The sequence below is a fragment of the Clytia hemisphaerica genome, unplaced genomic scaffold, assembly GCF_902728285.1.
Source record: "Clytia hemisphaerica strain Z4C2 unplaced genomic scaffold, Clytia hemisphaerica genome assembly, whole genome shotgun sequence".
Lineage (NCBI taxonomy): Eukaryota > Metazoa > Cnidaria > Hydrozoa > Leptothecata > Clytiidae > Clytia > Clytia hemisphaerica.
Genome location: NW_027103834.1, coordinates 923,943 through 1,046,512, shown reverse-complemented (window position 1 = coordinate 1,046,512; position 122,570 = coordinate 923,943). Strand labels below are relative to the sequence as shown.

General features: G+C 35.5%; 10 protein-coding genes and 1 long non-coding RNA gene across 13 annotated transcripts; 5 read left to right on the top strand and 6 right to left on the bottom strand.

Annotated features, from left to right (window-relative positions):
• Positions 1 to 3,291: 3,291 nt before the first annotated feature.
• Positions 3,292 to 26,431, bottom strand: LOC136806970 (centrosomal protein of 135 kDa-like). 2 transcript variants are annotated; one of them, XR_010846624.1, is made up of 24 exons: positions 26,260 to 26,427; positions 25,345 to 26,049; positions 24,793 to 24,921; positions 24,220 to 24,501; positions 23,809 to 23,959; positions 23,604 to 23,665; positions 23,322 to 23,456; positions 21,906 to 22,040; positions 21,498 to 21,581; positions 21,237 to 21,299; positions 20,795 to 20,959; positions 20,480 to 20,557; positions 19,681 to 20,159; positions 19,254 to 19,422; positions 13,349 to 13,459; positions 12,756 to 12,887; positions 10,764 to 10,916; positions 9,966 to 10,076; positions 9,829 to 9,905; positions 9,588 to 9,736; positions 4,457 to 4,561; positions 4,190 to 4,245; positions 3,782 to 3,897; positions 3,292 to 3,450 (listed from the first exon to the last, which is right to left on the bottom strand). XR_010846624.1 is itself a non-coding variant. In XM_067063548.1 (24 exons), exons 2-24 carry the CDS (start codon positions 26,035 to 26,037, stop codon positions 3,415 to 3,417), a joined length of 3,648 nt encoding a protein of 1,215 aa, XP_066919649.1. In that variant the 5' UTR covers positions 26,038 to 26,049; positions 26,260 to 26,431; the 3' UTR covers positions 3,292 to 3,414. The 2 variants fall into 2 exon arrangements, 1 of the variants encoding a protein (XP_066919649.1); XM_067063548.1 differs by having other exon boundaries at positions 9,829 to 9,882; positions 26,260 to 26,431.
• A 6,611-nt stretch (positions 26,432 to 33,042) lies between these two features.
• Positions 33,043 to 34,042, top strand: LOC136806968 (mRNA turnover protein 4 homolog). Its single transcript, XM_067063547.1, has one exon. It carries the CDS (start codon positions 33,121 to 33,123, stop codon positions 33,802 to 33,804), a length of 684 nt encoding a protein of 227 aa, XP_066919648.1. The 5' UTR covers positions 33,043 to 33,120; the 3' UTR covers positions 33,805 to 34,042.
• A 1,540-nt stretch (positions 34,043 to 35,582) lies between these two features.
• Positions 35,583 to 37,088, top strand: LOC136806967 (2-(3-amino-3-carboxypropyl)histidine synthase subunit 2-like). Its single transcript, XM_067063546.1, has one exon. The coding sequence runs from the start codon at positions 35,616 to 35,618 to the stop codon at positions 37,017 to 37,019; it is 1,404 nt and encodes a 467-aa protein (XP_066919647.1). The 5' UTR covers positions 35,583 to 35,615; the 3' UTR covers positions 37,020 to 37,088.
• A 201-nt stretch (positions 37,089 to 37,289) lies between these two features.
• On the top strand, positions 37,290 to 38,416 carry LOC136806966 (CBY1-interacting BAR domain-containing protein 1-like). The gene has a single exon (XM_067063545.1). It carries the CDS (start codon positions 37,307 to 37,309, stop codon positions 38,048 to 38,050), a length of 744 nt encoding a protein of 247 aa, XP_066919646.1. The 5' UTR covers positions 37,290 to 37,306; the 3' UTR covers positions 38,051 to 38,416.
• A 4,678-nt stretch (positions 38,417 to 43,094) lies between these two features.
• On the bottom strand, positions 43,095 to 44,621 carry LOC136806965 (uncharacterized). Its single transcript, XM_067063544.1, has 2 exons — positions 44,070 to 44,621; positions 43,095 to 43,968 (listed from the first exon to the last, which is right to left on the bottom strand). The coding sequence occupies exons 1-2, from the start codon at positions 44,553 to 44,555 to the stop codon at positions 43,159 to 43,161; spliced, it is 1,296 nt and encodes a 431-aa protein (XP_066919645.1). The 5' UTR covers positions 44,556 to 44,621; the 3' UTR covers positions 43,095 to 43,158.
• Positions 44,622 to 45,590: 969 nt separating this feature from the next.
• Positions 45,591 to 52,774, bottom strand: LOC136806987 (uncharacterized). Its single transcript, XM_067063563.1, has 7 exons — positions 50,778 to 52,774; positions 50,100 to 50,366; positions 49,399 to 49,775; positions 48,514 to 49,211; positions 48,053 to 48,251; positions 47,046 to 47,139; positions 45,591 to 46,190 (listed from the first exon to the last, which is right to left on the bottom strand). Exons 1-7 carry the CDS (start codon positions 52,440 to 52,442, stop codon positions 45,699 to 45,701), a joined length of 3,792 nt encoding a protein of 1,263 aa, XP_066919664.1. The 5' UTR covers positions 52,443 to 52,774; the 3' UTR covers positions 45,591 to 45,698.
• An 83-nt stretch (positions 52,775 to 52,857) lies between these two features.
• Positions 52,858 to 105,373, bottom strand: LOC136806988 (uncharacterized). Of its 2 annotated transcripts, none has more exons than XM_067063564.1 (5): positions 105,275 to 105,373; positions 54,644 to 54,741; positions 54,109 to 54,460; positions 53,711 to 53,888; positions 52,858 to 53,277 (listed from the first exon to the last, which is right to left on the bottom strand). In XM_067063564.1, the coding sequence occupies exons 2-5, from the start codon at positions 54,717 to 54,719 to the stop codon at positions 53,038 to 53,040; spliced, it is 846 nt and encodes a 281-aa protein (XP_066919665.1). In that variant the 5' UTR covers positions 54,720 to 54,741; positions 105,275 to 105,373; the 3' UTR covers positions 52,858 to 53,037. The 2 variants fall into 2 exon arrangements, with proteins under 2 accessions (XP_066919665.1, XP_066919666.1); XM_067063565.1 differs by having other exon boundaries at positions 105,266 to 105,362.
• On the bottom strand, positions 67,493 to 75,901 carry LOC136807013 (PE-PGRS family protein PE_PGRS26-like). Its single transcript, XM_067063589.1, has 4 exons — positions 75,806 to 75,901; positions 68,870 to 69,062; positions 68,240 to 68,677; positions 67,493 to 67,572 (listed from the first exon to the last, which is right to left on the bottom strand). Exons 1-4 carry the CDS (start codon positions 75,899 to 75,901, stop codon positions 67,493 to 67,495), a joined length of 807 nt encoding a protein of 268 aa, XP_066919690.1.
• On the top strand, positions 78,769 to 81,717 carry LOC136806964 (uncharacterized). The gene is made up of 4 exons (XM_067063543.1): positions 78,769 to 78,844; positions 80,355 to 80,447; positions 80,899 to 80,958; positions 81,108 to 81,717. The coding sequence occupies exons 2-4, from the start codon at positions 80,364 to 80,366 to the stop codon at positions 81,603 to 81,605; spliced, it is 642 nt and encodes a 213-aa protein (XP_066919644.1). The 5' UTR covers positions 78,769 to 78,844; positions 80,355 to 80,363; the 3' UTR covers positions 81,606 to 81,717.
• Positions 83,643 to 84,193, bottom strand: LOC136807024 (uncharacterized). Its single transcript, XR_010846634.1, has 3 exons — positions 84,158 to 84,193; positions 83,885 to 83,948; positions 83,643 to 83,752 (listed from the first exon to the last, which is right to left on the bottom strand). It is a non-coding gene; the product is annotated as an uncharacterized lncRNA (long non-coding RNA).
• Positions 105,374 to 108,000: 2,627 nt separating the features above from the next.
• On the top strand, positions 108,001 to 117,259 carry LOC136806963 (coiled-coil domain-containing protein 169-like). Its single transcript, XM_067063542.1, has 10 exons — positions 108,001 to 108,154; positions 113,736 to 113,806; positions 114,123 to 114,211; positions 114,391 to 114,510; positions 114,641 to 114,669; positions 114,995 to 115,093; positions 115,428 to 115,481; positions 116,013 to 116,063; positions 116,798 to 116,862; positions 117,042 to 117,259. The coding sequence occupies exons 2-10, from the start codon at positions 113,742 to 113,744 to the stop codon at positions 117,253 to 117,255; spliced, it is 786 nt and encodes a 261-aa protein (XP_066919643.1). The 5' UTR covers positions 108,001 to 108,154; positions 113,736 to 113,741; the 3' UTR covers positions 117,256 to 117,259.
• Positions 117,260 to 122,570: the final 5,311 nt, after the last annotated feature.

Here is a 122,570-nt window from a genome sequence, read left to right as displayed (position 1 = left end):
AATACAACAGATTACCGTGCGTCGACAGGTCCTAACGTACCAAAGGATCCCAGAGAGCGCACACAAAAGATACAAGGGAGGGAGCATACAAAAAGGTACAGTAAACAGGGAGTAAAAGCAGCTATTGCTAGTTTTCTTTTTAGCATCTGGCAGGCTAAATGGGGGCACTAGAAGAGTGCAAGCTTTTCAAGTTTGGACCATAATATCTAGACAGATAACATGATGGAAATCAGAAAGAAATTATGCTCACCTTCTTCTCAAGTCAGCTAGGGATTGGATTTCCAGTGTTCAGCTCTTCTCCAACCCTTCTTTTTCTCCTTGGAAATAAATTCAGCCCACACAGAGAGAACTCAGGCAGGCTTCTGAGCTACCACAACATTTGTTTTATGAAAAGCTGGTAAAAACCCCTGCCATATTTTGATAGAAAAGATTACTATTTTCTTCCCCGCAAAGCTTCGCGACGATTTTTGTCACGTGACGAAGAGCCTACATAATGTGCAGCACGAATAAAAGAAACAGTTAACATCGAAAAAAAGAAAAAGACGGAAAAAGGCCGTTTTAAAAAATATTCTTATAGTAGGGAAATTTAAAAAATTCTTTGAATCCGGAACTCTTAAAAATCGCCGGAACGAAAACCGGCGTAAAAACGTTTTTCCTTCATTTTTTCAACTTATACTCGACAGATTTTCATGATTTTTTGCACAATGATGTAAAATGGCAATGCCCAAAATGTGACAGAGCCCAATTTTCGAAAAATAAATTTTTCCGGCCGCTAGAACCGGAAATGTCCCGAAAAAAGCGGTTTTTTGAGATTTTCTCGAGATTTTAAAGGGTCAAATCCATGGTAAAAGCCATTTTTCGATACGGAACTGTTCAAAAATTACCGGAAATAGCCGAAAATTCTAGAAGAACAGTTCTTCCAACATAAATTCAGGACCGGGTCAATATTTTTTTCTGATCTGAAATTTTAAACCTCCACAGATGGATTTTTTCCAACAGAAGAAAATGTCACGGTAGAGTGCGACGGTTTGAGTTTTCTGGAAACCTTATTAATTAAGCTGTGCATTTTTTTGATAGTGGTTTTTATAAAGAAAAGTGCTTAATAGCTTTTTTATTTCTTTTTCAAAAATCTTCTTCAATAGTGTTGATAGTTTCTCTCAATAGATATGCTTTCATTTTCTTTATTTTTTTGTATTTTGACCAGTTATGTCTTATGTGTTTCATTGTTTCAATGTTCACTGATTAGTTTGATAACCAGGTAGGTCCATAAAAGTATCGCTTGTTTAATTCGTTTTTTTAAGAACCTTCCAACCCAGCCTTCCATGAGGATGATTATGTTAAAAAGTTTAGAAACATGTAAGAAACATTTAAGGCTCAAAAGGCCGATTTCTTAAGAAACATTGAGGCTGCTTGGTAAAACTAGTTTCTTAAAAAAACAAAAACGTGTAGACAATATGATGCGAAAATAAAATAAAAACCCCTAATAAGTCAGAGTTAACTAAACCGTTATCGGACTAGTTCAAGTCGTTGAAAAAATTTTTTTCAATTTTTAGTTTCTATGACGTCATAATCGGTTTTCGCGGTTTTTCGCCAAAATGAGCGAAAAAACAATTAGGTTATACCATTGATTTATTATAGAGACTCTGGATAAATATCGAATGAAACGGTGGAGAGCGAAGTGTTGTCTTTCTATTGTTTCAGAGAACAATCGATGTACAGGCTTTGTCCGCAAAGGACAAAGATTTTGAAAAATGATTAATACCAAGGACACTTGTATAGCGTGAAAATGAAAGTTATAGTATTTCTCTACAAGATCTTCATTTTTTTCTTCTTCATTTTCATCCTCGTTTTTAGAATTTGTTTAAAGATTTTTTTATTTCAAATTGTTCCACTCACAAATATCTCTCCAAAGATACCAAATTTATAAAGATTGAAGAATTCCTTCAAAAGTTATAGGTAAATGAAAAAAGAGTGCACACTTATCGTGAATAGACTTTAATTCCAATTTTATTCTCTCCCCCGTACGTTTATTTTGGACTGTACGTTTATTAGGCACCCGAGAGTATTAGACGTGAGTCTCATAGCTCGACTGTAGTATGAAAATCTTTTGGTGGTACGTGTTGGCACAGTGGATTTTTTGAGATTGAAGTTTAAAAATTTCTGGTGTCAATTTTCAATTTCTTATACAGGGTGTCCCTAATCGACGTGCGTGTTCACAAAATTGTATTTTAAGCTCTCCCTCTTTTTTCTTTGTCATTACGATTAATTTATACGTTGTAACTACCTTTTGTAATAAGCCTGTGTGATGGAGAACGTTCTTATATTTTAGCGATAACACACACACAAACTTTTCTACTCAATCGCATGTTCAAACTCGATACTTTAATTAGGGACACCCTGTACATAGCATTTTTTTGCATCTTTCTCGCAATATAAAACGTCATAACGACGTATAATTAGTAATTAACTAGATGAGTTTGAGTCTCGGAGGAGAACTTAGAGTCTCATTTGGGAATTGGATAAGTGTATTTTGATGAGAAATGTAATTAAAATGCTATAAAGAATCATTTTAATGGTGGAAGGAGGGTGAACAATAATGTCATTACTGCGGACAAGGCTTGAACATGAGAAATCGGTAAAAATCAGTCAGTTATTAATCCAGTGTCTATAATAATTCCATGCATGGTTACACATCAGGTTAGAAACTACATCATAGTACCCTTCATGTTCAGTCATTTGTTTGGTCATTTTCTGTCGACTAATGCGTTCTAAAAATTATGGTAATTTTAAAACATGCCATAACTTACCCGAGTGTAGTAATACTGTTGTAGGAATTTGTCTTAATTCCGGCTAACCCCCGGGGGGAGATACGAAGATTAGGGTGCCTTTTTGGAAGCAGAAAGTCCCTATACGGGTAGGAAAATCCTATAAAATAAAATCTCCTATTCTTGATCGAAAAATTGGGAAAATTTGAACTTTTCTCCCCTTAAAAATGGAATTTGATCAAATTGGTTTAGTCCCACTAAAGGTCTGAGGGTCCAAAGTCGGACGGCATATACCCGTTAGCACACAACCGTAGTACCCAGCCCGAGCTGACAAAAGAAAAACAACACTTCATTTATTGTGACAGAGCTCCTAGACGTTCTAAATTCAAGGGATGACTAATTTTCGATAAATTTGAGTATTTTGTCCTCCATACCAAATTCAAGTATTTTCATCGACACCCTAATTTATTTAAAAGTTTTCAAAAGTTGAAATGTTCACCTCAATTAAAAAGGACAAGATATGATGTCCGAGTTAAAAACGTTCTATTATTTACCAAAATGTACATAAATAAGATGATAAGAATAATATAATATATTAAAAATATTAAAAGAGTAATTCAAAATATTCACAAAACTATTTTCTCATTTGTCAACTTGTATTTTCACCCTCGTCAGATGAAAAAGACTGAAAAAGAAAAAAACAATTAATTGCATCTCCTAGACTATCATAAGAATGTAAGGCAGGATGTCTGTATAATTTTTTTCGTTGTGTCTCGTGCCGTGTCTGAATTCACCTTTTTCTCGAATTCTCGGATGAGCTCAGTTGAATTTATTCTGGCTGCCCAGGGTTGTAAAGCTGACCGGGCACCATCACCGTGAACGTCGGCCCACTTGAGGTGACATAAAAAATCAATGGTGAGGCAGCGCGAAAAATAAGTATTCAGACTTCAAGAAAAGACAGCCTTAAAAACAAACTTAATGGTGCAAAATGACAACTTGTGAAGAAATCTACTTACAACTTGTAACGGTGAAAATGAAACATTTCGCCGTTTTCCTATATTTGTTGATAAGGTTGCCCCTAGTGACGTGATTTGATTGGTTGAATATGACGCCATCTTTTTCTCCCGTTCATCTAGTTATAAAAAAATTTTCCTGATGAATATTCACAAAGATGAGAAATGTTTCAGAAAAGCAAGCTTGAAGTGTTTAAAAACAAATAGAAATCAACAGAAAATGGCCAATTAGAGCATAAATCATCTCCATAACTCGAATATACACTTACCTAAAGGGAAAAGAAAACTTGTTCGAGTTATAGAAATTCGACTTATAGAGATTCAACTGTCCTTTAAAATCAGGAAAGAATTTCTCCAAAAGTAGTAGAATCGACTAATTTAATGATCGGGTAAAAAGTGTAAATGTCTTACAAGAGCTTCTCGGTGGTGATGTGCTTCGGCGGCGAAATTCTTGCTTCATTCGCTCACTTTGAAAAATAGAACAATTCAGTAGATCGTAATTTTATCAACGAAATGCACAAGCAAGAAGGGATTTCTAAAAATCATTTTTAAACGCCAAAAAAAATATCTTTAATTCATTTCTCATTGACACGATAAAGGGTAAAACAAAATTTCATCCAGACTCCTCGAACCTTAACCCATTTGGCCACAATAAGAGATGATATTATTAGGGCTTACAGTTCGAACTTTTCACTGGTCAAATGACTTTTGAGTGAGGAAACTTCTTCATGTAAGGAAACATTCTCCTTTCGTAAGTTTTGCACCTCTCGCTCTTGATTTGTCCTGAAGTAGAAACAATCTAGGGTCAATGCAACAAATTGTGTACGATTTAGTATTTTTCCATTCAACTGGGCTGGAGACAATTTTAAATTTTAAATCTCCACTAATGGAGTAATGTAATGGTTTATTCAACCAGTATAAAAACGCAGTAGACTCCCGGTGGTCTACAAGGGGATGAGAATTTACTTCGAATAACCGTGGGTTCGAATAAAAGTCCAGGCAATATGGGGCATGAGGTACCACCTTGACGGTGAAAAAGGTTTGAAACCTTTGTCTTTGGGTTCAAACATATCTATATTTTGAGAAACGCGATGGTTTTCAGGCTAACCAGGGTTCAATAACTTTTCAGAGGGGGTATTTCGAGGGTACGTGGCAATCGTTTTGGAGCCGATTTGCCTGGGGTAGGGTACTGCATTTCAAGATATCTCATGAACTACATATCAAAACCTATTAAAACTTTGCAGGGTTTTAGATAAAGCATCAAAGATTGTGTGTGAAAAATTTCAAGATGGTAGCACGAATAATGTGTATTTTACAGAACCGATTATCAAAATTTTGTGAAAAAAATCTAGTTAAAAAAAAAAACTTTTTAATTTTATACAGGGCCAAATTCTTCCATGAAATAAATGTTAATGCCTTCATTGCTCGTAGTCGGTATAGTTGTAGCATTGTGGAAAGTTTTATGGATTTTAGACGACTATTTTTTGATTTACAGTCCATTTATTTTGAAAAATTCGGTCAAAACTGCCCCAAAATACAAGAAAATTTTTTGACGTTTTTCTATATAGCTCAGCAAAAAGCCAAGTAAACCTCATTAAAATTTCACAGATGTTAGTTTTTAAGGCCAGGAACATTCAAGTGAAGTTTCGAGATGGTGGGATGAAAAATGTGTATTTTACTGACCAGAATATTTCGAATTTTTCATAAAAATTAAGATCTCTCTTTAGTTTTGACACCTCAAACGTTGTCTGAGACTCATATTTTCAATTAATTGAAGCATTTTTGTTGATAACATTTATAACTATATATACATTCTTAGTTTAGAAGTCTGACTTATCAGTGTTAAGTGCCTTTGGTATTTTGCAGACTACTTTTCTGGCTACTTTTGATTTAAATAAAATTGACTCAATTTGAAATATCTCACTTGTCATCAAGTCATGTAAATCAAAGTTGAAACGCTTTTAAAGTTGTCATGTGTCGAAAATGCGTTTCTGTTTATTTTGAATTAGATGAAATTGGAAAAATGTAATAGTTTATAGACCAGAAAATATACGGCATTTTCCATCAATAAAACTTTAAATAGTGAAATGATAATCGTAAGCATACATTTGACTTCATCAAGCTTACCAAAAATACATATCCCGAGCAGTCGATGCTCGTACCCTAAAGCACTTTATATTTTTGGCAAGCAAATTTAGGCTAAAAGCGCTTGCTATCTCTAACACTCGTCATCTCGAAACTTTGCTATCTGGATCTAAATCTTGATTCCTTGAGGTGTTTTTTACTGTTACAAAAAAGATGCCAAAAATAATGTAAAAAGCCAATAGTAGAGTGTATCTGAAAAAAAGGGGAACAGATTGGTACAAAAAAATCCTCAGGATCTGTTGCTTCAACGGATTTTTCTAATAGAAAAATCGAGAATAAACGTTAGTGTTATGAATTCTGAGGATTTGTTATTCTACTTTCCTTCGGACACACTGTAGGATAGATATGACCAATAGTATCATTATTCAACCAATTTTGTAAATTTTCAGTAACCTTTTTTCGATTCAAAAGACCTACGGCGATCCTTCGTGCTGGTCTCGTTATGTCAATATTTCTACCGTGCACGTGAATCATCTAAAACATCTGCTATCTCTTTTAGCCTTGAGAAATACAATCTTAAGTTTAAACTTACCGAGAATAATGTTGCGCTATCAATATTGGTCCTCGCTATTATTTTTACAGGGAAACAAGAGACAATCGTCTTAAATGCAAGTTGAATGGTTTTAAAGAACCAAAATTAAATATCATTTTAGATTTGATCATTAGAAGATCCCTGTCTCAACGACCCATTGAATCTGTGGGAATAAGGTTAAGAAAAGTATCCAATGGGATTGACAATCTCTTGCTTTTAAGGGGTATTTTAAGACTTGGTGGCTATGGTTAGCTTAGTGGTTGTTAGCTCAGTTGGTTTGGTGTGTAGAGGTGAGTCATAGTACAGGTTAACGCCTTGACTGCTACTACCGAATTCTCCTCATCGCTCGCCTGGGAAGATAATGATTTAGAAAAAAAGCACATCTCAACGTTGTCTCTCAAGGAGTTCGGCGATCAGATGCATAGTAAACATCAGTTAATGTGATTCAGCAATGTAGGTCTAAGGTGGTCGTATAAAAGTTGGAGGTAGCCATTACACAGTTTAGCGTAAGCAACATCCCATCCCGTCCTGGTTAAATTGATTCGAATAAAAAGACCTGAGTGAGAATCAACCGCATAATCTAGCGTAGACTGGAGCTACTTTCTTCTTTATATTTTTATGCTAAAAATTGAAAACCTTTTAAAAACCAGCATAAAAAAAGGCTTTTTTCGACAAGTTCCCAGATAAATCTCTCGTATCAAATCGCCATTTCAACCCTCTAATCTAAAGTGATGTTGCGAATGTGATCTCTCGTACAACTTAGTGGATCAACCAGGGTCTGTTCGGAGATAACCAATAAATGCAAAAAATGTTCTCATCTGATACAGTATAAGGCCCAAAGTACAAATTTTACTGATCTTTCTGGGTTACGGATACCACCATACTCTCTTTAAGTTGATACATCAAAATCTTCATTAGTAGTGTCTTAAAGATATCGACGAAAAACTGTATTACTTTAGAACTAGGAAAAGGTTTTAAAGTCTAGAAAGTAATGTCAAGCTTGACTTAACGTGCCGATACCGATGGCTTTGATCTGGAATTTAGATTAGGTACTGTATGCCACCTTGAATGTTGCATGTATCCTACTAATCTAGGTTGTCCTACTAGTACTAATACAAGCTTAATAGTTATCAAGATTATTAAACTTAAAGGTTTTCTTTTTAAAATAAGAGTGATATCGTTTGCTTACTCATCAATTTTAATTCACAAGCTTTCTCCCATTGGATTGACACGTATGTGGAGCAAGATTGGTCAGAAAGAGGAATAGAAAAACATTCTTTGCTTATATCAGCATAATAGAAGAATAGGCAGACACTGTCCCGTTATGAAATATGTGTCTGATATGAAATGGGAACACTTGTGTAAAAATAAAACCCTTAAAGTTTGAGTCATTATTAAGACTTTTCGGCTACAATGTAAACACAGGTTGACTGTGTCAGTCTTATTTGATAGTGCAGCATAACACTTAATAATTTATTCACTTTCAGCTACTTTTATATAGATATACTCAAAAAAGGGAAGGCTTAGTCTGTAAAATACCAATCAGATAAATAAAATGTTTTTAAGGGATATATTTGTTTGTCTGCTTCCACAAGTCAACGTAGCGGGGTTTCGTGCAAGGCTTTATATATCTGGTCTGTAAATTACATTTTTTCCATCTAAGCGTCTCATCATCTGATTTAAATTGAGCAGGAACGCATTTTCGACAACTTATGAAAATTTTAAACTTTGATTTACACGACTTGATGACAAGTGAGATATTTCAAATTGAGTCAATTTTATTTAAATCAAAAGCAGCCAGAAAAGTAGTCTGTAAAATACCAAAGGCACTTAACACTGTTAAGTCAGACTTCTAAACTAAGAATGTATATATAGTTATAAATATTATCAACAAAAATGCTTCAATTAATTGAGTCTCAGACAACGTTTGAGGTGTCAAAACTAAAGAGAGATCTTAATTTTTATGAAAAATTCGAAATATTCTGGTCTGTAAAATACACATTTTTCATCCCACCAGCTCGAAACTTCACTTGAATGTTCCTGGCCTTAAAAACTAACATCTGTGAAATTTTAATGAGATTTACTTGGCTTTTTGCTGAGCTATAAAGAAAAACGTCAAGAATTTTTCTTGTATTTTGGGGCAGTTTTGACCGAATTTTTCAAAATAAATGGACTGTAAATAAAAAAATAGTCGTCTAAAATCCATAAAACTTTCCACAATGCTACAACTATACCGACTACGAGCAATGAAGGCATTAACATCTATTTCATGGAAGAATTTGGCCCTGTGTAAAATTTAAAAGTTTTATTTTTTGTTTAAATTAGATTTTTTCTCAAAATTTTGATATTCGGGTCTGTAAAATACACAACTTTGGTGCTGCCATCTTGAAATTTTTCACACACAATCTTTGATGCTTTATCTAAAACCCTGCCAAGTTCTAATAGGTTTTGATATGCAGTTCATGAGATATCTTGAAATGCAGTACTATACCCTAGGCAAATCAGCTCCAAAAACGATTGCCACGTACCCTCGAAACACCCCCTCTGAAAAGTTATTGCCCCCTGGTTAGCCTGAAAACCATCGCGATTCTCAAAATATAGATATGTTTAAACCCAAAAACAGTTTCAAACCTTTTTCACCATCAAGGTGGTACCTCATGCCCCATATTGCCTGGACTATAACTGAAATAAGCCGTGAATATTGTAACCTGATTTTTTGAAGAAAAAAAGTGTTTTGATCGCAGAAAATCAATTATCTCCCGATAAGAAAATTACGAGTAACTGAGGGTGATATATAACTAGAATGAAACCTCCAATTAGCGGACACCATCGGGGAATAAGGTTACTGTCCGCTAATCATAAGTGAATCAAGAAGCCTTTTAAAGTTTCCGTTAATTGGAGGTTTTACTGTATAATTGGCCCCAAGGGGTATAATCGCTTCGAATAACTGAGGGTTGGAATAACTGAAGTTCGAATAACCGAGAGTGTTTTTTGCATGAATTTGGTAAGCAGATCTAAGAGGAACGCCATCCCCTTACCGAATTATTCGAATAAATGCAGGTTATGTATGTGCGAGTCTAATGTATTATCGTGTTGATAGGCAATCTAAAGTTGAAGCTCGGATAAACTTACTTTTCACGTTCACACTTTTCAAGCTCCGTTCTTATTCTCTCCAAATGCATACTCTCTTTTTGATGCAAAGTTTTCTCCAAAATTTGTTTTTCTCTTGTCGTTGAAATAACGTTTTCTAAATTTCGGATATTACTCGATTCATGCGCTACCTATAACAGAAAGTTCGTGTTATTTCATTCGTCTTCAAAATCCAATCTAAAACACATTCTTCTTCAAACTTTTTCCAAAAAATTTAGCTTACCTGATTCCGAAGAGCATTTGACTCAGCACGAGTTTCGCTTAATATGTCTTCCAGCTAAAATTGGAAACAAAAAGATCCTGTGAATGTATGAAACTTGCAAGTCTTATCTTTTCAAAATGTCCAAATGTTGTCTTTACCTTTTCATTTTCGTTGGTTTTGTTAGCCAATTTTTTGGTCAAATCTTCCCTGGTTTGATCAAGACGAACGCATAACTCTCGAACAGCATATAAGTCTTCGATAACCGTATCCTGGTAGAGAGAAGGCGGAATGTGTTAATAGGCTCCAAATTCATTAATACTCTCAATAGCCCCCAGCGAGCTGCGTCAATGCTAACCTATACTAGACGTCACCCGCTTTTTTTCTACGCAATTAACGTCTATTCCACTTTTTTGAATGTTTGGAGCCCAGGTTTTTTTAAGTCACTTTAAACTTTCGAAGCTAATGCAGTAGCAAAAAAAAAGGCTTCTATTTTTCAAAAATCTTCAAAGTGGAACTCACTAAGAAACGAAATGAAAAATCCCGGCTTTTGGTGCACTCGCTACGTCAATGCGTGAATGAGAAAACTTTGCGTGAACAGGGATTGCGTGAGATTCGAAAAAAGATTGCATGAATGCGTGAATTGGGAAAAGAAATTGCGTGATTGCGTGAATTGAAGGTCCGCTAGGGGACCTGGGCTAGGGGAGGATGAGGCTCTAATTGTAAAATGACGAAATTATTTTGGAAAGCTTTCTGGGCTAATAGCTAGGGCAAAAAAGCTCCGAAAAATATTTTCAGGGACTGACAAATTAATAATTAGAGAAAAAAGGTTGTCAGGGACTGACAAATTAATAATTAGAGAAAAAAGGTTTTGTCACAGTAATGTCAAAAATATATCGACCATCAAAAAAATTTATCGCCAAAAGCACGACTGGAATCAAGCATTTAACTAGACTCACCTTTTCAGTGTTTGTAGCGGCCAGTTGATTTTGAAGATCAGCGACGGATTTGATAAATTCATTGACTTGACTTTCATAAGATTCTTCATTGTTGATATGTTGTTCAATTTGTGATTCCAACACGGAACATTTCTCTTGTAAGTAGACCACCTCCTTGAAGTAAGATGCAGATTTGTTTCCTTTAAAAGCAACCTGTTGCTAAGGCTCTCACCATTGAAATTAGGCGAAAATAAAAAAAATGTAGTGTTTCCAGAAACCGGCCGGGTGAAAAAAATAATTTCTGACCCGGCCGCAGACTTTGTGAAAAGTTTATACATTTTGTATTCATATCAGGGCTTACTTCATACTATTTGTACATAAAAGTTATCTTTAAAGTTCTATTTCAATAATCTTTTATTATCAAAATTAGCAAAAAGAAATTTTTTTCGGCTGGCTGCATGAGAGCTTTTTTCCTTCACCCGCATTCCAGAAACACTACATTTTTTTATTTTCGCCTTAGCTAAATTTTTGTTCTCACTATCTCGTAAAGAACAAGTGATACTTTTATGGACCTACCTGGTTATGCATTTAACAAATATAATTGATATCTACGTGAGCATGACCGTTAAACAATCATTCAGAACACAAATAGTGACGATCTCTCAAAATTAGTCGTTTGTTTCTTATAAAAAAACCGTTTAGAAACCAAAATTTCATGCTCTTGAAGTAATCTTTCATATTCAAGACTTCGTGAGCAAAGAAAAAAAACATATCTCATTAAAAAATTGAGTAATTTGGCTAATAACATTGATGTATGCTTATTGATAGTGATTCTTATAAATAAAGATGCGTTTTTTGAGCTGAAAAATTCTTTTTTCACAAAAATCTGCTTGAGCCATCTTTTACCTACTTTCATGTAAAAAATCAGAAAAAAACAATGATCCAATATTTGTCCAAGTCCAAAAAACCTTTTTTTTAGCCGTTTTTCGGCCCAAATTTGCCCATAAACATTTTTTTTCAAAAATCGGGCTCCGTCACATTTGAGGGTTTAAAGTTATGCATCTTTGTGCAAAAAATCATAAAGAATGAAAGAGCCAATCTCGAGAAAAGCTAATACCTAAGTAATTGATAATGTGCTTATAAAAAATATCGAATTTGGCCAGTTTTTCTATAAAAACACGCTAAGCAACCAAAATTTTATGTCTAAACCCATATACTCTCTAAAAGTAAGCCCTCATGAGCAAAAAAAACATCTATCTCATAAAAAAATTGATTAATTTGACTAAGAACATTGATGTATGCTTATTAATAGTGATTCTTATAGATAAACATGCGTTTTTTGAGCCAACAAAATTTTTTTGCAAAAATCAGCTTGAACCATCTTTTACCTATGATGGTACTCTACTTTCGTACAAAAAATCAGAAAAAATTAATGATCCAATTTTTCACAAAGTCTAAAAAACCCGTTTTTTAGCCGTTTTTTGGCCCAAATTGGCCACCACCATTTTGCACCTTTGTACCAAAAATCAAAAGATTACTATGATTCAATCCTGAGAAAAGTTGGTAACAGACGAACGAACGGACGGACGGACGAACAAACACAGGTTAATTTATAGGACCTCCACCGGGGTAGGTCCAAAAAGTTTTTTAAATAATCTAAACATAAACGATAGCCTTTGACCAAATAAGTATAAATATGGTATCAGGGGTGGCCAAAGCAAGTTTCTCAGAAAATGATCTAGAATGCTAAGCAACCCCAGCTCTGACCCGAAAAGTGAAGTTGCACATAAAGAAATGTGTACAACTAAAGTTATTGATATTATTCTAGAGGCACTTTGCAGCCGTATAGTGAGTGGACCACCAGTGCGAGATTGTTTTCACGAATCTTTAAAAGAGGATGCCTTATTGGGGAAAAATGACGAAAGTTCATTTTAGAGAAAGACAACCTTTTTTACCATTACTAAAATGAGAAAAAGATTGACAGAAAGAAAACAAGTTAAAAAATAGACGAACTTGTTGACAGTGTTGAAGATTTTGTTTTGCATTTTCGTGGCCATCTTCACTTTGTTGTGCGTTGCTTTCAAGTTCTATAGCCTTCGTATTTAATGATTTGTATTGCAAGAGAAGTTCTTCTTTTTCCAACTCCTGGAGTGAAGAAAAGTAGTCATAAAATAATTGAAGGAAATAATCCCGTGAGGGTAACACAGCGAAGAATTATGAGTGTGATGGCAATCAAAAACAAGCTACATGGTGAGAAAGAAAAAAAAGAAAAAAATGGCAACAATAGAGAGAAAATGGAAACTAAGAAATCATAAAGAAATACGAAGTCAGTCGCAAGAAATGCTTATTTTCCCGAAAAATGACGGACGGGAATTTCCCCCAAAATACAAAAATCTGATTTTTACCACCAAACAAAATTTTCCGGGAAAAACGGTTTTAACCATAGAGGGCCTTTCCCTCTGTCTTTAACTAAAAAATCAAAAAAAACTAACGCAATTTTACAAGAGTCCAAAAAAACCCATTATTGGGACCTCCAAGGTAGGTCAAAAAATAATCCATGGAATATAAAATTTGAAAATGTAGTTAAAATTAAAACTTTAAATTACTTTTTGTGCAAGCATGTCTTCCACACGACCAACATGCATTGCGTAATCTTCGATTTGTTGTTTTAACGCTTGACATTCACTCGTTCGGTCCCGTAACTTTTCATGAATCGCCTGCAAAAGAAATTAACCATTATTTACATACGATCACCCCTAGGAAAATAAATTTGGGGAAATCGAAAAAAAGATTTCTTACTTTTTTAGAATGTTATTGAACCCTTTTTCCATAGAGATCATATATTTTGAATTTTAATGTACACTTTTTATAAGAACAAGAATTTTATGAAAACAACTCAAAATCGTCAAAAAAATAAGAACAATGTTGAGCCTATAATTCCAGAACTTCAAGCAAATAGAAATACAAATTACTAAAAAAGAATCGGGTGTAAGGACAAGAACCAAAATTTTGATAGTTTTGTAAATGGGAATCCTTCACAAAAGCGTTTTCCCATATTATAACTTCAGATGTAAAGTCTGGTCAGTTGCATCTGAAGAACATCTCAAGTTGAGCAGCCTGTTTCATTTGTTTCTTCATTGGAACCTGTGGTACGACTTGGGCGGATGTAATTCCTTTTCTCTACATAGTAAACACCACTTTGACTCGGTCCAGCCACTGCACCATCATTTAGGGCTTGTGGAGACGGACCTATCCGTCTATTTCGACAGAATAGACGCCGTAGAAAACGTCGGAATTCCTTGTTCAAGAAAATATAAGCGAAAGGCTCGCAACAAACACCTACTGGGTACAAGAGTTTAACAAATCTAAAAGTTACTTCACTTTCTTTAATATGATCAAAATCGTAATTCCAAAAGTAAATTTGATCAGGTATGAACCAGAAAATCATAAAAAAAATCATGATCATCAAAGGGACAAAAATACTGGTCAAAAGTTCCATTCTCTCTTGTATAATTTCTTTGATGGGCTTCGATTCGGGTCGTCTGAATAATCGAGCTCGTTGAATTCTTTCGTCTCGCTTATTCTGATAGATGCGAACAATCAGATAAGAGTAGGTAACAAATACCGTACATGCGAAAATAACATCAATTGTAGGATTCACTATGTAAATGAGATTCTTTGCTACACCCAGCCCATCTGGCATATTTGCATACAATAACACCAAAAAAGTCGTTAATATGGCGATAACAAAGACGATTATGCAAGATATTATTATCATTTTGGTGGTACATACAATCTCATACCTAAGCGCGAAATAAACCCTTAAAAACCGGTCGACATTGATCAAAAACACGGAGCCAAAGTAGTAAATTGGTGCACCGATGATGACTGCATAGAAGAAATAAAATTCAAATTTACTTGTCCCGTATACTTCAAATATAGTTTTAATGACTGCTAGTACACCACTTAACACGGCCGCAATGTCCATATGCATCAATAACAGTTTTTGTTGATGGCTGAAGGTCGTCGTTGGACGCATGCGTAGTAAAAGAAGGAATGCAACAATATGAATGATCACTGCTAATGTGTAAAAGACGATCTCCCATTTTTTTGTCTCTTCCATTGTTAAGACATCTTTTTCTTAGTTGAAAATATACATCACTTAAACAAAAAAGGAACTATATTATTCTGATTACCAAGACCATAGATAGACACATAGTTGGATTTGAAAGTCACTATCAAACACACGATCTCCAATTTTTTTGTCTCTTCCATTGTTAAGCCATCTTTTTCTTAGTTGAAAATATTTTCAAAAAAACAAAACTCTATAAAAATCGAATTTTCAAAGAAAACACCAGTTGCAAAAACACAATCAACAAGTTATACTTTTAAGGACCTACCTGGTTATGCATTTAACTCATGTATAATTGATATCTACTATGAGCTTGACCGTTAAACAATCATTCAGAACACAAATAGTGACGATCTATTAAAATTAGTCGTTTGTTTCTTAAAAATAACGTTTAGAAACCAAAATTTCATACTCTTGAAAAAATCTTTCATATTCAAGACTTCGTGAACAAAAAAAAAATCTATCTCATCAAAGAATTGAGTAATTTGGCTAAGAACATTGATGTATGCTTATTAATAGTGATTCTTATAGATAAACATGCGTTTTTTGAGCTGAAAAATGCTTTTTTTTACAAATATCTGCTTGAACCATCTTTTACCTACTTTCATGCAAAAAATCAGAAAAAATTAAAAAACCCGTTTTTTAGCCGTTTTTTGGCCCAAATTTGCCCAAAAGATTTTTTTTCGAAAATCGGGCTCCGTCACATTCGAGGGTTTATAGTTATGCATCTTTGTGCAAAAAATCATAAAGAATGAAAGAGCCAATCTCTAGAAAAGCTAATACCTAAGTAATTGATAATGTGCTTATAAAAAAATATCGAATTTTTGCCAGTTTTTCTATAAAAACACGCCAAGTAACCAAAATTTCATGTCTAGACACACACATTCTTCAAAAGTAAGCCCTCATGAGCAAAAAAACATCCATCTCATAAAAAAATTGAGTAATTTGACTAAGAACATTGATGTATGCTTATTAATAGTGATTCTTATAGATAAACATGCGTTTTTTGAGCCAACAAATTTTTTTTGCAAAAATCTGCTTGAGCCATCTTTTACCTATGATGGTACCCTACTTTCATGCAAAAAATCAGAAAAAATTAATGATCCAATTTTTCACAAAGTCCAAAAAAACAGTTTTTTAGCCATTTTTTGGCCCAAATTTGCCCCCCAAATTTTTTTTTCGAAAATTGGGCTCCCTCACATTTTGGCCACTACCATTTTGCACCTTTGTACCAAAAATCAAAAGATTCCTATGGTTCAATCCTGAGAAAAGTTGGTAACAGACGAACGGACGAACAAACACAGGTTAATTTATAGGACCTCCACGAGTCTGTTAAATGACGCGCCTTATCCGCCCACGCGCCTTCCCTTTATTGACGCGCCCACGCGCCTTATTATCAACGCGCCCTAAATTTTTGACGTGCCTTACAGTATTACTACCTTAAATTTTTGTAAATTTTTACGTGATTTTTATTGCCCCCGGCACGTGATAGGCGAATGTTCTGCAAAAAAATATTCAGAAAAAAAGACGACAACAACGGCGGTTCATTTCATTTTTTCTGATTTCTAATCCAAACTTTTTAGCATTCTCTATGAGACAGAAAACACTTCGTAAAAATTTATTTATAGACTCAATGACACATGGTTTTATCAATATTTCATTTTCTGGTTGAATTCTCAGTGTGTTATTTTCTTGCGAGTTCATACTTAATTGATTATGCCTTATTATTTTCCAAATTTTAGCTAAATTGTGCTTTTAAGCGTTATGCTTATAAATAAATAAGAGTGTAACGGTAGGGCGATTACTCAGGCTAAAAGTAGCATTCCTTATTAAATTATCATAAATTCAGGGCTATGGGGGCATTTATAGCGATAGTTAATGCTGCTTACCATGCATCTTTAAATCAATAGTTTTAAAAGTATGCTTACGCATCAGCCCTATCTGACCAATAATAATGTAATGCCTATGTATACATATTCTACCATTCTTCAAAAAGAAGTAAACTATTTTTGACAAAAGCTTCGGCATCACATAATTAAAGAAAAATTGTTAGGAATTATAGGAGATTCAGATTGAAGGAAACTAATTGAAAGTTTTGTTACGAAAATGATGCTTGTAAAAACAAGTATGCTATGTTTGATTTATGAAAAAAGTTATTACCGAAAGCCAAATTCCCTTAAATCAAAAGTTATTGATTGGTTTCTTATAAAGACGATGCTTATAAGAAAAATAAATATGCCCCCACGTTAAGCACAGTCCCTTACTTGCTTTGAAAATACTGCTTACCGAAAGCCTAATCCCCTCAAATCAAAAGTTATTGATTGGTTTCTTATAAAGACGATGCTTATAAGAAAAATAAATATGCCCCCACGTTAAGCACAGTCCCTTACTTGCTTTGAAAATACTGCTTACCGAAAGCCTAATCCCCTCAAATCAAAAGTTATTGATTGGTTTCTTATAAAGAAGATGCTTATAAGAAAAATAAATATGCTGACATAAAACACAATTCCTTACTTGCTTTGAAAAGAACTAATAGCGAGGTTAAATATCGGTTTTGCCTGGTTTTGCTCTAGAACACGTTTCTGTTCAGTTTCTCGTTCTAGAGCAAATCCGATATTTTTGCCCGGGGTATGTCTGCCTAGCTTTCGGGTTAGCCTGTAGAAAAGTGCCGTAGCGCGAACGAAGGCTTTAAAAATTCGTCCGTCGTCCTGAGTTATCTACTGATACTTAACCTCAGGGCACGTCGGTAATAAGGCAAGTAAGTAAGGCGCGTCAAAAATTTAGGGCACATCGATAATAAGGCGCGTAAGAAGGTGCGTCAAAACTTAAAGGCGCGTCGAAATTCAGGCGCGTGGGTGCGTAAGGCGCGTCATTTAACAGACTCGACCTCCACCGGGGTAGGTCCAAAAAGACAACACACGAGGTTGGCAGTGATAGTTTCCTGCCGTAAGAACGCTTACCGCGCCCATTGGTTTATCCTTGGAAGCAACCCCGAAGCAACACAACATCACAATCAACAACTTATACAAGCAACTAGATTTTTAAGAAATATACAAAAACAAAAACAACACCATATACATAGACGGCCTCAGATCATTTTCATCGTCCAATACCTTGTTACACGAATATTACTAGTCATTTTATAAAATATATTACAAAATATTTTAATATTGCTGAAATAAAAAGCTCCATATTCTTGTCGAAATACATATCTTTAATTCAATACAACTGTACTAAAAGGAGGTTTCAATAGAAATGTGTGATTTTAATTTGTAAATGTCGTAAAAGATTTCCTGAAAAAATCAACAATTTGGAGCCACAACATTCAAAAACAAATTAGTACGAGCTAAAGTGATTCCGATTTCAGAAAATTTGAACATAGTCGGGCATGGATTCCTCCAGTATTTTGGGACCCTAGAATCAGCATTGATAAAAACGAAAATTCTAAATATGAGAAACAGCAAAAAGTCTTGGAATTCCATTCCTATCAGCTTGATTTATTTATAAATTAACACTATATATAAAATTTTTTGCTGAATCAGCAAAGACGGCAAATTCTGTCATTTTTTTGCAAAATATAAGAGAAAAATACCTTTAAAGCTTAAAATATTTTCAGTTTCAGTTAAGCTTTTTTTCTATAATTTTCACAGCTTATTCCATACATAAATGGAACTATTTTCAAAAGAGATTGGTTTTCAGAAACTTCATTTAAGACGTTATTAAATCAGAATTGTCATTTTGAAAATTTCTAAATTTTCAGTTTAGACTTTGCAATATCAAAAATCTTGAAATAAAAATCATAAATTTTACATTCATTGGGTCGTAAATTTAAGGGAAAACACAAATATGTTCATAGTTTTTCCCCTTATTTCCACTGGGCTAAATAATTTGATCTTAACTACACCTACGTTTTGGGGGCACCAAACCTGCGTTTTGACAACCAGGGGTATACTGTAAAAATTTTATCAAACAAATTTATGCCCAAACCCTCTAAATCACATTTCCAAACTATGGTCAAAATTCTGTATTCATATCTTAAAGATATCTCCAGAAATCGCTAAAATCGCAAACCTCCGTTTTGGGGGCCATTAGAAAAAAGCTACCTATCTTTAAGCGATTGAAAAATATTGTTGAAATTGAAACTTTTGAAAAAGAACTTCCGGGAAATAAAGTAGAGATGTTAAAGTTTTTCATGCAGCAAAAACTTTTGTAAAATCTCTTTTCCTCTAGATTTGAGAGAAATTTTAAATTTGATCGACGTTTTGGGGGCCACATACTGTATAGCAGATAGTATAATTTATTTGCTTACCCCACCTTCAATTCGTCTACAAATCAATTTCGAGTCCTTTCTAAATGAAAATTAACAGATAGATAGATACCTGATTATTTTCTGTCATGAGAGTGAGGTCATCCAAAATTTTCTTGTTTTCTCGAATGGTTGTTTCTCTCGTTTTGGAAACACCCACTAGCTCTCCTTCAATAGTATGAATTTGTTTTTGTAAAGCATTTATTTCACGATCTTTTGATGCCAGTTCCTCTTCTCTGTATCTGTATGTGTGGTCGAAAGACTTAAGTGATCTTCAAATTATACAACAATCTACCGTTCACTATCAAACACCGCATTAAACGATATTATAAGGTATTTGATAAGTTTGAGTTCTAATAATAAACCACTCGACATTTGATTAAGATTTTCAAAAAGTATAAAATTTAAGAAGAAACCTATTTTTAAACTAAACCTGAATTGAGTTTTTGCCATTCTCAATCAAAATTAAAAGACTCCTACTGAAAATTAAATTAGGGTACCTGAGGTTTTCTTCAAGTTCTTCTAAACTCAATTTGAGTTCATTGTCAGCTTTCTCCTGCTCTCTTAACCCGTCATCCAATTTTACCAATTCCTCCGACTTTTCATCGACCTCTTGTTGTAAGACATCTCGGGCATGATCCAGTGACGAAGCGACGCTCTTCAGCCGTGAGATTTCTTCCTCATATTCTCTTACCTTACGCTCCATTCGTGCCACGTCGTCTTGAAAATCAGTATTCTGGTCCTCCAACTGTCCGATCAATGCCATCTTTTCTTCATATTTTCTACGAACATCATCTTGAGTCTTCTGACTTTGTTCCAAAAGCAGTTTGATTTTTGAAATCTCAGATTCTTTTTCATGGATTTCATCTTGATGTTTTCGAACAGTTTTATTAGCTTTGGATAATTGAGTTTCGAGAGTGTGAACAACGCTCTGAGTGGATGACATTTGATTGGTCAAAACATTGTTATCATTGTCCATCTGGAACAATAAAACAAAAAGATAATTTGCGGTTGAGTTACAGGAGTCACACTCTAGTCCTCACGTAATAATAGAGATGATAAGCTAAAATCCATACGGCGCCTTGTGAATGGATTACAAAATCCCTCTTAAATAGATGACATAGCCAGAGAGAAGGTTCGCTCACTCGACAAGTGGTAGTCACATTGTGACTAAGGATTACAACCACTTCAATACGGTGCCTGATTCGAAGCAAAAGCGATCAGTTAGAAGCAAGTTAAAATCAAAAATATGGTTTCCCCTAAAGAGGGGAGGAAATTGAATGGGTAGTGACCGGATACCTTATCAAGGAGATCTTCAGTGTTTCGTTGCTGATCGTGATGTTGTTGTCGTTCGCTGTCATACGTTCGCTGAAGTTGCTAGAGATAAAGAGAAAAGAGCTTTGTCTTATGGAACAATTAGTGTACACATAACAAGTATAGGAAAAATAAATTTATGCAGAGAGGCTATCTTGTATGTTGTGTTGTATTAAACTTATCATTTAATGACTTTAAAAGTTACTTGAAAAAAGATCAAAATCTTTATAAAGATGGAGTGCAAAATAAACTGCATAATAATAATTCAGATCATATAAGCGAGATAGAATAATCGTTCACCTTGATCTCCAGTTTCATGTTTTGAATTTCTGAGCGAGTTTTCCGTAATTCGAACAAAGCCTCGTCTCGTTCTTTCTCAGCTTTCTCAAGGATGCTGGTAATTTTACGCGAGGGAGATAAATTCTTCGACTGTTTTCGACGAAGCTTTTGAACCTCTTCTATGGCCTACAAAAAAAATTTGGATTCGGAGATTTTAATTCAGTCTTGCGCGGTAAAGTTTTCTGCGGTAATGGTATCCAAACTGGAAATTCAAAAATGAAAATTTCCACTCTCCACGATGATAATAACGCCTCTCAAATGATAACAAATAAGCAGTTATGTACCAAGGGTAGCCCTATTACTGATGATTAATTAAATTGACTAACCGTTACCATCGCCTGTATGAAACTCTTCAAGGCAATGGACAGTAAACGCAAAAATCAAGCTGGTAGAGACTACCTACCTGTTCATACAATAATTGGATGTTATCTCGTTCTGTTGTAACCGATTTCACGTTCTCTGTGATCTAAAGTGTGAAGAGTGAAATTTACTGTTGTCAAAGTTAGGAAAGTAGAGTATATACTGAGTTAGACATTAAAGGAACTTAGGTCCATTCACAATTATAGAGACTTTACTAATCATTTGTGGGAATTAGTTCAACAAAAGAAGAAATAATAATAATAATATTTTCAATCAGTGGAAACAAAATTGACTTTCAATGTACCTTGGCAAGGTGTTTTTCGAAAGTTGCCAACATTTTTTGAAGTTCATCACGTTCACGTTGAACTCTTGAAAATTCATCAGAATCCTTGAGAAAAAAGAAAAAAGAAAATCGTTAAACCAGATTTATGACCCTTTGAGCGGGTCGATTTTTTATATTTCGTAATTTTGGGAGCCTTTCAGAGACTCAAATGCTAATTTATCGTTTTTTTACCCCTTTGAGGGACCCTCATGGCTCGCACATACCCGGCACCCATTTTACCCAAGTTCATAAGAAAGATTGACCATCTATTGAATTTCAGCTTGTGTATGTATTTTTCTAAAGTAGATGGCAAAGATAACCAATAATTTCTAAAGGATAAGGAGAAAATTAAATATGAAAAATAAAATAAAAATGATCAAAGCTGAATACCATTTTAGCGGTTCGATCTTTGGTCGGAGGTGACATGGGCTGTGATGTCCCTTTACTTCTCACCAGTTCGTATTCTTTCTTAAAATAATCGCGTTCTTCTTGTAATAATTGTATGATCGCGTTTCCTTCTTGTTGCTGAAATGAAGAATGCATATTCTTGTCATGTTATATGAGATTTTAAATAAGTAACACTTGAATTATCCACAAAGTTTTCAATTTCTAGACAACAGCGCTAATAGATAAAAGAAAGAGGCATTGTGTCTTAGCTCTAATTTAGACGACCATCTAACTAAATTGCTTACGTTTCAATTGAGAGTCGGACCGGCAACTTTTGTTTTGAAGGCAATTCAAATCTTTGTTTGAAGGATATTGAAAAGAGTCATCGTATTGGCTTTAGTTAGTTCATTTTGTTAGTTGATGTAGGATTTGAAGGTTCTTACTTCCTGAGTGTGATTAATTACGTGCGTCCCGTACCCTCGTGGGTCGTGCCTTCGTGTCTCGTGCGTCCCGTGCCCTCGTGCGTCCCGAAAAAAATTACGTGGGTAGTTCGTGGGTCCCAAAAAAATTACGTGGGTCCCAAAAAAATTACGTGGGAGTGAAACAAAAATACATGGGTCTCGAAAAAAATTACGTGGGTAGTTAACGTGGGTCCCAAAAAAATTACGTGGGTCCAAAAAAAAAATACGTGGGTCCCGAAAAAAATTACGTGGGTAGTTCGTGAGTCCCAAAAAAAACTTTCTTTTTTATTAAAAGTGATGGATATAGTGTTAATTATAAGAACTTTCTGAAATACGCAGGGATTTTTTAATATTTCAATTGAAGTTTGGCACTAGAAATCCTCTCATATCTCAAGCATCACACTGAAATACAACTTGAAAAAGACAGTCTTATAGTGCCATGTTTCCCTAGTATAAAAATTTTTAATATTCAATGACAATTATTTTTGGAAAAAAAATGGTGTTTTCATTTTGGCGAGATCGTATGTTGTCTCAAAGTATAGCTTTAAGGAGAACAATATCCGATTAAACTCTCAAATTTATCGCAACAACTTCTCCAAAAAAGATTCCACACAATTACAAGGATACACGTGACTACTGAACCCACGAAATCATTTTCTGGACCCACGAAATCATTTTCCTGACCCACAAAATCATCTTCAGGACCCACGTCATTTTTTTCTTCAGGACCCACGTAATTTTTTTCAGGACCCACGAGCTACCCACGAGGGCACGAGACGCACGTAATTAATCACACTCTTACTTCCTACATAGGTTGTATGACACACGTGGATTGAAAGTAACGTTTACCGCAAGATTTTGAGAAATTTACCACGCCATAATTGAAACCTGCCTGGTAAAGGTTATCAAAATTTTAGTCTTCGGTTAATTAGCGAGGAAAGGAGTTGTAAAAATTTACCTTGCTTTCGGAGCGAATGTTAGATTTCGAGAACAAACGTTGGTGGACCATCTTCTGTAGAGATTCTAATTCTTTTCGGTAATGGTCTCTGTCATCTTCCAAATTACGAATCAAATATCTTAACTGGTCTGGCGACTGTAACAAAAAGTAAATGAGAACCTCACAAAACTGACAATATGATCAGACTTAAAAAGATAAGATGTTAGTTTTGATTGCATTAACATAGGATAAGGAACAGACTATAACATATTATACATAACAAACAATGTTTGGTTAACCTACCTTTTTAGGAAGCATTCCTTTTGATATTTTGACTCGTTCCAATTCCATGGCTAGCTCTCTTTCTAGAAACAACACACAACATAATAAGACACATTGACAATAGCATGTGTAGGAGGAGGATAGTACTTCAAAGTTTAGGTGTTTGGATTGCTTGAAAACGCAATTAAAATACAACAAATGATACCAAAAGGATCATTAAAATTACCTGCGACCGTCAGTCGTGCATTTTTATCAGCTAATCGTTTCTTTTCTTTTTCACATTTCTCATACAAATGAAGTAGATTATCTTTATCGATGTTCATGTCTTTGTGGGCGATATTCATATGTTCAATCTCTTCAATTAATCCATCTCGTTCCTCAAATTTATAGAGTAAAAATTCTGAATAAGAATTGTTGAGATCCTAACTTCCTAAACATAAACGTCGAATCAGGGGTGCTACCAAAGAATTGTTATGAGTTATATGTTGGACGGTGAAAAAGAATGCGGCTATTATATTTTGATTTTTGTTATGAGTTATAAAACTAATTGTCTGATTAGAGTAATCCTTTATCAGATTATTATTTGGCACTCTTTAATTGAAGACGAAAGACGAAAATTGTGTATGTAATATGATACCTTTTTTAAATTATGAAGATTGGATTGCAAATCCACAATCCTTTGTTTCTGTTCATCCACTTCGTTTTGCAGTGAAAGCATTTGGCCGTCGACCTCGTGATCATTCTTCTGTTTTTCTTTACCAAGATTTTGGTACACTTTGTCCATAGCTGCAAGCTCTGTGCATAATTCATCATTTCGCTCTTGTAGATTCTTTACTTTCTCTGTACTTTCTTTCTTCGACAGTTCGAAATTTGATATCTTCTTCTCCAAATCTTGATTTGCTTGTTGTAAATAATCAACCTATGATTGATAAATCACCAGAAAATAAAGCAATTAACCATTTTTTTTCAGAAAAACTGCACCAAACCAGTCCAAGCAAAACTAGGTAATGAGTAGAGCCAGTAGCGTAGGCAAGAGGGGCGAAAAACCTGTGTAGGAGAGCAGATTTTTATGACACAGTAATTATCTTTTTATATTATGAATAGATAATTACTGTCATAAAACTCTGCTCTCCTACACAAATTTTGTGCCCCTCCTGTCTATGTTACTGAGAGCAATGATGAAAAATGAACCCCCCTAAATACACCATACCTGTATATTGAGGTGTGAAAGAACTTTATTATTACTGCTTTTCTTCACTTCTTTGACGACAGCTTCAACAGGACGACCACCATCCAACTGTCGGTTCAACCTCTCAATTTCTCGCTCACGACTTTCAACCTGTCAAGACAAAAATCTTAAATTATGATATCAGTTAAAAATATAATTGAAAATCTTGCAAAAGTAAATATATTCCTATCAAAATTATTGATTATTAGCAAATTGTATCATAAATCTTGCATATAGGGCAAAAAAACTGTTGGACAGTTAAATACCATCAAAGTTTTCTAGTGAACTAGAGATTTAGTTAATCCCCCGTTATCAACAGAAATGAAACATACCTTCATACAGAGGTCAGAAAAATAAGCCAAGTTTTTTTTATTTACCTTCAATTTACAAAATTTAAAACATACGAAAATTATTGACTATGGAAATTATATGAAAAATGATTTTTATTAATTTCATCTCATGAAAATTTCAGTAAAAAGAATGTCACAAAACATCAACCATAAAATAGAGTTAACTCAACAAAATAACAAGTACCTGTTTCTTATAAAGTTTGCACTGTTTATCCAATCTACTATTGACACCTTGAAGATCAAAAATCTCTTGTTTGTAATTTTGCATTTGATTATCAGCAACTGTCAATAAATCAACAACATAAGGGTCTTCGACCTGAATTTTGGAATCATTTGCAAAGGTTGTAGAAAAACTAGGCTGTGGCAAAGTACTTTCAAGGTCCATTCTCTGTCTCCTAAATGGGATATTCTTTCGACGTCCACCAGGAGTTTCCACAACGGCATTCATATTTCGTTCCTCAAGGGTTAGTATATGCTCACTCTTCAATTTGGCTTCCTTTTCCATATTCTTAATGGTGTAAACATATTGAGTATTCAGAAATTTCAAATCTTGATTTTCATTTTCAAGTTTGTTGACAGCTGATTTCATTTCCAATGCCAACTTGTCAATTTCATCTTTGCATTTGATGACATCTTTATGTAAGTCATTATTTTCTTTAACCAATCTGGCATTGTCATTTTTGTATGGCTCACTCAAGTCAGTCAGACTTTCATCTAATCTTTGTGGGCGCGATTTATAGTTTTTGAAGCTTTCAGTTGTATGCACTAGATCACTGAACAGTTTCTCAACCAAAGGTACAGCCTCGATAACCAAAGGTTGCCGATAACCTAACTGATCGAGTCGTTTTCTTAGTGTTGTAAATTTTCTATCAGGCATTTTTGCTCACATCTAAATTGAAAATTAAAAAAAACTGTTAGTGTTAGATTTTCCTTTATAGGGTATACCAGGGTAAGACACATTCATTTGACTTTCACAAACAATTATTATCACACCATGATATATTTCACTGTGTATAATAAAATTTCATTGCCATTGTTTGAAGGAGCAAAAAAGAGAAAGTAGAGACAAACACTTGCTTATTATCGAAATAAAACCTACCATTCACCAAAATCAATTCCCATTGAAATCAAAAAAATTTTGTCACCATGTCCGTGTCAAATTAGAGGTACAGTACCAGGAAAAGCTGTTTTGCATCTCTTTTAACTATTTTTTCCCAATCGAAATGCCGGGTTTGAAAAAATCTTTATCTAATTTTTGAGCATCCCTGTCTCAAAAGGTAGAAAAGAAAATAAGCGGTCAGACTGGGTCCACCCTTGTTTTAATGAACCTTTGGATTAAAAACTGAAGAAAATCTTTTCCGTTCATAGAATTGAACGTGAGGATTAAGCATTATACATTACACATTATGCACAAGGCCTTTGGCACCTGGGTGAGAATTGGACCAAGCCTGATGTCTGATACAAAACTTCATAGCTAAAACTTAATCCCAAGACTCCCCCTGAAAAGGGGAGGAAATACTTGAAGCTGACCCTTAAAATAGCTTTGGAAAAATCATACTATTTAACAGCATCTGTTCATACACTTTCATACAGCATTCTTGAATGCAGTTAAAAAAGAGAAATAGTAAAAAAAGACTAATGTAACGATCAAGAATTGCCTTTTAGGGAATTTTTTTTGGATTTTTTTTAGGGGGGTTGTCCTGTGGGTAATTGTCTGGGGGCAATTGTCCTGGGGGTAATTGTACAAAAATCAGAAAAAACTAATGATGAAATCTCAAGAAATTGTCTGACCCCTAATTTCCAGGAGATTATTTTATATTTATTATCCAAAGTTTATTATCCAAAATTTCAAGTAGGTTAGTGAAAAAAGTTTGTCAATAGTATTGACAATACGTCCCTCGCCTTGTACAATTTTTTTTTGGTAGCCCATTCTTTTGTCTTTCATAAAACACAGCAGTTGGCAGCAGTTATACCTAGGGGACAAGATAATTTTTATCCAATTTGTACTGGTTGAAGGAAATTAATGTATGTGGAGTAATTTGTTTTGAGTTAATGAACGGCGTATTAAAAAATACACCATTTCTCTTTCACACTAAGTAGGCTTTTAAATCGAAATATGCGACTTGCTATTTGTTAATCCCATCAGGCGATAGGCTGTTAGGCGGCGGGCGTTCTCTAATTCTCCAATCAACGTCCGGTCATTTTGAATGAAAACAAAAAAGTTAAAAAGGGCACGCTATCTGTGAAAGTTATTGTGACATGTTATGACAGAAAGTATGATTGATAAACTTGGTGGAGTTAATAAAAAACAAATTTGTTTTCAAAGAGATTTAACATTATTATAAGTGAAGATACAGGCCAGATATGTAACAGTCCCATGTTTTGACCAATTGTTTGAAGTTAGAGCAGTTGACGGTAACAATCGAATTTGGAGAATCAAAATTTTAAAAAGTTTGTAAGTATGTACTTTCTTAACAACCCTTTGAAGACTCGATAACCATTGAGTTCTTTGATTGTGATTGATTACTTTCGATAACTTCAATAACCAAATGATTACTTCGATAACTAATTACTATCATATGGGTAAAGGCCACATTTTTGGTACACTGTCCATTCCATTACGTTTTTAAACTTATTCCGGTCAGAAATCAAGCCAAAGTACTCAAAACTTTTAACTTTTTTGTGTTCTATGATAAGATGCCCCTTTAAAAAATATAATGTGACTATCTATAAATGATTTCTGCACCTTTGAGGTCCCTTTGAAGTCCAAATATCTCAATTTTTCTTTAATAAATAATAAAAAATTGAACTTGATCTTAATTTTTTTTTCTCTCTGGCACTAGGGCATAAAACCTACTCAAAAAGTTAACTTCATTCACATTATCCCCCAGCATCAGATTTAATCATGATATCGTGTATCTATTGCCCAGCAAGCAAATTTTTCTAAAATGCACAGTTTGGTACCCTGATCTTGTCCCTTCCGTTACGCTAGTTACTTTTAGTCAAAATTACCTAGTCAAGTTTACTTTTTGGGCCTCTTCTTGTCAGTTTATCATTGGGATGTTCCTAGATTCTATTTTCATGCGCTCATCTAATTTATAAGCTCAGTTTTTTCAAAAATTGTGCCTGACATGGGAGATGGTCACCAAATTTGTCCCTTTCGTTACGCATGTATGATTTGGAATATTTAGTCAACTGATTCGCAAGAATGATTTTCCTTTGGTGTAGTTTCTATACCCATAGGACTACTTATTTTCACAAAAGCATTTCTGAACTAGAATTTGTCTCATGGAGATACTGTGAAGTGAATCTTGTTGTCCCTTCCGTTAGGCAATTACTTTTTTATTTTCTGGTTTACGGAATCGCCGACGTTTTTTTTGCAAAAATTAAATAAAAATAAAATTGAAATTCATAGAAATTTTATTTATTTTTGCACTTCCGATTCTGTTTAATCTGCCATGAAATGGATTTTTTTAGAAAACTTCATTTTATAAGAGCAGGAAAGGAAGATAAATGGGTATAAAAACAGTTATCTCTTTTTCCCAATATGCTTTCTCCAATGGCGCTCAACACAATTTTCCAGCTGAAAAACTTTCTTTGATTTTCTGCTGTGTATGTAAGTTTCCTCAAAACACATTTTATTTTCTCCAACATTAAAGTTTGAAAACAACAATTTTATTTTTATTTTTTTTCCATCCTCCGCTCCAAAAGATCATCTCCAAATGTCTGTAAACCAGAAAATAAAAAAGTACTTGCCTTACGCGTTACGGCATTTTTTTATAAATGCTAATATAATAAAAACTTTGAGACTTTTTTTTTTTTCTTTTCAAAACTAAGGTATTTGAAGACATTGCAATGTGTTTCAAGCTGAAAAGGTTTGAAACACTTCAATGACATTTGATGAAAAATAAGCAGAAAAGTGTCCCTTCTGTTACGCTTTTATCATTTAATTGATATTTTATGATAATATTTATCATAGTAATCATAGTTTTGGTAGATTTGTTAGACCCTTTGATTAGCTTTCTTCTATTATACCCAAAAAAGATGTTCCATTGTTAAAAATAAGTTACACAAAATACACTCTACAGTCAACTTGAAAAATATTTATTCAAATTTTATCAGTGGAATTGATTCAACAACTCTGAAGAAGCATTTTCCAATAAATGTCTTTCTTGAAATTGCAATATAGGGAGAAAAACCTAGTCTCCATTGGTTTATTGATAAGGGTTAAAAACTTGACTGGGTGGAAATTAGAGCTACAAACCTTTTATAAAACAATGTTATTGAGGGGCACGCAATTGACTATCATGGTAGAACCATTACTTAATACAAATAAATAAGTTTAGAAGCTTTTTGAGGATAAATATTTTTTAGTGTAACGGAAGGGACAGGTGTACCAAAAATGTGGCCTTTACCAATATAATATAATCTTTAAGATAAATGCAATGAAAAATGAAACTTTTCCATGTTTCACTTTTTTGCACCTATTCTTCAAAAAGAAAATATTCAAGACTTTAAGTTCTTCTTTTATTCAATGATTTTTTACGCCACTTTGTTGACAATCTAACTCTTGCATCAAATTCTCGCTTTCTTCAGTAAATTGAAGATGAGAAAAAACCTAAGCCACGGATCACGGATTGAAACAAATACATGAAGGGTGGGATTTTACAGCCGCCCGTCGTGCAAGGCACTAAAGGCCACGGGTGCCAAAAAGAAGGACTGTTGGAAATGCGGCAACCTCATTGGTGGAAATTTGATAAACAGCTGTGAAAGAGCGCTGGGAAGCAATCAGAAGAGACCACTTTCGTTTTTATTGCAGATTTCTATAAAAACTTCTCTCAGGGATTACTTGTCAATGTACATGTACACATGTGTTCTGTCAACTTGTCAGCATTGTATTGTTGTAAAGGAAAAGATAATAAGAGGTAAGACTAGCCTAGTTTCTAATCCTGATATAGGAGTTTATATTTAGATTGACAAAAAAAGCGCCAGCCATAAGATTGACCCCCTTATTTTCCAGTCAGGGAAATCCCTCAATTGCGGTAGTTATTTTCTACTGTGATTGCGGTACAAACGTCACTTTTACATTTTTCATATACCGCAATTGCAGTATATTTAAGAAACAGAATTCATAATTCAAGGAGAAAACAGGCAATTTTTGTACATAATTGATCATATCTTTTTAACGCACAGACAAAATATTTTTCCGTAGATCAGATTCTTTTAATAAAGAAAAGCTTTCTTCTCGTTCGATTTTTTACAGTCGATGTTTGTTTATCTTTCTATATGTAGCTGTTGTAGGCTAACCCCAAATAAAAACTACCGCAGGCGCAATTGCAGTATATCGCAATTGAGGGATTTCCCTGACTGTTTCCCCACATTTTCCCCCACCATTTTGTGTGCCTTGACCCTTTGGGTTTCCTCAAGTAAAACTCATATCACGAATTCTGATTGGTCGGAGAAAACGAAAGTAGTTTTCGCATGTGAATTGTGTGTGTTAATTGGGCAAGATAAACTTGATTTCAGATTATTTTGACGTGTTACTACAGGAAACATATTCAATAAAATGAAAGGTATATAATCTAAGGTAATCGAAAAGTAATCGCAATGATTAAACAAAGTGAAAATGGTCAAAGAAAATGCCATAATCTGGAGTCAAGTGAGTATTCTATCACCGATAAAATTGATAGGTTGTCACTGACCACCTTCGATTATTATCGATCATTATTGATTACTTCGATCACAATCGAACGTTTGATTGGTACCGTCGTCTGGGCCCAGTTGTTCAAAAAGCAATTAGATTAAGATTAGATTAAGAGCCGATTACCGCTAACCATGATTAATTTTAGATTTGTTATTCCCACAACTTGCTAGCGTTGTTCAAAACTTGATTTACTAATCTGAGGGGTTTTCCCGAAAAAAGCAGACCTTGAAGCGCAATTCGAGCAAAATCGAATGCGCCGGGGTTTTCCCTTGTTTCCAAAACAAAAACAAAAACCCCAAAAAAAATTCTAAAATTACCAAAACTCAAATAAAAATGGAGAATGCAAATGAGAAGAAACCAAGAAAAGTTCACAAGAAAACCGAACTTCTCAGCAGATGAAACACGAGTCCTACTGGACTCATACGAAGAATTCAAAGATATCCTAGAAGGAAAATTTCAAATGCTCTAACACAACAAAACAAGAATGAATCATGGCAAAAAATAGCCAGCAACGTTAATGCTGTTGGGGTTACCCCTCGTATGATTGCTAGTATACAAACCAAATTTAAAAACATTAAATCTGAAGCAAAGCTGGTGTATAACAAATTCAAGAGACATCAAAATGGCACTGGTGGTGGTCCTCCACCAAAAGAACCGTCCTCGTCAGACCAGAGAATAATGAATTTATTCGAAGGACGTCCCTCTTTTGAGGGCCTTATGGTTTTGCAACAAACGCACATGAAACTGGTAAGTTTCCTTGTTTTTTTTATAAATCCGTACGATACTTTAGCGCTCGGCCACCCACGCTAAAACTCATCGAACGTTATCGTAATTAGAACAAAATCGAATATTAATTGAATGTAATTGACAATCAATCGATTGCGTTCGAGTAACAGTACTGTTACTCGAACGCAATCGAACACAATTCACACAATTCAACACAACCAGGAATTGACCGTTCGATTGAGATTCGATTACGTTCGACAATCGAATCGCAATTATTCGATCGCGTTCGATTACGTTTGATTGGTTCGATTGACACCGTCTGGCAATCAGAAAGAAGTGTTTCTACCCAGACGTCCGCGCTTGATAGGATTGATCATTGGAATGGCTCGATGAAGGATCGATATGTGATCGATGGATTACTTAACGATCCGGATGGGAGATCGATGGAGGATTGATACTCAAGATTTTTTTAAGCTTATGATTAGTTATCGATTATTTATCGATCTATCATCAGTCCATCACAAACTGCCATATAAACAAAACTCAACATTCTCACAAAAGTTGTCTTTTTGATTTCCCAAACATTCGTCGAAAGCGTTCACTTCCACAATAATTTATGTAATTGCAATTTCGGTCAGTCCGGCAATTATTCGATCGATCTATCATCATCATCGATCTTATCGACCCTATCGACTCATACTCGATTTACGATCGATAACAAATTGATTAACGATCAATGACAAATCGATTAACGATCAATGACGAATCGATTAACGATCAATGACGAATCGATATACTCGATTGAAATACTAGCTCGATAATGGATCAACGAAGGATCGATACTCAAGACTTTTAAATGGCTGAATCTTCCATCGATCTCCCATCCGGATCGTTAAGTAATCCATCGATCACATATCGATCCGTCATCGAGCCGTTCCGATGATTGATCCTATCGAGCGCGGACGTCTGGTTCTACAAAAAATTGTAGAAACTTTTGTCCAAAACTACCCGTATTGTTATAAAGACAATATCAGTAAAAAGACAAAGGTTTAATAGAATGGAATAAACTGATAGTAACTTAACGTAATATATGAGAAAGACATGAAGTTTTACCAAAATCAGAAGCCAAAATTGAAAATCAGGTCAAAATCACTGATCACAATCATCCGTACATCCATCCATGTTTTGAAAATTCGGCGCTTTAAATTTTTTGTCTCGCTTGATTTTGCCTTTCTCTAACATGAAGTGTTTAGAAGTCTTGAACAAGCGAGTTAGCTACTTGAAGCTGATGATAAAACCCCAGATCGGAAAGACTTTGTACACAAATTTGATTAAAATGAAAGTCTTATAGGTGATAACGTAGGGTCTGCATTTAAGACAAGAAAGCGATTGTGAAAATAAGATTCGGGTCTGCACTTTAATAAGAAGCTTTCCCACGTGAAAAATATTGATCTATAAAAACTATCTTTGGTTCGATTGGTGTGTACTGCTGGCTGGCGAAATAAATTACTCCACCAAATTCTTTTTACAATGCCGAAATCCAAAAGGAACAAAGTTGTTTCCTTGAGTAAGACAACTAAGAAAGGGTTTGAATTGAAGAAAGATTTAGTCTCCCAAATTCAAGCTTGCTGTGATGAGTTTGCGTCGTTATATATTTTTTCGGTCGAAGATATGCGAAACCAAAAGCTAAAAGATGTCAGACAACACTGGAGAACGAGTAGATTCTTCTTTGGAAAGAATAAAGTGATGACAATAGCTTTGGGACGAACAAAGGAAGACGAGTACAAAGAAAACCTGCACAAAGTTTCAGAGCAACTCAGTGGTAATGTTGGTCTTATGTTCACAAATGAGCAAGATCATAAAGTGAAAGAATGGTTCAGCTCATTCACAGAGCCAGATTATGCCAGATCAGGAAATAAAGCCACAAAGACAATCACTTTGCCAGCCGGACCTCTGGATGAAAATTCATATCCTCACAATATGGAACCTGCTCTGAGGTCCCTCAGCTTGCCAACAGAACTCAAAAAAGGAATAATTCACTTGACAACAGACTACACTGTATGTAAAAAGGATGAAGTTTTATCTCCTGAACAATGTAGAGTGCTCAAACTTTTCTTTGAACAATTAGCAAGCTTTCATTTGGTTTTAAAAAGTCTTTGGACATCAGATGGTAAATTTACGGTTTTGGAAGATGTTGAAGATGAAGATGAATGATATTCTTATATATAAAGTTTTATTATTTTAATCAAAACTTTTTATGATTATGAAACTTCACTTATTACATCAACTTTTGAAAATTGGTTAAATTACTTTTCTTCAAAGGAATAATCCAAAAGTGTTGTGGAGCAATTTGTTTTTACAGAGATGTCCGTAGCCGTTTGGGAGAGCGGGGGGGGGGGGGTCTTTTGAATAACTAATTACTCAAGCAGAAATATATTTAATGATAACGTCATTTTGAAATCATTTAATAATTATACCTTTTAATTTTTTGGTGCGCTATTGAGGGAAATTTTAGAAAGACAATGCAGTTTCCATTGTTTGTCAAAGAGGCACTAAATTTTCTAGTTTTTTCCACTACTAAGACTGTTTTTACCAAAATTTTACTGATTGCAGGAGGAGCAACGTCAGAATCCTGTTTTTCTGCAAATATAGCCAAAAAATATAAGTTTTACAACAATTATATGCTAAGCCAGCAAAAAAATAATGCAAACATAGTGTCCTCCCTCTTTGTAAAGGGGGATTCTGATTTTGCCCCAATTTTGGAGGTATGGGGGAAAATAAAGAGGGTGGAAAACTAAAAAATTTGGAAATTTTGATTGGGGGAACTTCACTGATCTCAAGGTAATCTCGTGTAGAAGACCTGTTTAAAGCAATAAAATCAGCAAACCTTACTTAAATCAACCTCAATTTTTCCATAAAACTTCATTTTCAAAAGCAGTTTCAAGGCATTATTTACAAGATTTCCAAAACTTTAAACTTGATTTAAGGCATTTCTGGGCATTTTTAGAACGCAAAAATAAGGGGGGAATTGAGAACAATTTGGATTTTTAGTAGGGGGAACCAACCCAGGAAGACACTATGGCCAAACCAGCAAAATCAAAGTCATATGTAAATTACTTGCAATAGAGATTTTGTTATACTGCTCATTCAGCATTTTATTAATTAAAAAAATTCCAAAAATAGTAAGAACAATTGCAATTTTTTTCTGAACACACACACTGAGTGAGTTTGGATAAGAATTTATTGTAAACTTTCTAACTTTTGTATGTTACACAACAGAATGATAAACAAAATATCCCAGAAAAATTCAATTTTATAGTACTTTTTGGCTACCCTTCTCACCCTTTTTTAAGATACCAGCAATAAAAGAATTAATGCCAATTCTTTGCTCAGCAGTCAGAAAGGAAAAATTTTCTTTCAATGAGCTATTCTGACCTTTCTATTATTTCTATCTTAAAAGAAGGAATCACAGGGGTTTTTGACAATTGGACCAACTAATGGTATCTATTGGAAAGAGGACTTGGAACACATATTTGGCATAAATGTCTCTTTATTGAAAGGTACCAAAAGTTGCCTAAAGTTATTTTTGTGTGTCCTGGAAAAAGTCCTTCTTTTATTCCTTATGTATGTCTGTGATTTTAGTATTGAGCCCCTTATCTTACCAGGGACTTCATCTCCTTGGCAACAGGTTTTCTTTTAAAATACTTTCATTAAAGGGACATAACAGTACTTGCGAAATTTGTAAACAAACTGTATGCAGCGGATACAAAATCAAAACAAATGTCACATGTCAAAATAAAAAATCAAACCAAATATGGCTAATTTTTATTGTTCAATTGTTTTACAAGTTTGTTTTGGACACGTGATTTTCATTGTTCTCTTTAATGACACGTGGTTCGCGCAATGTTTACATTTTTACTACTGTAATGTCCCTTTAATAGTCTTTCAAGGAAGGAATTGTTTCATTGTTTTTCATTATGAAATTGCTCATTCCAGGTTCTTATTCTTCTTCTTTTTTAGAGAGTATGGCAACAAAAATTGCTTTTAACTCAGACGATAAAATAGTCGATCAAAATGCATGTGTGGAACAAATCAATGTCAAAGATCTGGAAAAATATTTTGATGTAGACAAAATTGTGCAATATATTTTACAAGGAAAATATTCGGTTATTGCATTGCAGTTTCCAGATGAATTGATGACTTACTCAACTTCTATTGCATCTGAATTAAAATCTAAAACAGAAGCTCAAATATTTGTTTTAGCTGACACATCTTACGGAAGTTGTTGCGTTGATGAAGTTGCTGCAAGTCATTACAATGCTGACTTAATAATCCATTTTGGACAAAGCTGCCTATCTAATACAGGAAAAATTGCTGTTTATTATTCTTTTGGAAAAGAATTGATTGACATTGATGTGCTTCTGTCAAAATTAGGAGAAAGATTCACACCAGACGACAAAATATTGGTTCTATACGATGTTCAATATGATTATCCTATTAACTCTAACCTGGATGTTGTTAAGAAAAACTTTCAGAATGCTTCAATCTCGTGTTTGAATTTGTGCAACTCAAGTGAGATTGCTGATAATGTTACCATCAAATTTGGTCGTGTATACACCTTGACACACTCTATTGAGGAATACACCTTAGTTTTTATTGGATCAAATGAAAGAACATTATATAACACAATCGTCTCTTATCCTCGAAATACTGTTTACAGTTATGATGTAAAACTTGAAAAACTGCAAAAAGAGGATTTAAACGTGAACAAGTATTTAATGCGAAGATTTTATTTGATTGAAAAAGCCAAGGATGCACAGATAGTTGGCATTGTCATGGGTACTCTTGGAGTTGCCAGATACAATGATATGGTCAACAGGTTGAAATCCATTTTAAAACAATCTGGAAAGAAATTTTACACCTTTATTATTGGAAAGATAAACCCTGCTAAATTAGCAAATTTCATGGAAATTGATATGTTTGTGCTGGTAGCTTGTCCAGAAAACAGTTTATTAGATTCGAAAGAGTTTTATAAACCTATCATCACGCCATATGAAATGGAGATGGCTTGTTTATCTGGACGTTCTTGGTCCGGTGATGTTGTGACTGATTTTCGAGAATTACTTTCGGGATCAAAACGATTTGTTGAACTTGACGGAGAAAATGACGGAAAAGATAAAAAACCAGAATATTCTCTCATTACTGGGAAACTTCGAAATAATAACACCATGTCAGAGCCGTTATGTACTGATGTTGCAACACGTAATGAATCGAACAGTCTAGTTGCGTCTTCTGCAAGAAATGCAAGTGAATATTTAGCATCAAGAACATGGCAGGGACTTCAAATCGACTCTGGTAAAACTGAAGTTAAACTTGCTGTTGAAGGACGATCTGGAATAGCGATGAATTATAAAAACGAAAAAGAGTAGATTTGGCCTTGAAGAAATTGTAAACAATTTTTATACTGAAATGAATAATAATGATCGAATAATTATGTATGCTTTTCTGTTTGTTATTGTAGTCTCTTCCACAATCCGTTGCTTCCACATTGTATTTTGATAATAGAAACCTTTCGGGAAAACCATACTTTGCAATACTTTGAAAGAGCCTTCGATTTCAACGATAACCTTGCTATTGATGTTTAAAAGAGAAGTTACATCTTGAACATTGCTTAAATATTCTTCGTTTTCGTTTTTCAGCTCAATATAATAATAATATGAGAAAGGCGCAATCTCAAACCGATCTAGTATCGGACAAAAAGAAGATCGACCATGAAGTTAAACAAGTGCAAAAACAGATCGCCCTTGCTGAGAAAACCAATGCTAATTTATTAAAAGACTTCACCAATATTGTTGTTGACCTCAATCGATTGTTGTCAAGGCAGCACGAGCTATGTTTGAATTTTGAAAGCTTGGCACGGGAAGAGTCGCCAGTTCTTGAGAACAGTATCAGCCAAGTATACACTTCTCTGAACACACTTCAAATGTCTCTCAAGTTGCACATTGATATTGTACAAGAAAAAATTGTGAAGCGGATAAGTGAAGAAACTAAGAGTTGTCGCGACGCCAGGCAAAAGCTTGCACAATGCTCAGACGTCAAAAAGCAGCGTACATCAGCTGCTAAAATCCTTCAGAAATCGAAGAAGTTGAACGAAAAAGAACGTACCAAACAGACGAACGTGTTATTACAAACCACGAAACAGTTGAACGAGTTAACCACTCAAATGGAGATCTTTGAACGTGACAAAATAGAGAGGATGAAGCGGAATTTGAAAACGTATATTCATAGTTGTTTAGCGTACCATGTAAAAGCTGTGGAGAATTATACCAAAGCCTACCAAGTTGTTTCCAGCATCGATGTGGAAAAACATGTTGAACATTTCACTAATAATTTGTTGTATCCTGAAAAGGAAGAACGTGCAAAATTTGTTCGATGGAATTCCTTTAGCTCTGTAGCCTAACAAATCATTTGATTCAGTCTTAGGTCTTGGAGCTCTTTATTTTCACGTTCTCAGTCACTAAGGCGTTTGTTTCTAAATATTTAAGGGGGGGTTAGAATATCGTAGGATAAATTGAGCGTGTTCGGGAATACATGTTATTTTAAGAGGTATGAACCCCCTAGGTTTATTTTATCCTCCTTATATACCCATCCCCCTTCCTTAGTGAAATCCCATCCCCCTTTTTTTACAGAAAATCTGTTTTGAAGAAAACTTGCTCTAAGCTCCTAAAGTATGATCAAAGAGTACAAAATGTAAACAGTCACGTGTGCAACAATTTCACAATATAACTAGGGTGTTTATTAACATGATTTTGTGTTTTGGTGGTATATGTTTTTACTTCGAAACAGACTGTAACCATTTGTATATGATTAAATTGATAAAATTTCTAACCCACCTTTCTTATTTGATCCCCCCAGTTTTTTGACAAATCTTGATACCCCCTATCCAAAAAAAATACATAAATTGGCACCCTCTCTATTTAAAAGGGGTTGCAAACTATGAGGAGGCTTATATCATGAGCAAAATACTAAGAAACCTTCAAATCAACTTGGAAAACATTAGAAGTCTTTTGTGAAATTCAATTAACAATCCTTTGCTAATTATCTTTTCTGTTACTTCTTTTTGGGCACAATGTATTTATTGTATAATAATAATTGTTATTGTTATGTTTAGATTTTTAATCAATTGTAAATTTTCTGTTTGAAATAATCTGTAAAAATTGATTTTTTCTTAAAACAAAAATTTCTTTACTTGCACCATGAAGGTAATAAAGATATAGATGGAGAGAAAACGTCTCGGTAATGATCTAAATGGTCGTTGAAATATTTTATAAATCTATTCAAGGCGGCTTTTCTTTGATGTACCATCATTGGAAGCAAAAAACATCAATTTATAACTTTATAAGAACAGAAAGAGACTGTTTGGTTGATTTTGAAAAACTTAATTTTGCCGAAAATTCTTGTTAAAATGCGATTCGAAAAAGTTTCGACTGATGTAAGACTAAAAGAGTATATTAATTTCATATGTAAGGACACATTTTTGGGCTGGCATTTTGTTAACATTGAGAGTTGCATCACATTATCATTGAAAGTTTCTTATCTTAAAATCTTCACATTTAAGTGGGCAGCGGTTTTGATACTCTGACAAAATGATCGATACAAGGTTCCTAATCGTAAAACGTAATTCTTTTTTAAATCTATCGATGGCTTTATGGGCAGCTTCTCCTAGAAGTTTGGAGTGTTGTGCTTATTATGTGAAGTTTTTTCAATTTTTCATGACAAGGCCATTATATTTCAATATACTTGTTAAAAATGTAATGTCTTTTCATTCATCTTAAATATTCCCACAAGTATACCCAAAATTAATCATCTTATTCCCAAAGCAACCAAACATCTGTTTGCCTCCGATGATAAATCAGAATAGAATAAAAGGCATTGACTGTCCATCTTATATTTTTATTACCTTCATGCTTGCACGGTACATTATGGCGCGCCAAAGCGGAAATAAATACTATCTTCCATTTCGCGACACTATCTTTCATTTCGCGACACTATCTTTCATTTCGCGACACTATTTTCCCAAAAAAACATTATCTTAATTGAAACGATACTATCTTTTTTACAGGATACTATCTTTATTGTGGAAGTCGAGAAGTGCCATCGACAAAAAAATATTTCATTTTATTTTACTTTAGTAAAAAAAATTTAGTTTTAGAAAAAAAAATTAATTTTAGGAAAAACATTTAATTTTAGAGAAAAAAATTTTTTCCAGAGAAAAAAGAGAAAAAAGAGAATTTTTTTTTGCCAGATTCCGTGCGTGCATACACGAAGTCCACCGTCTGAAAAAAAAATTCTAAAAGAGAAAAACCTTTTGGCCCGATTCCTCCGTGCACACTTGCATGCTTCCTGGATTTGTGACTTTGTGAAGACCATCAGATGATTTTTTGCACATAGATGTCAATCCACAAACAATGCAAAGTTGACAGAACCAAATTTTGTTGAAGAAAAAACAATTATTTTGGGCAAATTTGGGCCAAAAACGACCCAAAAAATGCGGTTTTTCAGGATTTGCTCAATATTGAATATAGTACAGTAGGTAAAATGTTTTCTGTTTCTGATTTTTTGCATAAAAAAGTAGAGTATCATATCATAGATAACGGTTGAGTTAGATTTCGGTAACAAAAGTTAATCTACGTAACAAACTCTTTTTATTACCCTTTTTAATTTATAAGCATAACTACTCAATGTTCTTAACTAAATAACTCTTCATGAAATATATATTTTTTTTTTTCTAAAATTAAATTTTTTTCTCTAAACTAAAGTCTAAATTGATAACTTTTCTAAATTTAATTTTTGGACCTACCGGGAGGTCCTTTAATTTGACCGTTGTCCGTTCGTCTGTTACAAGCTTTTCTCGGGATTGGCTCATTAGTTTTTTTTAATTTTTTGCACAATGATACAAAATGGCAATGCCTGAAAAGTGACGGAGCCCGATTTTTGAAAAAAATTTTTGGGGGGCAAATTTGGGCCAAAAACTACCTAAAAATAAGGTTTTTTGGACTTAGTGCAAAATTGCTTCATTAGTTTTTCCCGATTTTTGGCAGAAAGATAGAGTGCAAGGTACCCTAAAATGTAGCTGAAGTAATTTTTCTCGGAAAATTTTTTTTCGTCGTAAAATACGGATTTTCGCAAATTTGGGCCAAAAACTACCTAAAAATAAGTTTTTTTGGACTTGGTGCAAAATTGCTTCATTAGTTTTTCCTGATTTTTGGCAGAAAGATGGAGTGCAAGGCACCCAAAAATGTGGCTGAAGTAATTTTTCTCGGGAAATTTTTTTTCGTCGTAAAAACGAATTTTCTTTTTTAGGGGAAAATTCTGTTCTACCATTTTCCTGTTAGCAGCTTTTCTCGGGATCGGCTCATTATTTTTTTTTCATTTTTTGCACAATGATACAAAATAGCAATGCCTAAAAAGTGACAGAGCCCAATTTTGAAAAAAAAATTGGGGTAAATTTGGGCCAAAAACTACCTAAAAATAAGGTTTTTTGGACTTCGTGCAAAATTGCTTCATTAGTTTTTCCTGATTTTTGTCAGAAAGATAGAGTGCAAGGCACCCTAAAATGTGGATGAAGTAATTTTTCTCGGAAATTTTTTTTTCGTCGTGAAATACGGATTTTCGCAAATTTGCGGGCCAAAAACTACCTAAAAATAAGTTTTTTGGGCTTGGTGCAAAATTGCTTCATTAGTTTTTCCTGATTTTTGTCAGAAAGATAGAGTGCAAGGCACCCAAAAATGTGGCTGGAGTAATTTTTCTCGGAAAATTTTTTTTCGTCGTAAAATACGAATTTTCTTTTTTAGGGGAAAATTCTGTTTTACCATTTTCCTGTTAGCAGCTTTTCTCGGGATCGGCTCATTATTTTTTTTTCATTTTTTGCACAATGATACAAAATAGCAATGCCTAAAAAGTGACGGAGCCCAATTTTGAAAAAAAAATTGGGGTAAATTTGGGCCAATAACTACCTAAAAATAAGGTTTTTTAGACTTGGTGCAAAATTGCTTCTTTAGTTTTTCCTGATTTTTGTCAGAAAGATAGAGTGCAAGGTACCTTAAAATGTGGCTGAAGTAATTTTTCTCGGAAAATTTTTTTTCGTCATAAAATTTTCAAAAAAAGACGACCAAGTTACACAAAGATAAAAGAAAATAAATCTACTTTTATCTGATTTTGATCAACAGGTAGGTCCATTCAGCATGTTGCTTGTTTTTACTAAGATTTAATATTTTTTTGTCGATGGCACTTCTCGGCTTCCATTCCATAAAAAAAGATAGTATCCCGTAAAAAAGATAGTATCGTTTCAATTAAGATAATGTTTTTTTGGAAAGATAGTATCGTTTAAAAAAAGACAGTATCGTTTTAAAAAAGATAGTGTCGTTTTAATAAAGATAGTGTCGCGAAATGTGTCGCGAGATGAAAGATAGTGTCGCGAAATGAAAGATAGTGTCGCGAAATGAAAGATAGTGTCGCGAAATGAAAGATAGTGTCGCGAAATGAAAGATAGTGTCGCGAAATGAAAGATAGTGTCGCGAAATGAAAGATAGTATTTATTTCCGCTTTGGCGCGCCATAGTAAATTCTCATTAAAAATTATAAGCTAATGTTTTCTTGGTAGAAGAGAATAATCTTCACTTACTTCTTGCTGAAATGCAGGTTTAAAAAAAACTTAAAACACCCCCTTCTCACATACCCACTCCACTGGGACCCCCTTGCTACTGGAAAAATTGGCCAAAATATCGTTCCTATCTGAAAGTTTTTCTCCAATTTTTGTCCCTGCTGAAAATAACCAGATAAGAAAATCCTCACTGCATAATATTGTGCTATTTCGTCCTTCCCCTCTGAATTTTCTTGCTCAAAAACAATGGAATTCTCCAGCCATATAAAACATGGGAGTATCAATAACCATCGAGCTTTGGTCCGTTCTTTTTAACAAAAATCCTACCGAGTCTGTGCAGGGTTTGTGAGAATGGGGTATCTAAAATTACCAAATTGTTTGCAATGTGTTGACATACATACTTTAATAGGATAGATTTTCGCGGGTGGCACTATTGGGAGACAATATTTTCACGAGTTCGTTGCTTTTACTGTCAAATCATCACATCATGCATGTTGGTTGTTTAAAGACGCGCTATTAGCACTTCTTTGATGCCAGTAAACATTGAAAAAGTAGTTTATTTGACAGGATATTTGTTTGAAAACATTCCATTGAGACTTAATTTCGCGGATGAAACCCAAATCCGCGTATCAAAAGTATTTGTGGACGCTTTACTTTTTTTTACTTAGTACTAAAGTAAGTTACAATCTTTTAGATTCTTCACCTCTAAAATATCTTTGCAACGATGCATAGCTTACTATTAAAGCATTCTGAGAAATTGTTAAGAAAGTAAAGTTTCCACATACTTCTAAGACAAACTTTAATTGTTGAAGTCTGCTTGAGAAATGGTAGAAGACAATATGTGACAAAAATCGTCCTTTACTTCCATGTTTTCTAGATAAGCGATAATAAAAAACAGTTTTTCTTTTAATTCACTTCGAAATCCTCTAAGACGGCAATGATAGGTCTTCTTCGAGTGGTTGTCGTAGGTGTTGATTCCGTGGCTTGCTCGGGTTCTTCCGTAGTTACCTCGGGTTCTTCCGTTGTGACTTCGGGTTTTTCCGTGGTTACTTCGGGTTGTTCTGTGGCTACTTCGGGTTGTTCTGTGGTGGCCTCGGGTTGTTCTGTGGTGGCCTCAGGTTGTTCTGTGGTTACTTCGGGTTCTCCCGTTGTTACTTCGGGTTGTTCCGTTGTTACTTCGGGTTGTTCCGTGGTTACTTCGGGTTCTTCCGTGGTGACTTCGGGTTGTTCCGTTGTTACTTCGGGTTGTTCCGTTGTTACTTCGGGTTGTTCCGTGATCACTTCGGGTTGTTCTGTGGCTACTTCGGGTTGTTCTGTGGTGGCCTCGGGTTGTTCTGTGGTGGCCTCAGGTTGTTCTGTGGTTACTTCAGGTTCTCCCGTTGTTACTTCGGGTTCTTCCGTGGTTACTTCGGGTTCTGTGGTTACTTTGGGTTCTTCTGTAGTTGTTGTGGTCGTAGTGGTTGTTGTTGTAGGCGTTGTTGGAAGAAGACAGTCTGGTTTTGTTCCACACACTTGTAGACATTCTACATCCCCAAAAGCGATGTAAACTAATTTGCCAGGTGGCGAGTAATGAAATTTGACAGAAAGTCGAGATACTCCAGCAACCATTCCTTGTTGTGATTGAAAGTGGAAAATATTTTGACATTGTGGTTTTTCATAGAGTCTGTTGATCCCTTGCCATGCGTGAAAGTCTGGGACAGCTGTTTCAAAACCAAACTAAAAATTAAAAGTGAAAATAAGGATTTTGGTTTCGTTTGAAACTATTGATGTTATATCAATGCTGGCGAGGTTTTAGTTGATTTTTTACACTAACTTACCGTCAATTTTGCACCAAAGCGAAAATCATTTCCGCTTGTGAACCAAATTCCACTTTGAATCTTTCCTTGCTCAATAGTCCTTTCTCGAAGCATTCTTTCACATTTTGCTGCACCAAAGTCACTTGATTTACATTGTTTTCCTTCAAAGTTGCAGTCGATCCCTGTTGCTTCGATTGATGAAAGTTTAGTGTTGTAACCCTTGACGTGAACTTCAATTCTTCTTTGTGAGAAGCCACCTGTTATTTTGAAAGTTTTCCCTCCATCTATAATACTCTTTGCGTTCGGTGTTTTACTATGCGAAGCATCAACATTCTGTACAACGTCAACGAACTTGATCGTTAAATCTGTTGAACGAAATCCATCTCCCAAATTTAAAATGAATTTTGAATTGTATTGACCGTTAACTGATCGAGTGAGTGCGTCACATTTTGATTCGATTTTGTTGACGAAAACCACCAAAAGAACAAAAACGTGTACGAAGTTCATTTCAATCCAATTATGTCTCTTCTGCTCGAAGTAAACTGAGTAAATAATTTTCTTGAGTAGTGAATTTTTATAAATCCCTTTTTGATATTCATATTTTGTCCGTCACAAATGACCTTCCATGCCGTGCTGAGTTTGTTTAACTGAAACTGTTAAGTTGTATTTCGAAAATGGAGTTCTCATTATTCACGAAACTTTGACAACTTTTAAACCTTAATTAATCGTTTACAATGAAGTTCACAGTTATCTTACCTTTTGAAGATAGCTCTTCGTGAATTAAAATATTATCCGATACAGACTCTATTTTATTGAGCGAGGGAATAACTACCCGAAAAATCCGCACTCGTTTCTCTCGTATCTTTGGATATTTGTTGCTGTCATAGATTTAGCCTGGAAACGTTGCGGCGAAAATGCGTTTGCTAAATATCTGATCTTTCAAAGTCTTTTATTTTTTAGATTATCCTCCTCAAAAAATCTTTCCAACGGCCCAAGACTTTTTAATATTTCATAAGTAGGTGCTGAGAAAATGTAAAAAGTGTGCCCGCACAAACTTTTGTACAAACTTTACTTTTCTTAATATTTGTACAAGACGTACAGTCCGCAAGGATTGGCGAATGAGGGGTATGTGCTTGTGCGGACGGTACCTCCGAAAACCGACCCTTAGAGAGACTGATTTTTGCTGAAAAAGTGACCCTTAGAGGTTAGAGAGACTTTCTGAAATTTTTTTTTCAATTTTTGAAAAATATCATACCCTTAGAGAGACTTCATTACAATTTCTTTCTCTGGAAATCAAAAAAAATTCCTAAAAATCCTGAATTTTCCGACCCTTAGAGAGACTAATTTAAAACTTTCTAATTTTTCCGACCCTTAGAGAGACTTTGAAAGGGGAAAAAAACCGATCCTTACCGTCTAAACATACCCATCATCCATTTTTGCCTAAGTACCCCCTCCCCCGGGCGTACAGTTAGTGCCCCTTATTGCAGATCCTTATTTAAAAATTGTTATCCGCCATAAAGAACTTGGAAGTTTCTGGGAATATCAATTTCGATGTTAATCTTTTAGCTCAATATTATAAATATTACAAAATTTTCGTTTTTTAAGAAATTATCAAATATGTAAAATAAAATGGAAGTAAATAAGAAAAACTTATATTTTATCATGAAGATAAGATCGGGTATGGAATGGCGAAGGACACCTTCCCCCGACGATCCGGTCCGATTGCGATTTCTTCAGTTTCTCTGTCGGTGACGACAACCAAGTCAGGGGGTCATATCTACGCTTACCCCCAGAAATTCTTCGTCGTAGATTTTCACGATAATTTCCTTCGTCGCCACTGTCTTTATCTAGATCGTCAATTTGCGTGTAGCCGCGCGTTCGAAAGCGTTTGATGAAATACGCTATCCAGACATAAAGGGTGATCAAAACACAATAACCTGCTGCCATCGATATTATGATGGCCGATACCATCGATTGTGACTGGCTAATGGAGTCAACTTCATTCCCTAATGGCTCGATAACCACGATTATGGTTAGACAAAGCAAAAGGAATGTTTCACCGTGATTGGCAAGTTTGTTTCGATAAGGTTGTTGTTGGATATGGAAAGATAGAGCAATAACGCAGCATATCGTCAGCAATGTCTGTGGAGAGAAATTGTAAAGAAATCATTATTTGGTTACCATCTTTTATTACAAACTTTGGAGATAAAACCCAAAATCTTTAGCTCGTTAAAAAGGCATTATGAAAAACTTCGATGCTTGACCATAAGCCAACGCGTGAGATGTTTCGAAATCTTGCTGAGAATTTTTAATTTTTCTTTCGTCTCATCTCTTATTCGTCCTACGCGAAACCTTCAAATCAAACAGCACGTGAAATCATGACACTGTCATGCTGTCGAAACGTGATAAGTGCCTTGATATTGAAAATATGCTTACAGAGGATTTAACGTTAACACAACGTAAATATTTGGACAGCTATATTTGGAGAGAGAAAATCTCGTAAGACTTTCCAACATCTTTAAGTCTTCCGGGAATGAAAAGCATATCATATTTTCTTTTCGACATGTTATTTAGTACCTAGTAACCATCGAGGATTTTAAAGGCTGGGTTACTTTGTGACAATAGTTTAAAACATGAAAATGTTTCCTGGTATCTAAAAATTCCTGGTATCTAAAAATTCTATTGTTCCAAGGTTAAAAAATCCAGTCGGGATGGTTTGGTTTGGGAGCGCTATTTTTAAACATTGAATTTCGAGTGGGGATAAATTCAAAGTCAATTTCCCCAATGGGTCTGAAATTCCAGGGTATTTTCCCACTGGAGACGAAATTTTTGCCAAATTTTCCAGCGGGTCTATGACACAGGGGTGTGGATAAATAGGAGCGAACCCACGTTTATAACCCTTTGAAAATTTTCCTACACATGCCAAGTTGCCAAGATTGAATATAACATAGAAATAGGGCACCCTTAATAAATGAGAAATTTGACAATTGTACAGACCTGTTTAAGTTGGGTATCAGTAGCAAAAACGTAAATTGCAATGAACGCGATTCGACGAAGAAAATCGATCGACCACCACCATCGAACGTGCCTCCTAAGAAGGAAAAAAAGGGGAGGGAAACATTAATACACAAATTTCCTATTAGCAGATTCATATAAAAAAGTCGCGAAAAAAACGTAGAGCAAAGCTCTTCTTGAATCGAGAACCTTTTCCTCCAAAAACAGCGCAATATTTTTTTCCACTTAACTTAGCTTGTGAAAATCGCAACCATGTCAGTGAGACAGGGGTGCTGTATTGGTTTCTAGTTGGCACTTTTCGAAAAAGATACACTCATTGAGCATTTCTTTTCGTAGCACCATGAACATATAAACGACTGGACGTCTATCCTCTATTGTGTCTTTGAAGCGAGCTTCGTTGCAGCCTGTATTTCAAAATTGGTATAAAACATCCGACACTATTCCGTCACAGTTTTATTTTTCTGATATTTTATCGATACTTTTTAACACTGAAATGCAAAATTTCAACTGCGTATACTTTTGAATCACTTTTGTCACCCAATTTTTTATGACTTGAAAAAAAAATAGTATGTTAAAAAATAGAGTCGAGAGCCTGTGTCATAATAATATCATAATTTGAATCCCGTACTCTCTAAAATTATTCCATATATGTCCAGTCGTATTCATGGTAGCACGTTTCTATTAAGTTCGCATAGTCAAGAGGTCGCATCCCGAAGGAATAAACATGGCTTTCTTTACGTCATAGAGAAGTCTAAACTGAGAAAATACCACACTAAAGAGGAAGTGGTTCCAAGGCGGTCTTCTTTGCCTTTGTATTGAAAGATAAACAAATCAACAAACCACGTAGCCTGTACATGACTTGTCAACCAACAAAGCGAGGGTTTTGAAAAATAAGAAATAGACACAGACCGAAAATATGAGATGATCATGATAATGTCAAACTAATCAAATGACGAAATACCAAAGTCAATAAAACAAAATTTTCTTACCCCAAACCTTGTGTTAGCGCATCAACAATGCTAGGTCCAAAGTTCAAATATCCATTGACTATTAGGGCGACTAAGATGGGCGGAGGAAAGACCGCCATTAGTAAAACAACAGCTGCGATGAAAGTCATGGTTAAGTGAGATCCTTGAAAACAACGTACCGAACCATCCAGGTAAAAGATGCGACGTCCACCATCTGAGTCTAAAACAAATGACAGGGTGGTGGATTGGATTTTTAGATAAATTTACCAAAATATTTAATGAGTTTAAAAGTCTGTCACTTACATCGATCAGATGTGAGACTTTGATGTTAATAAAATGAGCAGAAAAAGGTTACAGTACAGAATTAGGCTAGTAACATAAAAACAGTCCCATTGTCCACTGTATACTACCGGTACATTAGCGGAGGTTTGCGATTCAGAATAAACCTTAGGCAGTTTATCACAAAAATGATTTAAACTTACCATTAATTGGTACACAAAACAACAACAATAAAGAAGTCTCCACCAGAAACTTGTACATCAATACAATCAGAATCCAGAACGCTTGGAAAGGAGAGCTACGCTTCAGGTGAACCAAATAGCATTTATGTAGAACGTATACGATAATCAAAACCATAAAGATAAGTGCTGGATATAGGTAACCCAGAGCTACAGCATACATGCTGTTAAATTGTTCGATAAAGCAACTTTTGACTGGAACGCTGTTTACGCCACCTACATCCAACCATCCAGTAACGGTCAAAACGATTTTATTGAAACTCAATCGTCCATCCAAGACATAAGGTAACATTTGAACGAAAAATAAAATACTTCGAAGTAACGTTGAGAATTTTGGATTGATAACAAGGATGAGAATTACAACACCCAAGGTTACTATGGTAACTACGATAATAACGATTAAAGCTAGACTGAATCCGTTACATTTGACGCATTCATATGTCATTAAGTCAAGCCCCATTCCGCTTTTACATTCACCACATAAAACACCAGTGCGACCAGGCTTACATTGTGATGTTGTGTTGAAAGCACATCCCAGCATTGTGGAATCTGTTTGATTACACGAACAAAAGTTGGTTGGACATTGGAGAACTTTCAGTTGATCGTTCGAATCGTGGTAACCCCAATATCCTTTCTCTATGTAAACAACATCATCCTCGCACCTGAAAGAAGTTTCCATAATCTCCATTTATTACCTTAGTACAAAAACTTAAAATTCGCAAAAATTTAGTAAGAACCCAAAGAAACACGTATGCTTTCCTTTGTTTTAAGAAGTAAAAAATAACCAACCAAAAGGTCAAAAAAACTTTCTCTGATAGAAAAGGAGACAAATGGAAAATGTTAGCATACCTTACAACGTGAGAACCAGGTCCATTATCACATACACATCGATCATCTTTAAAGTAGAAGCCTGGTTTGCACCTAAGCACTTTGACCTTGATGGTGGCATTGGAGATGAATTGTGAGGAGCTATCAACGAAAGTGATATCCCGGATGATTTGCTTATTTTCATTCACCAGTTGTTCATAAGCTTCGTTCTCCAAGGAGTATGTTAACGCGAATTTAGCATCAACTGCATCATTAGGGTTGAATATGAAATATTTTTGCAACAAATTCATTTCTTTATTTTCTTGTAAAGAAGCAACAGGTACACTGTATACTTTGTTTGATAATTCATCTGTAGCTTCAATGTCGAATGGAATCTTTTGACCGGGAAAAGCTGTCACCTGTAAGAAAATCAAGTATACAAATGAAATATGTTTAATGTATTTACTTATGTCCAGTGTTATCAGGGCAATCAAACTTGGTACCAGAGTTACAACAATGAATTTCGAGAGAATTACAGAGAAGGGCAATTATAGTTGTGCAGTAAAAAAAACTAGCTATTCCACCAGATAATTCGATTGAGTGTTTTTCCTCCAATGTCAAAAAACTTCTCTAAAGTTAATTTCGTAATCTTAAAATCAGAACAAAGCAAAAAAATGTAACACTCTAAATCTCAACATATTGATATCACACCTCGACAAGAGAAATATTTCAATTTCACGTACCGTTTGGTTGCGTGAATCAGAAGTCAACTTAAAGTTGATTGTATCTGTGGCAATTTCCACGTGCTGATTGATGAATTCTGAATAGCTATTATTCATCTTCATCCGTCCACTGATGTAGTTTGCTGTGAAATTGAATCCTTTCCAATGCAAAGCCTTCTGGAAACTGTAATAAGGAAATTCCTCATCCCATACACAAGGCGTGATGGTGTTTGCAAAAATGGCGGCGCCCTTTAGACCCGCCCCGTTACCGATGAAATCAACCGTCACCTAAAATGAAAGGGATAACCAGAATGTTACACTACACGCTCTTTTTTTTAATACGAATAATTTCTATAAGAATTTCAGGGTGAGATTTCGGAGTTGAAACAATAGGCCTATTGTTTAGAACAATAGAAAATTAAGAATAATGCTCAACCTCAGCCAAAGTATACTATTCTTATAAAAAAACTGTGTATATTAGGCGGAAAAATAAGCTACAAGCCGAAAAGTTGCGGCCTTATCATTTGCTTGAGATCTAATAAAATTTGTCTTTCGCAAAATTTATAAAAGAATCAAGAATCGAGAAGATTCAACAAAGGGTTTTAACTCTAACCTAAAAAGCTTTTATGAATCGCTTTCAAGTCTTTGAAAGTGTGACAAATTAGTGATAAATTATTCGATATATCAAGTTTTATATACCTTCCATTGTGAGGGTGGTATTGGGTCTCCCTCCTTGACAAAGTATTGGATGAAACATGATGGGTTGTACTTGTAAACCATATCTGGAAATCCAACAGTTTGTACGTAAAGGGCACCCCCTTCAACCGGTGCATAGTTCTCAATAAATTGCAATACTGAATCAGGGTACAGATACAAATGGCTAACATCTGTCATGGTTAAAGCTCCTCCTGATGTCTGTACCCGGTTCTTGTAAAACACCACTTTATTTTTGACGTAAAATTCACAGTTCGACAAGAAGGTTGGACTTTCAACTTCATTGTAATAGAAATAACTATCTCCTCGAAATTCTAGGTCCACTCGATTGGATAAGAGAACGCCGGAGAAAGCTGATGGCCCTTGTAGAGAGAATTTATACACCTCTGTAGAGTGATTAGCGAAAGTGACGTTATCGAAAATGATGGGTGTGAAAGGTCTAGCTGTACCAAGGTTGTAATTAATGTGAAGGGCAGAAGCGCTGGCTGCTTTGTTTCTGAAAAAGCGAGTATTTTGGAATTGAATGTTCTGCCAAGATGGATCTTTTGAATAAATACTGGCGTAGGACTGTAGGAGAATGCGGCCACCAGCTCCCACCTGCGCCGCATTATATGTGAAGTTAGTGTTTTTAAAGATAACTTGGTTGGCGTTCGATTGCCGCCATGTTGCTATGGCGAAACCGCCTCCACACACTGAACCACGATTTTGGTGGAACACATTTTCCACTAAGTTGACGTGATTTTGACCAGAAGTATCATGAAATGTCAAAGTCATCCCACCACCAAGTGATGCTAAATTGTTCATGAATAAATTCTGCTGAATCAGCACTTTCGCATACGATGATTGGCCCATGAAAGCAAGCAATAGAGCACCACCAGTATGCGAGAAGATAACTGAAGTTTCAGCACTATCGATGATGACTTTTTGACTCAACGAAACAGCGATATTGTTTCGGAAAATACTTTTACTGATAGTTGCTATTCCCATAGTTTCACGTTTGGTAAACAATATTGCCACCGCACCACCTGCAGAGTTGCCACCGTAAGGAAACGTTGAATGTTTACCATATACCTCACCCTTATTGACGGCGCTACCAGAGTTATCCTCAAAAACAGAATCCTCGATGGATATATTAGTATCAACCACATTAACTGCAGCACATCTATTCTTTCCAAAATGGCAGCTTTGGATTACGAGATATTTTGCACCCCAACTTAGAATCACTGAAGTTGTATTCTCACCAAAAGCAGTAAAAGTCAGTTTTGAGAATGTTATGTTGTAGCTGATCGTTTCTGTTTCGTAAGTACTTTTATGACCAATCATTATACCGATATCACTGTTATTGGTTCTAATCGTTGTTGAATTTCCAATAAACTGGATACTGGTCAAATTAACTGAATACTGGTCCAATAACAAAGTTTCATATAAAATGTATTCTCCTTGAATGAAAATATTGGCAGTGGATATGTTGTGGTTTGATATAATACCAGTGCAAACATAATCAAGTGTTTTACAGGGTTGGGATTCATCCTCGAAACAAATCTCGGTGTCTAGTCCTTTCTGTTGGTCTACGCGTATATCTACTGATAGCACTGGTAAAGTGCAAAGTAATCCACAGAAAAACCATTTCAGCACAGTATTCAACAACATCTTTTCACTCTTCGATCCATAAAATGACCTCTCACTCCTTTAGTTGATAGCTAACATATAACTGACAATAAGAGAAAAAAATCATGCAATCTATTTCATATCACGAAGGACGAATTAACATCACGAGTAGAGCATGTTTTGATTGTCTCAATATCCCAAACAATAATTACTCATCAAATAGCTATTTTCTTTCAAGATAAACGAGTTCCCTAATGACATCATAAAACGACAAAACTTTCACTTCAGAAATCAGATAATGACATTAGTTTCCATGGAACTTAAGAGCAGCTCTGCACCCAAATTTCCCTTCTTAAAAACAGTCTTTATAAATCAATTACTTCATATAAAGAAACAACTTTAGCTAACAACACAAACAAAGAATCAAGTGTCAACAAAACAAATTTCTCAAACAATGTAAGCCGATATGTGACCTCATCCTTTCTTGGGTCATGTATATGTTAAATTTATCAAAGTATAAAAAATATGTAAATCTAGAATCATGTACATAAGATTTTTTTTTGGGGTTTCATGTTGTTAAGTTTCGATTATATAACAATCCAATGAAACTTAAGACAACAAGGAATCAATTGATCTACTAATCTGTCAATCCTTCTATGGAAATGAATTTTGGTCCGTCGCGCTTGACTTTATAAAGACGATCTACACAGCCACACGGTAAACCTGCATACACATGAGGAAATGTCTCATTTTTAATGTTTTCACCAGCATCTTTGTCACCAACTGGCATCGCCGCCTCGTCTTTGGTAACGATCCCGTATTTACGGGACAATACCGAACGTCGGAATTCCAGACAAATCCATTCACCATCAACATCCTAAAAATCAAATCAAATAAAGAATTGCCTGATTTTTCTTTAGAGAGAGTACTTCTTTGTTAGAATAAAGCACTGTCACAATTTCCACTCAAAACAATCGACAAAGATGAGGAATTGTCTCAAATATGTTGTATGTCAAATATTTGTGCTAAGGTGTTAAAGTAAAAAAGATATGGACTGGGGAGTTTGAGAAAAACAAAAATAACCTTTATTGCACGCCAAAAGGTTAAGATCATGACAAGGATAGTTTTATTATCGATATTTTGGCATTGTCATTTACAATAAGAATTTCTTGGCGCAAAGAATAAAAACAAATCATGTAGATAGATGGACCACAAAAAGGATCAAATAAGCACAAGGAAAAACTCCCCCTTCAAGAAATTTCAAGCCCTGGAATGGAACAGAAGCAATAACCACAAAGATAAAACTCTACTTGATAAAAACAGTTTGCTACTTCCATCAATCGACCAGGGATAGCAGTTGCATGTGTAAAGTAGCCATCTTTTTCGAATGTTTCGGGAAAATATGCACAATTGTTTCTTTCAGCTTGTTCCCAAGCAGCTTTAGTTGTCATGTGGTACAGTACTTCTGGTTTATTTGGATCTATAGGTCTGGGAATAAAAACAAATATACCTCATCGCTTTCTAACTCTAGGTTTAGAACGCCATGAAATAGATGTATCATATAAAGACTGTTTATTTCAAAACAAATGCCTAAAGAGACACTGATAAAGTCAAGAATAAGCTATGAGGAAATTTCCTTTAGTTTATAATCATCATCAAGGTTTACTATACCAAAGGAAGAAATTAAGAGATAGTGAAATTAAGTTACTCTAATTTCTCTTTTTGATCTGCATGAAGTTTCTTCAATTTCTCAGCGAACTTCACATTCTCAGCATCAGTATCATCCTCCCTGGTGCACAAATCAGGACTGAACGCTGGTAAACAAACTGGAATATATTCTGTATCCTCCAAAAAGGATGGTCGAAATCTTGTGTTCTTCTTGATGAGAATAGTATCACCAGCATTGCCAGTGATTTCATCTCCATCACATTCGAACAACATCTTGCCTTTCAGAATACAAATCCATTCATCATATTGGATATGGAGAAAGGGTTCTTTTCGACCTTTCTTCGCGTGAACGTGAGCCACGGAGACAAGATCACTCTTCGTGCTCACTCTACCTGAAAAGAAAAGAGACATTTTGACTTCTTTAAAAGAGAAAACATCCACGAGAATTTATTCCCCTGAATTAGGTAATTGATAACGTGAATCATATTGTATGCTTAGCATAACTCGGATGTCTCTATAAAATAAACAGAGTTTATACCAATGTGCAAAACATAAAGGAACAAAACATTACATACCAGCCAGTTCATCGATGGTAAGGTCTGGCATGCCAGCAACACGATTCGCCTTTCCTATTATTGATACCTTCGACATTTCTGCAGATTAATAATAGTACCTTGAATAAGAAGAGAATGCAATTAGCTAAAATCGGACCTTGATGGACACAATCTTTCAAAGTTTTTTAAAATTAATTCCCTAATAATATATATCAACTAACCTATGTTTAGCTGTAAATAGAAGAAACCAATAAAAAGTGTTTACAAGAGTAAAAAAAGGTAAGATTTTTTGTGAAGAGTTGGCTGTTTCATACTGTCACAACCAAATAAAACATCCTTTTCCTCTACTGTGGGGTTGTTCTGACTTGTGACTGCTCACTGTTGACTTATCTTTCATTTTTTTAGTTTACTTGCATGTTTCTAAGAAAGATATTTTTACCGATTTGTCACATCATCTGGTAAAAGTTTTGGTTCAGGGTTACCAGTCGGGTGTTTAAGATAAAAACTGCAATTATTGCTCTTTTCGGAAATTATTGCCGAAAACGGCAATTTTTTCAACGATGAAATGCTGAATCAGCAAAATGTGTTGTCCTTTTAAGGGCAAAGATGTCAGAGGTGTTTGAAAATAGTAAAATTGCATCGAGAAAAAGGGTTTTCGGATTTTTAAAAGTGATTTTTTCAATTTTTCGTTGCTCAATAACATGAAAAGTTCTAAAATAATATGTTAAAAGATCCTGCATCGATGCCGAAACACAGCCAGAAAGAGATAACAAAACCCCCGTTGTAAATTTGTTTACATATGACTCGATTTTGCTATCTGCATTTCCAACAAAAACCAGTTGAAAACAAAACTAAACGAGGCACAGTGGGCCTAGTTATCGCGAGGGTGTCAAATACTACGTGTTCAATGATAAAATCAACTTTTATTTCCAAAAACGGCAATAATTGCCGAAAACGGCAATTTTCATTAATTTACTTTTTTATTTTTCTGCTGATTCAGCATTTCATCGTTGAAAAAATTGCCGTTTTCGGCAATAATTTCCGAAAAGAGCAATAATTGCAGTTTATATCTTAAACACCCGACTGGTTACTCGATAAACTTGCATTTTGCAAGAAACTTTGGAACATATGCAAAGCCCAATAGCTTTAGGTGTTCACAAATATTTTGAAAATTTAGATGAAAAAGGTAACTATTTATCCATTGGTGCTAGAAACTTTATTTTGGTATGGAGGTACTTTAAAGCCTCCTGGTTTCCACTAAATAATTATTTTTTCCACAGAGTACTTGCATCGAAAGTTAGTCTCTTTAAGGTGGCCCATTAAAGGGGAAAATTCTAGTTGTCATCAACGATCCTGTTGTTTTTTTTTCCACAGAAATTCTAAGTCTCGAATTGCGCGGATATTAAATTTACAGACCAGAATAAACTCGTGACGTATTAACATGATGTAATGTTATGAAATGCGCGGGAAATAATATAAAGTTTCTACTTCAACACATGTTCCGTTTCCTTCTATGGAGAGAGCACCGAGAGAGTAAAAATCTGAAATAAAAACTCTGTGAAGAAAAAAAATATGAGAAAAAAAGGTGCAAAAGGTTCGAGAAAAATTAGCGGGAGGGAGAAATTTTTATCCTTGGTTAATGCTTTAACCACATCTAGTAGCTCCAGTAGCTCCGACTGTGACAACAACTCAACTGAGTCTGACGAAGAAGAATCTACTCCGTCCAGGTCTGCTGCTGGTAATGGTAAGCTTATTTTTTGTAATTTTAAAATATATTTTGCTGTTTTATATTGGTGGGAAAATATTATCATATTGATTTCCATGGATTTAGACCACATTCCTTTATTTTCTAGATCTCAGGTTCCGATAATATGCAAAATGAACAGATTTTCAAGGATTGCTCCACAACTCAGTTTATAGAAAAAACCACAAGCGGTTATTTAACCTAAGATGTATGTTAGCCTGTATCAAACAAGCGAAACGATTTAAATACTTTTTTAAATTAGCATCAGCCATATGAGAGTCTCTAACCATAAGGAACCGAGCTTTGCATTATCTTTTTAGTCAGCGAGTTTGGTACGGGCTACTTTTGAGTGTCCACTTTCTTTTGGGTGGCTTGACTTTTTTATTGAAAGGGAGGGTAGATGAGGGAAATTCAGCATTATCCAGTGATAAAATTTTTTAGAGCTTTTTTTTCAAAAATGGATGACGAGGATTTTATAAAAATGGTGATTGAAGTAGATGAAAATATTAATATATTTCTGACGGCCAGTGACTATCGTACATGATGACACTTTTACAATATCTTTAAATTTGACCAGACTGTACACCTAATGACAATGACTTCTACGTGACATTAAAAGTATGACAGTAACATTGACAGAGCCGGTGAGTTGACTATTTGTTATTTGGATCTTAATTTACACTTTAATCTCAATTTCAAGTTTCCTTTATTTTTTCTTTTCAAATTAAGTGACTGAAATAAAATATTATCGTAACAAGATTAAAAAAATTTTAAAGCCAAAAATTTTCAACATTTTAAAGCCAAAATTTAAAAAAAGTATATATCGTTGAATTCTTTTAGGATTTAACTTCAATCTTTCCTTTACAGACATTGATGAACAAGACCTGATCGTTTTTTCATCGTCATCTCCAGCATCATCCCCTGTACCTCCAGTATTGTTGGCTCAATCAGGAGGATCACCAACATCATCCGATTCGATATCTTTGGCATCAGATACAACAGAGGGTTCTCAAACATTAGATCCAGAGGAGCCGTCTTTGATTGCTGAAAATGGGGATGTCATCGATCCTGAAGAAGAGAATGAAAACATTCCTCAAAATATGCAAGGTATTAGAATGAATATAGGTTTTATCTACGATTCTACGTTTAGTATTTCTTCCACTGTATTTCTGATGAATTTGAATCAAATTGCGGTAAATAAATCTTAAATGATTTTTATCATTATTCCATTTAAGGAAGAGTAAGAGTTTTCAGAGATGACAAGGAAGCTGAGAGGGCAATTGAAAACCTCGAGATCGAAACAAACACAAAGTTTGTGTCCCGTGCAGAAGAGCTATCTTATAGAAAGGAAAGTAAGATAGTTTGTAACTCGATGCTACGACTTCTTATTCAAGCGGTTATGCATGCATTTTGTAAATTTGAACCCTTTATATATTTGACTTTTTATAGATTTTGATCTGGAGGGACACAAATTTTATTTGAAGATGTCAAAAATAAAAATCACCCGCAAGAAATCCCATTTACTGGCGTTCCATTCATCATCCTGGCGAGGAAAAGACTTGCTTGCACTCATGGTCCTGATAGAGGAATTTATTCTAAAAAGAAATACAAAGAAAATAAACTTGAGCAGGTAAAAACATTCACAGGATTATTTCATGATTAATTCTGAAAAATTAATGAGTTCTTGCGTATTACATAATTTGTTTTATTAGAATTTTTGCTTGGCCTGAAATTGTTCTTATATTTTTATCAATCCAAACATTCAAGCTCTTGTTCTGAGGGTCTAAATCTATTATAAATGAAAAAGCGTGTATTAATGTTAATTTTCTTATGTTTTCAGATGAAGAATGACCATTACACTGGAGCCAGCAGATTCCTTGCACAAAACACGAAGAAAATGAACTGTCCTGCTGAAATAGTGTTACGCGATATTGTGAAGTTTCCATCTTTTAAGGCAAGTTTAGATTCCTTTTTTGCAGTAGTGAAAAAAACATCAACTCTATGCTATAGTCTGTAATTTTGTCCGTCTTACCTAATCTCGGCAATTAGATGTTTCCATGTTTCTTTTTTCAAACAGGCAAAGAAGAACACTGAAGGTTGTAAACGCACAATCAGGGAAAAAATCAAGAAGGAATGGGCAGAGGCGCGCAACGAGATGGAAACAGAAAGGTTGATTTATGGGTCGTTTCCTGATGTATCTGAGCATTCAGGTCATACCGTTGACGAGGTATGTACATTGTCAAAATTGTTAAATTTTTATCATACTCGTTTATTTTTAATCATCGAGGTCGAATTTCAACTAGACAAACTTATATATTTGGTTTCTTCTTTATTTCTTTATTCAATTCAGTTCGGAGGATTATCCCAACAAGTGGACAGACAGATCATCAGTCATATCAAAGAACTTGTGCGGGATGGAACACACGACACAAATGAAATGGTCAGAAACATCGACAGATTCGTCAAGAATGTCTTATTTAAAGGGAAAACTCCACCACCAAAAACCAACAGACGGTATTATCCAAAACCAAAAGACGTTGCAAATCACATTTTGAATGAAGAGAACCGACTAAAATTTTCGAAAATTGATCAGGAAAATCTCGACCAGCTCATCCACAAGTGGAAAGAGGAGTATCCTGAAGATCATTTTCACTATAGGCCTTTCATAAAAGGATCAAAACCTGGCGTTAAAGAACAATTGTGGTTTAATGAAAATGGTGTGAGGATTGTAAGTTTATGAATAATTTCATCTATTTGAGAGGGAGGAGGGCAAGCACTAAGTTTCCACAGAAACAATGAATGACCTTACCTTTCATCTTTCAATATTTTTCAATAACAAGGGCTATATCCTTTCAGGATAACGATTCGGATTTGGAAGACAATAAAACAGAGAATGGAAGCCAGCTTTTGATCGTGCACCAGACAAAAAGCCAACAAAGACTACTAAGAAGGTATGGGAACAAAATGTCGCTGCTAGACGCAACCCATAAAACCACAAAGTATGCAGTGCCTTTGTTCTTTGTGGTGGTGAAGACTAATGTAGACTATCAGGTGGTAGCGTCATTTGCGACACAAGATGAGAGATATGAAACCATCTTAGAGGCCCTCTCAATAATCAAACGATGGACACCAGAGTGGGATCCGAAAACCTTTATGATCGATAATTGTGAGGCTGAGATCAAATCTATAGAGACCATGTTTCCAGGTATTTCATAGATAGATATTCAAACAGTATTTAATTCGCGGTTTTCTAACATCGCAACTTTCTTTATTCTGGTTCCATCTGGTTCAACGATTCGATTTTTGCTTATTCCTAAATACAATGAAGATGTCATTCATCTCTGAATCTAATCTCTTTCATAGATTGTTGGATCCTAATCTGCGATTTTCACAGAGAGCAAGCCTGGACAAGATGGTTGAGGAAAGGAGATAATGGTATGAAGCTACTTCAAGACGAAGTGTTGGCGATGTTACGGAAGATAGCAAATGCTTCCACAGTGAAATCTTTTGAAGACTCTGTGAAGGAATTGAAGAATAGCAATATTTGGAAAGAACATCAACACTTTAGAAATTGGATTGGTGTGACTTGGCTTCCGTTACACGAGGTAAAAATCACTTTCCTCACCACTAAATATTCCTTTTAAAAGCTGCTTATGATTCCTTAATTATTAAAGGTTATAAATCATTGGTTCTGTTTCTGTATTTTTCTTAATAGAAGTGGGTAGCTGCCTTTCGACTCAATTTGATTGAAGTAGCTGTAAACACAAACAATGGTACTGAAACTCAAAACAAAACATTCAAACATAAGTACCTCAAGGCATACAGAGACAAGTCACTGAGTGGGATGATGACTGTGCTGGTTGAACAATTTCTACCACAAAAGTATAGAGGGTAAATAATATCTACTTTTTCAAAATAATACTTTCTTGTAAATGATGGGTATTTTGTTTATAGAACACTAAAAATGTAGTGTCAGTTAAAAAAAAATTAAAAAAGTCAAATCTTCTCGTTTAGATATCTCAATAAGAACAAAGAATGCAGCAGTACATACAAAGTCTACAACAGCGCCTTACCAAAATGGCTTCATGAACGACCAAAACAATTTATCAAACACTGTGTCAAGAAGATCCAGGCAGCATCAGATCTTCATCATGAAGACATTTCAAAGGAAGGCAAAATATTCCACGTAAAAAGTGAGAATGGCAGTACGAAATACGAGGTCCACTTTGGAGATGATGGGAATCTTCCCTCGTGCACGTGTATGAGCTGGAGACGGTCCTCATTACCTTGCAAGCATATGATGTCAGTCCTCAAGAATGTTGAAGAAATTTCTTGGGAATCTTTCATTGATGTCTACAGGAACTCTGTTTTCTTCAATCTAGATTTTGAAGCAATTGGACTGAAAGCTGAGGTATGTTGCAAAATATTAATGTTTAATCGTTACTAAGGTTGATACTTGATGATCAGGTTGTCAAAATAAAAAATCTTAAAAAAATGTTTTTTAGTTATTTCAATTCATTCACATTAAAGGTACCCACAAAAGATGAAAGTGAACCTGAGAGTGCAATACCTGATGATTTTGAGAATGAAATTCCAATGATAGCCGACAGCAACAATAATACAAAGGAGGTAAAATCACAGTCCAAAAGCATATTGACAGAGCAGGAAAAAATGCGAGACATCATAAAAGAAATAAACACTTTGTCATACTGGTTAAAAATAAAGACGTTCTTGAAGTCAACACCAGTGTTCTAGAACAGGTCTACCGTGAGATGAAGGTTGCAGCATCACAAGATCATGGATTACTCCTGGAAAAAGAAAAAGAGAAAAAAGTGATTGGACAACCAAAAAAGAAAACTAGGTATAGAAATTTACAATCTGTCCCTGATGCCAAAGACTTTGCTTTTATAATATGCTAACTTTGAGTTGGGGATCTATTGGATTTCATTGGTCAATTTGGTTAATTGACTTTTTGTAAAAATAGTATTTTAAATCATTTAGATATGATACACTGCCCAAAAGGAAAAGGAAACAACCAAATCGTGTTGGTATTGCCGCAGAAAATATGGCCGCAGCAAAAGTACTAAGGATTGAGGAGAATCGTAGTTTACAATCTAAATCTGAAGTCAATGTAGAGGAAGAAATCGTGATAGATGACGATGAAGATATTTATGATATTGGTATGACAGAAAGGTGTGATTTTATTTCCAAAAATACAATGGTATGGGGTGTGATATTTATTTCTTTTACATACTTTAATTTATTATTGCTTCTCCATGAATATTCTTTCAAATTATTTATTGTTTCAGAGACGAAATCGAATTCCAAGGTGACAAGTTGAAGGCAACAGATGATATTTATGTCACTGGTATGAAAGAAAGGTGTGATTTTTTTCAAAAATATTCTTTAAAATTATACAGTTTGTGATACCTTATTTTTATATACTTCTTTTTTTATTATTGATATTCCATAAACCTTTTGTTGAATTGTTTATTGTTTTAGAGACGAAATGAAATTCCAAGGAGACAATTTGAAGACAACAGTTGAACTTTCAGACAAATCAAAATCAGATAGGCAACAAGCAACATCGTGCAACCCTCCCAAGATGAAGAAAATGACAAACAAAAAAATCCCATCAAATATAACAGATGAAATCAAAGTCGCAGACATTAATAAAAAGCTTTTAAGGTATATATGTAAAATGATTCAAAATAGGCATAGATATCAAGACCCCTGGTGATTCTAGTTATTTTACAGGTTTTTTTTTTCTGGGGGCTTGCTAAAAAATGATATTATGGAGTCACAAAATTTTGAGCTTTAAACAAAATTAATTTTAGTATTGGGCCACATGAATTGACGTTTTTATCCATCATGACGTTGGAAGAAACGTGGAATACTAAACAAACGAGATCCTTATCAAAACACCTGAAAGAAGGATGGCTCCAGGGTGAAGTCATTGCAGCCTATCTATTCATGCTGTGTCAAGGACGGACAGATGTGACATACTGTGAGGCTGCTATAGCATTGGCTCTATCAAAGGATAGAACTGTCTCGGTAAACTATTAGAAGAATTTTTTCCTCAAACGCAAAAAAAACGGAAGTGTCCTTATTTAAATTATTTCCAATTGATTCTAAGATCACTATTGTTTGTGTGCACCAATAGAATTTGCCCATGTGAAATGTTGATTTATTTGTCTCTATAAATTTGTAATATCTCAAATGTTCTTCATTACAGAAACTTTGGAATGGAACAACACTTTCAGAAGTCAAACTTGTATTTTGTCCATGCAATCCAGAGGACAATCATTGGATACTCCTTGTCCTATGCATTGACAAGGAGGAAATGTGGATTCTAGACCCGTTAACGTCTGAAATTGATATAAAACATAATAGCAACCACAGATTCTGTGAAAAAGTTGGGATGATGCTATTTTCACAAAAATTTCGTAAAAGAAATGTTGTTGTGAAAAAAAAAGCACATTCCTTACAGAAAGATTTGAAAAACTGTGGTGTTTTTGCAAGTTTTTATGCAAGACAACTATGCACAGGTGAAAATAAAGCACTACAGTGCTGCAAATAATTTTTAAGCTAATATGTGTGTATTTTCACGTGAAATTTTGATGGTTTCATTATTAGTACTTTCTGATTGAGTAATCACCGGCCAACTTGAAATTCCTTATTTGCAGCACTGCACTAAACCCCCAATCTTCTCCTCCTCTCTGATCGCGGTAATCAAAGTCAATCAGTGATTCCGACCTTCCTCAGCGTCTATTGTTCCTATCTCTTATTCCCTCTAAAGAAGGGTGTCGAAATTAGAAGAGGGATATTGACATTAGACCAACTATACTTGGACATGAACTAACGTTGGTCTATTGGGCTAGTTTAGACAAAATTTTCCAAAGTCGCTTCTTCAAAATAAGCTTCTTTATGTACTTTGCTTTTATTTTTAGGAAGGTCCATTGAAGAACATTTTAACACCATAACCATGCGCAAGGAAATATATCGTATGTTGGTTGGGTTTTGCTTACTCAACAAAAAAAAGAACTTCCAAAAGTTTTATGACACTTGCCCTGTAAGTTTCTCAGTTCTTTCAGGTATAACTATAGCGAAAAAACAACTTTATGCTATGCTCTCTGTTATTGGCTTTTATAACGCCAACCCTTATTGGCATTATTTTTAGGCTCAAGGCATAATGAATGTTAAAAATCAGTTTCTTTTTTTTTTCAGGTTTGCATCTCTCGTAAGACAGAGTCGGATCAGTCAACAGACTGGATTAATTGTGATCGTTGTCCGCAATGGTACCACTGTCAATGTATTGGGCTTAGCTTTAAAGAGGCAAACAACAAACCAATCTATCATTGTCCTGGCCAGCTACTTACAAAATAAGGGAAAAATATAATAGGAAAAAATTCTAATATCAATATAGCTAATATTGTGATGGATATTGTGAAACATGTTTGATAATGATAATTTTGGACTTTATATTCATATATTTTATTCAAGTTAAACAAACCACATTAATCATTATGTAAATATTTGAGAAGCAGAAACATATATCATTCACTCACATTATATTTTCATTTTGGTCCTTTTGGAGTTTCTGGAGCAATAAACTTTTCTAGACTACTATATATAGAGTTCCAGACAGAGATCACTTCCACTTGTTGTTCAGTCAGGAGTAATACCTTAAACAAGGCGTATACCTTGTTTAGGATGTACCTTAAACAAGGTACATGTATATACCTTGTTTAAGGTAGGGGTACCTTGTTCAAGGTATTTTTCAAGATTTCCTCAAAAAACATCGATTCTAAATGTGTTAAGGAAAAAGGGCATGTTGAATTTTAGCACAAAGGAAAGATGAGTCCTTGATTGACCAAGTAGTGAAAAAATCATCAAAATCTACAGACGGAATCTTTTTTCATCTTTGTTTTATCTTTGGAACTAGGTTTGGAACCATAAATTCAGGGGAAGAAGACAGGAAGCAAAGAAGAATAGTTAATAATACCTTAAACAAGGTGTATACCTTGTTTAGGATGTACCTTAAACAAGGTACATGCATATACCTTGTTTAAGGTAGGGGTACCTTGTTCAAGGTATTTTTTAAGATTTCTTGAAAAAACGTCGGGTACCATTTTAAATTGTTTTGTATTTTTTGTGTAAAGCTCTTTCTACACCCTTTAAAAAAGCAGATTTCGTTTCATGTAGACTAGACTTTAAGGTTGTTTTAAAATTGAAGATTGTGATCAATTCCGGCTGTGGAATTTTCTAAAAATCACCATGGGAATTCAGTTTCTCGTGCTCTTTCCAATGGTAGAGACGAAAGAGTGCCCTTTTTCCTAGTTTGGAAAATATTCCCACTACTTCCTAAATAGGAAGTATCAAACAATAGAAATTTGGAATTCTTACTTGAACAAGGTATACGCCTTGTTTAAGGTATTACTCCTGACTGTTGTTGGTTTTTGTTTTGAATGAGATTTCGAAAACGAAAGTGAAATTTTTATCAACACTCCTACATACAGAGTATTTTTGAAACGGGGCGGGGGAGAGAGCCGTCAGACGAGTCTGTAAATTCTCATAAAATTAGTAGAACTTCTCGAAAAAAAAACAACAGGATCGCTGATGACAACTAGAATTTTCCCATTAAAGGTTTTGTTTTTAAATAAGAGTGATAGTGTTTGCTTACTCATCAATTTTAATTTACAAGCTTTTTGATATTGAATTGATACGGATGTGGAGCAAGATTGGTCGGAAAGAGGAAAAAAATATAATTTTTTGCTTATATCAGTATAATGTAACAATTATACTGATATGGGTTTGAACAAAAGCTGGCTCACCTAGTTGGCCCGGGCCATTTGGCCTACTATATGGCCCACCTTTTGGCTCGCTGATTTTGCTGAATAAACAGTTTTTAAAAAAGCGATCGTCGATATAAGGGGAAAATTACGAAATTTGGTGCTGTACACCTTCAGCCAAGTCTAAAAAATACTGATGGGTCCCTATTGAGCTCTGGGCCAAGTCAAGCTAGCGAAGAAATGACATCCCTGAGAAGTTAAAATAGCGCACGGCTTGAAGTTGGCCTAGTGGTATAAGGCGTAATTGAAGACGCAGCGCCCGATTAGGTTTTGCCTTAAACCGGTCTGGACTTTTTTAACAATTAAAAGTCTATTCACGATAAGTGTGCACTCTTTTACCTATAACTTTTGAAGGAATTCTTCAATCTTTATAAATTTGGTATCATTGGAAAGATATTAGTGAGTGGATCAATTTGAAATAAAAAAATCTTTAAACAAATTCTAAAAATGAAGATGAAAATGAAGAAGAAAAAAATGAAGATCTTGTAGAAAGGTGCTATAACTATCATTTTCACTGAAGTGAATCCTTGGTTATCGAATATTATCACTATGAAAAAATTTCTCGAAAATAATCATTCAGTCAAAAGATATCAAGCAAAGTTATAAGCTGATCGACGTCTAAAAACGCTGTTTTCTGCTGTTTTCTGCTGTTTTTTGGGGTCACTCACTTATTAACTTTGTATCATAACTTTATATTGAATAAATATTTTAGTGAAATTTCTTCACAGTGATGATCTCCTAAGATCAAAAAATCTCTCCAGTGAAAATGAAAGTTATAGCACTTCTCTACAAGATCTTCATTTTTTTCTTCTTCATTTTCACCTTCGTTTTTAGAATTTTTTCAAAGACTTTTTTATTTCAAATTGTTCCACTTAAAAATATCTCTCCAACGATACCAAATTTATAAAGATTGAAGAATTCCTTCAAAAGTTATAAGTAAAAGAAAAAAGAGTGCACACTTATCGTGAACAGACTTTAGTACAGCGCAAGACCTTCCCGTAAGGACGATTGCCGGGCCGCACGGGTCTATAAATTTCGTAATTTTCCCCTTATATCGACGATCGACTCTCACTCGCTTTTTTTAAATATTGCTTATTCAGCAAAATCAGCGAGCCAAAAGGTGGGCCATACAGTAGGCCAAATGGCCCGGGCCAACTAGGCGAGCCAGCTTTTGTTCAAACCCTACTGATATGAAATATGTGTCAGATATGAAACGGGAACACTTATGTAAAAACAAAACCTTTAAAGTGAAAAAAAAAAACAGCAAAAAAACGAATTTTTCGACCCAAACGAGCTACCTTCTAGAGGCATTCATCTTCATTTTCAAAAGATTTTGAAGTTATTTTTCTCAAAAATTAATTCACACTTAATTATCTTTTCAAAGGTTTATAATATGTTATATTAAAAATATGTGATATTGAAACATTGATTGAAGAGTTGGCAAACGAAACAAGTTTTGATCTTAAAATGAATGACAATTCGTATTGAAAATATAATACAACAAAGTCAATCGATTGTTATCAAAAACTACGCCTGATTCAAACCAACCCAATCGAACGCAAACCGAATTTTATTAATCTTCGTGACACACAATGATGAATCGAGCCTTAAGTTATTTTCGAATTAACACCTAATGGATACGAGATTTTTAAGTCTGAATATACCACTGGTGCTAGGATGGCTACGTTATTACTGCCGTGTCAAAACTCCCAAGTGTGCTCAACCTCAGCCTATCGTCATTTTTCTAATTCAACGTGTCCTATAATCAACGTGGATAAATTATTTTAACAAGTCCTGATTAAAGCTTTTGTTAAAGAAGTGATATCGTTTGCTTACTCATCAATTTTAATTCACAAGCTTTTTCGCGTTGGATTGATACGGATGTGGAGCAAAATTGGTCAGAAAGAGGAAAAGAAAAACATTTTTTGCTTATATCAGTATAATATAATTAGGCAGACACTGTCCTGATATGAAATATGTCTAATATGCCCAGGGGTACTAGGGCGTTGTTACTAAAAGAGGTAACGAGTGGTAACGAGTGGTAACGAGTGGTAACGATGTGGTAACGAGTGGTAACGAGGTGGTAACGAGTGGTAACGATGTGGTAACGAGGTAACGAGTGGTAACCAGTTGAAAACGGTGGCCCTAAGTCTCCAAATTTGAATTTCTCGATTCTGGTGTTTTTGCAACAGATGCTGATGGCTCTTGAGGTTCTGCAGCAGGACCTGGCAGATCTGGTGAATGTGCAGTAGGAATTGGAGATTTAGGCGAATGTTATGATGTAGTTGATGGATCTGGTGAATGTGATGGTAAAGCTGGTTGTTTGGGTGAATGAAATGGTGGAATTGATGGTTCTGGTGAATGTGAATCAAAGATTGATGGTTCTGGAGGTTCTGCATCAGGAGTTGGTGATTCTGGTGAATGTGCATCAGGAGTTGGTGGTTCTGGTGAATGTTATGGTGGAGTTGATGATTCTGGTGAATAAAATGCTGGTGTTGATGGATCTGATGAATCCAATGGTGGAGTTGGTGATTTTGGTGAATGTGCATCAGGAGTTAGTGGTTCTGGTGAATGTACAGCAGAAGTTGGTGGTTCTGGTGAATATGCAGCAGGAGTTGATATACTGATAAATTGTTATTGAGATGTTATTCATGGATGTAATAACAACACGTTCATTAACTAGCGAAAAATTTCAGATTCACCATAACTGTATTTTCATTACATCCATGAATGACATCTCAATAACAATTTATCAAAATATTAACTCCTGCTGCAAATTCAGCAGAACTATCAACTCCTACAGCCATTCATCACAACCTTCAATGCCACCATCAAATTCACCAGAACCAACAATGCTAATATCAAATTCACCAGAACCATCAAATCCTGCAGCACATTAACCAGAACCATCAACTCCTGATGCACATTCACCAGAACCACCAACTCCTGCTGCACATTCACCAGAATCACCAACTCCTGCTGCACATTCACCAAAACCATCAACTCCACCATTGCATTCACCAAAACAACCAACTCCACCATTGTATTCACCAGAATCACCACCTCCTGCTGCACATTCACCAGAACCCCCAACTCCTGATGTACATTCACCAGAACCACCAACTCCTGCTGTACATTCACAAGAACCACCAACTCCTGCTGTACATTCACCAGAACCACCAACTCCTGCTGTACATTCACCAGAAGCATCGACTCCTGACGCGCATTCACCAAAATCACCAACTCCACCATTGGATTCATCAGAACCACCAACTCCTGCTGCACATTCACCAGAACCACCAACTCCACCATTGCATTCACCAGAATTACCAACTCCCGCTGCACATTCGCCAGAATCAACAACTCCTGCTGCACATTCACCAGAATCAACAACTCCTGCTGCCCATTCACCAAAACCACCAACTCCTGCTGCACATTCACCAGAACCACCAACTCCTGCTGTACATTCACCAGAAGCATCAACTCCTACTGATCATTCACCAGAACCACCAACTCCTGCTGCACATTCACCAGAAGCATCAACCCCTGCTGCACATTCACCAGAACCACCAACTCCTGCTGTACATTCACCAGAACCACTAACTCCTGCTGTACATTCACCAGAACCACCAACTCCTGCTGTATATTCACCAGAAGCATCAGCTCCTGATGCACATTCACCAGAAGCATCAGCTCCTGATGCACATTCACGAAAATCAACAAGTCCACCATTGGATTCATCAGATCCATCAACACCAGCATTATATTCACCAGAATCACCAACTCCTGATGCACATTCCCCAGAATCGCCAACTCCTGATGCCGAACCTCCAGAACCATCAATCTTTGATTCACATTCACCAGAACCATCAATTCCACCATTTCATTCACCCAAACAACCAACTTTACCATCACATTCACCAGATCCATCAACTCCACCATAACATTCGCCTATATCTCCAATTCCTACTGCACATTCACCAGATCTGCCAGGTCCTGCTGCAGAACCTCAAGAGCCATCAGCATCTGTTGCAAAAACACCAAAATCGAGAAATTCAAATTTGGAGACTTAGGGCCACCGTTTTCTACTGGTTACCACTCGTTACCTCGTTACCACATCGTTACCACATCGTTACCACTCGTTACCACGTCGTTACCACTCGTTACCACTCGTTACCACTCGTTACCTCTTTTAGTAACAACGGTACTAGGGTTGCGAGCTGACGGGAGTGCCACCTGACTTTCGACCCTTGGACCCTTACCGGGACTAAAAAGGAGAAAACAAAGGAAAATTTTGTGACTTTTACGACCCTTATTCGGACAAATTTGACCAATTTAGACCAAATTTCGATCTTTCCGGGGGTAAAAAGTTGAAATTTTCCTATTTCTCTGACCCTTAGTGGGACTGAAATTAGATTTTCTGATTTTTCCAACCCTTAGCAGGACTCCAGAAATCCAGAAAAGATACCTTAAAGGGCGGCACATACCGTACCCTCCATTAGCATAAGTACCCCCCCCTCGGGCTGAGATGAAACTTATGTAAAAATAAAACCTTTAATTTGGCCATTCCATTTTATATCCATACAAGGGATGAGTTGACGAAATCTTCCAGGGGATACCCCAATGAAGAATTTCCAGAGGGTTTAAGGAAAGTTTTCTATTTTTCCACGGGGTAAAAACTTCCAGGGGGTAAAGGACTCCTTTTAGTTTTCCACCTCACTTTAAAAGTATGAATTATTTGCAAATTTTGGCATTTTCCAAGGATTGCTACTCATACACTTTCAAGAATTATTTCTCTGCTTGTTTCTGGGTTTTCTGTTTCAAAGGGTTTACGTGTGAACACTCGGAAGAACAAAGTAATGCATTGCAAACATGGTCTGAGGGAAAGGCAAAAGACAAGTAAATGGCCTTGTGGTGTCTGCTACAAAGGAGTAGGGAGCAACTCTATTTTATGCCGCCAATGTAAAAACTACATTCATAAACGATGCTCGGGCATAAAAGGGCGTTTAAGGGAAGATTTTAACTATGTTTGTCCTGCTTGTCTAAATCCTGTTGTTGTACCTCCCTCCCCTGTGTTTTCTATAGACGGTTCAGATCTTGAGGTAGTACCCACATTCTGTTAACTAGGTGATATGATTGGGGACAATGGAGGCTGTTTTGATGCAATTACCTCAAGGGTGAAGTCTGCGTGGAATAAATTTAGACAGTTGTTGCCAATTTTGACTAATAAGAGCATCCCATTGCAATGTCGTGGTCGTGTCTTTACTTCGGCCGTAAGGGGTGTTTTGCTTCATGGAAGCCCGACCTGGGCAGTCACGGTTGATGACTGTAGTAGGCTTGTTCGAAATGACAACGCGATGGTTCGTTGGATCTGTTCAACTCGTCTGGCTGATAGGATTTCAATGACCCAGCTTAGAGAAAGACTTGGTATTCCATGTATTGAAGACTTAGTTTCCCAAGGTAGACTTCGTTGGTTCGGTCATGTGCAGCGTATGCACGACGACTGTTGGCAAAAAAAGATGCTCACTCATGTAGTGCAAGGGAAATATGTTGGCAGACCAAAAAAGAGGTGGTCGGACAATATCAATGCGGACATGAAGTCCCTAAATGTCAACATCGACCTGACAAACGATCGCATTGCATGGCGTACGGCCATCAAGAGAGGAAGGCGTCCAACCCCAGCTGCTGGGAACAATGGACGATAAACCGTGCAGTAAGTAAGTAAGTAAGTTTCTGAGTCTTCTAATTTAATACAGCCAAAGTCCAATTCACCCTTAATTATAGTATGAACCATAAAACTGTGCTTAAAGGGATTCATGCATAAAAAATGAAACTTAATCCATGAATAGCTATAATGAAAAGCATTCGAGAAATTCAAGTCAAAGTTGTCAACAGTGATTCTATCCTAAGATATTGACATCCAAAATTCCAAATTCAAGACATCTGCACTCTGTGGAAACCATATTGAAATGATAATTTCAAAGTTTGATTTCAAACTTTCTGGTTTCCTTAATCCATATTAGGTAAAAATTAGAGGACTGGATCAAAAATTATTAAGTGACTTTTTATGGTATAAAAATCCTTAGAACGTAACTCCAAATTTCATAAAGCTTTGAGTATTAGTTCTTGAGATATTCAACTTTTTAAAGTTATGACGTCATAAATAATGACATCATAATCACGTTTTCTTAAAAAAACTCAAATTCTGCTGAGAAAGAATTTAAGTTACACCGAATACGGTATTCTACATCCAAATACGCTTCCAAAAATGTATAGTTTGTTATAGTTTAGGGACTGGAACTGGGGCGGAAAAATTAATGCAATTCTGGGACATGCACTAAGTTACCCGAGAAAGAATTAGCCTGAAGGCCCGGATCCACAAAGGTATGCGATTGCAAGATAACTTCTACACTTGCATATTAAGGCGTTCGCAATGTGCTTAAGGAATACAGCCGTGACTCTCTGCTTTTAGGTGCTTAATATTTGCTTTTTAAGTATGGATTACACCAGGAAATTTTCTGTGTGTGGAGTGGATGTTGTGTTTATAGAAGAATCATAGCAGTCAGTTAAAAAAGAATCGCAGAGATAAGTTATAGGAGCTCCTAGAATCTAGGACAGAGAAAGAGGTTGAGATTAACATACTCACTGAAACTATAAGGAAAGAATTGAAAAAGTTAAATCCGAATAAATCCCTTGGTCCAGATGAGCTTCACCCAAGGATGCTCAAGAAGCTTGCTGAATACATCGCAGAAACGATTTTCCTGATAATGACAAAATCTTTCAACGAAAGTTGTCTTCCGAAGGACTGGAAGCTTGCAAACGTATCACCTGTCTATAAAAAAGGAAACAAAAACATAGCAGAAAATTATCGTCCAATTAGTTTAACATCTATAGTCTGCCGAATAATAGAAAAGATTCTGAAAACCCACATTATGACATATCTTGATCAAGAGGAATTACTATCTAACAAACAACATGGCTTCATCAACCGCCGGTCAACTGTAACACAATTACTAAATTACCTAGATGCTCGCACCGAAGATATTGGAAACGGTAGAGTCGTAGACACAATATATTTTGACTTTACAAAAGCATTTGACTCAGTTCCTCATCAACGGCTCCTAATCAAACTAGAAGCATATGGGATAAAAATCAAGTTGCATGAATGGATCAAAGACTTCCTGAAGGATCGATCCCAGATTGTCAAAGTAAACTGAGTTGAATCAGTGCAAAAAGCAGTGCTCAGTGGAGTACCTCAAGGTAGTGTCCTAGGGCCTACCCTTTTCGTTCTTTATATCAATGATCTACCAGATTCCGTTAAGTCAAAACTGTTCCTTTTTGCTGACGGCACCAAACTCGTCAATAAAGTGGAATCAGTTGAGGATGCGCTAGTAATACAAAACGATATCAACCAACTACTAAAGTGGTCTGAAACATGGCTATTAACTTTTCATCCGAACAAATGTCATGTGCTAACCCTAGGAAAGCCAAATATTATCAAACATGTACATGAATACACACTAGGGGATAAAATCCTTGAACATGAATCATTTGAAAAAGATCTTGGTGTTGTTATCATTGATAAGAATCTCTCCTTCGACGAACACATATCAAATCAGGTGAAAAAAGCTAATTCAATGGCTGGTCTTATGAGACGGACCTTTACATACCTCACTCCTGAATTGTTTTGAAAACTGTACATAACATTTGTCAGACCACACGAGTCGCAGGAGGCATTGAGGCCTATTTTTGCAACTATAGACGCTTTCAATTATAGCGCCCCGTCAGCACCTTGAACTGACTAATCATAAACATAAAACCAGACTCGTAAATAACGGAAGTATGGAGGTGATACACTTCGACGTTGCTGCCCATCCAATTATGTTTTACGGTCCTCATTTCTGGAATGCTTACAGTGTCCAAATAAAATATCTGAATCCTAACCATTTCTTATTATTTAGTAGTAAATCATATGTATATATTCTCCATTTTCGCGCCAAACCCACGCCATTTTTTTTGCTAAACATATATAGCTATTTTTAAATGTACATAGCGTTCCTTCATCTATCACAGTACTTTAACTGCCTGATGGTATTGTAAACCTCTTAAAGGTTGTTTCATCAGGTTGATTTTGTAATTTTTTTCTAGTTAAAGTTTAGAGAAAAGAAATCTCATTCATTCACATGGCATGGGTTGACCCGGGCGAAGGTTCATTCACTTGCCAAGTGAACCGCTGCAAATGGGATTTAAACCTCAGTCGCCTGTGCAGCAACCAAGGTCGATGACCACTATACCACAGCGCCACACGGCATTAAGCAGTGGAATAGTTTGCCTTCTAAGGTAGTCAACTCATCCTCAGTTCAAGAATTTAAAGAGACCCTTAGTGTAGCCTGGAAAGATAAAAGTTTGAATATGATTGAAAGTGTCACTATTGTTGCATACCTGTCTATAATATAACAATGTAATAATTAACCCAAAATGTATGAGCGATTTATAGAGGCCCATGTGTCCACACGGTGGCCTGCGAATTTGTAAAACTATATTATTATTATATTATAATATGAAAAGGAGGTAAGACAATTTGATTTTTCTGACTCAAAGTGAAACTCTTTTTCTCAAATATTTAGAGTTGGTCGGAAGAAATAAACCAAACTATCAATTGGGCCTGACCTGTTCGATGTTTGTATTGAATTGAATTGAATTGAATATATTTTCGCTGCAACACAGCAGGATAACCCCTTACAAAAAAAAAATAGATTTCTCTAATACAATGGGGAACCTAGAAGAAACTGAAAAATTATTACAGAACTAAAGAACAAATGAATAAACGATTATCATAATATTAATAGTGACACAAAATAATGAATATAAGAAATATTTTTCTTTTATTTTATGAAAATTTCTTTGAGTAGTTTTATCTAAAAGTTCTTCCTGTTACACGACCCACCCCCTCCCACCCTGGGAAAACACACTAAGCTCATACACACACAATTACGCACACACACACACACACACACACACACACATACACACACACAAAGATTATTCGTTTTCAGCTTTGTATTTGTCTAAATAGAATTTTGTAGCTAAAGATTTTAGTTCATCAGTATCAAGGTTGTGAAAATCAGTGTCAGGATGATTTATTAGTAACTCATTCCATTGTTTTGACGAAAGACGAGAGAAAGAGTTAAGTCCAAAATTTGTGGTTTTGACCGTTGAAAGTTTTAGTAGTTTAATAGCTTTGCCCCTGGTGCCAGTTTTGTGATCAATTTCATCAAAATTAAGTGTTGATAGGACATCAGATGGAAGATTACCCTGGAGGTATTTTTGAATAAATAAGATATTCATTACTTTCACCTGATCAAAGATTTTGAGTAATTTAAGTTCAGCAAACAGGGGAGTGGCAGAAGTTCTTGGTTCACTAAAGGTCATGAGTCTTAGTGCAGTGTTTTGAAGAGTAAGAATTCTATGTGTGACAGTATTGTCACACAGTCCCCAGAGTTGACTAGCATAGCGAACATGAGAAGCAAAAATTGCATGATAAATGTTTAGAAGGATGTGAATTGGAACATAGTGACGAAGTTTGGATATTGCCCCATTTGCCCTTCTCAATGTAGCAGCAACGAAAGAAGTATGAACCTTCCAGTTTAGATGATTGTCAAGGTGAACACCCAAATACTTCACACTCTTACTTGGTGATAGAATTTTCCCGCAAAGCTTAATTCTTGGAATACAGTCCATCTGTCTCCAAGGGGAACGAAAAATAACAAACTCAGTTTTGCTAGCATTCAAAGAAATTTTGTTGGCATTAAGCCAGCTGACTAAAACTCTGAGATCAGCATTAACCCTCCCACAAAGACTCCATACAGTTTTTGAAAAATTTAGTAAATGAGTATCATCAGCAAAATGATATGTTTCAGAGGTTCTTATACAGCGGTGAAGATCGTTTATATACAACAAGAACAGCAGAGGACCCAAGACTGAACCCTGAGGAACTCCATGATTAATAGATTTTAAAAGGGAATTTGAGCCTGAAAGAGAAACATACTGGGAGCGGTTAGTGAGGTAAGATCGGAACCAGTCATTAACAATGCCTCTGACTCCGTAGTGATCAAGTTTTTCAAGTAAGATTTCGTGATCAACTGTGTCGAAAGCCTTTTGTAGATCGACAAATACACCACAGGCAAACCCACCATTGTCAAGATAGTTTCGGATACGTTCGACAATATTAATGAGTGTATGCTCAGTAGAGTGAGCCTTACGAAAACCAAATTGTCGAGAGTAGATTTGATTATGGTTTTCAAGAAAATCAGAAAGACGTGAGTACATCACTTTCTCAAAAATTTTTTCAATGTTAGATAAGAGTGAAATTGGCCTATAATTAGAGACTTCAAGGGGAGAACCTTTGTGTTTGAAGACAGGCACAACTTTGGATATTTTGAGAGTAGAGGGAAAAATACCACTGAGAAAGGAGTAGTTTATCAGCGCCGATATTGGCACAGAAATATCAAGTCTTAAAAGTTTAAGGATTTTTATAGGAATACTATGAGGACCACTTGCTTTATTTAATGAGAAAGAGCCAATCACCTTCGCAATTTCTTGATTAGTGGTTGGTGCTAAGAGGATGGAATGCAGATTTGGATCTTTCATGAAACTGCTGAAGTGATTGTAAGAAGGCGGCATTTTTTCACGAATAGAATCAGCTATAGTAGTGAAGAAATCATTGAAGGAATTGGCTACTTTCTCAGGATCTGATGTCAAAGAGTCACCTGTGATGATTGAAATGGGTGATTCTGAGTTAGCCCTTGTTGAGATTATATCGCGAACACCAGACCAGACTTTTCTAGAGTTTTTAGAATGGAAATCAAAATATCTGTAAGTGCACCTTATAGTTCTAGTTCTATTAAATTATCACATAATATATTATATATATTGGATGATGAAAAGGATCTGAGGCCGTCTACTATGTATGGTGTTGTTTTTGTATATTTCTTAAAAATCTAGTTGCTTGTATAAGTTGTTGTTGTTGTTTGTTGATGTTGTGTCAGTGCAGCTGGAACCTCGATATTCCAGGATTAGAAAAAGCTATACATGTTATCTTTTTTCTTCAAAGAATCAACAAGCCATCAACATTGATAAATTCCACACATTTCCTCAGAAACTTTTAAAATTATCTGCCATTATGACTTTCTTGAAGCCGTTCCGAAATTAACCAATCGGGTTGTGTATCGGAATTCCTATGGGAGTTCTTTCCGAGATTTGTAAAATAACTAAGTCGCAAAACAACTTTTTCCAGGGGTTTGAGGAAAAAACAGAACTGCACGGCGATCTTTACAGTAATGTTTAAAAATCGGGGAAACCAAAAGTTTATTTTTTTAATAAGTGCAGTACTATTTTTTTAAACAGCCCCATTTTTTGAGTCAATAATGCCCATACGTAAAACTAGTTGAAAACAAAATTTTTTTTGATAAAAACTTTTCAAAATCGGGAAATTTTTGAAAAGTTTAATTTTAGATCCCTCCAAATCCCGCTTCATCCCGCTTTAGATCCCTCAAAATCGGAATCAACTTAATTCCCGATTGGGAAGGGCTAAAGTTCTCAAATTTTCCCTGGATATTCGTTTTTATCTTCCTTATCGGATAAAAGAAGGATTCTGTCGTTAAATATCGTAAATTTTTCTTCACGACCAAAAAGAGCATTTTTTTGATCCGATAAATCCGTTTACAGATCGCCGTGCTGCTATCATTTGCTTTTTATTCAACCATATATTTAAATTTGTGGTCAAAAATACTTAAATTAATAAGTTAATAATATTCAATGTACAATTTGTATCTCTCAGAAAATAAACACTTACAGAACGACATTGTTTATCATTTGGAATACCCCCGTATTTGGACCATTCTATCGTGCTGTCGTGGGCGCAAAATAGGGCGGAAACTAAGTAGCACCCTCAGTGCAAGATTGTCACCTCATCTTTATTTGCCCGCGTGAGAACCCGAGCTAATCATTTTTTCTTGCGCGCTCAAGGGGAAAATGAAAGTGATCGATATTCTTTGAAGGAAAAACTTCAGAAACAAACAAAGACCAAAAGATGTATTTTGTTGTTGAGAATCGATCCTGTGAAGATGAAAAAATATCTGCAATGTGTTTTTTTCGGAATGCTGAAAAACTCTAATTTCGATCTTCCTTCCTTCTTAAGGTAAAGAGGTTGCGAAATTTGGGCAAAAATCGCTAAAAAGCTGGTAAAATCGTAATCCTCAAAAATCGAAGTTCCAGCCCCACTGTGTGTTGCTTCTAAAAGGATAAACAAATGGGCGCGGTAAGCGGCAGGGAACTACTACTACTACTACAACCTTGTGTCATACAAGAATTACGGGAAACGCATATTTGGACTTTGTACCCTATGCTGCGCGCAAGCACTTAAGCTAAAGTCCCGCAAAAGCGGGACAAAAATCAGTTTTTTGCATTTTGCAAAAAAACGCCACATAGAAGATCTTTCAAATTCAGTATGTGGATAGAGCAGTAAAAAATACAACTTTTCTATTTTTCCTTTTTTTTGCAAAAGTTCTCAATAAGCTATTATATCCAAACACAATCAACATGCAATCGACAGATAGTATACGCGCGAACAAGTGTTAGAGCTAGAGCGTGGGAAAATTTCATTTCAACGTAATATCATATTTAATTGTTTTTCTTAACGACCAATACGGAGCAACGAAGACTGATATTTCGCAAACGAGAAATGTCAACGACTTACCAGCGAGAATTTTCGGGAATTAGGATATCACATAATATATGCAAATGCAAACTGCGAAAATTAAGGAAAGATGTTATGCATCAGATAAAAAAAATCATTTAACGCGGTAATTTCAAAAAGTTTACATTATCAAGAATCATAAATGTGAAGCTTTTTGATCACGAAATAGGTAGAATATTGTAGGAAAGCATAACGCTATAACATTAAAACATGCCTCCAAAAAGAAAGAACAGTAAAACTTCGGCTGGAAAAGGTTTGTTCAATGTATTGTGGATTAATTTTTAAAATATAAAGGCAGGAATTAGTCCCAATGATTCGAGGTTTATAGTCTCACAAATATACCATCAAACCTTTTTATAAGAACGTGGCTCTAAAATTGGGCTGGCGTATATAGTTTAAAAGCAAATCAACGGCATAACGTTAGAAAATATTCCTGAAAACACTACACCGGGTCGCTGAGACAGGGATGTGATAAGGCAGTTTTACCATTCCTTTGATAATAGTTAGCCCTCAGTGTCATGCGTTAACTTTGAACTGGAATTAAACTTTGATCAATCTTCTTGAATTTCTTCATCCTCGATCACCATTGGTCTTTTTTCTTACTCTAATTTGCCGAACTAGTCACAACATTTTTTAATTTTTAAGGTTTTCAGAAAGTTTGAGTAATTTAATTCTTCTTAAAGTTCACTTATAATGTTCTGGTATTTCGTTTCTCAAATTAGTGCTTTATAAAATCTCTACAAGATTCTCAAACTTATTCAAAAGGTTTTTAATTACAATCATAATCTTTTTCATTAGCAAAGAAAAACAGAAAGGACACTCTGGATATGAAATCTTAAAGGAAAAAAATACGCAAGTTTACAGCTGAGGTGAGGTTCTGCCGTTGTCCCAGGGGGGGGGGGTACTTAGGTAAAAATGGGCGCTGGGTGTGCAGACGGTAAGGGTCGGTTTTTTCACCTTTCAAAGTCTCTCAAAGGGTTGCGAAAATCAGAAAAATTTAAATCTGTCTCTCTAATGGTCGGAAGATTCGCGAATTTTAGCAAATTTAGAGTGAAAAAATTGTAAAAATGTATCACTAAGGGTCGGTTTTGGGAGGTCATGGAACGCACATACCCCTCATCTGCCAACCCTAGTACCCCTGGGGTTGTAGTACTTACTTATAATTTTATAGTGAGTAGTCCCATGAAACACATCAAATTAACGTAGACTAAAATATATAGTCAAAAGTTTCCGTCAGAATAATAAGAAATGAAGATATTTGGCATAAATTTTAAATAAGGATAAATTATGTACAGCAATAGCGTTAGGTAAAATATAGAAAAAATAACTTCGAAAGATCAAATTTCTTCTTCTTCTTGGAAAACCTCCTCATGCAAGGCAATATATTCATCTTTGATTGCTTTTGTTTTGACAATCTGATCTAATTTTTTTATTAGCGATTCGTCGTCAATACTTTTCAATCGCGTTCTAATCTTGTCTTCAATTTGCCTAAAGAATATAGAAAATGTATTTTGTCTTAATGTACAAATGAACCTTAACGAACAGAAACTTTCATGATTAGTTTCGATTAATTCGACAATCGAAAAATTCGATAGATTACGCCTGGATTATTTTACCCAATGCGAGAAATTTACGACATGAACTTTCGCGCATTCTAGGGTTGAACTATTTTCGCAAGTACTCAGTGAACTTTGGGGATCCTTTTGTAAAGAGTATTTATTTCACAAATAAGACCAAAATTCCACCTTTCTTAGATTTTACACCCAGCATTACAGTATAGGATTATAAATGAGTAGTGCGAAACTTACTGCTTTGTAAGCTTTTTCAGTTTGTTTGCATTAACACGTTGTTGTTTCGTGACATATATCTTTTCAGATGGATCGACATAAAATTTCTCATCTTTCCAAATAGCACCCATGACTTTCTTTTTAATCGGGTCCACAAGTGCTGGGTAGCAAACTAGATTTTCATCAATATCGTCACGACCTTCCAAATTTGTGTGTACTTGAGAATCTATAGGAAAAGTGTATTTAAAGGTAAATGTTTACGGGCAATGAGAAAGTCTCTAAAATCGAGTCTCCAAAAAATTGGCAGTTGAAAGAAATCGGATTGATTCATACCGTTCTGGTATAAATGATCTGGGCGTTGAAAAGGCATTCCTGATTGAAATAAGAAAATAGAAATGAGGATGACAATTGAACAATAACAAGAAATTTCATTTCTTACCCCCATCTAAATAGTGCACCATTCTCAATGAAGAACGCACAAATGCAATGTGCAGGTACGGAATCTTCCTTTTCCTGTCGTTCGATTGACTGTTTGTACCCACGGTACTTCTTAGTTTCTTTTGTAGCTAAGAAAAAAATTATTTTATTTCAGTTTGATGTGATGAAGACAATGTTCAGTTTTCAGGGCTATGAAATACGAGTAAAAACTAGGGAGGGTCAAATTGTAACTTATGGCCATATAGAGGTAAGTAGTATTAAAGTCCATTCTCATAAAGTGTATACTATTTCCTTTTTTGTGTGCCATTCTTCAGCCAAAGCTTCAATTCTAACAAATTATATAGAGTATAGTTGAAAATCTTATCCAGAGCACAATATTGAAAAATTTGAGTCCAAATTTTTGATATCATAGAGGAAAATAATGAAGTACCAACTTTATTCTTTTATGCTAGTTCCTTTTATTTCGGTATAACAGTAATTCAAAGCCTCCGGATTTATGCTATCTAATTATTTGTCTGATGATATTATTGCATCGAAAGTTACAATCAGCTTGTTGGCATGAAAAAACCTTTTAAACTTTCATCTTTCTTAGCCAATTCACCAACCCTAACTCTTCTATAAAGAAAGTTTCAACAGATGAAGAAAAAACAAAATGGGAGAACAGCTTCCTGTTTTAATTTTATTTCTTTAACTTTAAGGACGAGGATAACAATATTGATGATGTGCAGCATGATGTATCCAATCAAAGACCAGGCCAGGTAACTAGTATTGAAAGGTGTGAGGTTATTTAACAAGATAGACTCTTGTTGTTCTTTTGACGAAATTGACAATGTTTTAGTGCCTTTTATGGGATTTGGGTGTCTCGTAGTAAAAACTGTATTTTTCATTGGAGTTTTTTCATTTCTAGGACGTAGAAATGGCAGAGCTTGTTCTAACTAATCACACGCCTGTTAAACGGAAGCCATTAAAGATCGTTGCTTCTGATCCAGCGAAAGACATGTCACCGATTCAAGGGTTACCAGGAAAGAAGACCAAAAAAAACCGCCGACGGCGGGCAAACTGTCAAAGTAGATGCGCTATCTGCGAGGTTGTTTATGGAAGTCCTGATGACGTGGCAAACGACGCATGTGGATTGAATAATCGAATGATGGGATGCGAGGGTGGGTCAGAGTGTAATTATTGGGTGCACGTCCGCTGTGTTAATATGTCCGTGGAGAGTGAGGCACAGATATTAGCAATCGATTTTCGTTGCCCACGTCATAAAAATAAAGACAAAGAGAAGCACAAAGAGGTCCATTCTGTTGATATTGGTACCGTTGCAGAGAGTAAAGAGAGAGACTCAGACATTCCACATTCAACACGATCAGGAAGATTGCGCAGGACGACAAAAAAGTTGGATCTTTGACGATGGTGTTGTTCTATTAGTCAGGTAGAATTAACTACATAACTACCCAGACAAAAATGTTTCATCTCTACACCATTTTTGTCTCCGTTTTGGTGGTTTATGACCTAATTCTACCTGACTATATATCTTTAATTAACATACTTGTTTACCATTCATTTGTGATCTAGTTTTTACCCCGATTTTGTAGTTACTATTGTTCTTGTTAGGTTTCTAAAGCTTAATTTCTAAAAGGTACGTTGTACGTTTAGCAGAATTAGAATCACTTTTGGGTATATGTGCTGAAATTTACTTTTGGCCCCTTTTGGGGCATTTTGGGACGGTGGCGTCAATTTCAATTCTACGTAATATTTTCTTTATCATAAATTGAAATGATCTTCTAGATGTAAAACAATCGACGTCATCATAAAATGCCCCTATATCTAAAGGTTCCAAAGGTTTGTTTTGTCTTGTTGTCCGAGATTATGCTATAGTGAAAGATCATGATCTATCATTCATTAAATTATTACAACTATTCCTTACCTTTTCCATTCGGTCATGAAGCCTGACACACCGGATCCATTGTGTATTTGTTGGAACACCTCTGGCTGGCAACCAATATTTGACTTTCTTGTTAAGCTCTTCAAGAAGAGCATCACCTAAAGCAAAATAAAAAATGTTATGGGCTGGGTAATATCTTTCCACGTTGTACTGTATTGTCAACTACTGGAAGGTAAACTGGTTAAAGTATGGTATTCAAATAACACACCCTCTTGTCACTGCCCCCACAACACTGGAAAAATTGGGATTTTTTCATCCTCACTGAGGACAGCAAGTGCCACCGGGCACTGCGGTAATACCTTTGGTAATACCATGAACAGATGAAATTGTGAACAGAAAATGAAGGTGTATATAGACCCACACCTCCTTGGCAGTTGTTGGACAGCTCTGTTGTCGAAGATGCCATATTCTTCCTGTAAAGCTGTTTGACTTCCTCTGGCATTGTGGCATCAAGTTTTACAAAGTGTGTGTAGATCTGGATAGAGAATAAATAATGTAAAGAACCAAATGGCATTTTTTTTAGAAACAAACCTGCCCCGCAAGCTCTGAATAGCCCTTCTGCAACAAGCATTCCCTAGGAAGAATATAACCACTTTTACCATTCCACTTCTCTGCGAGAATAATACAGACTTCTTCTATGTAAAAAAATATTCAGATTCTTTTCGACATACGTTTGGCCTGAAATTTGAATTTTAAAGATAGGTATATAACCTTTTGATAGTAAGGATGATTTCCTCCAAAGAAAATGGGACTGATCCGTTTCAAACCAGCCATCATGCCTGTAAATTGAAAGAAGGGATCTGTAAGACGAAACTTGTATGTGCGATGCTTTACTTGTTGAGATTTCATGAGCGCCCCAATTGTTATAAGGGTATACCAAAAACTAACAATACTTTCGGCAGCTATAGTTTGGCGTTTTAGGTGTTAAGCCGTGAATTAACTTTCGAAATGCATTTTGCATTAGAAAATTTAAAAAAGCAGATAATGGGTGTCAACTTCAAAAACTGGTCCCCGCAAAAATTTGTTTCGCGGACATTATGTTCGGTTTTTTTGCTCCTAAGAAGAGGGGATTGAAGTTTACATACCATCATAGTTATTTCTACGAACAGAAATGCGAAAGACATGAATACCCATCAAGACATTTAAAATCATCTCTGAAGTGTAAACATAGTTGGTCGACAGTTTATGCTTCTCTTCTTGCTTGCGCTGCCAATCCCAAAATCCAGGAACGGAAATTTCGCCTGATGTCTTCTCTTGCAGATATCTTGCTAGAATCTCATCAGTGAATGCGTAGAGTACAAGTTCGCAAAATCGCCATGCTTTATGGTGATCCTTGCAAGCTTTCATCTAACAATTTAACAAGACAGTGACTGTTATATAAACTCTTTTGGTTAATCATAACAAACAATCATTCTATTTTTAGAAATTCCTTGCCAGGAAACTAGGTCATATATGATAACTTTTACGTAATTTGACAGCGAAGTCATCACATACCATTTGCTGTGCAGCAATTGTCTCGAATCCAAGGTCAATTATGATTTTCCTCAAGAAGATTTCCCAATTCCATTTCATAAATGCTTTGCAGGCGTTCATCTCTATATGAAGTAAGCCTAAGAAAGATCGTATTTATGATTGTCAGATATTTACATTATATATTATTACTATTATTACTATATGATGAATATTAGGTGTATATCATTTTACTTTTTTCGGGGGAAGGGAAAAGGCACACAACTATTTACCTGGTATGGGAACTATCCAGTCAAATTCCATCACGTGATTCTCTGGGATTACACATCCATGATCCTATGAGGAAAAAAGTACTTCGTTACGGACCTCGCGTCGGAAAGGAAGGCGATACCAAAGTAAGTTGTCTTTTTTGGAGGCTTTAGGTCCATTCAACCTCACAAGCAAAAATTGAGATGTGTCTTTTGCTGGTACATTAAAGCAAAGGACATATTGATATATTATTACAAACAAGTTCTGATAACCTTACACCGAAAACGACCACCTACCACGTAAAGCGCCTTTCCGTAAAAGCTTTTGTCGCACTCTTTGCAAATGTACGCTTTTTGAAACAACTCAAGGACAATTGTTAATATCGTCGCGTCCACCTCCAAGAAAAGCCATTCTCTCGTCCCAGCGTTATACTGTGTGATTCCTAAAAAGTGATAAACTCTTCATGACTGATACGGTAAGTTTTTCGCGGCAATGACCTTCAATGTAATAATTTTGGCGGGTACTTAATTCGGCGGATTTTACCAAAAAAACACGAAAGTTAATACACTTTAAGCTAGTGATTGCTACGAAGTTTACAGTACCATCGACCAAAGACGATAGAAAGAGAGTAATAATGACATTTCAGCATTATGATGAGAAAGTGCAAGTTCCGCTATACAATAATAGGTTCAAATTGTCGTGTGTAAAGTCTTTTTCAATCTACAAAATACTCTCAAAAGATAATATTTGTAGAATTACTTTACAGACTGTTAAAGTAACTTTCCCAGACCATCTAAAAGACTGACAAATAATCATAAAAACAACAAAAATAACAACACAGGCTAAAGATAACAATAAGATAACAAGGACGACATATTTTTCTATCTTTTTTCCGATCGTATTCATTTCTTTTACTACATTGCGCTAAATAACGCTATATGGTTAAAAGAACGAGAAATGACACATGCGTACATGTGTAAAAAATGTCAAAAACATTAGATGAACTATGTCTTTAGATTACGTTCCTCACCTGATCGTATACCATGGTTGCATAGCACGTGAGCTATGTTTTCATATGAGCTGGGATTGAGAAGATCTGGTTCTCCACATACAAGTTTAGCCACACTCCCTTTACATTGCTGAATTGCTACCTCGGCATATGGATCGACATCATCGATGGACTGAGCCGTATCACAAGTGCAACCTGACGACAACATCTCACCACCATTTCCACATTCCCGTTCTCTGAAATGATCAGGTCCGTTCCCTTTCTCACCACTTTCATCTTCCAACTCACTCACCGTTTCTGCTCTAATTCCCGTTCTTACCTCACTTTCCAGTCTCACTCCACTTTCCGATCTCATTTCACTTTCTATTTCCACCTCACTTGCTGTTTCCAATTCGCTTTCTGTTTCCACCTCACTTGCTGTTTCCAATTCGCTTTCTACTTCCACCTCACTTGCTGTTTCCAATTCGCTTTCTGTTTCCAGCTCACTTTCCGTCGCCCCCACATCCTCTGTTTCAAACACGTCTCCCTCATCAACCTCCATTTCCTCATCGTCTTTGTCCTCTTCTTCCATCTCGTCCACCACCGCTTCTCTCTTCTCTTTCTCTTCTCCTGCCTTACCACCTTCATCACCTAGTAAAAATTCCGACAGCAAAAACTCGCGTGTCTCAAGGTTACCTTCCCTACAGGCGCGGCACTTCCGGTACACCTTTGCATTTTCCCTATCACAAAGCACACAGAACTTCACATTGCCAAGCCATGTTCTAGTATCGCTCAAACCTTTTGACATTTCTGTAGTTTTTTGGAGAGAATCGATTCGGTTTTTTAGAAATTCGTTCCGAAAGAGATCGAACAAGTCAGTCTTTTTCGACTGATCCAAGATTTGAATGGGCGTCGGTGTCAATAAATAATGCTTGGGCTTCAGATGCTCTTCGAATTGCAGGAAAGAGTTCTCGATTGGTCTCTGTGCATGCATTGTGATGACGCTAAGAGGCATCTTCTTCTGCGGTTCCAAAGACCAAGTTTTCCCCAGGACTTGATTATTATCGAGCATTGACATCACATCAACCTGAGGAACGGGAATTTGATCAACCGCAGCAGTGTCTAGTAGCTTAGAAATGTGGGTGTATGAACCAGCTGGTGCCAGACGCGATTCAACTTTCACTGCTTCTTTTGACTGCGTTGTGGTTTGCAAAATTATATTTTTCATAGCGGATAGCGGAAGTACCAAATTTCTACTGCGACATCCATAAATTAGCTCAATGATGAGGGCGAGTATGTTATAGTCCTGCTGTGTTGCCAAGAAGGGGGGGGGGGGGTTTCACTTTTACGGTATGACGGTATTGGGCCTTTTTACCCCCGGTAAATCGGTATTACGAGAAAAAAACGACGGGATTACGGTATTTCATTTTCTACCGGTATCGGTAAATTGCTTGTTTTTTTGTCGGTATTTCGATATTTTTATCAATAAAAAACGGTATTTCGGTATAAAACTATTTATAGTGAGTTTCATGAAGAAACATTTTCAAAAAAGATGAGTCTATTCCGCTATTTTAACCAGTAAAATATTCTTGCTCGCTTCGCTCGCACAATCTTGGATTTCCTATTGACTTATTGTCATGGTGAGGTTATTCAAAATAAGTTAAACTTTACGATATCTAAACAAATATTTTTGTTATTTTTCTGCATTTTTTAATGACAGCTTTTGTGATACAAATACTGCATCCAACGAATGAGTCTAGATAAAATTTTCTCCGTCAGCACTAAATGATATGGTCATCTCTCCGTATTCACTTATATTGCTACTACAATACAATACATAGGCATTCTAAATTTTAAATTTTTTCTTGGGCAAAATTCTTGGAACGCCGCACCGGGCACGGCAGCTACGTCGCTCGCTTTACCATATTTTTGCCAACAAATGGCCAGTGTTAAATAAAATCAAAAATTGTGTGACCAAACAAGGCATACTTGGCTAACAATAGCGTATTAAGGCCGTTTTTCAATAACAAAGGAAAGCGAAAATTGTCGAAAAATTTTCGCGCTCGCTTCGCTCGCGTTCTTATTCGCCAATTATTTTCTTCCCTCCAATAGGGGGGGAGTTCATCTTTAGAATTCGCGTCCTCTAGTTCCACCACAGCACCACCTCTATGAAGCCTGTGTTGAAGTCTACGACTTCTCAGACCATCATTGGCCCAAACCTCGATTTTAATTGATTCTCAATATAAAAGACATCTTACGGGTCTGCGAGGAAGAAATTATTGGGGGAAGGCTTAATTTTGCCTCCCGTAACAAGCAAGTAACTTTGTCGCGGCAGACCTAAAATATTGCTTTATGAAAGCTTAAATAGCTGTAAAAGAGGCCTTAAAAAGTCGACGATATCGAGAATAAAGTCACAAAACTAGCAAAAAACTTTATATATTGGCGAAAATGTTTGGTATAAGAATAGGTCAATCTGTTTAAAAGAGACCATACAAAAGTTAAATTTAGCCCAATAAGGTCACAATCGTTTAACCAAAGATGTAAAAGCAAAATTGGTGCGTGAACGTGAAAATTGTTTTTTTCGCGCGTGAATACGTGAATTGGCAAAAGTTTGTGCGTGAATACCTAAATTTAGGGTTGAATTTTTTTTCCGTGAACGGACGGAAGTATCTTCGACAATCAGAAGTATCATCTTTTGACGGTCGGAAGTATCATTTTTAATTTTTCCTATCCGTCATTCCGTGGTTCAGGGGGTATTGGGTCATTACCAATCAATTAGGTAGGGTCAGGGTTGCTAGTAACGGCTTGTCACTGTGCCGGGTGCATACTCGGCGCCTTGGGTCCCGCAGGGTTGCTAGTAACGGCTCGAATTTCAGTCAGTTTAAAAAAGGGGTACTTTTACCCATATTATAATAACATTACCCCCGTCTTTTGCCAGTTCGGTATAATATGTTATGAATTGCGTAAGTTTGCTGTGCGGCGATGGTGTTTTCTGGTGTAAAGGAAAGCACTCGGGATTCCATCAAAAATAGAGAATTTGAACAATAGGCCTTTTGTTGAAATAGAGAAAAATAGAGAATTCTAACCAATCACTTCACGGGAATTCTCTATTTTCTCTATTTTTCGACAAAAGAATTCTCTATTTCTCTATGTTGACCAATCATATTGCTTTATTTTGAAATCCCGCGTTTTGATTGGTTCACGGCAAAATTAGAGAATTCGCGCGATCAGATTGGTTTGAATTTGTCGTAGGGGAAGCCAAGATGGCGAAGCGAGATTTCTCATGCTGGATTTTTCGACTGGAAATGCTTCAAATTTTATGAAATTTACGTCTAAATCTAGGTAATAAATACATAGGAATAATTGAACTTTATTTTTAAGTAATATCATTCTCCTTTCTTGATGATTTGGGTGGTTATTGCTACTTTTTTGTTGTGTAATTTGACTACTTCAGACAGGACCTGTTGTCATGTTATGAATGTAAACATGATCTATTTTGACTCTTCATGTTGGATACAGATTTTTTCAGAAAAAAGCTTTACTTGGATTTGATAAAGTATACTTAGGTACAACTCTTGTAAAAATTTAGGAGAACTTGATATATTTTCCATGAAGTTATGGACCAGATACGATAAATAAATGGACATAGAAAACATTTGTGTTTATGACCAGTGGCAGTGATCTCCTTGTATTTCATGCTGCTTGCAAATTTTTCAGAGGAAAATTTTACTATAAAATGATGATCGTTAGCTAATTGATATTCACAATTTTTGTGACCTCGATTAGCTATTGATTGCTATCGATCCAATCGATGCGATGGATTAATAATCAATGGATATGTCTTTTATCGACTATTGATACTTTTAAGGTACTGTAATCAATATTAAGGATATTGATAGTTCATCAATGTAGACAAACAATGAATAATAAGCGATAATAGTCGATACCTCAAGGTAATCGATATTGATCGATAGATAGTCAAAATTAATCGATTGCTCATTGATATCCATTGTTGTCTAATCGATCTCTAATCGATATTTACAATTTTTTTGACCTCAATTAGCCAGAGGTGTCAATCGAACAACTTCGAACAAAAATTGCAATCGAACCAATCGAACGTAATCGAACGTGATCGAATAATTGCGATTCGACTGTCGAACGTAATCGAATCTCAATCGAAGGGCCGATTCCTGGGTAATATTCGATTGTGTTCGATTGCGTTCGAGTAAGGTTAGATTGGTTTGAATGATTGTCAATTACATTAGATTAATCTTCGATTTCGTTCGATTACGATTATGCTCGATGAGTTTTATTGCGATTCAATTAAATTGGATCACTATGTTGTATGTATGAGCTTTTTAGCATGGGCGGCCGAAGTGCTTGAAGTACCATACCAAAGCGAATAAAATCTAATACAATTGTATCAATCAAACGCAATTGAAAACAGTCGAAAGTAATCGAATACAATCGAACGCAATCGAAGCAATCGAACAGCAAATCCTGGGTAATATTCTATTGCGATTCGATTACGTTCGACAATCGAATTGCAATTATTCGATTGCGTCCAATTGCGTTTGATTGATTCGGCGTTCGATTCGTTCGATTGACACCGTCTGGAATTAGCTATCGATTATATATTTTAATAGATAACTGATCGATCGATTGGTACCGTGAGATTGGGTAACTTGCATCAGTGGAGGCTAACTTGCATAGCCCTCAAATGAATGACCTTGCTGGTCAATAAAATACAAAGTTAAATCAAAACAAAAATGGTAGAGTAGAGCTGCGAGCAGAGCTGCGTAGTTGTATTTTAATGACCAGCCAGGTCATTCATTTGAGGGCTATGCATGTTAGCCTCCACTGATGCAAGTTACCCAATTTCGCGGTAATTGATTATCTAGCGATTTAAATCAATTATCAATTTATCAATTACGACTGTTTGATTGAGTGGGGAGAGTCTGGATTAGAAATCTCTTAGAATAGATAATTGATAGAAATCTCATAAGCTAATTGAGACCAAAAAAATCATGAGTATGGATTATATATAAATACACCTTTCCCGTAATTCAAATTTCTCAGAAATGGCCCGGGAAAATGTGCGCTCCACCGTTGTGTATAAAATTGTTTGGGAGGTAAAAAACGCGTTTTTGCCTGCGAGGGGTTAGGGAAATTGGGATTTGAGCCTCTAACTTTTGACAGCGATCTTCTTTTGGCAAAATATTTTCAGGGTGGTATAATATCATGAATAGGTTGAACATACTAAAATTTGAGGGGATTTTGTTCGACAGAACTTAAGAAAAGCTCAAAAAAACCAACTTTCCCTAAGGGAATGCAGGCAAAAACGGGTTTGTTTACCTCCAGAGACCAAACGGTGGAGAGCATCAAAATAATGCGCGCGCATTAGTTTTACGAATTACAGGAAAGGTGTATTATGAGTATAGCCAGACAGTGTCAATCGAACAACTTCAAACAAAAATCGCAACCGAACAAATTTTATCGAACGGGATAGAATAATTGCGATTCGATTGTCAAGGTAATCGAATCTCAATCGAACGACCGATGCCTGGGTAATATTCAATTGTGTTTGATTACATTCAAGTAAGGTGTTAGATTGGTTCGATCAATAACATTTAATTAATCTTCGATTTCGTTCGATTATGATTGTGTTCGCTGAGTTTGATTGCGATTTAAATTAAATTGGATCACACCGTTAGGACTTTTTAGCGTGGACGATTCAATTTGCGTTTGACAATCGAATTGCAATTATTCAATTGCGTTCAATTGATTCTGCTTTCAATCTGTTTGATTGACATCGACTGACTGGGTATAGATTATATAAAGTATGGTGTACGTAGCTATTGTATTGAAAAATTTGATTATCATGGTTGAGCTAATTGGAGCTAACCAAAAATTTTAAACATTAAATATATCAATTTAAATCAATATATCGATTTGAATCGGTTTTAATCGATAACTATTCAATCAACCGATATCAATTATAATGTAAACTATTATAATCAATTTTAGCAAAATAAATCTGAAATTTATTGTGGATTAATTATATATATCTATACCTTGACTAATGTCAGATCAATTTTTTTTAATCTAACCTTTTAGTTGAATTCTCACAACTTTTTTAAAGCAATTAGTTCTATCAGATTAAATTATAATGTCTGTCAAACTTACTTTATCAAATTCAGTAATCAAACTTTGTTGATCAAAACATGATTTAATGTCACAATTTCTATGATTTTGTAAAATAAATTTGCTTGACAAAGCGGTTTATCCTGTTATTTGATTTTTCGATTCTCTTTTAGATTCTGCCAAATTATTGTATCAAAGAAATAAAACATCAAGTTTAAATTTTGAAAAACTGTTTTTTTTAAAACAAAAACAATGTCTTCTCATAAGGCATTGTCAAACTCTGATTGGCGTGATCGCCTCAAGAAGTTTGCTGCTGGGGAACCCTTGAAACGAGGACAATATCCACCAAAGTCTTCTCAATGGCATGTGAAATTTGAGATGGTTAAATCTTGCCCATTGCAATCCAATAGGTCTGGTTTCGATCTTTTTAAAAACCCTGTCAAATGTAATTGTGGTTATCATGGCTCAGCATCATCAACAATATCTATTTCAACACCATCAACAAGATCAATTTCAACTCCTATGGCTACTCAATCGACTTCTTCAGCAACCACCACATCACCATCTGGGAAAAGATCTCGATTCCAATACGCCTCCATTGGAACATCGCCGCCATCAAAGAAGCGATCAGAAGATTGTAAAATTGTCAGCCCAATCAAAGCTGTTTTTAATAAACATGGGAAGGTGATTGTGAAGAACATGCCGCAACGTCAACATGACCCATCGACACCCAAGCCAGACAATCCAAGCTCCTCAACGAAACCGCCGAGACAAACAGTGCAAGCGGAACAGCATAGAAATGTTCCGAAATCAGTAAGAGTTTCTATTCACTTTTCTATTATCGCATCTTTTCAAATCTATTGAGGGGGCATAGAAATACTATTATTTTGGGGAACCTTATGTACTGTTACTTATGTAAAAATCACTTCACTAAGTTTGCTTGAAATATAATTACTCAAATGATTAAAGCTCATGAAGCTGATAATAGCTTGGAACTGCTAAGCAATTTATATATGAATTACTTCTTTTTTCTACCACAATTTTTTCAAAGGGTGAGGGTCCCGGGGGGGAAAAATTCTTGAATCTTTTGGGGTCTTCAACCTCAGGCTAATAGTCTGATAATTTGTTATAATTTATAATTTATAATTAAAAATCTAGGCCTTCTTGTCAAAGCAGCATTACTTTTTTTTCATTTCATAAGTAAAATATCTTTTATGCATTTCCACCAATAAGCTCGGGGCACACATTAATTTTTTTTTGATTTTAGGTGGTATAAATTCTTGATGATTATTTTCCATTTTAGCCCCAAAAGTCTCCCCCGTTATTTGCCAGGCAGCCTAATGATTACACCCGAAGAGTCCCAGAACGTTGGTTAGAATCTTTGAACCAAACAGAGGCTCAATGGTTGGGACAAGAGCTGTTTTCGAAAACAGAAGGTGAAGATAGGATGAAAAGACCTATGAAACTTTGGCATCATCCGCCAGAAATCAATGATGATGCTGTCAAAAAACCCAATCCAGCAGAGTATACTATGCGTCGACTGTTTTTGTGGATGCCAAGAAAGATGTATGCATTTGAGTTTGATTGTCCTAGATCAGAATGTAATGGTAAGGGATTAACATCTAAAGGACTTTACAACAGGCTACGTCATGTACTTGATGTCAATGATTTTTATTATTTGGCAACTGAAAAGCTACATTGTCGTCGCTGTGGGAAGGACTTTCAAAGTTATGATTCTCGTCTTATTGAGCAACTACCTTTGCATAAGCAACTCCTGTTTCCAGCAGTTCTGACAGGTATTTACGCATGTGATAAATCCTTGATATCTTTGATGAAATCTCGTACATTAGGCAATAGTTCTCATGCAATGAAAAATTCCATACATGAAATGCATAGCGAACATTGGGTTAAACAAAACATGATTTACCTAGATCACTGCAAGAAGTACAAAGATAAGGTATCATTTTTTAGAGGTGCCGAGGAGATTGAGTTTTTGCCATTTCCAGCTTATCGACAATTACCACAAGCTCGCTGGTTTATTGCAGCCTATGTCAAAGATGTTGTGACACGCCTCGATGAATGCAAGGCTCAAGTAACATCACAGTTTGGTGACATTTTGAAGTTCGATTCAACAGAGAAGATACTAAACAAACTGGCTGGTGAGATAAGGCATAAAGCAAAGTGGGTGACAAATGTATCAAACGAGTATGGCGCAATTCTCAATAGCATATTGACAACATCAGAGTCTCTTGATAAGTTGAAGCCTCTTGCTGATGGTCTGATGGAGCGATACAAGAACGCAAATGTTCCTCCACCGCGTGTGATGTATGTTGACCGTGATTGTTGCGAGAGTGATGGAAGTGTGAACCGCTACCATAAGCTGTTTCATGAATGGCTAGAAATGCTGATCCGACTTGACATATACCATTTCATGAGAAGGTTCAGTGAGGGTTGTACATCAGAACAGCATCCCCTGTATCAAACTTTCATTCGCCAATGCGGAAGACTACAAGCTCCTGGTCAAGGCAAAGCGAGAGCAAATGATCTTTAAAATGAAGATTCCAGCACCAACAGATCAAGCTGTTCAAAAAGCCATTACCAAAGCAGAGCTGACACTACATTGCAGGAGAAGAACAAGAGGTGTTGAAGCTACCACCAAGTCAATCGAAGATCTCTTGTTGAAATATACTGGGGTCACAGATACGCTTGGAAAACCTCTTTTCAAGCCTGATATGATTGAGATCTACAAGGAACAGAAGAAGCATATCCGTTGTATTCAAGATCCTGATCAGATTCAGCCTCAAGTTCAAGACCAAGAGGAGGATCAGGTTCAAGATGAGGTCCAGCATGGTAAGAAGAAAGACAAACGGGAAGCCATCTCATTGTACATCACCACTGGTCACACAAGGAAGATTCCCGATAAAACCAAGGTAGTGACGGAATTGCCAAACTTCAGATGTGCAAGAGGGAGCAGCTCATTGGAACAATTCCATGGCCACATACGTTCATTCATCCCAGGAAAGCGTGCCAGTGCCATCAACTTTCAAGCTTACTTGGTTGAGGGTCTTGCCAGATGGAATACATCAAGACAAGATGAGTATACCACCAAAAGTATGACACACTTACGAAGTTTTGACGAGTCTTTGGTAACTGTTTTCAATGAGAAACACAAACAAATTTATGGTAAGCCATTCAATCAAAGGGCCCCTCCAAATAAACACACTGGAGAAGCTATTTGGTGTTGAATACTTGTATAATCAATTGGCATTGGTCTTAGATGCAAATGATAACAATCTTGACAAAGCAGCTCAAGAAGATGAAGATTGTGAAGAGGAAATCAATCCTGACGCTCCTTGCCATCACCCAGGCCAGAAAGAGAGAGTGCAAGAGGAAGAAGATACTGTGAATCCATCAACCTCAACCGACAGGAAAGGCATTCCAGGATGGGATAAAGTTGATCGTTTGGCCCTGGCACTATTGAAACAGTCGGAAGGTTTAAGTGTGAGCGATGCTGATGCTGTGATCATTGCAGATCTTTACTGTAAGCTTGATGAATATGACAAGAAACCACTCAGATTTGATCCTGTCCCTAACAAACGTGTAAGTGGTTCATTTCGTCAAAAAAAGCATGGTGGTGAGTTTGACACCCAAAAAATGGAGATCGCTTTCCTTGGTGCTGCAAAAATGAAAATCGAATCTCCTGACAAAAGCAGGATCACAGAGGCACTTTGCATCCATCTTTGCCAAAAGTATCAAGATCCAAAGCAAAAAACAGATGACAAGAAATTCTGCTCAAGATGGACATCAATTTTGTCAGATTATTCCAAGATCAGGGCACGTGTCTTGAATAGCCAATACCTTGTCAACAACACACGTATGCAGCTTCCCATCATTAATGAGAAATCTTTATCTTTTTGGTACAAAGACCGTGAACGTCAAGATATTACCACGTTACTGTTACAAGGGCAAGATGAAGCACCGGTGACAAGACGATTTGCAAGTGAACCATTACCACCACCAAGAGCAGTCCCGTCAAATCTTCAAGGGAATGCACCGAAACTGGTAGTGAAAAATCCGAAAGATCGTTCTGGGCAAGCTGCAGTTCGTAAGAGGCAGGCAAATCGTATTAGGATACCAAAGGAGAAGACCATTCTGCCTAAAGATCAACCACCACTACTATCACCTTCACCACTACTATCACCTCCTTTGTCGCCTTTGTCTTTTCAATTTCCACACTATATGATGCCACAACAGCTGAGTCCGCCAAGTTTTGCCCCTTCAGCCTCCCTCTCTAAAGCTCCATTAGTACCACCTGATAATAATGTTGCATCGAGTACACATTACAAACACTTGCAATCAATCAAGTCAGGAAAAGTGGTTAAACAGAGAAAACCTTATTGCTGTTCCAAATGTGGAAAGGAAACTAAAGATGGTAATCATCCTCAGGTTAGAGGAAAAACATATTGTAAAAATGACCCTACAGCAGTTCCCTTTGAAACTTTCAAAGCTGACGTTGAAAAAGCATACCAGGAAAAGAAAACAAAAAACAGAAAGATTAGGATGCTGAAAATTAACTTAAATTTGTTAGATTTTACTTCATAAAATAAGATTTTTCCTTGCTGGGTTGCTTATTTTTCTGATCCAAAAATAAAAGTGATTTGTAATACCAAAAATTCCATAATAAAATTTGATGCTAAGAAAGAATGACAAAATTGGATTTACTAAAAATTTGTTGAATATTGCTACGATCATGAAAAAGAAGTAAACCCACGTGGAGAAAGAATTATGTACACAGAGAAAACCAAATTTAGTGAATTTTTTAGACATTTTATAGGCATAAGCATTGCATCTGTCAACATGATATATTTTAACTTTCTGGAATGGCGAATTATCCCAACTGCATTAAAACAGCATATACATATTTGATTTTCTTGTCCTTCCTTATTCATTTGAACGGTTTTATTTTTACACTTTTGGACTAAAGCTGTTTGATTGAGTTAAGTTGGAATGGTTTGTTTATCCCATAGTGTAATGAATTTTAGTATGGCTATTTATAGTATTTTTAAGGATGTTTTGCTTCCATATTTTTTCGCCATCTGCATTTAAATGGGTTTTGTTATAGGGATACAGTCTCTAGGATAAAATTATATAATCATCATTAACATTAGAAGGCTCTTTTACTACTTCAAGGCACTGAAATTTTAAACTTTGTTGACTTCAAATGATTACTTTTTCATAAAATTTAGAAATTTTCTAATTAGAAATAATATCCCTAGTATTAGACTCTAGATGTATTATTTAGGAATTTAGAACATATTATTTTCAGGAGTATATTAAGAGTCATGCACTTAAATCATCTTCTAATATCTAATATCTCTACAATAACCAATAATTTTTAAGCAACATACAGTGTTTTTTTTTTTACTTTGTCTTGGTTCTTACATCGCAATTAAAGCAGATTAAAGTTTTGAGTTTTAATTTTTCTCGAGATAATTTGATGAAAGAAAAGGAACAGCTCGTAGAATACTCCCCAAGAATGAGCAAAATTTGAAAAAAAAATTGTAATTTGTATTTACATTGGTATTTTATAGTATTTCAGGTATATAGCTATTTTCAGCTTTTTTTTTCTTACTTGCCAATACTTTAACAGAGAAATGGTCAGTTTGATTTTCCCTTCGTTAATTTTTAGATTTATGGATTTTTGAAGCGATTTCGGAATTCTGTGGTGAAAAATAATCCTATACAATGACAAAAATTATCTACATTAAAGGTTTGCTTTAAGTCCGAGGCAATTTTTGAAGTAGGTTTTGCACAAGATTTTTATGAATATTGCTTTTATAAAGTTTTATTTAGAAAAAAATATTTTTCATAAAATTTTTAAAACTTGAATTATGAAATGAGTACTATGCTGAATAAAAATAATGTCAAGAACATTAAATCTGTCGGAATGATATAAGTAAAAAGACATTGCATCTGTCTTGATGATATATTGAACTGCTGTAGGAGGCATCGCACCTGTCCGAATGATATAATCTCCATCCAGTTAACCTCAGCACTGCTCTTTCCTGACCTCCAGACATCGCATCTGTCCGAATGATATAATCTCCATCCAGTTAACCTCAGCACTGCTCTTTCCTGACCTCCAGACATCGCACCTGTCCGAATGATATAATCTCCATCCAGTTAACCTCAGCACTGCTCTTTCCTGACCTCCAGACATCGCATCTGTCCGAATGATATAATCTCCATCCAGTTAACCTCAGCACTGCTCTTTCCTGACCTCCAGACATCGCATCTGTCCGAATGATATAATCTCCATCCAGTTAACCTCAGCACTGCTCTTTCCTGACCTCCAGACATCGCACCTGTCCGAATGATATAACCTCCATCAAGCTGACCTCAACACTGTTCCTTCTTCCAGACGTCGCACCTGTCTGAATGATATAACCTCCATCAAGCTGACCTCAACACTGTTCCTTCTTCCAGAGGTTGCACCTGTCTGAATGATATAACCTCCATCAAGCTGACCTCCTCACTGTTCCTTCTTCCAGACGTCGCACCTGTCTGAATGATATAACCTCCATCAAGCTGACCTCCTCACTGTTCCTTCTTCCAGACGTCGCACCTGTCTGAATGATATAACCTCCATCAAGCTGACCTCCTCACTGTTCCTTCTTCCAGACGTCGCACCTGTCTGAATGATATAACCTCCATCAAGCTGACCTCCTCACTGTTCCTTCTTCCAGACGTTGCACCTGTCCGAATGATATATTGAACTTTCCTGTTAGACCTGTCAGAACGATACCTTTTTAACGGACTGCGGGCAGTGGCTGAGTTTTGATTGGATCCAACTCAGAATGAAGCTGTCAGGCAACTTCTTCCCTCCACTAGCCTGGTTGTTCACCTTTAGCAAGTGATAGTTCGACTGAGCTACCCCCATCAGGGTCACGATATACAGATCATTTTTATCTGTCGGATTGATATAGTAAAGTCCTTCCCAATATGCATTGACGATTAGCCTATACAGAACATTGCACCCGTCGATATGATATAAAGACTTTTTCGTAAACAACGTCAAGTTTATGAAAGAACATCGCATCTGTCAAAATGATATAAAGACTTTTTCGTAAACAACGTCAAGTTTATGAAAGAACATCGCATCCGTCAAAATGATATAAAGACTTTTTCGTAAACAACGTCAAGTTTATGAAAGAGCATCGCATCCGTCGAAATGATATAAAGACATTTTCGTAAACAACGTCAAGTTTATGAAAGAACATCGCATCCGTTAGAATGATATAAAGACTTTTCCGTAAACAACGTCAAGTTTATGAAAAAGCATCGCATCCGTTAGAATGATATAAAGACTTTTTCGTAAACAACGTCAAGTTTATGAAAGAACATTGCACCCGTCAATATAATATACACATTAGGCTGCCTGGCTCGGGAAAATGGTTATGTCAAAACTTAGAGGGAATCGTTGGTAGCCGGCGACAATGAGCACCTTGGCCCGTGTGATACCCCCGCCTTGAGCGGCTAATACGGAGAAACGTCTCTGGGGGACCGGTAGCCCATAAATGTAAATAATTTATTTGTATTTTTTAAATAGAAACCGAAAAGTCTTCCATGAATAACATAATCTAAAGAAATTTTTATGATTTGTAGAATTATAAATTGGCTCTCTTGGAAGTGAAGAGTCTCTTGTTACAGCTCCTCTTATGATAAGTATAAGCCTTATTCAGAATAAGTTTATAAACGATCTACATTTTCTATATCCCGAATCAATAGAACCAGAAAAGTCTGAAGTTACGATCGTAAAAATTATCTAGTTCCTTTTGTAAGGTTCGATTTTCAATGCCAAGAGAGTACAATTATGATACGCCTTTGAAAGCAGGGAATCTGGGTTCAACTCCTAGTCATGACATTTGTAATCTATTAAAAGATCCCTCAACGAATGTAATAGAAAACACTGAATTGAAATATTTTAAGCATTCATCATTTTTTCAAAATCACTTTACAGTAACAAGTTATTTGAAATAGCATGAAAAACTAAAATAATAAATTTGATGTGGATCAATCTTTCAAAGCTCAACCGAAAATAAAAAGTTCCAGTCTTCCACTTCGAATGACGAAATTCAAGCAAGCTGGAGTGATAATACATCAACAAGCGTAAAATACACAATGTTGTGTAGCAATCTGATAAAATTTTCACACCACAAACAGTTATTACTTGTAACATATTTGACTATGCAAAGCACATTTAAAAGTTAACAATTTAATTGTTCACTCTTCTTCAAAATATGTCATTGGCGATATCCAGTCGTACTTGACTTATTATCGAGGTACGCTATATCATTCAGACAGGTGCAATGCTCTGTCGACCGGCCCTAGGGCCACCTATAAAACAAATAAAATAGTTTAGATAAAAACGCTCAATGTTTTTTTATGTAACATGCAAACCACAAGTAGTTATTTGGCAAGAACTACCCTGTCTCTGAAGGAATTAATTTGCATTAAGAAAAAAATCCAGATATTGAATTATTCTCTGACAAAGAATAATGAACTTCTGGTACGCCAGGATATCAACAATGATATAGCGAACTTCGGCAATTGCAGTGCGAAACTCTTTCGCGCCACCATTTTACCTTCCTTCGCGCCGCCAGACCAAAGGCGCTATTAATTAAAATGAATCCCCTCTGCTAGCGATTGCGCAACTTCTTTTTTCCCCCTTTTTACTTCTTTTCCCCCGTTGAGGGTGGCGAGCGTGCATTTTTTCTGGCTCAACGGATAGAGCGCTGGTTTCCGAATCTGAAGGTCTTTCTTTGGTGGTGGTTCGAATCCCACTCGGTGCGAAAATTAGACAGGTCGAAATTGATGGACAAATGATTGACAGGTATGAAAACTCAGTCAGAAATGAGAAACTAAGTCTCAGAAAGTAGAAAAAACAGATAAGGTGGAAGATAGGAAAGGGAAAATGGGCCGTCAAAAGATGATACTTCTGACCGTCGAAGATACTTCCGTCCGTTCACGGAAAAAAAATTTGCGGGCCTCATAAAGTACAAGACTTGTTTGTATGTACTGTTTCTATTTTTTTACTACACAATAGATTTAATAACTGAAAATTCATTATTTTTGAAAAAAAACATAAATATTTTATCGGTATCGGTATTAGGCTTCCTTCACCGACGGTATTACGGTATATGACCCAAAATTTTGTCGGTATGACGGTATTTAAGACCCCTGAACCCCCCCCCCCAAGAAGTCAATACCACAGAATACTTTCAAATTTTCTACCAATGTCTTTGGCCTTTTTCCAAGCCACTGGTGAACGTCGTAGTCTCCCAATCGTTCAAGGTCAAGGGGACCTTCCTTACGTATATTTTTTATGTCTTTCAAGATACTTTGAACGATGTCTTCTTCTGTATTTGTTGGTGGTGCTACCCCGTATCGATCTTTACATTCCATACAAACACGCACAGTTTTACAAGTGATAGCACCACGCTCTTTCATAATTTTAACCTCGTTAGCTGTGATCTCGCTAGAACCTATTCGCAGGAAGTTACTACATATTGAAGCCGGATCATGGTTTTTGCAGCCACATCCTTTTTCGAACACCATTTTTTCAAATTGAAATGATATTTCTATAAGTAGTCAAACCAGGTTCTTAAGAAATGCACGAGAAGAAACTTTCACCATTTTTTTACGAATCAAAGGTGAACAAACTACAACAAGAGTACATTTGGCATTCCCGTTAGGTAGACGGATGAAAAAAAGCAGGGTTACACCATGTATATGATTAAAAAAACAAACGAGAAACCTAGAGAAAAACAAATTCAAAAATTGACGATTGGCGAAAATCGAGTTTTGCGAAGTAGGCAAAGTAGGCAAGGGGATTCTTAAAATCCTTCATACTTATGATTTAGCTTTAAATTTTCAGGAAATGTTGCTGTAAAGTGACATCATATATGACGAAATCAGCAAAATTTGTTTGAAATTTCTTTGACGTTTTACATCTTCGGCCGAAATCTCTAAAGTGTATTCCTAATAAAATTGAAGTCCTGATCTTTTAAGGATAGCTTTTCTTGAGGTGAAAACGATATCGCTAAAAGTAATACGACGCTGGAAAATTCGAGGGATCAATCACTCAAAATATCTCCTGATTTCTAGGAAAGTCAGAAAAAAGAGCCAAAAAGTTAGAAAAAATTGGTAAAAACACGGCGGTATAAAATTGTCTTCGTTCCTATTTCCTAAACCTGAGAGTAAGTTTTCATGTAATATGTTGATTTGCCAAAAAATATTTGTATTTCTTAATTTTGCCAGCCAATACCTTATCGGCCAAAACTTAGGTGACCTTAATTTTAGTAGGATTTACCTTAAGGGCAGAAACTTTCGCGGTCAGAAAGTTTCGCGAGACCGAAAATTTTATATATCCTGTTAAACCCACCTTTGTAGAATTTAAAAAGCGAAAAATTGAAATGAAAAAGCTAAAAGAAAAAAAAAACGAAATGTGTAAAATCTGATCATAATTTGCCTCAAAAAGGTAATTCAACATTTTTTAATAAACGTAAGAGTTGATTTTCCACCCAAATTTACTCAAATTTGGCTAAATTTTCTTTGCCCTATAAGGGTCTAATTTCAAAGGACAATTTCAAATTTCAAAAGGGGGGACACTAACCTTGATGGCCGACGGGGACATGCGCTGGAGTCTGAAAAGTGGACCCTGTCAGATATGATGGTTGTTTAATCTGGGACCCTGTCAGAACGAAAAGTCGAATTTCTTTTGGATTTTCACCCTGAAAATTGGTAAAATGACTGAAAGTAGACGAAAAATTTCTAATCTCCACCCTGAAAATTGGCCAAAATAACCAAAAGTCGACCCTGTCAGATTAAAATTTTGAAAATCAGTTAATTTGGGACCCTGTCAGATATTTTCATAGCCTAAAAATGGAACCCTGACCAGTGGCACGTCCCTTTACCCAATTTTGCCTAAGTGCCCCCCGACCTCCCTTGGGTTTCAGACAAATTTAACAAACACTACAAACTTAAGCCCATAAAGTCTAAGCTACAATTATGGAAAAAATACTCGGTTTAAAACGGAATTCACTATCCTTGGAGGACAAAAAATGATCTTAAATGTTCTAAGCTATTATACTGGAATGTAGAGTTTGTAGAAGAATATAGAAGCTCTAGGCTTTAACATGAAACTTCAGACTTGTAGACCTTTGACTCAAGATTCAAAAACATTGTTCCTTAAATTCGCATAAAGGTCAAATCAAGCGTTTTAACAAGAGATTTTGGAAAGTACACCCCTGTCTCACAGCCCCGGTGGAATTCTCATAGTGGACATAGTGGGGATAAAAAGTTCTATCGAAATATAAAACATTCAGTGGGGATCAAGTGCAATATTTTTAAATTGAATTTCGAATGCTGAAAACTAAATGTCAATTTACAAGTGGGCTGAGGTTGTAGGGTATTTTCCCACCGGGGACAAATTTCCAGTATGTTGGGGTCCAAGCGAGGCTGTGACACATGGGTGTGGCAGTACTAAGGAAAATTTTAAATCAAGCCAATCAAAATAACAGCCAAAAACCGTTTTAGTCATCGTGAAACACACTAAAGAAACACCAACCTCGTTCCCGTGTATCCCAGGCTTTATTTAGGTTACTTATGGACGCCAGAGAATACCCTGGTGTTGGCTGATGCGAGTTCCCCCTTTCAAAGGGGGAAATACTCTAAACAATACGTCATAAAAAATCTGACATTACAAAGTTACACTGCAATGCAATGATTTCAAAATCGAAGAACAAATGAAATCTGACGTTTTCTTTTTGAATTACATAATCGTATAATCTTACGCGTTCGCAAAACAGACAATACCGAGTTTATGTATTTGCACTTTTGAGGACGGTAGAGTGACTGAAGCGATTTGGAAAAACCCGCAATTCCGCCCCGCAAAATCGAGGACGGTAAAAGTGCTGATTTACCGTCGTCCTCAGCTGGTCAGGATCTACTCAAATTAGAACCTTACCGTCTCCGTCGCTGAAAAACACACATACATAAACTCGCTAATGCTAGGGAATTACGGCTACGGTTGCTCTGTGCGGGAAAACGATCAAAAACCGTATAAGCAAAGTCGACATAATGCACGTCAAATATCGAGATTGCTTTCACCCACCATTAATTGCCTTACTCGCTATTTCCCTCGCCTAGCCGTAGCCGTAAAGAATTCCAGACACATAATCTCGCTATTATAATCTAGCACTATCAGTAAGCATCGAAAAGTTAATAATACGCGGGGAACGAGGTCGACGAAACACTTCATTCCGAGCAATCAAATGACGTCAGTATTGTCAAACGGCCATAATTTCAATTCTGTTAATAAAATCAACACCAAATTTAGACTATAGACGTAGATTTAGGATTTTGAAATATTTTTAGTGTCTTTAAAATGGCCACGTTGTTTAAATCGTCTTTTTGACGTGCTGTTTCGAAATTCTTAATTTTAACGTTAGAAATACGTTTTTGGCCGATATCTTAGCATTGGTTTATTTTTTCACATCATTTGCCAAAATCCTCTCGGCAAAACGTTCATTGCCGAGCTTATTAGAATTATCGACAATATCGACAGTTTCAGTTTCAGCAACTCCTCTGTCCTAAGTTTTGATTCAAATGTTGACGCAGTATTTTACGTACCAGTAGATCACGAACCCGGGGAAGGCACCTCGGCAAAAAAACGTACGGGGAAGTGCCACTGGTCAGGGTCCATTTTTTAGGCTCTGAAGATATCTGACAGGGTCCCAAATTTACTAATTTTCATGTGAATCTGACAGGGTTGACTTCTGGTTATTTTAGACAATTTTCAGGGTGGAAATTAGAAAATCTTTATATTTTCCATCTATTTTTATAAGAAAAATTTTTCGTTTTGATAGGGTCCCAATTTTCCGTAAATTCTTATCTGGCAGGGTCCTCTTTTCAAATTCCAGCGGCACGTCTCCGTCGGCTGTCAAGGACAGCCCCCCCCCCCCGGGTCACGAAAAAGCAATGAAAAAGAAGCCAAAAGAAGCCGATAGTTTCTGTACCAAAATTAAAAAGTACTCTCGGCATTTTAGCTCCTCTCCTACGTGTTAATAAGCTTCTTTTGTTTTGAGCTATAAGAACTGACCATTTTTGTCTCGAAATGATTTTTATAATGTATGCGAATAGCCAACTGCGTTCACCTTTGACCAGTCAAAAATGGGAAATGTCTTAAACGAATCAGATTTGATGAGATCTAATTTACTATACAGGATAATTCAAATTTATGCCAGACACTAACTAAACTTCTAAGTGTAAAATTAATGTCACATTCCACAAATTCATTTCAATTTATCTTCTCCAACACACATTCAAACGGCTTTCAACCTCTCTATCATCATCACCACTTTCTCAACAAAACACGTACAGTAAATATGTATAACTTTTTTTTAATCCGTAACGATGATTTTGTTAATATTTTCTTATCACTAACTTTTGTCTTTTGGGAATTATGGTTTACTTAATGATACAAAAGCAAATGTTAATTATTTTTATGTCTATCAAGGTATTAAGATATGGTGTATTGTTCTATGTACAAATACATATTTTCAGTATGATTGTTTCTGACAACTTTTTCGAAATCGTTTATAATAAGTGCTATATCAATTATCGAATTATGTTTTGTGAGTCATGTATGCCCATTGGTTTATTCTGTCGGAAATATTTCTTCCAATCAGAACATCGCAATTTTTCATAATATATTTTCTGGCCGAGTTCGTGTTGACGAAACCGAGAATTTATTTTTGTTGAAATCCATTTCAGCTAACGATACGACTCTTGGGGATTACGTCACGACTTTATTGTTTGACTGTGCGCGCGATAAATGGTGTGTAACTTAGTTTCTGACGTCCTGCAAAAAACAATAATAAAGGTAAAATGGTGGTTTAGTATACGCTATTTAAGTTTAGGTCTACACTGTGTGTGTTGTCTTAACAATTTTGCCTGAGTAGAACAGCAGTGCCCAACTTCAGCGGTCGAAACCCAACCTAGCAGTGGAAGCCCACCTACAACCTAGCGATCAAAACCCTTTTAAACAGTCGAAACCCATATTTCCCTTCTTGAGGACACAATATAGGACACGATATTAGCAGCGGCGCAAAGCCTCCTTCATCCTTTAACTCCTGCTGTACTCTTTTGCACATCCAAATATTCACAATTTTTGAAAGAATAATAGAACAATCAACTTTAAAAGACGAACCTTACTTACTTGTGAACCTTGCAGCTTCTTTTGTTATTCACTCTGTGAGTTTTTTGCTAATGGAAAGACGAGCCGAGGAGTGCATGCAAAAGATCTGTTGGAAAATCAGAGAGGGAAAAAAATGGGAAAAGGATAATTACAAGGTCTCAAAAGAAGGTTGTCTATTGCTCATTCCGACATTTTAAATCTTCCGGGGGTTTTGTTGTTTGGAATTGATTATCTATCAGTTAGGTAGGGTCAGGGTTGCTAGTAACGGCTTGTCACTGTGCCGGGTGCATACTCAGCGCCTTGGGCCCCGCAGGGTTGCTAGTAACGGCTCGAATTTCAGTCAGGTTATAAGTCGATGTCGGAATGAGCAATAGACAACCTTCTTTTGAGACCTTGTAATTACGCGCGCAGCGCGTCTCCTTTGGTATAATGTGCTCGCGGTCGACTAAGTTCCTATATATCGCTCAACCACTTTCAAAATTCAGACTTCGTGTATGACTACATGACATCAATTTTCGTATCAATTTTTAAATCCTCAGATCACTCCGATCGCAAGTGAAGGATCCTCAGTGCTTTATATTTTAAATCATGAGATTGCTCCAAAACGAAAATCTTCCAACCCCCGGACCTTATCAGGTATTTTCAGCTGACAGAGGGAAGGAAGGCTCCTTATTTTGCTCTATAAAGACTGATTTTAGCTTATTTTTGGGTTTTTAGAATTAAAATTTCCAACCCCTCCAACAATTAGCCCTTCCCCTACTAAGAACCTAGTAAGAGTAAAAGATACAGTTTGCTTGTTGGTTCTTGGTTTTAACCATAGACATTACTGTGGTTTATAAATTGTGACAAAATTTCAAAATTTCAAAAGACAAAATTTCAAGGTAAAGAGTTTCATATTCAAGTTAAATCTTCATACAGTACTTAACAACAACAGACAGGCCTGTCTAAGAAAAATCAAATCAAAAACAGTCGAAGAGATGACTTTCGGAGTAGGAAGTGTCAAAGACAAAGGGAAAGGGGGAAAACGCAACAAAAATATTTTCAGATGAACTTTTAATTTGGATTTCTTCCATAAAATACACTAAAATCAAATCTGATGAACTAAGAAATTTATAAAACTACTTGACATGATCCAAATATTTTCAGCTTTTGGTATTGTCCGTGTGAAGCCAAACAGTTTTTCATCACTGCATACAAAAAATTTGAGATTCTTGAATGTTTGCCAATATGCGAGATTTCTGATAACATAATAAGGGAAATGTAACTGAATGTAATGTCTTGTATTTAAAAACCATATGACGAGCGATATTTATAAAAGTTCTCTCCCAATTCTCTCGTTTGCGACAAAGGTACGTCCTTGACTTTTTAAGAATCTCAACAATCATTAATCATTAGTCTACGGCTTGACGATAATCAAGAAATTATTCACAATGTTTTACTGTTTCAAAAATGTTGTCTTTTTTAACCATTATTAATTACAACCAACGCATACGTTTCAATCATGGAACTCCTTTCCTCTGCTTTTCTTTTCCATGCATATCGAAACAAAAACATAGAAAAAGACTCAGTGCTTTCAATCTGATTAATCCAATGATGAAGGGTGGTTTCTTCTCTATCGAAATAATACTGTACACCATCTGCATTTTCAATTATCAATCTAGAAACTTTCAAATACATCTCTGAAAAATCTGCAACACCCCTCACTGCGAAACAAAGCTTCTGGGATCGATAAAATGCTTCTCTATTTTGTCAAAAGATGCAAACACTAAAATCGAATATTTTCGTTCGAATCTATAACGTTCGAATTAGATTTTCGAATAAAAACATTCGAAACTACAAGGCGGAAGTAAAAGGGCGCTATCAGTGTGAAGCATAAAAAGCTGATAATACGCAGGGAACGAGGTTGGTAAAAGGGCTGCTCCGCTCTCTCAGCGAGAGGTTCGAAAAATTGGCTCTTCGTTCGTGGGACTCTCTTTTGAAAAGAAGCGACCTGAATGGGACTGAAATGTGTTTTTGCGGCATTTACCTGGGACTCGTGAAGGTGAAAAAAGGTACCCCCGCTCCCTGGGCCGGTGCAATATACTCGATTTTCGGGATTTTTTTAAATTTTTAGAATTTTGGTAGTTTGGAATTTCTTTTTACATTCCCTTTGACCAATGTACTTTTCAGATATTTTGGACTTTATAGATCCCGAGGCTGTTGTAAAATTTTCGGCTGGGGATAAAAAAACAGGTAAATAAAAGTTTTTTCAACTAGGAAAAATGTTGTCGCCTTAATTCTTATGATTTTCGTCACTTTCCCCCGACATATTTACCCAGAAAAGGCACTCTAGTTTTGTCTAACAGATTTCCCGGAAAAAGAATATCCAATTAAAAAGCTGTTGTTTTCACCTTTCACTAGTGCTTCTCAAGACTCTACACTCTAAATATTTGCGAGGTTAACTAGCAAATCGGCATCATCACGAAAACGGCCGAAAAATGTAACAGGCTAGTGAGTTTCAACCAATAAAATAACGTATTTTCACTAGCCTTAAATTTTTCGCCGATCGTCGTGATTATCCTGGATTACCTCAATATTATTTGCAACGCAAACAGAGTGGAGGAACGTACTTAAGCGTTCTGGAGCGCGCGTAACCCCTTTTTCTAAACATTGATTATCCTCTCCCGGGAAAATGGCGTCTTGATATTCGAACGGACGCAATTGGAGACACTTTCGATTTCAAAAACATGTGACAATAAGAAAAAGTTCGTGCTTTTTTGACATGGAGCTGGTAATCAGAGTTGATCACAAAAAAAATCTAGCAACCACACCACGATCTGGTTATCCTTTATAGTTCTTTAAAAACTGTTCATTTTCAAAATACCAAGATGTTGTAGAGAGAAGCCATGATTTCTAAATTGGGTAAGCATTTCTTTGTTGTTTTCACTTCATTTGAACCAGGCTAGCCAATCAATCGATAGCTAATCAATCAGTCAGTTAGTTAGTTGAGTCCAGACACCGACCCGTCTGCGCTGATCAGATGAACTTATTGTCGAACCAATCAAACTCCATCCAACGAGTAAAGGTACAGTAAAAAAATTATTAGAACTCCAAGATTTTTTAAAAAATAGCGAGTGTTCGATCAATGGGCTGCGGAAAGTTTGTGGTTAGATCATTTTGATAACACAATTTTGTTCGACAAATTTGTGCTGCTGCTCCATCGCCTTATATATCAGCTTCTGTTCAAAGCAAAATGTAAATCGGAAAATCACTTTTGATAAGGGATTGCAAACTTTTCCTGTATCCTGTCAACGTCAGAGGCAGTTTTGCTAGGGCGTGTGTAGTATTCTGCCACATGACATGTGGCCGCAGCGCAGGCAAAATCCGAACAGAGGGGGCTACCGTCAACTGCTCTAACTTGGGACTATCTGACAAAAAATGGGACGGCAATTCAGCCACCATTTCACCAAATCTCCAAAGTCATTTAATTTGAGTTAATGAACGGTAAAAAATACACGATTTCTCTTTCTCACCAAGTACCGTAAATGGTCCTAAACCCTTTTAAATTGGAATATGAAAAAAATCTGTAGTGGAACACATGCGAGTGTCTGGAACAAAAAAGAACAAATTAGTGGCAAAACGATGGAGCGTTTGACGTCACTTGTGCGGCAAGTTAAATGCTCGCTCGTTACCGTGAGATTGGGTAACTTGCATCAGTGGAGGCTAACATGCATAGCCCTCAAATGAAAGAGCTGTCTGGTCATTAAAATACAAAATTAAATCAAAACAAAAATGGTAGAATAGAGCTGGGTAGTTGTATTTTAATGACCAGCCAGGTCTTTCATTTGAGGGGTATGCATGTTAGCCTCCACTGATGCAAGTTACCCAATCTCACGGTATATGTTAATCCCAGGCGGTTAGGCGGTGGCAATTTATTATAAGATATTTTATTAAAGAAATTGATTAAAATTCCCCAATTATGTAAATGTCAAATAAAACATGGCAAATGAAAACATGTCAAATCTCAAAATTTCTTTTTATAATAAAAATAGATCTTAGTAAATTAATCAATCATTGTTGTAATTCTATTCTAATTTACAAAGAAGTACTGTGAATCATAAAGATTTCTTAAGAATTTAGAAAATTTTGTGTAATAATTTTGAATTCAAAAGTTATTCAAATAATTTGAAGTTTGTTTGCAAATTCCCAGGCAAAAATGTTTTGTAAAGAAAATATTCCATACCAAAACAATCAAGATAACTGCATTAAGATTAGGCTCCAGATGCTACCGTGAGTGGTCCTAAATCGGACAGCCCTGCCTAAATCCGATGGGGTCTTTCAAAGATACAAACTAAAATAAAAAAAAACCTTTCGCTGTGACGCAATAAAGATACCAAAGTGTCAACTAAACTGAGAGATTTGATACACATTGATTTGAACCAAATTACAATAATTGCTTCTTGTACAAAACATAATTTTTTATTACAAAATTGTTAACGTTTTAAAACACGAGCAACAGATTCAGAATAATAGTAGAAGTATATAATTATTTTTACAACTCACACTTTTTTGATCACATTAATTGACATCTTGACATTATAAAGTCCTTGCAATAGTTTATCGTTCAACTTGGAGAAGGAATGTTTGTAAACATATAATTTTTTTCATAACAGTTATTTGGGGTGTCGGAATTAGGCAGGGCTGTCGGATTTAGGACCACTCACGGTACCTGGTTAAAAGTCTTCCCTGGATGCCTGAATGATTATGCTCGCTATATGATCTCAGCTTCAGGTCCCAGGCAAAAATTCTAGAGATTTTTGATAACCCTCTGAACTTCGGATCCTCATTCCTTTTAAGCAAGTGTTCTGGGAAGATAAAGTAACCAAATATAAATCGAGTGACAGCTCGAAACAAAAGATATGAAATCAAATTTAGTTTTCTTAGTTTAACACTAAGTAATTAAGATTTAAACCATAAAATTCAAACGGCATTATAACACCAAACTTTGGATTTTAACTTTCAGGTTAAAAAATGCCTTATTTGTCTATCGATCGTGTTCAAAAAAGAATGACAAAATGAAAATTCACAAAAAACCTTAGTTTTGAGAAAATTGACATACATCAGGGGGGGTGAAGCAGTTACTACAAGACATCATGCCGGTTAGTACCGTGGTGGTGTGCCATATGAATTGGATAAAGTCACTTAGTACTCAGATGCACTAACTGCAAAAAAGGGTGGTCCCCTGCTAAAAGTTTGCCAAATTTTGGTACTAACTGTGTAAAAAATAGGATTTTGTGAGAAAATTAAAAAAAAAGACAATATTTTACCAAAAAAGATTTTGGGGAAGTAGATTTTTTTTTCAAATTTTTCGAAATTTTTTTTTCAAATATTAAAAACAATTTGCTGGTTGCAATAGAAATTTGATTTTCTAAAATGTTGTTTTTTCCTATTGAAAGCTATGGAAAATTGAATCATTTTTAAGATATTAAATTTTATTTTATTTGATTTTATTGAATTTATGAAGGTCAAAAAGCCTTTTTCAAGGCTAATTTCAGTTAGTACTAACTGTACTAAGTGTACCAAGGTGGTGGTGTTACTAACTTCTTCCGAGAAAGCAGTTAGTAGGCATGATGTCTTGTACTAACTGCTTCACCCCCCCTGCATACATTAACGAAAAATGGGTTTGATCTTGTAAAGTTTTAGGAGAGGATTCTTTACCCTTTCACTAAGCTGCCTGAAGCAAAACTTTTCCAAAGTGTGAATTATTGGGGCTAAAAATGACTCTTTTGTATGTTTATGGAAAGTTAGCCTCATTCTTACACAAAAGCGACTATCACCAAAAGATCTATGAATTTAAGCTGAAGATGCCCCATACTATTGCCCAGTATAATTATGTGAAACAATTTCTGACCAAAAGTGTGAAATATTGTGGTGTCTTTGAAGTAAACTTAAAAATAGTTACAAAACTATCTTAACTGATAAAAACTAAAATAGTTGTGAAAATATTATGTAAAATATGTTTCTTGAAAGGTTATGAGGTAAGATATCAATAAACTCGAATTGAAACAAAAGACGTGAAAAATTGTGGTTAAAATCCACTTTAAGGGTAAATTACCCTACTTTTTTAAACTAAGCCACATCACTTCACATATCAATCACAATAACATAAACTTAGTAGAGGGATACTAAGAAGCTGTACAAAACACATCATTGTAATTTCATAGCAAGCTAATAGTTGTTTTGGGATTTTATGCGGCTTCATATACGAACGTTCTTTTCAGACCTGTCAAATTATTAGCCACACTTGTGCACATTTAATTTGAGAAACAAAATTCTCAAGAACTGAGAAGAATAGAACAAAAGCTATCTGTTGATATATTATAACACAGTTGTTGTGTAGAATATGGGTTAAAATGTGGCTAAACTCTCTATTATCTAAAATTATCCAAAATTAGTAAAAAATCGCAAAAAATATAACATAAATAAGATGACGCTATGATTTACTATTAAAACAAGTTCAAAAGATGAGAAATTTGTCATATAAAGTATTTTTAAACCTTCCACAATTAAACAAACTCAATTGAAAAGTCTTGATAGTCATTTTGAAGGAAAAAATGTGGCTAAATGTTTGCCAAAGACCTCAATGATTAAACAGCGACATCCTGAAATAAAAACAAAAAAATTATCAGAAATGATTCTAAGGAATAGAAATTGTCTTTTTAAAATGATTTTAAAAAATCATATCACTAGAATAAAAATAAAGTGAAAAAGTGTGGCTAAAGCTGAAAATTCTGAAAATTCTACAATTCTACTCAATACTTTTTGCTGAGAAAATTAAATTGTCAAACTGAATGGTAATATTACAGAATTATATTAATGAGAATATACTCTCCACTTAAATTCACAAAATGGAATAAGAATTTACTTCCTCAAATCCTTTGACAAACATAAAACAAAAGTTTCTAAAAGTACAGTCAGCATAGTAATGTTTCCAATTCTAAACCAATACTGTAGATGCCTTCAAACCTGCTTGTAAGAATATTCAATTTTAGCCACACTTAATCACTTTTATTAAAATAAATTGTGTGCATTGCTGCAAAAATGTTATGTGATTCTTATTTGGTTTTAATTGAACCTTTAAGCTGGTAAGATTCTGGGAGAAATTGTGGTTTTTATTGAAAAACATAATTTTTTGATGAAAAACCACACATTTTCACTAAGGTTTATAGGTAGAGAGAATATATTTGCAGTCACGTTAAAGTAGCCACCTACATTCACAAAATATGATAAGAATTTACTTTCTCACAATCCCTTGACAAACCAAGGTTTCTAAAAGTAAAGTCAGGATAATAATGTTTCCAATTTTAAAGAAATGTAGCTTATAAAAATATGTTAAATTAGCCACATATAATCACTTTTAACACCATAAATACAGTTGATTTAATATGTAAAAAAATGTTTGATCCTATATGTGCAAAAATTAACTTTTAGCTCTGGCAGGATTCTGGGAAAGATAGTGGTTTTTGTTAAAAACACCTGTTTATCATAGAAAACCACATTTTATCACTTTCTTTCAAGAGATGTGAGAAGATGTATCGCATAAAATTTGAGTAGCCACTGAACTTCACTAAATCCATAAAAAAAAAAAATTTTCAACTGCTCTGATGGTTGATAAATTTAATTTTTTAAACTTAATGTAATACTAAATAAGCTAATATTTACTTACCAAAGACAATGTCTTTAAAGCCACAAAATTTCACATTTTGGGTTAAATTTTGATCAAATATCATAGTTCTATATCTGAAATGACTATTTTCCAATAATTCCCGCTAAATTTCACATTATCCTTTAAGTAAAACATGCTTTTTGTCAAAGGTTATTGTTTTTCAAAAATAAGCCACAAATACTCACAAATTTAATGACTTGAGCCACAATTCTTCACAGATATGGTTTCTTCAGTCCTTTACCAGGGTATCCCCAAAATCTTGACTTGCTTCCTTCATCCGTAAAGAAGTTATAGGGCTTTCAAGTGGGCTTTGCATGGTTAGCCGCAGTGAAAATTAGCCGCATTTTTTCACACAGTTCAAACGCTTTTTAAACGCCGCTCAATTACACTACAGACTTCGTTCTTTTCGGAACAAAAAATTTAGTATATTCCTCTTTTGGGATTTTTTTCTTTTTTTGATAGCCACAATTTATCACAAATCATAGCTGTTTGAAATTTATCAACAAAAAACAACAAAAATGTCATTCTTTTTTGAACACGATCTATCACACCAGATCACACAAATGTTATTGTTATTAATTTTTTAGGTCACCAATCTCACACTTTTTCAATTACTTTTCAATAATATATTAGTTGCTCTTCATCATAGTCGTCTATTTCATGACACAATATGAAATAACTGTTTTTGACTTGGAAACTTTTACTACTAAAATGATGATATATAAGCCAAAACTTTGTACATATTAATTGTATTTAAAGCTCTTCATCTTTTTATAGGAGACTATGTCAAACTATGAGTTTGAGATTGAACAATTGAATTTCACTTTGGAGCATGAACTTTCTATGAAGTAAGACATTTTAAAATCTTTTCATCTTGGAGTGTAGATAAACCCAATGCGAACAAAACATATTCTCGTTTCTCATATCCAACACATATTTTATACCTCGTATTCTTTTATCGTGTTCAGACAATATATTTACTTTCCTTTTTCGTCAATCCTTGCTCCACATCCAATCCTATTTCAGTTTGATACTCAGGAGCTTGTAATATTAACAAAGAAAATCAACTTAAAAAACAAAATCATCTAGCCCTTATAAATAAAACCAGCATTGCAAAATCGCAATGTTTAATTCCTTTCTTTTTACATTTTTGATGTTTTCCAGAAAAAATATTTCAAGGGAGAATGAAGAAATTGAGAAGAATTTGAATTGTTTGGAAGAACAAATTGCCAGTGTTTCAAATGATCCAAATGGTACATAATGTCATTTATACCTTTCCAACTTAGTGCAGTCTGATCGTCATCTAAAGAATTGTATGAATTGTATTCAATAGAAATTCAGCATTTCCGTATTTTTGGTGATGGCCTGTTATTTCAAAAACATCGACCAAATTTCTTCCTTGACTTCATAAAGCTCAATATTTATTTTTTAGACTGTGATTGGGGACGCAAATATTTGGCACAGTCAGAAATAAATGAAGAATTATTGAGACAGATTGATTTAATGAGAGAAAAAATGAAACAGTTAGCCGAAATTGAACCCAATGAAACAGGTCTGTATTTTTTTAATTCCCAAATTGATTTTTTTCGGGGTTTCATTTTTAAGGTTTTTATGTTCTTCTTCTTCTATTTTGGAAATTAATTATTTTAATTTTTGTAATAACACTTACTTCTCTTTTTCAGAATTCCATTCATCACCAAAGGCAAATGATGTAAGATTACCTGGAAACCCTATGAGGAAAACTGATTTTACAAATCATGAGTTACATTTTGTTCAAAAAATTATATCTATATTTGGGCATTTGTTAGAATGCTTGTTACTATAAAGTTGTTGTGATAAAAAAAGAGTGCATATATGACAATTTTTAGATCCTTAAAGATTATTTATAGAAAACCTCGACTTTGGCAATGAATTTGGCAAAAATACCTGGAAGTTTTTCTTAATACCTTGAAGTTTTTCTTAATACCTTGCAAGGAATCTGCGGCCAAAGATCTCAAAGCATCTGATCATTTCCTTAAGCTTTCGCTTTTTTTTAGACGGACCTCCGTAATTTGCTACGTCAACTTGAAAAAGAAAAACGAAATTTTGAAGGGAATCTTAGAGATGTTGAATGGAGGCTGGACTCAGAATCACAGGTAACCCCTTTAAAAAGTATCAGAACTCTTCAATCAATTATATATTGGTTTTTCGTAATTGATCACGCCTCTTTTAGAATTGCAATCAAAATACTGTCTCGTATTTATTCATTTAGATATTTTCAGGCAACTTTTTACTACGATGTTGCAACACATAGTATTAACGATCTCATTGAAAACAAAACATTTTAAAAATCTTGTATTTCAATGGACTTCAGGGGTTTTCATGGAGAAGCAATATATTTTTTCTCAACCGTCATTGAAACATTATCGTCATGAATTCCCTTAATAATGATTACGATGCTTTTAATAATGACGTCATCTTCACTTGCAGGAATTGTTTCGAATCAATGAAGAAAAAGCAAAGTATAAGCTGGAGTTAAATAAAGTAGGTCCTTGCTTGAGCTTTTCGTTTCATTGATCAATAATTTGTTGCCTCTCTCTCAAGCTGGGTAGACTATTCCTCCTTATTTCGAGAAAAATGCAATATTAACGATATCGTATTTAACTTTACACAATTTGTCAGCCTATTTTTAATAAAAATTCTCATTAGTAAGGCCACACTCCCAGTAGTCTATGTGAGAAAAGGTAGGACGGAAACTTCGTTTTATTTTTCTCGAAAAACCTATCGGAAAGAATGAGAAGAGTGATTTCCCCGTAGAAAAGTTATTTAGAATTTTAAAACTCTCAGCAATATGCGACTAAAAATACCTACCTCTTCTACTGTGGCAGTGAGAAAGGGGTGTGGTCAAGAAAAGTGGTCTGTGTTGTCAAAAGAATGATTAATCAATTCTCAACGGGTGCGAAAAAATATTGTTTGAAATTTAGTTTACTATAGCTTATGTAAAACTCAGTACTTCTTAGTGTAACATTACTAGTGCAAATTCATACAATTTATTATTCGATAACTTTCTTATAGACGATATTAGATGGTAAACAATCAAGCATGACAAATTCCACCAGAGGAAATGTAAGAAGCATCTTCCCTGTAACACATCTATAATATGTCCGTTATTTAAAATAGTGCAAATTCTGTAATGGCTCCATTGATAGTCTGACCTGTTGGGAAAGCCAGCGAATAACATGCAATCTGTTACTTTAATTATCTTTACTATATTTTCGAATTGACCACCTAAAAAGTGCTTTACGTTTACATGTTTGTAGGAGCAATTTCATAATAGCATATGGCTAAGTCTTGGCCTCTACCTTTTCACTTCATGAAGAGTAAGAGCAGTAGAGGCTGAACCAAGATTTGTTTATTTGAATTATTCAACCCCTGCTTACCATTGGACGACCCAGAATGGGAGAATAATTAGACGCATAATCTCTTAATTAGCAATTGGGAATGAAAAAATGAGCCAAATACTAATGAGAAAATGAAATTATCAGATCAGTGATGTTTTTTTCTTCCTCCATTTGAAGTTCAGTGTCTTCTGTTCTTTCTGAACCTTTTTCTTTTCGATGGAGACGATTCGCTGCCATCCCGAATGGGCTTTTAAATTGACGAAATTAAAATTTTCTACCCTAAGGAACGATGGGTGTATATTCACATCAGTTGACAAAAGAGATTTCAGTTAAATTTCAGTTGACAATGACTTGCAGAAAAAAAGTTATATATGTGTTTGGTCATGATTAAAATTTTATATAATACTAAAATTTTCTTTAGGTCACGATGCATGCCTGTATTTACTTGTTCTGTTTAAGGTTTCGCCATTACCCGGAGTAAAGTTCAGCAACAAAAGTTTCAATCATAACAACGTTAAAAATAGGTATGGGATTTGCTGCTGTTTGATCAAAAAATTCGAAATCTTTTTTACGATTTCAACAAGTTACAACTCGCAAGGATTTATTTATTGAAGCACTGCATTGAAAAGCCCGTCAACAAACAAAAATCAGCTGATAGTTTTTTATTTACAATTCATTAATATTTTCTTTTTCTTACGCACAGGCATTATGGAATACCAGATAACCATCGGATCCTGGATGCTCGAAAAGGCCCTGTCAAAAAAACTGCTGCTGTAAAAATATTGCCTAAAATACAAGCAGGCTTACCGAATTCTGCTGATTCAGCACTCGATAAGACAAATAAAAAAAGACATTCCTTTAAGAAGAACTCTTCATTTGATGGGAAAGATACTCGAAATGGCGCATCGACTAATTGAAAGTAAATGTTATGGTAATTAAAGTTTTGACTAATTTTGACGAGGTGAATACGTGACGAGAAACCTGCTGAGAATCATCGATTCTAATAACAGGAGAGTGTTTCCTAAATTGGGCTGTATCTGAGTAAAATCGACCTATGAGTAGGCTCCCCTGCTCCTTTCGTATTCACCGGGTGATGTTTAGGATTTAATGTGGAATTTCAATAATGTATTTCCTTTAATTTTTCAGATATATTCTTGGGGTAGTAACATAATTAAATCTAAATTTTTTCACTACCTTTAGTTTCATTTAGCTGAAATCAAAGAACAACAAAAATATTTGAGTTCGTCGATCAGGGATCCATTTGAATTGGTCCAAAATAAAAGTGTAGAGGATTAGAAACAGCATTTTATTTATAAATCATATGAACACTGTGGTTTTCAGAACTAATTTTTACGGGTAAATATTTTGTAAAAACTTTTTATTTGAATGGTGCATCATATTTTTGGAAATAGATTTGATAGTTTTGTATGTAAATTGAAAACATAAAAATTGATTTGGTTTTCTTCTTGTGGTAACTTGACCTCTTTTCATCAGCTGTTTTGGGGTTTCCAGTGAGCCTATATGCTAAGCAAGCCTGGATTAGGTTACAGACATGTCTATACAGGATATTTTTAAAACAGCTGATAAAGGGAAAGTCATATTTCACTTCTGTGTGTCAATATTATCATGTGCTCCTTCGCAGAGATTCTACTTGTAGATTTTAGTTGTATTGTTGTAAATTTCACAAAGACGGAGTTAATGATTTTTAATTACACGATGAATAAAAATGAACTGGTTTCTATTTACTGTACCTTGGTAATGTCATTATAATGAGAAATTATGATTCAAGCAATTGAAACCAGGTTTTATGATGATATCATGTTTATAAAACAAACCAATCAGATTAAAGATGTGACGTCACATCAATTCAAGTGATTTGATTGGTGCAGCAGTTTTTGTGGACTGGGCATGCCTGACATTCCTGAAGTGAAAAAATGAAAGTTGATCGTTCTGCGCAGATATAAGAAGCGCGAGTTAAAAAGTTTTTTGAATCTGTTGAAACCGCAAGCTAGTGTTAATCGGTGAAGGAAAGTGAAGATTTTTTTGCTTTAGGCGCCAAGGATGCATTTGATACAAGAAGAAGATCCATCGAGGGTGGTTTTAGAACCGCCACCCGCCCCTCGAAAACAATTTCTACAGAAGAACATCGAAGTGTCATCAAGAGTTCGAAGGAAATTGAATTTCGATTTTTACGCAGATGATAAGATGGACGAGCAACCTCCAATGAAACGTCTTCGAATAAATATTCCAACGTTCGATAAAATGATGAATAATAATCAATATGGCAGTGAGAAACATCAGAACTGTACTAATAATACACAGTCATCAACGCAGAACGACAGCTTACAGATTGACCATAGTGAACCACTTTCCCAAATGACAAGGATCTCTAACGTCGAAGAATCATTATTGATGTCTGATCTTTCAGATGAATCCTCTTACGAAGATGAACTTGAAAACAGTGAAGAAACAATTAATGAACTTGATACCAGTATTTATTCGACACCTGACAAAACACTATTGAGTGTTGCTGATGATAGTCCAGTTGATCACTGATGTTGAAGATGAGTTTTACGAGTTTCACTCTGCTTCATAATATACAGGTTCTGTTTCTGTTTCCTTTTACTTTTTATCTCGTCCATCCACAACTTTCACTATCATCTGAATGTTTTTACAAACACTAAATTTTCATTGTTTTTATGGTGGTGGAAAGAGAAGGTTTTTACTTAAAAGTCGTTAACGTAGGGAGTTATGGCCCCTGCCCTCCGGTGGTTTGGCTTATACTCTTGGCAAATGAATGCTTTAACCAAAGTTATCTTTCTTAATGTAACTTGCCTTGGAATCATGTTTCCCGTATCTTAACAATTATTTGAAAAGGGGTATTATAATTATTCATCATCAATGTTTATTCTCGTATCACAGCTCCAGATATCAGGGAAAACCTAAACGACTTTTTAGTTTTTTGTTCCGCACAATGTATATTTCAAATTTCCCTTAGATGCACATACTTGAACATTTTTCTTACTAAAATATAATTTCAAATTATTATTGTAAGTAGAAGAATTTTGTAAATTAACTAATTTGTAATTAATGGAATAAATATCTAAATTATTTGAATGCTACTTTTCTTACATTAAATTACAAAACACAGAGGCCATAGTACCAGTTTTAACCATAGCCTATTTCTTTACTTTATACAGACGGAAGTTATCTCATACTCGGGGTGGGGGCACTTAGGCAAAACTAGGTACGGGGACGTGCCGCTTTTTTAGGCTCTGAAGATATCTGACAGAGTACCAAATTTACTAGTTTTCAAGATATGCATCTACAGGGTCGACTTTTGGTAATTTGTAACAATTTTCAGGGTGGAAATTAGAAAAAATTTAAATTTTTTGTCTACCTCTAGTAATTTTGGCCACTTTTTAGGGTGAAAATAAATGAAAATGTGAAGTTTTTTCCATTTTTTGTTTCGACAGGGTCCCAAATTTAACAAATATTCATATCTGACAGGGTCCATATTTCTTAATCTCAAGCGGCACGTCTTCGTCGGCCGTCAAGGTCAGTGCCCCTCGGATCGTTCCATCAACTAATCGTAATCTTTAAAAATGAAACAAGTGTAAAATTAGAAAAAATTCGGAATCTCAATTTAAAAAAGTGTATTATACCAAAACTTGTCTTTGCTTTTAAAAGTTTAACATCTTTACTTTTTCGCCACAAACTTATTCTTTTCAGTTTTCGGAGAAGCTTTGGAAAGATATCCTCAACTGAGAATGTCGTGTTCGTTAAAATAAGCATTTTGTTTGATTTTAACACCCCTTTTTTGTCACAGACCCACTGGGACCCCTTTCCACTGGAAATATCCTCCAAAATATCGTCCCCGGTGGAAAATTATCCTCCAATTTTTGTCCCCACTGAAAATAATCAAATAAGCCAATCCTCACTGCAAAATATTATGCTGTTTTTCCCACCCCCACTGAATTTTCTGACTTAAAAACAAAAGAATTGAAATCTCCAGCTATAGAAAATATTGGATTCTCAACCCCCATTGAATTTTAGTCAGTTATTTTTATCTCCACTACTGGCTGAAAAAAACCCTACCGGGTCTGTGAGAAAGGGGTGTATTTTACTTGTCTGATGATGTTTTTCTCACACTAGATTTCATAAATGTATTTGCTAGTATTCTAACATTTACTTTGAAGCTTTTGGCCAGTAAAAATACAAATAGAAAAGGTAGAGAACTTTTTGAAAAATAGAGTATTAATCATTTTTAAAAATCAGAGTCCTTCGAGCCGCCATGACAGTTGTCCTTTGCGGACAAAAGCCTGTATGTCGTGTACTTATGTGTGTACAGAGGTGATTCTATAGCCTCTGTACTACGCCCAGAAACCACCCTCCACGCCCGTAACGCCCTCGTTACGGTTGAATGAACTTGAAAGTGTTTTGCTCTGCTCAGATCGTCTGATCTGGGAGTCTAGTTTCGGATAGGAAATGGAGTGGTGGGTTTCTGTGGCGTGTGTATAAGGTAAGCGTTTTATTTAATTGTAAGATATAGCCAGTACAGAAATACGTACAGTCTCCCCTTCTCTGTTTGATGTTCGGACTAGTCCTCCACCCGTTAATAGTGTGGTGTCGACCAAGGCCTGGGCCGGCATCACATTATTACATGTGTATGTCGATTGTTTTCTGAAACAATTGAAAGAGAATACTTCGCTCTCCATACTGTTTTATTTTATATGTTATAATCCAGAGTCTCTATAATAATTCCATGGTTCTGCTGATTTTATTGATTGAGTTGATGATCTCTGGAGACTTTTTCTAACAAGTTGCAAAGTTTAGGCTTTGATTTTTAAGGAAAAACAAATTAGGAAAATTATAAAAAATTCTATTACCGTGAAAAGCACAGGCCAAAATCACATATCGATCTGTGCCGACCAATCCAGATTCTATCCAGCGTGCAATCAACACAGAGAAGAGTAACCTAACCATGACGACAATCCAAGATGTTGGATTAAGTTCAAAGTTGATATTTTTTTGTCGTTGTAAACACAACTCAGAAATGTCATCAACGCTTTTTAAGAAGAGTCAGTGATTGATAGAAAATCATAACATAAAGATTTGTCTATTATTTCCATTCCATTAAAGTAACATTACCATAATTAATAGTTTAGTAATTACTGTTATACATTTGGGAATCATGTAGAAGATTTCTTCTGGGGAATTCTTCAATAGTAAACATGCATATTGATACAGTCTGCTAGACAATAATATAGTAATATTTGCTCTTCACCTTTGATTATTTCTACAGTGATTATATTGACACATGCGCGATAAAATTTCTATTATTGGTCTTCAGAGGTTGATATAATCTTTGAAAACTCAACCTCTGATACTCAGGGTATCTACCTATAGGTATGACGTTTTCCAAAAACCGAAGAAAAAATATCTCTCTAAGGGTCATTTTTTAACTAAAATTTGGTCACTCTAAGGGTCAGTTATCGGAGGTCCGTTGGTCCACACAAACCCAACATTCGCCAACCCTTTAGTACCCTCCCCATTGAGTTTAAAGCCCGAAGAGCTAGTAAACTATCAACCTCGTTCCCTGTGCATTACCAGCTTTTTGATGCTTACTGTTACGTAAGCCAACATGAGGGTATTCTCTGGCGTCAATCAAGTATAGTAAATAAAGCCTGGGATACACGGGGACGAGGCTGTAGATCTCTAAACTTTCCCAGGCCACTTATTTCCCATCCAGAACGCGCCAAGAACGTGCCGCAATCATGAAGACGGATTGTATCTAGTGGTTTCTTTGTTTTTTGAGGACTGCATTTTTTGAAATCTAGCGATAGATTTTACTTTCAATCCGGCGTTTGTGTAGAAACCACAGGCGGGCGTCATGATGAGAAATAAGTGGCTTCATTTATTTCCCATTCTGGAGTCTCGAGTCTCTAGAGTCTAGTCTTTCGGGCTTGCCCCCTGGCGCACTACAATTAGGGTCAAAATATATTGAGAATTTCGGTTAAGGGCTCTGACCATAGTCGGAAAATTGATTTTAGTATTTGGACATATATCCCTTAAGAGTAATTAAAAATTTAATTGCAAAAATGACGTTATGAACTTTAAAGAGACGTTAATAATATGTTACATTACCTTCTTTTATAATTAAAGTGCTAAGTTTTAATGGGCAATTAACCTTTTTGTTTCAAAGTTTTTTTAAACTGTCTGCAAAGAATTG

Bases quoted from the DNA above. Each gene is read 5' to 3' on its own strand.
- LOC136806970 (XM_067063548.1), bottom strand. From the start codon at position 26,037: ATGCCTGATAGAAAATTTACAACACTAAGAAAACGACTCGATCAGTTA. The intron at 22,041-23,321 runs GTAAATTTTTAC...TCTTCATTTCAG, and splicing joins ACATTCGCTCCGAAAGCAAG to CAACAAGAAGGAAACGCGAT. The intron at 12,888-13,348 runs GTAATTTAAAGT...TCTTCACTCCAG, and splicing joins AAGACATGCTTGCACAAAAA to GAGTTGGAAAAAGAAGAACT.
- LOC136806968 (XM_067063547.1), top strand. From the start codon at position 33,121: ATGCCGAAATCCAAAAGGAACAAAGTTGTTTCCTTGAGTAAGACAACT.
- LOC136806967 (XM_067063546.1), top strand. From the start codon at position 35,616: ATGGCAACAAAAATTGCTTTTAACTCAGACGATAAAATAGTCGATCAA.
- LOC136806966 (XM_067063545.1), top strand. From the start codon at position 37,307: ATGAGAAAGGCGCAATCTCAAACCGATCTAGTATCGGACAAAAAGAAG.
- LOC136806965 (XM_067063544.1), bottom strand. From the start codon at position 44,555: ATGAACTTCGTACACGTTTTTGTTCTTTTGGTGGTTTTCGTCAACAAA. The intron at 43,969-44,069 runs GTAAGTTAGTGT...TTTAATTTTTAG, and splicing joins GCTTTGGTGCAAAATTGACG to TTTGGTTTTGAAACAGCTGT.
- LOC136806987 (XM_067063563.1), bottom strand. From the start codon at position 52,442: ATGTTGTTGAATACTGTGCTGAAATGGTTTTTCTGTGGATTACTTTGC. The intron at 50,367-50,777 runs GTATATAAAACT...CTTTCATTTTAG, and splicing joins TACCACCCTCACAATGGAAG to GTGACGGTTGATTTCATCGG. The intron at 46,191-47,045 runs GTCTGTACAATT...TTCTCTCCACAG, and splicing joins CTGATACCCAACTTAAACAG to ACATTGCTGACGATATGCTG.
- LOC136806988 (XM_067063564.1), bottom strand. From the start codon at position 54,719: ATGTCGAAGGTATCAATAATAGGAAAGGCGAATCGTGTTGCTGGCATG. The intron at 53,889-54,108 runs GTAACTTAATTT...TTTTATTCCCAG, and splicing joins GATCAAAAAGAGAAATTAGA to ACCTATAGATCCAAATAAAC. The intron at 53,278-53,710 runs GTAGAGTTTTAT...TTTGATTTTTAG, and splicing joins TAGCAAACTGTTTTTATCAA to GATGTTGATGGTGAATGGAT.
- LOC136807013 (XM_067063589.1), bottom strand. From the start codon at position 75,901: ATGCCGCCTTCTTACAATCACTTCAGCAGTTTCATGAAAGATCCAAAT. The intron at 69,063-75,805 runs GTGATTGGCTCT...TGTGAATCAAAG, and splicing joins CTAATCAAGAAATTGCGAAG to ATTGATGGTTCTGGAGGTTC. The intron at 68,678-68,869 runs GTGAATATACAG...GTGAATGTACAG, and splicing joins ATCAGGAGCTGATGCTTCTG to CAGGAGTTGGTGGTTCTGGT.
- LOC136806964 (XM_067063543.1), top strand. From the start codon at position 80,364: ATGAAGACAATGTTCAGTTTTCAGGGCTATGAAATACGAGTAAAAACT. The intron at 80,448-80,898 runs GTAAGTAGTATT...TTTAACTTTAAG, and splicing joins TAACTTATGGCCATATAGAG to GACGAGGATAACAATATTGA. The intron at 80,959-81,107 runs GTAACTAGTATT...TTTCATTTCTAG, and splicing joins CCAATCAAAGACCAGGCCAG to GACGTAGAAATGGCAGAGCT.
- LOC136806963 (XM_067063542.1), top strand. From the start codon at position 113,742: ATGTCAAACTATGAGTTTGAGATTGAACAATTGAATTTCACTTTGGAG. The intron at 114,670-114,994 runs GTAAGATTACCT...GCTTTTTTTTAG, and splicing joins CATCACCAAAGGCAAATGAT to ACGGACCTCCGTAATTTGCT. The intron at 116,064-116,797 runs GTAAGAAGCATC...GTTCTGTTTAAG, and splicing joins CAAATTCCACCAGAGGAAAT to GTTTCGCCATTACCCGGAGT.